General features: G+C 37.0%; 2 protein-coding genes across 3 annotated transcripts; one reads left to right on the top strand and one right to left on the bottom strand.

The window, feature by feature from the left end:
- Positions 1-7,175: 7,175 nt before the first annotated feature.
- Positions 7,176-52,335, top strand: dok7b (docking protein 7b). 2 transcript variants are annotated; one of them, XM_046872651.1, is made up of 13 exons: positions 7,176-7,256; positions 7,361-7,406; positions 10,352-10,573; positions 13,650-13,850; positions 29,792-29,911; positions 37,744-37,851; positions 38,418-39,205; positions 42,844-42,895; positions 42,995-43,068; positions 45,525-45,594; positions 45,684-45,752; positions 47,071-47,238; positions 48,814-52,335. In XM_046872651.1, the coding sequence occupies exons 1-13, from the start codon at positions 7,203-7,205 to the stop codon at positions 48,948-48,950; spliced, it is 2,109 nt and encodes a 702-aa protein (XP_046728607.1). In that variant the 5' UTR covers positions 7,176-7,202; the 3' UTR covers positions 48,951-52,335. The 2 variants fall into 2 exon arrangements, with proteins under 2 accessions (XP_046728607.1, XP_046728598.1); XM_046872642.1 differs by having other exon boundaries at positions 38,403-39,205.
- lrpap1 (low density lipoprotein receptor-related protein associated protein 1) lies at positions 51,953-69,292 on the bottom strand. Its single transcript, XM_046872665.1, has 8 exons — positions 69,023-69,292; positions 66,076-66,220; positions 64,299-64,429; positions 62,683-62,803; positions 58,411-58,566; positions 58,157-58,239; positions 53,253-53,429; positions 51,953-52,489 (listed from the first exon to the last, which is right to left on the bottom strand). The coding sequence occupies exons 1-8, from the start codon at positions 69,182-69,184 to the stop codon at positions 52,421-52,423; spliced, it is 1,044 nt and encodes a 347-aa protein (XP_046728621.1). The 5' UTR covers positions 69,185-69,292; the 3' UTR covers positions 51,953-52,420.
- Between the last annotated feature and the right edge of the window lie 57,557 nt (positions 69,293-126,849).

Genomic DNA, 126,849 nt, shown 5'->3' with positions numbered 1-126,849 from the left:
TGCTTATACAACACTCTTGTTGATAGTTTTTGTATAACAGCATGCTTATTGCTGACTTAAATCTGCAGAAGTGATATCTGCCATACATGAGCTGAATTACATATAGAGAAAATTGGCTTCTCTGTATGCATGTACACATTTTACACATATCTGATATTGCAGTGGTGTTGTTCTCCAACTCGAAATATGAGAACAATGTTTTTATTTTACCCATCTGTTACCTCCAGTCACCTTATGTCATTTATTAAAACAGCATCATTGTATGGTTAGGATTTATTTAATTCATGGACTTTTAGGATGTAATTATAATTATCAGATTTAGCACTTACATGTGTATTTTGTGTATATATACATATATATATATATATGTGTGAGTGACTTCGGCGAGTTGTAATTTTGCACACGTTGTGCTGACGTCCCACGCTTGCTAGGTGTGTGTGTGTGTGTGTGTGTGTGTGTGTGCGTGCTATCTGGGACATTGCTGCACTTGCAAAATGGTGGCATATCTATATCTTAAATACAGATCAGCATTACAGCAAGTCAGCAGGAATGTAGAGAAGTGCATAATTGGCATTATTATCAGTTATATAATCATGGTTATGTATTCTGGGTTCGTTGCAAAGGAACTGAACACATTTACCGGAATGTCCATAGTGTATGCACTGTGGGGGAAATAAAAAGAAGTATAATAACATAAATAGTGGACAATGCATATGATATCATCAAGCTGTGGTAGCGGTACGATTGTTGAATTATTCAGTCTGGAAAATTTCAAAATGATTTTGATTATTAGGACCTCTATCTCTCTTAGATATTGCTAGAGTTTATCTAAAAGAATGAAGAAATAGCATTTTATTTTATGATATTTATTTGATTACATCAAAGTTTAATTTTGAAAAGCCTTCAAGGATGTATTGATATAATGCTCACTAAAGACACACAAAAAACCCAAATATGAGAAATATAATTATCCTAATATATCAATCGAATTATACATTACATGAACCGACAGAAAATAGTATTTTTTCTTATACACCAAACAGGCATAAGTATAAGTAAGCATAGCCACTTGCCTAAAATTGTTTTTTTAGACTTTTGCTGCCATAACAGTTCTGACCCATCGAGAATTGCCAGCATTAACTTCTTCAGCAATTTGAGCTACAGGATCTTGCCTGTTGGATCAGACCACATGGACCAGCCTTCGTTCCCCACATGCATCAATGAGGCTTGGCTGCCCATGTCCCTGTCACTGGCTCCCCACTGTTCCTTCCTCTGCAGACCAGGAACAGCCCACAAGAGCTACAGTTTTGTAGATGCTCTGACCCAGTCGTACACACATCACAATTTGGCTTTTGTCAAACTTTTCCTGCTTCTAACACATCAGTATGTTCACTTGATGCCTGATGTACCCCACCCACTAGGTGCTATGATGAAGAGAAAATCAGTGATATTTATTTACTGGTCATAACGTTATAATGTCATACCTGATCGGTGTGTGTGCCTGTTCAAACTAATTTTTTGTGACTTAATTCTTCTTAACTTATTCACTGGAGCTGCAAGACTAATGGTGAATAGTAGAACTTTGTCTCAAACCTCTTATGTGGGCATTTAGTGTAGCATATTGACTTATTACAAACATGAGCAGCCATATCAGTGCAATATTGTCGTTCTAATGTCACTAAGCTAAGCTTTTGTCTGTAGCCACTCCAGAGGTGCTGTGTGATCTGGAGCCTATCCTGGAAAGACACTCTGAGCTATTAAAAATAAGCATTCTACTTACAGCCTTTATTCGGAGGTGGGAGGAAAACCACATCGATGCAAGATGCGAGGGGAATTTGTAAAACTCCACACCGACAGTAACCTGAGCCCAGGATCAAACCCCAGACCCTGGAGCTGTGAGCAATGCCATAACTAGGATTAAAGCTTTTATATTCTGAGCTCCAAATATCACAATGCTGAATGTGTACCATATCAGTCGCTTCATTATAATCTCTGGTATGCTATTTGTCCACTCTTCCATTAAATGCTCTGACTCTGCTCATTTGTTTTTTTTCCAGGTGAAATATTTTGGTTTAACAGACAGCTTGACAACTGTTGATTTCCATTACATGACAATATGCTATTAATGTAGTACAACTAGGCACTATATTACAGGTGTTAAATCATTTGGTAGTACATCCATCTCTTAACGTTGTGCATTTAGAGATGCTTTTCTGCTTACCAGTGTTCCACTAGGTTGTTATTTGACCACAGCATTTCTCGGCAAATCATGCAGCTACAGGTCAGGAGCTGCAGTTCATGTTTGGGCCTATAGGTCAAGGAGATACTGTTCTGGAGCTGCAGGTTATGTTTGAAGCTACAGGTCAGGATCTGCAGTTCATGGTTGAAGCTACAGGTTGTGGAGCTACAGGTTACCCCTAAACCAATTTTTAGAACTTTCAGCCATGCTGGCGCTGAAACATCTGGTCACTTTTCCAGTTCATTGCCTGTATGAGTAAGGATATAATCTGGCACCTGTTGTAGATTTTACTTTCTCTGATTTATAACAGAACAGTTATAGATAAAAAATTGCACACACTTAATTGTGTGTGGGCTGTCTTACCGATTTCAGACTCCATTGTCTGGGACTTTGAGGAATGTTTACACTAATGGGCTGCTGACTGAGGAGTTAAGTGACTTCAATTTGAAACCTCGAACTAGACACCCTAACCCAAGGGAACAACTGTGAAAACGTCTGTCCAGTCGCCTCGCAGTCTGTTTTAGCACGCAGACATTAAGGCCCCACTGTCTCAGGAAGTCTGTTTGTGTGTGTGTGGTTTCTTCTTAAGGGGTCTAAATTGTCACAATGATATGAATGTTTCCTTTGTTGCCAAAAGACATTTTTGATACAATGACATACTTTGTGATATGAAAATCTGTGAAGTTTTATGCTAACATTATAGTATGCTAATAAATCTCTATTGACCATCTATTACATTATTGCTGAAGCTAAATTACATAACCCCAGCCCCCTTTTCCCCCTCACATTGTAATGATTCAATAACAATTGGCATATATAATAATCTGTAATTGTAGCACAATTATTTAAATGCTTTAATGATGACACACAGTAATTGAAATAACCCATAATTCTAAACCCTGCTTGCTCACTGGTCATCATGGAAACCTTGATACCACTCTACATTTGTACTTAGTTAAATATAAGAGAAATGCTAAACTATAGACACTACTTTCCTGTCAGAATGTGTCCATTGATTAGTATATTGTGTACATTCAAAACCCATTTAAGCATGTGTTTGACTTGTTTGTTCAGCACATCCTACAGATGCATGATCAGAGTGAAATCTGGGGAAGTTAAAGGACAAGGCAATACCTGATTTCTTTGTCATGTTCCACAACCCATCATTAGGGAAGAATGTTATAATAATCTCTAGGACAGGGTGTACTCGGTCTGCAGCAGTGTTTAGGTAGGTGGTACATGTTAAACTTACATCCACATGCCAAGATTTTTCAGCAGAACATCGCCCATAGCATCAGATTGCTTCCATCAGGTGTCTACATGATGTAAAAAAAAAGTTGATTCATCAGCCCAGGCCACCATATCTTTCTTTTTTTTTTTAAATTTAGACTTCTTTTCAGTAAAGTATTTGAGTAAATGTACATTGTTACTGTACTTAAATAATTTTTTGGTTACTTTACTTTACTTTACTTTACTGAATATCAACGTTATAAGCAACTTTGGCACTATACTCAACTACATTTATGATTTAATTTATGTACTTTTTACTTAATTATATTTTAATTGACAATAAATATTTGAACCACAAAGTACACAAACCATGTACTTGAGTTTAAGTAGAGATACTTTACTCTGTAAAATATTACTCCAGAATAAAAGTACAAAAGTACAGGGCCTTGCAAAAGTATTCGGCCCCCTTGAACTTTGGGACCTTTTGCCACATTTCAGGCTTCAAACATAAAGATATGAAACTGTAATTTTTTGTGAAGAATCAACAAAAGGTGGGACACAATCATGAAGTGGAACGAAATTTATTGGATATTTCAAACTTTTTTAACAAATAAAAAACTGAAAAATTGGGCGTGCAAAATTATTCAGCCCCCTTACTTTCAGTGCAGCAAACTCTCTCCAGAAGTTCAGTGAGGATCCCTGAATGATCCAATGTTGACCTAAATGACTAATGATGATAAATAGAATCCACCTGTGTGTTATCAAGTCTCCATATAAATGCACTGTGATAGTCTCAGAGGTCCGCAGAGAGCATCATGAAGAACAAGGAACACACCAGGCAGGTCCGAGATACTGTTGTGGAGAAGTTTAAAGCCGGGTTTGGATACAAAAAGATTTCCCAAGCTTTAAACATTCCAAGGAGCACTGTGCAAGCGATAATATTGAAATGGAAGGAGTATCAGACCACTGCAAATCTACCAAGACCTGGCCGTCCCTCTAAACTTTCAGCTCATACAGAAGACTGATCAGAGATGCAGCCAAGAGGCCCATGATCACTCTGGATGAACTGCAGAGATCTACAGCTGAGGTGGGAGACTCTGTCCATAGGACAACAATCAGTCGTATACTGCACAAATCTGGCCTTTATGGAAGAGTGGCAAGAAGAAAGCCATTTCTTAAAGATATCCATAAAAAGTGTCGTTTAAAGTTTGCCACAAGCCACCTGGGAGACACACCAAACATGTGGAAGAAGGTGCTCTGGTCAGATGAAACCAAAATCGAACTTTTTGCCAACAATGCAAAACGTTATGTTTGGCATAAAAGCAACACAGCTCATCACCCTGAACACACCATCCCCACTGTCAAACATGGTGGTGGCAGCATCATGGTTTGGGCCTGCTTTTCTTCAGCAGGGACAGGGAAGATGGTTAAAATTGATGGGAAGATGGATGGAGCCAAATACAGGACCATTCTGGAAGAAACCCTGATGGAGTCTGCAAAAGACCTAAGACTGGGACGGAGATTTGTCTTCCAACAAGACAATGATCCAAAACATAAAGCAAAATCTACAATGGAATGGTTCACAAATAAACATATCCAGGTGTTAGAATGGCCAAGTCAAAGTCCAGACCTGAATCCAATCGAGAATCTGTGGAAAGAACTGAAAACTGCTGTTCACAAATGCTCTCCATCCAACCTCACTGAGCTCAAGCTGTTTTGCAAGGAGGAATGGGTCTCTCGATGTGCAAAACTGATAGAGACATACCCCAAGCGACTTACAGCTGTAATCGCAGCAAAAGGTGGTGCTACAAAGTATTAACTTAAGGGGGCTGAATAATTTTGCACGCCCAATTTTTCAGTTTTTTATTTGTTAAAAAAGTTTGAAATATCCAATAAATTTCGTTCCACTTCATAATTGTGTCCCACTTGCTGTCGATTCTTCACAAAAAATTACAGTTTTATATCTTTATGTTTGAAGCCTGAAATGTGGCAAAAGGTCGCAAAGTTCAAGGTGGCCGAATAATTTCGCAAGGCACTGTATTTGCCTTCAAATTTTCCTAAGTATACAAATTACCATTTATTATGGCTATTATAATTATCCTATTGTTGTTTTTGTTACAATACTCTAATGTTACTCTTAGCGCACCAATCTATTAATAAAAGGATATCTAATAAAAATTATCATGAGCCCAAAATCTTCTTTTCAACAACTTAAAAAAAAATCACGCAAATAAGGCCACGGGTGCTGTGGTAAGTTAGAGTCAGGAGTTTCTTCCATCGTTCATTCCTCTCTATATGTTCTGCTTGCTCTTGAACTGATGCTGAACTGTATGTTAGTGAGAAGTAGATCCAATCCAAACCAGTTCAAAACAGAGCTCGTGCTCTCCCCTGATTGGTGACTTGCTGTGTGTTTGATCAGTTAAGTTTGTATTCACTCCTAAATAAAAAGGAATGACTGATTTCACAAAATGTAAAATGATATTTGACTTTGAAATGCAGTGAAGTTAAAGTTCCCAGATGGACATTTTTCAGTAAAGTACAGATACATGAAAAAAGCTACTCAAGTACAGTAACTAATTACATTTACATTGTTATTGTATTATAACAAAAACTAATTGCTCAGCACTCCCCCATCCCATCTTCTGCCTGTGAGAGATGTTTTAGCACTGCTGGCTTCATTTTCATTCCAAAAGGATTTAAAGGTGCATCAAATCACAGTCAGCTCTATAAATTTATTTTTAATCCTCTCTAAAATGATTTACTTTAACTTTATTTGTCCATTAAAAACTAATAGCACTATTTATTCGATTTGTTTGATCTTGGTTTCATTCTGGCATGTTGAAAAGACTGTTGTGTTGATCTTTGGTTAGTGTTGAGGTGTACAATTTAATTTGTGTTTTAGGAAATAAAACCTTACAAATTAATTGTTTTTGGTTTTTCACTAACATGTGTCTTGGAGTTTAGGTCTAATGCAGCCTACGTTCAATATGAGTGAAATACTGTACTAAAAAGTACTGTTCAAATCAGATAATCTATGACTTTTTAGAATTAGTGATTTTTAAGTATGATCAAGTATGATTTTCAGGTGCTCTTTACACCTTTGCTTTTTCCTGGATAAGCATTGACACTCTGACCAGTCTACATCTAAGCAATCCTTCTATTGCCAACATTATCTTTTTCAATTCATGCTTCATTAGCTCTTCTTTGGGATTAAATCAGATGAGCTAGCCTTTGCATCAATGATCCATTAGCCAACACCAGGTTTTTTATTTGTACCCATTTTTGGTAGGTACTAACCACTGCACACCAGGAACACCTAGTGTTCTGACTTGCCAATTGACAGATTCACTGACCCAGGTATTGCCTGCCCTTGTCAAAGTCTCTCAGATCCTTGCCCATTTTTCACACTTCCAACCCAACAACTTTGAGAACTGACATTTCACTTGTTGCCTAAAATATACCAAAGCCACTGACCGGGTCCACAATATAATAAACAATATTGACTTCACCTGTCAGTGGTATTAATGTTATGGTTGATTGGTGTAAGTGCTGCTGTGCTAAGTTTGTAAAAAGCTACAGGAGGAGTGAGAGCAGTGTACACCATGTGCACACAGCCATTAAAGTTATTTTGAACCGGACATAAACACTCACTCTCTTGCTCACTCCCTCTTTCCCTCTCTTGTGTGCACACACACACATACACACACACAGCTGTCAGGAACCATGACACAAGATGACCGATACAGTGGTCGTCGAGGGACAAGTGAGACTCAGAGAAGGGAAAAAGGTTTCTCTAAACTACTTATTACCACTTTTTGAAGGGGAATCAGTCAAGGTTGGGGGAGAGTACCTGCTCCAGGTGAGACTTTCACTGTCTTTCTGTCTCTACAGTGGAAAACCAGATGGGTGGTCCTGCGAAAGCCCTCTCCAGTAGCAGGTAAGCTAAAGGCATACGTTGACAACTGTGTGTGTGTGCGTGTGTGTGTTACAGCATTGTCGATTGTTAACAGTTAAACACTTGGTTCTTCAAAATAAATTAATAAACAAGCAAACAAACAAACAAACTACCTAAAGGGTTTAAACCAAAGATTGTGCAATTCCCCATGAGGTATTTATACTCCGCTTTCCCCTGTCTGGTATTTCACCTGGAATCCCAGTGATGTCAGAATGTCGCTGTGGCAGTGCGTGCAACTCAGAGCACTTGCAAGACAACCCAGGCCTGAACTTTAAATGGAGAAATTTACGAATCAATATATTTGATTCTATATGATGTAGTAATAGTGCCGGATTTTTGCATCACTGCACTGTTCTATTATAATATGTATTAAAAAGTCAAGTGGTTTAACTCCACATTACTGTATCTTTCCCTTTTCTGTTCATCATTAATTCTGTATATACAATTTTGATTGGATAATTGTTATATGAGCTGTAGTTCTGCTTATCTCTGTGATTTCAGTAGAAATCTTATGAATATTTGTTTTACAGACTTGAATTCTTATGCCCCAAAGGGAAAACATAAGGAAGAACACATGTTGAACAAGTCCAAGTAGTATATTTACCTATAATAGCATGGCCCATAGAGTGTTAACCCTCGTATACTCCAGCAACAATTTAGCACCATTTATTAATGAATATCAGGTCACACTTTTTTTTTAAACTCTAGGCAGGACACAATGATAAAACTGTAATGAATGGACATTTGATGGCACCCAGATAAGGATGCTTTTTCTTTTGTGTCTAAATCCTCTCAATGTTTCTTATTTATACAATCTCAGGGAGTTTTTCCGTGCCACAGTCACCAATGACTCGTTCGAACGTATACAGTAGGCAACGAGACATATACATTCTTTTATACAGCTACAGTATATATGCGCTTTATCTCTGTTTATCTCATTTTAATACCTGATTTTTCTGACCTGAAATATAGACATCTGTTTGTCTATGTGTTAGATTCAGCCAGTAGTTTTCTTGGTTTTTGGCAAAAGACAATAGAAAAGTTCGCTTTTTCGATTGTCTTCAACAGAACTGAGATGAATCTTTATCAGGGTCTTGGTTTGTACAGGACAGATATTATCCAGTCTTATAGTATCAAATTGTTAAATTTTCACAAAAGCATGGAGGAACGTTGAACCCAACCACAGAATTATGATTGCACTCAATCGAATATGTTATAACAAGAACTAATTGCTGGTGAGGTTTTCTCTTAGGAGTCTTTGATGAAACATTTCTGGAAGGAGACTCAGTAAGTGAAATAGAATAAGATGTAGGGTATTTTCAAAAAAATGTAAGTGGTATTGCATTAATTTGCGTAGATTTCTTGCACAATGGGGACCACATTTAACTGTTCACGAGGTACATTGCCAGGGTGAGGAAACTTGTGGCTCGTTGTCTTGGTGTTTGGTGCTCTGTAGCATTGGCCAGAAAAAGAAGCATTATTTTTAAACTCTTTGTCCCAGTCTGGATGTATAGAGTTTTTGAAGGGTGGGCAGGTGAGCGCCAATAATCATTTCAGCCTTACTGTGCACCACAAGGCAAAGTGGAGCATATGGTATATTCTCTCGTCTATTTATGTAACTTGTACACTTATCTAGTAACAATCATCTAAACTGTCACCTTTTCATTTCTTCTCAACAAGAAACAATCAGTGGATTGGTACAAACACTATGTTGTATGTAAAAGTGCTTATAGACTTTCATTTGAATAAAACAAAATGCCTGTGGTTGGTTTGCGTTCTTAATCACGTGGCCTCTTACTGTACAAGAATGCAGTTCTTTGGCATTTATAATGGCAGAATGTTTTAATGCGAGCTTTTAGGAAATGCCCCGAAGTCCACAAAATTTGGGGATTTGGTCACAGGCTATGTAATGAGTCAGTCAGTCTCCGGCTGTTGCAGTAAATCACTCTCTCTCTCTGAAGTGCTTCATATGGCAGTTGCTTGTATGTCTATTCATGCTGAGCTACAACTGCACACACATACAGTATATATAGACCATCGTCCGAACGTTACACTGATGTCTCAACGGCTTCACTTTAATTACATGCTGGCCTGCACAAGACATTTGTGTAGGAGAGGATTATTATAGACTACAGGTGCTAACAAGCTCTTATAACTGTACCAACAAATGCTGGCAAAGCAGGTTGAACATTATTCATTTGTTTGTTTGTTGTTGCCAAATGTAAAAAAAAAGATCTTGCTTTTTATAGTTTTGAATAAAACATAAGGGTTTCTTTTTCCTTTCAGTATTTCTTATGTTATCTGCTATTTTGCATTAAAGCTATAAACAAACTAGAGATGCTCAGTAACAAAAATTCTTAATGTTTGTCAGGATTTATGGCCTAGGACTACGATTCTTATCAGACACTGTACCATGACATGACTGTCACATGTCACTAATCACTCACACCTGTTCCTTGATTTGCAAATATACTGCGCATGTCCCAGCTTTCACGGCAGTCTTCGTCTCACATTTGTCTATTCATGCTTCCCGTTGTGCTAAAAGTGTTGGTTTGCTTATGCTCACGTTTAGGTTTCTTTTGTTCTTTGTCCATTTTTCGAGTTATTTTGTGTTTTTTGTTTTTAGTGTCTGTGTTTTATTTTTCTGTATGTGACGCTGATGTCAGAAACAAATAAAAAGTAGTAAACTGTACCCAAAAGAATTCAAGACAGACATAGTGATGACGTGTTGAAAGAATTTTTCATATGAAAGCTGCGAATGAAAGTGAAATGTCAGATTTGGATTTCCATATTATGATGTTTTGTATCGCTCTCTAACAGTAATTTGTTACATCATTAAAACATTTCAGTAAGATTTGGATATTTTGCATTATACCAAATAAAATATTGTTTAATTCTGAATGTGTGTGTTTGTGTGTTTGTGGCAGACTGCCTGTGTGTGCTGGTCTATAAGGAACGCAGTAAAGGCCAGCGGGAGAAGAGTCAGCTCACCCTGGCTGATATCTGTGGCTTGGAGCTCCTGCAAAGTTATGAAGGCGTGAACTATGCTCTTACCCTGCTCTGTCTAACGCAGTCCGTTACACTCGGCTTCGACAGCAGGGAAAACCTCCTGGCCTGGGACACACGCATTCGCTACAGCCTTGGAGAGGGTGAGAAATCTCCACACTGATAGAATGTATATGTATATGTGCAAATGTTCAATAGCAAGCTACTATAACACAACACAAACTTCTGTCCCTGCATCTTCATGTACACTACTTTTTAAAAGAACACATCCACACATACACATGCAAAGATGGAGCACATAGCAAACATCATTTGTGGTTGAGAGGTCTATATTAAGTCACTCCCCTGAATGCCGGTCAGGTTGTGTGTGACGTGAATGCACTCTTGAAGTTTAAAAATATGGCCTGCTAAAGTTGACAGCCTTCTGTACGTTTCTCCAGAAAGTTCCTTCGCAAACTCCTCCCATAGTTTTAGAAGTTAAAGAAAACTTGTTCTTACACACAGGGTCAGCTCAGTACATTTCAAGTGTTTTAGAGTGCTTTTGACAAAAGGAGAACATACTGAACTCATTCTCATGTCTGAATCGGGAAGCTGTCAGAAGGTTGCGATGGATTTGAACAGCCAAAATGGGGAGCACAACACACACGTATCTGTTTCAAACCTTATTAACACATTTTTAAAAAAGCCTGGAAATTCAGGTAAATTCAGTTTTATCCGTGTAGCGTTTATAACAATGGACGTTGTCCCAAAGTGGCTTTACCGAGATAAATAGGTTTTGCAATTGAAATGTATACGTTTAATCTCTTTAAGTTTATACCTACTGATTAAGCAAGTGGTGACAGTGGCAAGAAAAAACTCTCTCAGATAGTATAAGGAAACCTTAAGAGGAACCAGACTTGAAAGCGAACTAATCCTCATCCTCATTGTCTATTTATTATAGATGTATCATTGTTGGGGTGTAGTGTTCACTAAAAGCTGCTTAAATGCAGAACTGTTTATGCAAATTGCAGTCCTACGTCGCTGTAAAAGCCTGTTTATATTAATGACAGTCCAAATCCATCCTCATAGTTCTTGTGCAACTCTTTAGGCAGTTCATGTGGATCCATCCTTATCTGCACAGAGTGGTCTTAAATTGCAGAGGACTCCATCCAATAATAGGGCATCAGGATCAAAAAGAAGAAAGAGACATGGTTGCTTGTCAGTAGTACCTCAGGAGAATATTTAACTCAAAATAGAGGGGAGGGGAGAGAAAAAGAGAATAGGAGAATAGAGGGGTGTTGTTGGGTGTCGATGTGTTGTGGATTGACCATTGATGTGAACCAAGGTGATGCTGCCACACACCCTGTATTGTTTTGTGTGGTATGTGGCTGCATAGGCTTGTTATCAAGTTGAATAATATTTATGTGCATTACAGATCTATTATTTGGCCAAAAGTGTGGATCATGTATGACAAAAAAAAAAAAAAAAACATTGTTATTAATAATGACCTTGCTGTTATAATAACCTCCACTCTTCTGGAAAGGGTTCCATTAGATATTGGCACATAGCTGTGGAGAATTGTGTTCTTCAAGAACCTGGACACTAATGTTGAACAAAAAGGTCTGGAGTACCAGTTTATCCCAAAGGTTCAGTGGGCTTGTGGTCAAGGCTCTGTTTAGGACACTTAAGTTCTTCCAGTCCAGAAATCTCCAACCAAATCATACCTTAATGGGGCTTAATTGTGCACAGGTTGATTGTCATTATGGAATAGGGAAATCCACATAACACAGTTTATCTGTTCATTATAGGATTCTATAGAGTCATCCCCAATTTTTGGACCAATAACTGAACAAACACATCCATATAAGATGAAGAAATCCTTTCATGGAAAATTGATCCACACCGTGTAAAACATCTGAATTGAAAACTCAGCAGCAGGTACCTGTGTATGTAGTACTATTGTCTTTGTGCCATATAAAAGAGAAAGTCTTAATGTTTTTTTTTTTTTTGTTATACAGATTTTAGGATCCTAGACATCCTATATGTGATGGTATATAAGGCTTCTACAATGCAATAAATCTGAATATTATGGTAATGTGGTGAGCTGTGATAAATGATGATGCAATTATAGTGACGTGGAGTATATGATCATGACATACTTAAACACATCCCAGATAATGAGTGTTTCTCTCCTGCTCTGTTGCATCTTAAATTTCCACGTCCTTCCCTGTCTTTATTTGTTTGTGCGTGTGCCCTGCTGACAGAGTGATAAAAAATTGTGTTGCGTGAAGCGCAGTGAATATTTCCCACGATGCTCGAGCTCGCTCATCAGTCTCCTTGCCTCCGCTGTGCTCCCTCGATATATGACAGCTCGCTAACTTGCCTTACATTGAGCATGATTGATGAGTCAGTCAGCATAGTGGACTACTGTTGCCCCTCTCTCTTTCTCTCTTTCTTTTTTGATATGTGTGGGTTGGCAGACAACAGAATCATCATCAGGAAATAAGCTTCGTCTTTGACTTATGACAAAGTCACTTTAAAACAAGTTATTAAATATACCTTTTTTTTGAGCATGCATCCTGATCGTGATGAACGTTTCATGTCCTAGAAACCTGTTTACTGCTTACTTTCTCACATATGATTTCCATGCTTTATTTTTCTTAAAAAAAATGAACTCATTTGGCTTGAATGCCTTTAGGTACAGGAGAATAGCACAGAACTTTGAATCCGTTTACTTTGGCATATTTAAATGAATATCACAATGCCAGTAATGCAAAAAAACATCGCTCTAGCTGGCACTGTATTTATTAAATTTTTTGAAGTGAGATTAGCATAATGCATAACATCTCTGTACACAGGACTTCTGCAGCATATAAAAAATCTTTAAAAGTCTCCTCCTAAGGTCTGAATGTAATAATTCACAATTCGACAATATATTTCATGCCACATCCTTTGTGTTATATTTTAGCTTTGGAATAAATGTTAAAAACATGCTGCCCATATTAAGCATATCTTAATGAAGCGCACTTACTGCATCCAAAGACATCCTATACAATTGTGTGCCTCCAACTTTGTTGTAACAGTTTGGAGAACCACATGTGGCTACAGATGTTCGGTGTCCCATATCATAAAATACCAATCATTTTTGCAAGTAACATATTTAATGTTAGTAATGTCTTTACAAATATTTTATGAACTCTTCAGTGCTAATCTTCTACTAAAAGGTTGCTTTTTTTTCAGTGCACAGGTTCAGTGTAAACATCCAGCCAGGCACTAAGCTGGAGAGCGGTGCAGCCGCCCTGCATCTGTGTAATAACCTGCTTGTTATAGCCCGGGACATCCCTCCAGCAGTTATTGCGCACTGGAGACTGACTGACCTGAGACGTTATGGAGCAGTGCCTAATGGATTTATCTTCGAGGGAGGGACACGCTGCGGCTATTGTGAGTCTCTTTTGTGTATGTGTGTGTGTGTGTGTGTGTGTGTTTTACGTATAAATGCCAATGCTGTAGTACTGTATTTCTACGGCTATTGCTGCAGTTTCCTGGAGTACAGTACTATTTGGAGTACCCCAAATCCTCTTTGTGATAAAAATGTTGTGGGGTCTTGCTAGCTGCTCCCTGAACTCATGTTATATGAGTAACCTCATGTCATGAGTAATGACAAAAAGCTTATTACAGAAGTCTACTAATAGGGAGTAGAATATATGTCTTGAAAATGTCGGCTGAAGTATGATGCCTTTCCTTAGGGATGAGCATTTATTACTCCAAGAACAGAATTGATTTGTGAAATGAGACATTGTTTGACTAATCAAATGGAATTGAACTTGTTCTGAAGCTCTTGTGTGGTTATTTTTTACGATTCTATCCTTTAGGAAATGTTATTTCTGCTTACAAGTGTCTTGCATCAGGTTATTACACCTGACATTCTTCTGTATGCATTCGGTATTAACCAAATATACCCTGCAGTATGATTGGATAGTTGTTGCTATGCTAGAAATTGTTTGTTGTATTGAACTGTATGTGTTTATTCAGTTCAATTCAAGTGATAAATTACATTGATTAAGGCAAATGCTAATAGGCAAAGGTGCAGGACTGCATTACAGGACATTACAGGACAACGCATAAGGAATAGAACACTTTTATAACAGCACATCCAAAAGCGATTTGTTTCTCTTATTTTATGAACATTTGGCAACATAGAACACCATGTCATACTTTTTACAGTTTATACAGTAGTTTTATTTAATGTTGTGGACAATTAAGGGAAATGGTGTTGATTATATTATAGTAGCTTTAGAGAGCCATTTCTCTTTTTTTTCACTATTGAAGTTAATTGGACAAATAAACATACCTTGTTGTGTTACCAAAGAACCAGAACATTCACACTCCTCTGTCCTGAAGACTTTCCTGTGGTGGAGAACTTTGTCACTAAATTCCTTCCATAAATGTTAAATAAAAATCTCCTAAGAGATAACTCATTGTCCAACTTATAACTCATATCATTGATTATCTAATTTTTCTTTGTTAAAATACAAGGTTTCTTCATTTGTGTATTATTTGGCTTAGGTTGTTGCATTAATATAAACTAGACAACAAGAACTATTGTCTGGGTTTCTGTTATAGAAAACGATTCTTTGTGACCGTTCATATAAGAGAATTGAACAGTGCTCTGTGACGTTTAACATTCTTAATGAAGGCTCTCTCCTAAGATCACCACTGCTTTCTCTCTTTTTCACGCAATCTCAGTGACATTCCATGTAGTGGAAGTGGTGGAGGTTTCCTGTCAAGAGTCCAGAGCGAAAATTAGACACACTTTCTGTCACTCCCATCTTTTCTCTCGCCCTCTCTTTCACTAATGTGCGATCTGCTCTGGTGTGAACTCAACATTAACACTACTGCAAAGCCCACCAGCTGTCTTTTTGGCTGAATATGATGCAGCTGTTTATGAAGTTCCGTTAGACCTTAAAACCTGACTTGTATACAAGCCAAACTATGAAATAATAATAATAATAAAAAAAAGATTTTCCTATTGAGGTATCTTTTTAAAAACATTTTTTGCTGGTGATTGAGGTGTTATGTGGTGCATGTCTTGAAAGCTCAGCTGTTGAATCTGGCTATGTAACAGACTTGGGCTAGTTTTATAGGTTTGGCATGTAATAGTGTGTGCTAACGGTCTTTTAACAGCTGCAGATGCTGAAATATAAAGGGACGTAGAGCCACGCTTTTCAAAGTAAAGTCTATGTAACAAATCCATGGGTCTGACTGACTCACTGTCTGACCCCCATTTTTAAAAGGCACACATATGAAGAATCCTGAGATAAGAATGTATCCTGAGATGACAAGACAGAAGGGCTATTTTGTGCGCTGACTCAAGCTATGAATCAGTATATTGTGATTCATGATCAGGTTTTGTGATTCATGATATTGTGACTAGGCACTGGTAAGCATCTGGCTCGCTACACATTGGGACACGCATTACTGCTACTGTGACTAACTTCCAATTTCCTCATCAGTTCCTCTTAAAACCTAAACATATAAAACGCATATTTAGGTTAAAATTTGATAGTAAACACACACGTCGTTCTCGATTGTAGGCTAGATGGTGAATTTTTTTTTTTTTATAAATCAATAAATAATCAATTAAATAAATAAATTATATATATATAAAACAGATTGCCAAAAATATTACACTATATGGACAAAAATATTGGGACATTACAAGCTATATGTGTTTTGCAAACTGTTACAATAATGTTGGACGCACACAATTATATCAGATGTCCCTTGGATTTTCCCATTACCTGAACTGGGAGACCCAAACTTGTTCCAAAATTCACTGTGCACAAATTGAGTTTCATGATATGGTTTATATGGTTTGGAGAGGAAGATCTTGAGTGGTCTTCTCTAGAGCTCCAACCTCAAACCCTATTGAACACTTTTGGAATGAAATGGAACGCTGACTGCACCCCAAACCTTCTAACATCACCTACATCAGTACATGACTTTACTAACACCTTTTTGACCGAATAAGCACAAATCTCCACAAGCACACTCCAAAATCTAGTGTAACATATTCCCAGAAGAATGGATAATATTCTACCGGCAAATGGAAACTAAATGTCCAAACCTTTTGTCCAAATAGTGTATATAATATAACATTTGGGGAATATGTGAAGAAAATAATTTTACTTTGCTTATAATTAATATGTGATCAAAAGTCTTCATGAAGAATATTCTAGTTAACTTTGTTCAGTGCTTCATTCAATGTTTTTTTTGATGTACAGAATCAAAAGTCTGCAGCAGCCTTTTTTCTTCTCTATCATTTTGATTAAAGGTTATTTTTCCCACCTTTGCCACAAAACCTTGTTCATTTTTATACTTCTCAGCAAGTTACATGTTGGCCTTTCTGCCTTCGGTACTAATGGGAGGTTTGTATCTTGCGCTGCCTACCTTTTTTTTCTCACCTCACAACCTCCTCAAGAGCAGTGAAGCATGATACTTTGACCCTGTGCACACAGTGTGAAATTTGTTAGCTTGTTTCTGGGGGCTTCTCTTCACAGCTCTAATTATATGCTCCACTTGTGGTGGTCTTGCTCGGATGACCTGGACCTCATTACAAATTGCATACACTTCCAGTATTTTCATACTTTTTTCCACAGTGGGGTTTGTGAAGAGTAATTGCTCCGGGAAGTTTCTGATCTGGTACAACATTTTAATGTCCATTTTAATCTTTTTTAAGTAGGCAAACTGTAATGACTACAACCAGTGGTGAAATCCAAAGAATGTTTTTGATGTGAAAAAATAATGTGCAGTTGGTCCAAATTTTGTGCTCAGCGTAAGTTTTCTTTTTATGAAAAATATTGCTACAAAAAGTCTCTTGCCTCAATATTGTCCTCCAACATTGGCCTCTCATGGGGAATTACAGTGTTTTCTAATGGTTGAATTGAATCAACATTTTTTGTTTTACAATATTTTTTTTAACTGGGGTTTTTAGCTTCTCAAAATGCAGATTATTGTAATAAAAAAATAAATTCATAATATGTTCCGAGTCATAGCTCTGCACAGATCATTCTACATCTATTCAATTAGTCCAATCATTCGGTGTCTTGCTACATTAGCATATAACATTTGTATAGTCAGATTAGTCAAGGCAGGATTGAGAACCATGTGAACCACAGTGAGCTTGTGAATACTCTTAATTGAGGACGGTGTATTAAAATGTAAATGTACCTGTATGGCTCCTATCATAATTTAGTGTGTCAGCTGTCACGTTTCATTTGAGTCGGGTAAAGCATATGAGGGATTGGTTGGCTGTTAATGAGCAGTCATTGTGATGAGAATTTAAAGATGCTTCCTTTCTGCTAGTGCACACAACTGTACAGAAGTGAAATAGTGGAAATGGGAAAACGACCACAGAATTGAATTAGACGTGCAAAAAGCTGATGTGACATTATATTTTGATATTGGATTTTTATTTTTGTTCTGTTTTGGCAGGACATGCTCAGGTAAGCTTTTAAAAATGTCCAAATTCCGCAGAGATAGCTAACCTACTTAGCATTGTATCGCTTGATGTCTGAGCTTCTGCACAAATGTTAACCTTTTCATAAAAAAAAAAAAGAAACTCATTCACAGCTCAATTTCATTTTAAAATGACAGTATGTTAAATGGAACTAATACTGTTTGTAGTTGTTATGCAATCATTTGACTTCATGTTTACTGCCCTGTTTAACTTCCATCAAGTTACTATTGTACCTGGTGATTACAATTTCTCACTCTATTAACATTTTTTGTGGCAGCAGAAATGGGGGATAGGTTGGACTAGTTTATTAAAGTTTTACACTGCATCCGGAAAGTATTCACAGATCAAGTTAACATTCAAGGTTCAGCCTTATTTCAAAATGGATTTATTTTAATATTTTCCTCAAAATTCTACAAACAATACCCCATAATGACAACGTGAAAGAAGTGTGTTTAAAATCTTTGCAAATGTATTACACTAACAATTGAGGTGCATCCTGTTTCCACTGATCATCCTTGAGATGTTTTTACAATTGGAAAAAGACAGTTTCCTTTGTTTCTGGGGGCTTCTCTTCACAGCTCTAATTATATGTTCCACTTGTGGTAAATTCAGTTTATTGGACATGATTTGGAAAGGCACACACCTGTTTATATAAGGTCCCCACAGTTAACAGTGCATGTCAGAGTACAAACCAAACCATGAAGTTCAAGGAATTGTCTGTAGACCTCTGAGACAGGATTGTATCGAGGCACAGATCTGGGGACTACTTGAGCAGGCTGCCTGGCCAAACTGAGCGATCGGGTGAGAAGGAAATTAGTCAGGGAGGTGACCAAGAACCTGATGGTCACTCTGAAAGAGCTTCATCGCTTTTCTGTGAAGAGAGAGCAACCACGGCACATGACAGCCATGCACTGTACATCAAATTATCTTAATTGACCAAATCTCAATGTGTAAGTGATGTTCAGATATTGCAAAGATCGAGATTGGGATAACAAATACATTTTTTGTGAAGTGATTAATTGATGTACTTCTTAATTATCTGTGATATTCGTGTGACCCTTGTTACCCTTATGCAAAGTCTGAGGAGGTAAAGATGTTCCAAATATGAGGTACTTTAAGGGTCTTTGTGAGGGTTTTTATTTATATGTGCTGGAAACCTGTCAAGCCTGTTAACGAAGATTACCTCAAACACTGTTGAAGGTACTTGTCTAAAAGCACCCAAAATGAGTAGAGAAATATGGGCAAAATCGCCAATTCTGTTTTGCCAACCTTTTTCTCCTTATAGTGCCGGTCCCAAGCCTGGATAAATTGGGGAGGGTTGCGTTAGGAAGGGCATCCAGCGTAAAAACATGTGCCAAATCCAACGTGCGGAGGATCCGCTGTGGCGACCCCCCCCCCCCTAACGGAAGAAGCCGAAAGAAAGTATACTGTCCTGCACTTACTCATTCCACCACAGCACAAGGAGAAAGAGGTTGGCAAAACAGAATTGGGATCAGCAGAGAGATGAGAAAAGTAGACAGGACTACAAGAAGATGTGGCAGCAGGTGAAGAGGGATGTGACAAAAGCCAAGGAAAAGGCATATGAGAAGTTGTATGAGGAGTTGGAAGGAGAAAAGGATTTGTACCGATTGGCCAGGTCAGGACAGTGTAACAGCGGTGAAGTGTGCAGTAGGAACGACAGACTGTCTTAATGTGGAGGTTGGACTGCATCAAGGATTGGCTCTGAGCCCTTTCCTGTGTGCAGTGGTGATGGACAGGTTGCCAGACAGGAGTCTCCGTGGGCTATGATGTTTGCAGATGATATAGTGATTTGTGGTGCGAGTAGGAAACAGATTGAGAAGAACCTGGAGGGGTGGAGGTACACGCTGGAAAAAAGGGTAATGAAAGTCAGTAGGAGTAAGACAGAGTACATGTGTGTGAATGAGAGGGAGGAGTTCAAGTACCTGGGGTCAACAGTGCAAGTAATGGAGAGTGTGTTAGAAAAGTGAAGAAAAGTGTGCAGGCAAGGTGGAGTGGGTGGAGAAGAGTAGCAGGAGTGATTTGTGATAGAAAGGTATCTGCACGGGTGAAAGGGAAAGTTTGTAGGACTGTGGTGAGACCTGCAATGTTGTATGGTTTAGATACAGTGGCACTGACTAAAAGACAGTTAGGAGTGACGAGGATGGACAGAATAAGAAACTAGTTTATTAGAGGGACAATTCATGTAGGAAGTTTTGGAGAGAAAATGAGAGAGGTGTGATTAAGATGGTTTGGACATGTGCAGAGGAGGGACATGGGATATGTCGGTAGAAGAATGCTGAGGATAGAGCCACCAGGAACAAGGAAAAAAGGAAGACCAAGAAGGATGTTTATGGATTTGGTAAGGGAAGACATGCAGGTAGTTGGATTGAAAGAGGCAGATGTAGAGGACAGGGGGGTATAGAGACAGATGATCCACTGTGGCGACCCCTAATGGGAGAAGCTAAAAGAAGAAGAAAAAGAAGACTACAATTATTTTGATCATTTGTAGTGTCTGGCTGATGTGGCAACGATTTCATTAAAGTCTCCTCTGGACATAAATCATACTACAGCAACCTTTAAACAGGGAATGTGACAGCACTGAAAACACATACACCATTTTGTCCCACTAGATTTTGGGCTGTGCTTGTGGAGATTTGTGCTCATTCAGCCACAGGGGTGTTAGTAAAGTCAGGTACTGATGTAGGGTGAGGAGGCCTGGGGTGCAGTCAGTGTTACAGTTCATCCCAGTAGTATTTGATAGGGCTGAGATAAGAGCTCTACAGCAGGCTACTCAAGATTTTCAACTCCAACCCATGTAAACTATATCTTTATAGAGCTGGATTTTGTGCACGAGGGCATTGTCATGCTGGAACAGGTTTGGGTCTCCTAGTTCAAGTAAAGGAAAAGAACGTAATGAAACAACATCCAAGGACATCCTATACAATTGTATGTCTTCAAGTTTGTAGTAACTGTTTGGGGAAGAACCACAAATGGCTGAAAAAGTCATGTTTTTCTAAACTGTGAGTGTATTTGTATATTTAGTATATATGTACATGTAAGGAGACTGTTGTCCAAAGATTTAGCTTAAAATATTATTCTTTCATTCCACCCAAATATAAATGCTTTATTATAGTACTGTGATATCTTCTGGATATTGATCTGTAAAAAGATCACTTGAATTATTACGTCACAAATTGCTAAATCAACTTGCGATCATTGTCAAATGTTTAATGGTGGAAATGCACAGCAAACATAAAAAAGACAGTATGCAGTCATGAGATTCTGCTCAACTCAGCAAACTGCTTTTGTCACATACATGGTCACATGTGCACACACTGTGACATGGTGGAATTGTGCAAGCAATTTTGTATTAGGCATGCTTGGTGTTTATGCCAACTTGGAGTAGGATCCCAGATCCCTTTCCAAATTTGAGTCTTCACAAACTACTTTACTGACCTTTTAATGTCCATAGCTCAGCAAGCCTGTTGTCCACTTGTCATCCAGGACATCCACGCTGCTCAGAGCCAAATAGCATTCTGCTTCTGTGCTAAAATCTTGGCTGGATGTTTTGTTCAAAATTGTTTTGTGCTCCCTGAGCTGCTGCTGTCTTTATAAAGAACAAGGTGCAAAGTTGTGCATTATAGTGGATTTAATTCTCTTTAAACCACACAAGGGATGCAGCAGATTCGATGCTGGTCTCAGGTACTAGGCAATATGTGAAGTAGGCATAGTGCATGATGTTTTCCTATTGACCAGTGATATAACAGCAATCTTGACTGATTTCAGGATATAATAATACAAAATAATTATTATCAGCCACATGTCCTTGATCACTCAAAGCTGAATCACATTGTCTGGCACATTCTTACATTCTTCATAAGACTCTTTGTCTCATGTGCGTATTGTCTGTTGGTGCTTGTTTTTTCCTTGATGTCGTCAGCATTGTTCAGACAAGATATTTTTTGTTTGTATTAGCTTTTTTATGTTTGCGCTATAACTAAAAGGAATATCGCTCCTTCCATGACACATGAATAATGATAAAAGCAAACGATGACAACTATATTGTTTGAAAATATCAGCAGCACATATTATAGCATTTTCATACAGTGAAAAAAGGTTGTTAAAAACCTTTTATTGTGAATGTTTAGGGTTAAGAGTTAAGGCCATTTAACCCTCTCTGCTTCAAAGGGCGCTGTATCATGGCTGTGCTCTGACCTCAGCTTCATAATAGCCTGGGAGATGCAAAGAAATAATTTCACTGTGCTGTAACATACATGTGACAAATGAAAGAGCATCTTTTTTAAAAAGATAAAAAAAAAAGAAGTGCAAGGTGCCCTGAATTGTTTGCACAAAGTAGAACTGTTAAGCAACCTTTTTCTTTTTAATCCTCTGACACTGCACACTTGACCTTGTGCTCATTTTCAGTATTCATACTCACAGATACTGCACTTGAATCCACTGCTCTCTCACTCTATATCAAAGATACTATTTAAACATCTCACCTTTAAGAGTTTAATGTCAGCAGCACATAACAGCATCTAGCATAGGCACTAAATAAAGTCTTCCATGACACCTTGATAGCTTAATTGTAAGTAAGAATTCCTATTCGTTCTTAAATAAATGGGTTTCAGATCCCTAGATACAAGACAAAGGTCCTTCACACAAATAGAACCCCATGACATCACTCCTTTACCTCTCCTATTGGTTGTATTTTTACTTTCCCAAAGCGATCAGTCATGGCACTGTCATCATATATCTCCATACTTGACATCATTCTGATCATTACTGTCATGTAAATCTCTCAACTTGACATCTCCATAACCATAACTGACACAATATGCACACATCATTGGGTCTTTAATCATACATTTGTCTACGTGACAGCAGCGTGATGAAAGACAACCTCTTTATCTTTACTGAAGATGGAATTGCACTGGCCCAGGATAGAGACAAGAGAATAGGACATGCTGGAAAGAAGGGGTCGCTTGTATTTACGGGGTGTTGATGGATTATAAAACCGGCCGCTTAGGACGTTGTGGTTATTTTCGTGAAGGCCTCTTGCTCCTATAGTTGAGGCCTCGTAGTCTCCATGGTGATGTTACGGGATCTGGCAAAGCTATATTTACTTGATGCAAGAGTGCTGGAACTCTGGGTCTCATTAGGCATTGGGGGAGTCGTAATTGCGCTGAGAATCTGCAGAGTGACACAATACACCATGTTTTCTCTCTGTAAAGTTTCTGTCTTTGCAGCTGGAAAGTGCTTTCCAGATCATTGCTCCTGATTGTTAGAGTTCCAGTGTTATAAATATAGGTTTTTATAAAAGACACAATATTATATACAGAGCTGAATATTTATTGTGCACTTTGTAGTTTTCTAGCATGCTCATTATGGTCAGTCAGCAGTGCTACAGATAAAAAGCACATGAATGTCAATAACAAAAATATTTAACAAATGACCCTTACAGTCCTAAATCATATGTGCTTAAACACATATTATCTGGCAACAGGTGTAGGTTGACGACAAACTAATTAAGCCTATATATAGATTAAGTTCACAGGACTGTTAAATGCTTGATTCTGATTTGTCAGATAGTGTAGTTTAATGTTTATAACAGCAGCTCTGCCAGCACTGTACCCATACTAATACTTAAATGTCTCAGTAGTAACTTACACAGGACTTGTATGATGGACTCCAGTGTCAGTGTTTTGCAACAGTCCAAGCTAAAGCTTCGTTAAAAAATCTCCACAGGAGAATCTTCAGGACTGGCAGATCTGCATTGCATTCTTTTCTCAGTAAAATTAAGGGATGTGTTTTTTTTTATTTTTATATCTATCTTATCAATCAGTTTTTGAGACATTAGACTTCTGATTAGAAGGTTGTGAGTTCAAATGGCAGCACCACTTAGCTTTCATTGCTGAGCTCTTGAGCAAGGCCCTTAATCCTCAATTGCAGTTTCATAAATTAGCTAACTATAAATCGTTCTGGTTAATCGTTTAAATCAAATTTCATAAATGTCAAAAAAGGGGAAAAGAGAGATTTGGTAATGAAATGAATGTTGATAGCTGTTATTATGCTGCTCATTAAATGTTACATTAAGATTAAATAAAATATGATATTGTATAATCAATTCCAAAACAGGATGCGTTACACCACCCTATTGTTGATTCTTACACTTATAAGGAAGAAACTTATATAAAGGCACTACACTTAAATGCACTTTTATACAACTTTATAACAGCTTTATCTCAGTAAAGCTGCTTTAAAACAATGTCTGTTGTAAAAAGCACTATATAAATAATAATGTTCTTATTCTATTACCATGATAGTATCCTAAAAGCATGTTTGTATTCTTTATATATACAAACATCTATATACCAAAATCTAGGATTTTAATGAGCTCTAGATTTGTTTCAGGTAATTGATGTTCATTTTTAAATCTAAATCTAAATCTACAATAAAATGGCTTCCTGTGAAAGAAGCAGTCTGGTTAATATGTGTACTATGGAAACGGCCCACATTTAAGTCACTATGGATTCACACAAAGTCAAGTCAAGTCAAGTCAAGTCAAGTCAAGTTCATTTCTATAGTGCTTTTCACAACAGACATTGTCTCAAAGCAGCTTTACAGAAATCAACAGTTAAGGAGAATGGTGTGCTTTTTCTACAGTCTTATACAGTCATTGTGGTTATAAAACTAGGAGCTACTGAGCAACTTATAAAATAGCTCAACATTTGCGATCATCACAAATCCAACACCAGCTTCTCCATGCCAGAGCCTTTAAACACACCAGGAGGTCCAATGTCAAAACTCCACACGTAAAGTGGGATCCAATTGGCACTGGTACGTTTTTAGATGGTAAGGGATGTTTGTGAGTTCGGCATCTACTTCTTTAAAGGTCCATAATTTTCATGAGGTGGGACATGACTGGGGCTGGAGCAACCTCAGGATGCCTCGGGATGGGGAAAAAAAAGAGAGGCAGTGGAGAAAAAAAAACGTAGCTGCTGTTCATGATATTAACAGCACAAGATGATAATGTGCATTTGATTAGATGTACTGGAGCACAAGTTTATAATATGTGATGTATGTTATGTGCAGGCTTTGCTTAAAAGAAACGTTTTTAATCTGCACTTAAACTGAAAGAGTGTGTCTGAGCCCTGAACACTGTCAGGAAGACTATTCCACAGCTAAATGTGAAAATGCTCTACCGCCTTTAGTGGACTTTGCTATTCTAGGAACTATTAGAAGTCCAGAGTTTTGAGATCTCAAGGATCGTGACGGATTGTAGCGTGTTAGAAGACTGGATAGATACATGGGAGCTAAACCATTTAGTGTTTTGTAAGTAAAAGCAGTAGTTTGTACTCGATTCAAAACTTAACAGGAAGCCAGTGTAGGGATGATAAGATTGGGGTTATATGATCATATTTTCTCGACCTTGTGAGAACTCTGGCTGCCGCATTCTGGATTAACTGAAGCTTGTTTATTAATGATGCAGGACATCCACCTAGTAATGCATTACAATAGTCTATTCTGGAGGTCATGAACGCATGGACGAGCTTCTCTGCATCAGATATAGATATGCTTCATAGCTTATAGTCAGCATGAACTATGTCTTCAGTCATTCATTAAACTGTCTACTGCCTAATATAAATCATTACGTCATCATCTCTACTCTTGCCAATTTAGGGACTTGATTCCATGCTTTGGCCTGGTTCCCTTTAAGCATACATGATCAATCTTACCACATTGAGAAGTTCCCCTTCATCACCTTACAGTCCAAAAATGGAGTCCCTCAGGGATAAGGACTTGGTCCACTCCTGATTGTCTTGTATACAGACATCACTGCTGTCCAGACTTTTTATAATCCCGGTGACACTATACGCTTTCTGATCAATTTAATCAAAAAACCATACGAATTTCTTCTTCATAACATCTCGAAAATATAACATTTCCAGCACTTGTGGTATTTAGTCTTAACTACTAAAACTTTCTTTCTACAGTATGTTCTCCATATGTATTATTTTCTTCCCCAAGCATTTAGTATTCTGCTTCACTCTCTTATAACCCCTAAGGTCTCTGTACCACCTCATCATGTACCTTGGTTAACAATATGCACTGGTACAGCAACTCAGGTCTTTAACCTCAATATGCCTGACATGTTCTTCTCTTAAGCCTGAACATGCTTGTAATGCTCAAACTCACTGCTTCAGTGTTTTGGCTGGTGTTCTTTAGTGTTCTCACTATAGATCAAAGAACAAGCCTTGATGTCTACTTGGGATGGTTCTGTAAAAGTAAAATGGAAGGTTTTTAGAGCTTTGGGAAAGTAATAGAGGCCTCTTACTTTCCCAAAGCTCTAAAACCTTCCACTTTAAGCGGTCTCTAGGAAAACACTAACATTCTACACATTTCCTTTGCATCAATCTTGTTGCAACATCTTTATTTGTTATTTATTTGTGTTATTATTTATGCATTAAGATGTTTCTACTGATTCTTTTGTATTGATTATAAACTTAGATAGAAATTGTTTTTGTGTAATCATATTAAGCACTTTTACCCCATTCAGGCATCAACATTGATTTTTTCAGGTTATGAATAATTTTTTCTTTGAATCTTTATACTTTCAGTTCTTGTAAGAATTTCTATTCCCCTTTAGACACATTTCTGAATGCTACGCACATGAAAAGTATTATAACACTTTTAAATCCAGACATTTCTGCACTAAATTCTGCACCTACGATTGAAGGCAAAAGTTAGTACCCCCTATCGTTTTTTTTTTTATGTATAAAGACCACAAAATGAGTGCACCTTCCAATAAGACAGTATAAATCAAAATTAAGAAAAATATAATTGAGAAAAATAAGTTTTTCTATGACCTCTGTCTTCAGGCCTGAAGAAGTTTGTGTTTGATATCTGAATAGATAAATTAAGAAGAATGTGGTTCAAGTGAGATTCAAATGTTACCAGTGACATTTTATAGCCCTCACATTCAGCATTCATAATGCAAATTAATGTATTTGTGTTACTAGTGATAATCTGTTAAATCTAATAAAAAAAACCCCTCATTCATTAATTCATGATAAAAAGGCATAATTTTGTCTTCAACTGGTTGATATATACTTCCACAAGTGTTCTCTTTACACAACTTCCAGAAGTGTACTCTTTAATACAACTAAGTATTAAATGTGCATACATTCACTTTTATTGATGCAAGAATTTAGGTATGATTACATATGAGTGCATTATATATTGCACCATATATATTTTTTATTTTTTATATTTTTTGTTAAAAATAGATTGGAACCGTCAATGTATTTATTATTACTTTGCATATATTAGATTGTTGTAATGTATTCATTAAAGCAAAACATGAAAAATGAACGCATGATTATTCAAAGATCAAAAATCTAAGGTTTAGTATAGGAGCTTGCCCATTTTTGTAGATGTTATAAGGGTTACTAATACAAACCGTTATGAATTAAAATTCTTTATCCACATTTTATGTGTGTGCACTTAACTCTATCTAAAAAAATCCTCATGTTCCTAGACGTGTTGTACTGTATATTGCCACAGGGTCTTGCAGGGACATATTTGATCATAAACTGAGAAGTGGATTGAAGGACAATGAAAATTATTCATCTTGTAGGTGTTTAACGATTCAGAACAATAAATAATTTATGGTTAAGAGAAGATAATATAATATGGAGAGAAGGTAATAGCATTCTGCCAATTTGTCAATGTCCAGTTTGTATTTTCAAAGCATGCATGCACTCGGCATAGCAGATTGTGCTAATGCCTTTGGATCGACAACGAGATTAACCTGACCATGTGACTGCACAGTATGGCAGTACAGTGAGTCTTGACTGATGAGTGTGTTAACGAGGGTGACCTCCAGTGGCCCATTTTCACAAATATGGGAATGTGGCCATTGCTTAGGGGTGTGGAATCGAGGCCCACAACATAACTGGGATCCGATCCAATCCATAGTCTACTCCTCTAATTTTGGCTTTATACTAATACATTGCTTGTGAATGAACAGATATTGCCTTCTAAATACACTATATGTATTTAGGTTTGTATGTGGTTATTAAACATCTTATACCACATTTAGTCCCTATTTTCTGGTATAATACCTCCTGTTGTGTACTGATGTTTCAGTTCATCACAAAGGTCTTCAGTGGGGTTAAGATTAGCTTTCTATAGCAAGATTTGCCTCTTAACTCCTCTCAGAGCTCTATAGCAGGTCTTCCACTCCTCAAATTTTTTGAATATGCAGACTATATCTTTCTAGAGCTGGCTTTGTGCACAGGGGCATTGTCATGCTAAAACAGGTTTGGGTCACCTAGTTTAAGTGAAAGGAAAATTTTCGGGTCCAGAGGAATCCTATACAATTGTTAACGATACTGTTTAAATATTAAGAACTAAGCAGGAGGTGTGCTAGCTGGGTAGCAGGAACAGACATAAATAGAGCTACCTTATATGTACAAAAGGTTTGGGACACTTTACTTTTTCAGCCCTATGTGTTTTTTTCCCCAAAATTGTTTCCAGAGGAATCCTATACAATTGTGTGTCCCCAACATTGTGGTAACAATTTGGAGAAGAACCACATATAGCTGGAAAAGTCAGGTGTCTCAATGATATATATATACTGTATATATACTCGGAACTTGGATTGGAAGGTCACAAGTTTAAATCCCAGCACCATCAAGCTGCCACTGCTGGTCCCTTGAGCAAGGAACCCTACCCTCAACTGCTCACTTGTAAGTTGCTCTGGGGGTCTGCCAAATATAAATGAATAAATAAAAAATATATAAAAATCATTAGAGATTAGATTTGTATCAGGACCGGGATTAAACAAAAAAGATTCTTAAGCAGTGTGTTTATTCATTCATCCTTAGTAACCACCTAATCATAAACACAGTGGTGTAAATTAAGATTATATTTTGATTTAATCAAAACAACTAAATTACAGCACCCATTTTTGTTTAAACATATATGTGTTTAAGCAAATACAAATATCGATATTTGGAGTACTATACTAGACACAATAAAAGTGTAATTTGTTGTACTTTGTCTTAGCTTCATCATCATTCCTTAATATATACATTTTATGTAAAATGAATGATAGTGTGCAGTCTACAGTTTATACACGGATCTTTACACAGGAATTTATTTTCGAATCAAATAAAATTTAATTTGTCAAATACAGAGTACAACATGCAGTGAAATACGTTTTGCCACTGGCCAACATATAAATAGAAAAAGTAAAAAGAAAAGAAAAAATAAAATGTAAATAAAAATATATAAAGTATAACTATAAAGTATTAAATATACAGATAAAAAATACATACATTTATATACTAATACAGTTATATTCTATATATATATATACAAGAATAAGACAGAAAGGGTGGGTGTGTATATAACAGAGATATTGACAGAAGTCCAGATTAAGTGTCCCAGTGTGATTGTCAGTAAAGTGTTATTGTGCTGTTCGGAAGTGACACTGAGGTGTGCCAGTCTTGTGTTAAAGTGACAGTTGTGCAATTGCGCAAAAAAATTGGCAAAAAGAAGAAATTGTCGATTTTTTTGGCAATGTTCGAGTCATGTTCAGCCATAGCCAAACATTGTTCTGTGTGGTGCCTTGCACTGACCTGTGCATTTATTGTCCTGAGTAATGAAATTGACCTTCATAGCTGATAATTATAGAGATATAATTCCTGATGTACATTAATCTCCTGGTAAAAACAATGCTGTGTTAATGTCATTCATTGTAGTTGCAATCCTTATTGAACCGAATGCCATTATTTAAAAGGGAAAGTGAATTAAATGATTGAGCTGTCTCTGTCTCTCTCTCTACTTCCTCAAGGGACTGGTGTCTTCTTTCTGGCCTGTGCAGATGGGGAACAGATCAGCTTTCTGTTTGACTGTATCGCTCGAGGAAGCTCTCCGAGGAGGACACCGTTTGGTTTGCGCCCCTCCCTATCAGGTCCATACTTCGTGTGTGTGTGTGTGTGTGTGTGTGTGTGTGTGTGTGTGTGTGTGTGTGTATGTGTGTGATACTCATTCTTTGTTCTAACACCGTGCACTTTTTGATTATTGATTAATGAATACATTAGTAAAAAAACAATCAAAGCTAATTTATGTAAGGAATAGAACACTTGAGGGCTTGCTGCTGTGGGAGAATAATGAAGGATGAGCTGCTATTACCAACCCACATTATTATTTTCCAGTTTGGTCAATTTATATACTGTACCTTCCTGAAACAAAACAAGTCCAATAATCACTTACATTGTCACAGCTATTAACAATTGTCCTGTCACCAGCATGGAGGAGGGTCGCTAAATGGTTTAGATGTTGGATTTCTGATCAGAAGGTTATGAGTTCAAATCCCACCACCTTAAGCGCCACTGCCATATCGCTTTATATAAAGGCATCTGCTAAAATGCCAGGAATGTGAGCATGCAACTGTCAAAGTATTTGGATCTGAAAACCTGCATCTTCTTACACAAAACTTCATATTGACAATACATTTTAGCACATTCATCATAGCCATTCCTATAGAATCTATAATATACATTTTTTAAATAAACCTAAGATTTGCATTCCAAACAAAACTACTGTTTCGAAACAATTAGTTCTGAACAATTAGAGTCGAGCATTTAACAACACAGGCATCAAAGATCCCATATTGAAGTCTAGAAATTACCCAATGTGGTTAAAGATACCAGTGACCTAATCTTTAGAGCTCTTGGATCATTGTCATTAACAAAAAAGCTCAAACATTGAGCAGTGAAGTGACCGAAAAGGAAAACTGTTACACATGGGTGAACACTTCACTTCTGAGAGCACTGACACTCCAAACAGTTAAAATAGTGCAGTTTATGGCATTATTCAGATCTTTTTAATGACAGCACTCATTGATACTACTCAGCGTACTCAGGGTAGCTGCCATTGCACTCTTTGTTAAAGATACTGCTTAAACGTTAAAAGCTAATCAGGAGGTGTGCTAGCTTGCTAGCAGGAACAGACATAAATGGAGCTAACTTATATGTACAAAAGGTTTGGGACACCCTACTTTTCCAGCCCTATGTGTATTTTCTCCCAAAATTGTTACCACAAAGTTGGAGTCATACAATTGTATAGGATGTCTTTAAACTGGGTAACAATACATTTTCCCTTCACTTGAACCTTGAGACCCAATCCTGTGCAAAAAGCCAGAGCTATAAACATGGTTTACATGGATTGAAGTGGAATATCTAGATTGGCCTGCTATATAGCCGTAAGCTTTGGGATGAAGTGGAATGCTGCACCCCAGGCCTTCTCAACTTACATTTAAACCTGACTTTACTAAATACTTGTGGCTAAATGAGCAAAGATCTCTATAAAAACACTCCATAATCTAGTGGAACATCTTCCCAAATGAGTTGAGGTTATTAAAACAGCAATGGGGACTAAATGTAGAGTTGTTTTTTAAAAAAAGCACATAGGAATGTTATGGTCAGGTGTCCACAAACTTTTAGTTTAATAGTGTAAATTAAATGTTATTATTGTTTATTTGTTGTGTGTTTTTTGTTTTTTTTCGTTTTGGTATTGAGTATAAAAAAAAATCCTCTCAGACCACAACACATGGTATTGATGCAGCCCAGACAGTGGCTCCAGACATTTCTCGATAAAATAAAAAGACACTTTAATTAACTTTCATTGATTTGTTCATTCATCGATTCTATACGCTGCATAGACTACAGCAGATTAAAATCAATGATCATAATGTCATAATTATAAAATATATATAAAAAAAGATTTGTTCCACACTCCTGTAGTTCTTTAACGTTTTGGAAAAACTGAGAACTGTTTGTTCTCCTGTATAAAACAGCCATCCACTATTTGTCATAATCCAGCTCTTTGTATATCTTGCACATTTCTCAATATATATCGCATTATTAGTGAGGCTTGAATCAATCACATTTGTCTGGAAATTATTATTATTATTATTATTATTATTATTATTATTTGCTTTTTTTTTTATTCTGCTCAAGTAATGAAAAACTCGTTGCTCTTGCATTAGCAGTGTGGAAGTCACTATTCAGGTGCAGTTTAGAGAGAGATGTCAAGAAGTAGCTTGGTGCATGAATTTAGTCAGGATTAATGGCCTGTAGCTGAATGAGCATGAAAGGTGAATGTAAGGTGCTGTGTGGAGAAAGCTTTTTTGTGTGTTGATTCTGTAACTCACCTTGAGCAGCAGAGTGGAGTGATATAAACCACTTGGAGTATAACTGATCACTCTTATGGTTTTTGTATCAGTACACCACAATATTTGCTTTACAGCCTCATACTTTTAAAGCTAATGGATTTCAATAGCACTTCATAATTTCAGCAGTGTGCATTACAATGAAATTCAGGGATGCATAATGCACAATTTGACTGAATAGCAATCATGGCTACTTAAATAGTTGAATTATATAGTTTTCTTTTACTATAATTTTAGCATAACGGGAGGTGGTAGCTTAGTGGTCAAGGCTCTGAGTTACTCATCGAAAAGTCAGGAGTTCAAGCCCCTGTATCAGCAAGCTCATTCTTGGCCCTTTAACAAGGCACTTAAAATTTTGTTAGGTAGGGATGCTGTGTCATGGCTGACCCAGCGCTCTGACCCCAACTTCCTAATATCACTGCGATATGCAAAGAATTATTAACTGTTTTGTTAAGGCATTGATGTATAGCAACAGGGGTCGTTGTTAACAGACCTTTAACAAACTCAGTTTAGCTTAAGTAGCGCGTTACAAGGCTAGTCTAAACACGCTAGCTTGCTAAGATGAAATCTGAAAATTGTGTAAAGCAAAGCATTATAAGATATTATATTATTAGAACAGTAAATTTATAAAATTGCCTTAATCTCCAAGTGATTTCCTGGTGCATTCCCTTGTTTATAGAATTCTTATCTGGTAGTGTTGCACTAGGTATTTTTTTTATCTAAAAATACATATTTCTAGATTATAAACCTGTATTTTAGCATTACTTCATTATTTGATAGATGCCATTAAAAGAGACACTATAGGAAAAAAATAGACATATTATATATATACTAGTATGGAGGCACACCAATGGATGCTAGTTTAAACTGAAACAAACAGACAAAAAGCTTCTGTATACTGAAAATGAAAGGCATGCTGGCTCTTGTGACAGGCTTACGAGGCAGGAGATCATAAGGTGTGTAGCCTCCCGCTTCCAGAAAACAAAGCATAAAGAACCTAAAAGAAAGATAGGGGCAGCATGGCGGTGTTAGCATCTCCCTCTCACAGTGCCAGGTTCTTAGTTCGATCCTGACTTTTTATGTATTTTCCCCATGTCCATGTTGGTTCTGGATTTTGCTGCCTGCAGGTTTGTGCATAATGTTTTGCGATGGATTAGGATTCCATCCACATTGTATTGCCAACACATTTCTAGCATTCCACCAAGTGAAATATTGATGTACCCCAGGACCCAAAACATAAGTCGAAATCAAAAAAGAACAAAGGGAATAAACATAATTTATTCATTTATTCATCTTCAGAAAGCACTTTATCCCGATTAGAATCATGGTGGATCAAGAGCAGAATCCTGGAACCCTGGGAATAAGCCAGGAACACACCAGAAGCATTACAGGACCGCTTTGTTTGGATAAATAAAATAGTCACGATAAAGCACATTTTTACACCCATACACTGTGACTCTTTTTTTAAGAAAGTTTTTCAGTATATAAGTCATATACACATATATACACAAAATTGCTTTCTGTAGTAACAGTGTTATTGAGTTTGCCTGTGGTTGGATCTAATACAGCAGCAGTAGCGTTTACTACTATTCACATTAAATCACTTTAATGATCATTAATGAGTTGTAATGAATGGTAATTAAATGATTTATAAAGGCTTCCCCAGGCTTAGTCTGACTTAACATCTGTATTATTCATACCAGTTTTCTCAGCATGCACCAGACAAACAAAACACTCTGTTTCCTCTCAAATTCTAATCCTAACACGCTCCTGATATTGTTGTAATAAATTATTTAGCTGTTTGCATTTTTTAAATTATCTTACATCAGAGATATTTAGTGGAGGATCAGTTGGTGGTGAGAAATCTGTGAATACTGAGTAGACTAAATTAGTATCATTATTAAAAATGTATATAAAACAATTGTGGATACTTTATTTGACCAAGAAATTCGCAGTGCTTTTTTTTTTAGGGCTAAAAGTAGCACTAGGGCTATCACTAGCACTGGCTCCTTAGCTAGGGCAGCGGGGAGCACGTATTCTGGCTCGGGAGTGTGTTTGTACTCTTCCCGCAGGTCGTCTCACATTTTATTTGTCAGATTAGCACGCCGCCAGCTTTACGTATTAATATATGATGTGACGAAGGACGTTTGCCAGGCAGAACCCTCCCCTGATACTTTGCATAGCTCAGCGCACTCGAACGGGATCAGGTGTCAAGTGTCACAGGCGGAATCAAAGCCACGGAGAGCCGCTGCATAAAGCCGATCATTGATGTTTGCATTATAAAGAGATTCTAGAAATATCTATTTACAGTCACTTATATCCTCTTACAGTTACACATGAGTCATAACAGCCAGGGCTCAGCAGAGTGGCACCACTGACTCATTTATTTTGTAAAGTTGGACAGGAGGTGGAGTCATATTTTGACATTTGCTGTTTACTAAGTGGGGTGGTCCTCCTGTGTGTGTGTGACTTCATATAAGCAATAATAAAAAAGAAAGCTCCTTTTTAGTTAGGATTTGGTACGATTTTATTTATAGTACAGTGCCCAATTCTAAAATCTGGCTGGATCAGAGGTGTTGAATAAGTTTCTATAACAATAGCTCTGTTCAGGTTTATATTAATGTGCTAGATTTTATATGGTATTGTTATCTATCTATTTGTCTGTTTGTCTGTCTCTTTAATTTACATTTTTTAAGCTGAATTAATTGAAAAAAATCACAATGACAAGTATCCATACACTTTGCTACATATATCCTGTGCATCCAATTTCTCTGGATCTGTACTTTGGTTTCTATTTTGACACATGGCTGCTTGGAATTTAATTAGATTTTTTATTTGCACTGTGAAAAGGCAAGAAACACACACCTCAGAGACTAGTACTTAAAAAAAAACAAGAAGTGGAAGTGGTAGCTCAGTGGTTAATGCTTTTGGTTACTGTTTAGAAATTTGGGATTTAAGCTCTGGTATTGCCAAGCGGCCACTCTTGGGCCCTTGGGTAAGGGTTTAACCATCTGTGCTCCAGGTGCGCTGTATCATGGTTGACCCTTTGCTCTGACCCCAGCTTCCCACCATTGGGATATGCGAAGAAAGAATTTCACTATTCAGTAATGTATGTATGACAAGAACATTCTTTCTTTCTTTCTTTCTTTCTTTCTTTCTTTCTTTCTTTCTTTCTTTCTTTCTTTCTTTCTTTCTTTCTTTCTTTCTTTCTTTCTTTCTTTCTTTCTTTCTTTCTTTCTTTCTAAGACTAGTTAGCCAGGTCCAAAATCTTTTGCCATTGTCAGGATTCAGGTTTTATTGCCACACTGCAGAGTTAATGGTAATTGGGTTTATTGTAGCTTTACAATCTACAATGTGCACTAAACCATGCAGTACAACAAGGTAAAACATCTTGTGTGTTACGGCCTTATGTTATGTTCAATGATGGAATGCACAATCACCCCCTCTGCCTCAACCTCGCCTCAGCCTCGCTTTGCCACACCTGAGAGTTTTCAGCAGTGTCTAAAGAGAGATTTCAACTCCGTAGCCAACTCTGGCCCAGTCCACAGCACTTACACAGCTGCAGTGCCAATGGGCACCATCACTTCTAATTTCACACCAGGGATCCAAAACACTGCATAAAGCCAAGCTTAGGCACAATCAAGCACTGAAGGCTAAGAAGCCCTTACATCCGAACTCATCAACCTTTCCGAAGCATTTAATTTGGCTTTTCCATATTCCTTGGGAATAAAGCTGAACTACAATTGGCAATTTTCAGAAACATTCAAATGGCCAAAACATAAAAACTAATAAAAACATCAAACATACATAAAAAAAAGTAAGAGGGAAAAAAATTAAGTAGTGGCAGCATAAACACACAAGTGTACTATCACCCTGCATTAGCTTGCCTCATTGCCTTTTATTCCTTACATCAGCCACACAAATGATCAAATGAGGAGTCTCTGCAATAAAATGGGGGGAAAAAATGAATAAATATTAATAAGTATCTCAAATTAAAGAAGAACAAATCTGTAAAACACTTCAAGAAGATTCAAATAAAACTATACATAAACAAACTTATTGATACACTGTATATCTATTAGGGGTTTAAAGGTACATTTATTCACACCAATGTTTTTCGGTACAGAGCTTTCGGTTCTGTGCACATGTGCGGAACATAGTTAAAATCTGAGTTCCTCTAGAACGTTTCAAGTGGTGGACCGCAAGTTTGTGTCTCCGCCTTGCACTTTAAACGCATTTTATTTGATTATTATTATTAAACTTAAAAATGTACACAACAATGCCAGGGGTATAAAAAGAAAGTGTTAGTGTCACTGTGGCTACTCACTCCGTCCTGCAAATAAGTTTTGTTTTGCGCATGCAGGAAAATGCTAAAGAATCTACTGCAGTAGCATTAGCCGCTAACCGGAAAGTGGCTAGCAGGTAATGTTAGCGCTGTGGATTCTTTAGCGTTTTCTGTCCAGCTTCAAGAATTACTCTTAAAAAGGAGGAAATCCTGACAATTCCGCATTGTATTGTATTGGGAGTAAATAAATGAAGATGGAAGGAATAAAAACATTTGTTAAAGAATGCTGAAATAAGAACAGAAGTTTCATTTTTTCTAGATTTAATTCTATTAAAGGGACCATAGTGATCCTGGATAAATGATTTATAATGAGGCAGAAGAATTCATGGATAATCTAAGCTTTTTACATTATGGGGACTTTGGCTGGTCTCGATAAACAAAAATAAACAAGCATTTTCTGAGAAAAAATATAGAAAGGTTATAGTTGGAGTTAGAGCTAGACCAAGCATAGGATAAATACACTGCATTAACAGTGATGTTGGTGGACGATTTCATATTTGTGTATTTGTATATGTTCTAGGTGTGTTATTAACTGTTTCTCACACTTTCATACTTATTATTTATGAATGTGCACTACTGTATCATGATCCTATTAAGTGTAGTTTGAAAAACTGTTTTATGACTATTGTGTGTAACGGGAATATCTGTTGGTGTATAAGCTTACAAATTTTGTAATCTTTAGTAATAATAGAACAAGCTGAAAGTTGTATATTTTCTATTTAGTCCCGGTCTGTCAGTTTTCTATGTTTTTACCTCATTCAGCTTAGACTGTTTAATCAGTGATATGTACTTAAGAAGCTGCACTTTTATTTGTTTAGGTGTTTAAAGGAAAATTTATAGCCATCCAGTTACCAGGAAGCAGAAACTAATATTGCATTAGAAAGTGAGTTAAAATTCAAGCCCCCGGTATTGCCAAGCTGCCACTCTTGGGACCCTTGAGTAAGGTCCTTAACCCTCTGTGCTCCAGGCACACTGTATCATGGCTGACCCTGCACTCTGACCCCAGCTTCCTAACATTGCTGGGATAAGCAAAGAAATAACAATTTACATGTGGGTTTATTGAAGTATAATAAAAAAATTAAATTTAAGCTGTCTTTTGTCACAAGTGTGTGTGTGTGTGTGTGTGTGTGTGTGTGAGAGAGAGAGAACAAGAGAGAATGGGGAGAATAGCAATACATTCCTTTGGTCTGATAGTAAGTGAAGCTATTTGATTTTTTTTTTTTAGATCTCAGTGCTCATGCTTCCTCGGTTGAGGAGAGGATTACACAGGAAGCCAGTGAACTGGAGAAGCGCCTCAGCATGCTGTCAGTGTGCAGCCGACAGAGCAGCACAGGTAACCCCCCAATACAATTATACAGTACAGTATCATCATATACTGTACATTTCATGATCATGTAAATTTATACAGCAAGCCCAAGTTCTGGATACTTGGATTATGTTCAAAAAGCTGCACTGAGTGTATGTGATTTTTTAATTTTATTTTAGCAAAAGAGGTCCTTAGTTTTAAAGTGATCCTTAACAAGTTTTATAAGAGAATAAATATGTAATAATATTGACAAAATATACCTATCTTGTCACTATTTAAAAAAAGTTCTCTGTACTGGTCACATGTACATTACAACACAGTGAAATACTTTCTTTGGACATCCCAGTAATGTTAGGAAGCAGTGATCAGAGCACAGGGTCACAAAGAGTTAAGGGTCTTTTTCAAGGGCCCAAGAATGGCAGCTTTGCAATACCGGGCCCAAACGATCTACTGTAAATGTAATACAGTTTGAGACTTCAGTAAGTTTGATACAGAATGAATTGATCTGGCAGCCCTGATACATATTTTCATCGCAGGTTTGCATGTGATTCTTTAGAATCTCTTTTCTAATTGGTCAGCCTCCCACTCCACAGGAGATGCCCGCAGTATCTCAAGCTCCTCCTCTGATACCAGCCACTCAGATGCCAGTTTGAGCAGTCGCTTAGCAACATGGGCTGAACCAGTTCGATACCCCACTCCCATAGAACCCTCTGTGTCAGTGTCAGGAGCAATGGGTTCAAGGCCATCAAGTGAGGAGCATCATGAAGGATTACTTCGCCCACCAACTAAACCGCCATGCCCCAGAGGATTACAAGAGGCCGGGCGTCAGAGCTCGACTGACAGCGGCATCGCTACAGGAAGCCATTCGTCTTACTCCGGAAGCTTCTCTTCCTACACAGGCAGCTTAGATACAGCACAGGGTGAGATTGAGGAGTTCGGCTCGGTGATGAGCCTCACACTGAACACAAATTCCAGCACAAACCTGACTGCAAACCCCAACACTCCAACTTCCACTTCTAACACAAACCCCAGACTTCCTCCACAATTCCAAACAGCCAGCATATTAGCAAGCCCTGATCCTTTATCACCAGGGTACAGACTATGTGTTTGCCCCATCGCTGGGGTATCTGAGGTACAGGAGTTGGAGTACCAGGTACCCACTCAGCTCCTGCAGCACTACGACACCCCTCGCAGATTTATTCAGCCACACCCTTCCACCTCCTCAACCCAGAAGCCAGAGTGTGGTCTATCAGAGCCACTGGGAAGCACTGTTTCTTCCAAACTGACTGCAGCTGCGAGTGTGAGCGGTGATGGATTTCTACCCCCCGGAGGATTGACCATGCAACGACACGTTCTCTGTCCTGTCTGTGGAGGAATCAAGGTAGTGTTTGATTTCTCACTTTTACTTCATCCTGTCTGCACGTTAAGTACAACTGTAAGTCTTTATGAGAATAGAGAAACCAAAGCCAGTCCTGGATGCAGCCCAATTGATCAGAATCAGCACCATACCAAAACTTCAGTTTAAATTCCTGTTTTAGATGCAAGTGGAATCACAAACTACATTTAAACAATGACTTCAAAATGATGCACTTTTGATAAGTACTTCTTAGTAACATAATACATTAAGCATTGACTGTTTGTGGCAATAAAATTCCACATTCCTTTTTTTTTATAAAATGTAATATGATTTACCATATAATTAATGCAAAATGCCCAACCCTCAACTAACAAACAAAAAATAAATATAAAAGAATAGATGTCTATATCTAGCTTTTATGTAGAAAAAACTTGGATCTGGCATGATCTTTGGCAACTTTCAAATATTTTGCAAACATAATATGATTAATGAAGATGGGGTTTTTTACTATGCGACTTTGTGATTTGTATATATTATATCCAGAAATTGTTTTGCTAAAATAACTGTTCATGCTCCAGGCTTTTTAATGAATTCCCTCTAAGTATTATTAGATATTGATTAGTTTATTTTTCCATTCAATCTCTTGCTTGTTCTCCTTCCAAATTGCACTTTGCAGAGTGAGGGGGGATGGGAAATGTTTCTTTGTACAAACTTTTAAGGCTTTACTGTTACACTTTTATATAAAATGTAAAAGAGTTGCACTCTTTTATCGCAACTGCTTTTACCTCTGTGACAGCCCTTCAGGAGGTTTCACCAAACAAAATTTAAACAAGGTTGTCATCTTGGGGGGTTTTTTGCCGGCTTTTGTGATTTGTGCTCACGTTAATTAGCATCAGAAATGACCTTGTGTTTCACAAACAGCACTCCAGGTGTTAGATTATGCTGAGAGAAACGTTCACTGGCTCCTGCTTGGTTAGAATGTGCTGAAAATGTACAAACAACTGGCCCACTGTGGATACATTTGAACACACTGTATTAGCAAAAAGATACTGAACTATGTTTTTTTTCACCTCTTCATACTTTTTTTTTTAACCTGCTTAATCGAGATAAAAACGTGAATAGTATTGACTTTCCATGTTTTCTGGATTTTCCTCCTGTAAGGCTTTTCATTTGTTCTGCTTGAACCAGCAAGCATGTAAGCAGTTCAGTATCAGATGATCAGAATAATACCAGTGCTGCTATATCCAATAAATCAAGGCTAGCAGAATCGAGCAGATTAGCATTTATGATATTATTTTACAGGCATTTTTGACAAAAGCATGCTGAATAGCATAGCTAATTACACAACTTAGCAACTTACATATGTTAAATTGGTGACTCGTTTTTTCAGGTCAGTATGCTAACTAGCTAAATATCATTAAACATTGTCACTCCCTCCAATTTATAGGGTATAAAACAAGAAGTTGTGCAGTTAATGAAAAATAATGAATGATGTAAATCATCTACGGCGTCATGCTGTTTTTCCGTTGACACCAGTGTTCTATTCTTCTTAGTATTTTCCAACATTTTATTTTTTGTTATTCAAATTCATGAATGCATCATGCTTTCTGACTTTTTTATATTTTATTTGATATTCATTTTTTTTTTATATTATTATTATATTTATATTATTAAATTGGCTCACTTGTTACTCTTTCTTAAACTTAAGAAAAACACATGCAGTCCCTATTTTGTTTCTTTTTTATATACTTATAATGAACAAAAGTATTGGGAAACATGATTTTTGTAGGCATATGTGGTCCTTCCCAAATTGTTGCCACAAAGCTATTGGTGTAGAATTATAAATGTTGGGGTTCAAGCTCCATTATCACCATGCTGCCACTTTTGGGCCCTTGAGCAAGGCCCTTAACTCTCTGTGCTCCAGAGGCGGTGTTTAAGGGCTGACCCTAGGCTTTGACCCCAGCTTCTTAACATCACTAGGTTATGCAAAGAAAGAATTTAATTGTGCTGTAAAGTACATATACAAGTATAAAGCATCTTTACCTTCAATAACCTCTAATCTTTTAGAAAGATTTTTCTGTAGATTTTGGAGTGTGCTTGTGGAGATTGGTGCTCATTCAGCCACAGGGGCTTTAGTAAACTAAGGCAATAATGTAGTGTGAGCAGATCTGAAGTGTAGTGAGTGTTCCAATTTATCCCAAATATTCTGTTTACCTCTGGAGGGCCCCACGCTCATGCCCTCAGGTGTAGCTATAGAAGAGCTGCTCAGTTCAGGTCTTGTTTTTTTTGATAGAGTAATGCAGTTATATACAGTTATACCCAATAACAGCCTAAAGCCAATAAAATGAGTTTTATTTCTGGAGAAATATGAAGCAAATATATAATGCTACCACATCCTATACAAAATAAGACACTCTATATAAATGTGTATCTCTAAGTTTGTGGTAACAATCTGGGAAGAAACACATATAGGTGAAAAAAATCATGTAAAATGTCATATGACACAATACGATAAAAAAATCATAAATTAATAATAAATTAAACACTAAAATAAATAAATGGAATGAAATTACAATTTAATTTAAAACAGTCTTTCGGAAAGCATAAATGCCTCTGCCATGAAAACGTTCCTTCAAGGGAATCCACAAATGTTAAAACTAAGGCTGTCAAAATGAGCTCGTTAATAATGCGTTAACGCAAATTTATTTTACCCGCACTCATTTTAATAATGTGCGATTAATGCAGCGCGTATTTCTGTTTGACTATTTTTATAAAAAATATTAATAAATGAATATAAAAGAGGTGTCATTTCTTTACTCAGATAAACACTATCATTATAATGATAATTTTTAATCACTAAACATTTGTTTTACTAATGCGCCAATTCTAGAATCAAGCACCAAAAATTGGCAATAAGCACACATCCGGCAATTAAAACCGTCCTCCTGGAAACATAGCAAAAGTTTCATTTGTTGTTCTGATTGTTTACATTATTTAAAACACCATCATTCATTTAAAACATTTACAAGAACATTTTGTCTTCATGTTCTTTGTTGAGGATTGTTTCACTAATAATAAACATACATTTGAATAAAGCATCCATGGATATTTCATGTCCATGTTGATTAGAGTATTACAAACTAGTGAAAAGTATTAATCTCAGGTACATTTACAACAGATCAAAAATGTGCAATTAAGTTGTGATTAATCATGAATTAACTCATGATGATGAGCAATTAATCACGATTAAATATTTGAATCGATTGACAGCCCTAGTTAAAACATATCCTGATAGTCTGAGTGATTATCATAAAAAAAATTCATGCAAATTTTTAGTTTTGGAGCATAAATTCAATCGCTTATTTACAAGTACAGGTAAATAAACTTGTACTAAAAATGTAAAAATAAAATGGCATTAAAACAAACCTGCTTCTCGCTGATGTCAGAGCTGCTACTATAAAAAAAATTATCATCAACACCTTCTGACTAATCAGAAGTGATAATTTTGCAGTGAAGTGAAGTGATCTACACATATTATGCACATTGAATTGCTTTTCTTACTCCCACACACAACTGGAAATGTGCTCTCGCATGTATTTTAATGAGAGAACATTCAAATCCTATGATGTAATCCTCTGATGCTATGATGTTACCCCCTGCAGATGGCGATGCCTATTCCATACACACGTTCCTCTCATGTCCCTGCTGCACTAGGTAAGGTTTTTCATTATCTTATTTCAGCAGAAATAGAATGTCTTTTTTTTAACTGGCTGTTATTGGGTAAAATTGTCTATAACTGCATTACTATTTTAGAAAAAACAAGTCCTGAACTGAGCAGCACTGCTACAGCTCCACCTGAGGGCATAAGTGTGGGGCCCTTCACAGAGGTAAACCATATTTGGATCATTCAGTTTGTTTTGGTTGAAACTAACAAGAATTTTAGATGATCTGAGTAGAAACGTGAGCATGAATGAGTTAATTTTTGGTGTTAAAATAATCAAAATAATCAAATATAAATACTTGTGTTAAGGCTTTATTTTAGAGCTTGTGTTAAAACATATGCATGTGCAGTTTGTTCTTGATATTAGATAGGAGGGCTGTCTGATATCTCTCAATGTCTAGACTGTAAGGCTGAACTATTCATTATACCACGAAGTCTTGTTGGTGTAACAATAAGAATAAGGAAATTATTACATGCATGCACAAAGACAAAGTGGCAGCTGCATCAAGATTTTCCAAGTGTTTGAAGTCAGTAAATCTCTACTGCCATGTTTTTTCTCTGAATACCAGCCCAGAAGTATCAGCACTTTTGTGTTATGCGCTAAACCTAAACGGTTCTATAACATTTAGAGACATTTTGAAACAATCAATAATCCACAATGTTTGCATTCATTACATTCCTGACAGTATTGTATTATTGACACGTGCACTTTCACGATCAGCGCTCTGGAAAAAATCAGCGCAAATGATATCAGCTCAAATACAGGGAGTGCAGAATTATTAGGCAAATGAGTATTTTGACCACATCATCCTCGTTATGCATGTTGTCTTACTCCAAGCTGTATAGGCTGGAAAGCCTACTACCAATTAAGCATATTAGGTGATGTGCATCTCTGTAATGAGAAGGGGTGTGGTCTAATGACATCAACACCCTATATCAGGTGTGCATAATTATTAGGCAACTTCCTTTCCTTTGGCAAAATGGGTCAAAAGAAGGACTTGACAGGCTCAGAAAAGTCAAAAATAGTGAGATATATTGCAGAGGATGCAGCAGTCTTAAAATAGCCAAGCTTCTGAGCGTGATCATCGAACAATCAAGCGTTTCATTCAAAATAGTCAACAGGGTCGCAAGAAGCGTGTGGAAAACCAAGGCGCAAAATAACTGCCCGTGAACTGAGAAAAGTCAAGCGTGCAGCTGCCAAGATGCCACTTGCCACCAGTTTGGCCATATTTCAGAGCTGCAACATCACTGGGTGCCCAAAAGCACAAGGTGTGCAATACTCAGAGACATGGCCAAGGTAAGAAAGGCAGAAAGTCGACCACCACTGAACAAGACACACAAGCTGAAAGCGTCAAGACTGGGCCAAGAAATATCTCAAGACTGATTTTTCTAAGGTTTTATGGACTGATGAAATGAGAGTGAGTCTTGATGGGCCAGATGGATGGGCCCGTGGCTGGATTGGTAAAGGGCAGAGAGCTCCAGTCCGACTCAGGCGCCAGCAAGGTGGAGGTGGAGTACTGGTTTGGGCTGGTATCATCAAAGATGAGCTTGTGGGGCCTTTTCGGGTTGAGGATGGAGTCAAGCTGAACTCCCAGTCCTACTGCCAGTTTCTGGAAGACACCTTCTTCAAGCAGTGGTACAGGAAGAAGTCTGCATCCTTCAAGAAAAACATGATTTTCATGCAGGACAATGCTCCATCACACACGTCCAAGTACTCCACAGCGTGGCCGGCAAGAAAGGGTATAAAAGAAGAAAATCTAATGATATGGCCTCCTTGTTCACCTGATCTGAACCCCATTGAGAACCTGTGGTCCATCATCAAATGTGCGATTTACAAGGAGGAAAACAGTACACCTCTCTGAACAGTGTCTGGGAGGCTGTGGTTGCTGCTGCACGCAATGTTGATGGTGAACAGATCAAAACACTGACAGAATCCATGGATGGCAGGCTTTTGAGTGTCCTTGCAAAGAAAGGTGGCTATATTGGTCACTGATTTGTTTTTGTTTGGTTTTGAATGTCAGAAATGTATATTTGTGAATGTTGAGATGTTATATTGGTTTCACTGGTAAAAATAAATAATTGAAATGGGTATGAATTTGTTTTTGTTGTTGCCTAATAATTATGCACAGTAATAGTCACCTGCACACACAGATATCCCCTAAAATAGCTAAAACTAAAACTACTTCCAAAAATATTCAGCTTTGATATTAATGAGTTTTTTGTGTTCATTGAGAACATGGTTGTTGTTCAAATTAAATCCTCAAATAAAATTAATCCTCAAAAATACAACTTGCCTAATAATTCTGCACTCCCTGTATATGGAGTGTCTCTAGAAATCTCTGGAACGAAAACGGCTCCAGCCTTGCGTCTTCACATTACTCTGTGTCTTTCTCTTAAGACCATAAGTAGCACTATTGCACTCATTTTTTTTTAACACAACAATCCCAAATAATTTTGGTGATTGACCTTTGTTGAGAATCTGATGCTAATTAAAAAGTATTTTATTGTAGGATCAAGGAAATCTGTGCAAGAGGCTTAAAAGCAACATTTATCACAATATAAGGCATAAGGGTTGGTGTTAGACACTTTATTATAACCCAAGCATGTGATTTATCTTCACAGGCCGAGCAGTTCAGCCGATACGAGCTGTTAAGCGGCCAAGTACAGCAGAAGTGCTTTCTGGAGACCGAGGGTGAGTTTGTAGTTCCACAGAGTTTGCAATGTCTTCTGCTCTTTGAGAAGTATGACTGGAATGACAGCCCTGTAATTTCCTCTCATCAGGACGTTCATCAGCAGTGCCCACATCTCCCATGATCTCTCTAAGGCTTTTCAGACACTCATCCTTGTCTGGTAAGTCTCACGACCTGCCTAGTCGTTTGAGAACTTCGGTTTGTTAATAGAACAAAAGGTCAGCTTTGACAGATCATTAACTGGAGTGTGGGTTTGCTTAAGGGAGACTTGGTTGTTATAGGCGCTCGGGTGAGATGTAAATGTCTGACTGTGGTGTATTCTGTCTGTTAGATCCCACAGGCCGTTTTGAGAGTGTGGCTTTTCCCATGAAACCATTCAGAAGAACAGAATTCACTTGACTGTGTGTTCAGTACTTTTAAGTGGTGATCAGTAGAGGACTGCTTTCTAATATATATTTTTAATTTATTTTTTGATCTTGTGTTACCATGAGGACAGTTCTAGACAGTTCTAGACAGTTTCAGTATCATTTTAATGAGAACAGTAATGACGATATAATGGAGATGTCGATTCAAAAGTCGGACACAAAGACCCTGAATGCAACGCAGGCGGTCTTAAATGATGCGGTTCTTCTGAGTTGCGCAGAGACTCTGCTTGGCTGGAAGTTCGGATTGAGCATGACAGTAGTGACAGTGGTTTTATGCTGTTGACTGATGCTTTGAATGTCGATCACTGTGTAGAATGAGTGTACAGATGAGGTGAGAAAGTTAAACAGATTAAAGGATTAAAGCACTGCTGCATCATTCCCTTTGGGTAGAAGTTAAGCGAGGACTAAATTCAACTGGCAAGGTATTAACAGGTATAACAACATTGTGGCTAATGAAAAAAAGACCATAATAAACTGAAATAAGAAAAAAGATCAGATGTTTTGTTATACATATTAACAGATGTGTCATTCAGAATGGATACAGATGCACTATCTATTCGGCTTACCATGTGACAGCAGCACAATGCAAAAAATCATGCAGGTCAAAAGCTTCAGTTAATGTTTACATCTAAGAACAAAACATGGGAAAAGCGTGATCTCTGTGACTTTCCCAATCACGTGGTTGGTTGTGCCAGAGGGGTTCTTCTGAATATTTTATGAATTGCATATCTCCTGTGTATTTCACATAGTGGTGAGACAAACAAAAAAAATACAAGGACATTTGTTCAGGGAAATAGTCCAGAGGATTTTTCCTAGTCTTTAACTCTCTAGTTTCTCAGTCCGTACCCATTATTGCTTCCGAATCCTGGCTGATAGTAGTGATAGCTGTGTTTGTAGTTCAACCTTTTAAATACTTTTTTTATTGTACAGATTTTATTGTATCACATTGTTTATAGAATTCAAATGCATTAAACGTATATTAAATATTGTATTGTATTGCTGCATAGTTTAGGTATTCGCTCAAAGCCAGTCATTGTGTGTGTTTTGTATCAGGGAGATCATCAGCTCTGTCAGGAGACTCAGGGTCTACAGTCACAGATCGACTTCAGGGGGAATCGGTGAATTACGTCAACATCCCTGTTAGTCCTATGTCTAAACGACAGTTAAACTACATGGAGCTGGACCTGCTAGATGTACAGGAGACTGGCCACACCATCAGAGGTGAGCTGGACAATATCACAATATAATACACAGTTAATTCACAAGTATATTCAATATGCCAGTAGTGATTAAAAGCTTCTAAATAGTTGATAGTGTGGTACAGAACCTGTCTAGTGTTGTACAGGATACTTGAAACCTTGGAAAGAAATGTTTTCCAAGGTTCATCATGCAGCTTTTTTTTTTTTAATCATATCCATCCATCCATCCATTACAGGGCATGCCACACTCCAACCTCCTGAACTGTTACCATGTTCTGGCAGTGTCGGGCCATCAGGGCCAGAAAGGCCTCCTCAGCTGGCCTAAACTAATTAGAATCACTGATTTATGTTTTAATATCTCTTTGTCCATGAATATGCATTAAATTATTCCCAGCAGTCCATTCTCTTCATTCCATAGGTGCCAGCGCAACCGTCTCTTTACGTTGAGTTTCTATCCAATCAGATTGCAGCAGTCACATCACGTGTTGCCAGGGTCAAGGTATCTGTCAGGCAGGACACCACTAAAAGCCTAGGTGTCAAACGCACGGCCTGCCACCGTGTTACAGTTACTGCAGGACTGCTTTTCCTGATATTGAGTTTATGCAGTGTTTCGCAAAAGATATTACTATACACACTTGCAAAGCTTAAAGGTGTGTAGCTAAATTTGCAGCCTCGATTCTACTAAGGATTGACCCAGGGGCTAATTACTCCTAAAATCAAAAATAGATAAAATCTCATAGTTTAAATAGGATACATTGTGTAAATTAAACCTTAAAAATCCCAATTAATCTTTTTCAGGTCCAGGTGGTTAGTGTGGAAAAGGTCATGAGGGTGAAGGTTCTATAGATCTTGCAGTTAAGGCTGGAACACTGTGTGAAAAGTTCAAAATGTGTTAACTATCCAGCTCGGGGAAAATATCATCAATGCTTAGATTTTATTTTCTCCATCTATTTAAAACATAACTGCTGTAATTGGTTTAGGAATATTGGAATATTTCATATAATAGAGCCTTAGACTGGGTTTATCCGGCTGTAGTTTAGTAAAATATTTTTAATTCCGTTGTTTCCCCTCGATATTTGTTAAGTACACAAAAAAAAAAAGAGAAAAAACCCAAATGTGCACACCATGAGAGTTTTAAGAAGACAAGAATTATGATTTTCTTGAATGTCAATTGGTGAAACCAGTTTTTCAAACAAAGCTTTCATTGACGGCGTATTTTTCCGAACCAATCAATTATTTCAGGTGCTTTCTAGTTCTTTCGACAATCATCCTGCTTAAATTGTTGGCTGAATAAAAAAAATAAAAAAAGTGGTTTCCCCACTGTATGGATGAAAGCACCTGTTCCTTTCTTTCCTCTTCCAGCACTGAGTGGTATTAACAGTATGTTTTCTTTTCCCCACTTTGTCTGATATACTTTTTTGGCGTATTTCTTGCTGTGACCCGCTGCTCTCCTGTGTTTTAGCACCATTATCTATGACCTGAGTTTCTCCATTCACCACATTTTCAACACTTATATATAAGCTTTATATTCTTGGTACTTGCCTTTTAAAAGTGCTGTTGGTTTGAAGTAATTAAGATCACCATTTTGTGTATACAGGGGCATCAAACACTAAATACGCACAGATTGACCACGCTGCCACTGAGACGGCTCAGAGAGTAGGAGCCCAGCATGCACAGGGCAGAGAGGAGAGACTACACGAACTGGAGCAGAGAAGAAGAGGAGCGCTGAACTAAGCTCATACTGAACACACGATCCCTAAACCAAGTACCAGCATTTTTCATGACATTCGCTAGCACACAGGATATGACCTATTGCTTTCTAAAACTCAAATTAAAAAAATGGAATATTCTACCAGGAAACTGCATTAAGTGCACATGGAAAAAAAACAAAGTCATCCAATTTTGTGGTTTTATATATTTTATTGTATTATTACTTACTGTTGAAGTATGCCGAGTACAAAATGAGACTATGCATTACTATTAGTTATGGTTTTGATGTAAGTACTCTTGATAACTTGTAAATAGTTGACCTTTTTTTCCTTCAAATGACCAACTTTGTACATTTACAGATTTAAGTCTCAAATGTACATCACGTAAGATCCTGTGTTTCTTTTTTATTTATTCATTTGACATTTCTATCTTTAGTGCAATAAACATCCTATTCAATAATTCAATGACAAGAGATTCATTGTTTAGAAATAAATGGTACATCCCAGATTTGTTCATTGGTAAGTATACACTAAAGGAAACAAGGTGTAAAGAATGGAAGGGGAAATTTTTTTTTTTTTTTTTTTACACAACTATCACATACTCCCAAGGCGACAGCAGAATTTACTGTACACCCCAGACAAAGTACGATTCTGCAGGGTCACACTGACTGAAGGACTACAGATTGAGTCACAGGTGAAATTATCTATGGCACAATAGCTGGATTCAACCACAAAGTCATGCAAAAAAAGGGGTGTCTAATCTTATCTTTGAAGGGTGGGTGCAGATTTTCATTCCGACCAAACAATCAACCAATTGAAAATCAAAAGATCTTCACTATCAGTGGACTATGAATTGGTTGGAGCAGAAAACATCATATACACTGACCCTACACTGACTGAAGATATGATTAGAGTCCAGTGCTCCTGGGACATGTGGTCAGACAATGCAAGACAAGCTTATTGCCAAAGTTGCTACTCTATAAGTAATAACTTTTATTGTTAGTATTTGCAAAAAAAAAAAACATAAAAATGTAAGCTGTTAGCAAGGACACTCAATTTCTCATACAGAGGATTTTAAAAGGTACAAAATAGGAGACCCTAAACAGGACATCTAACAGACTATGGTCAGTAACTCAACCCCCTTTGGGAAAGACAAACATAATAAAATAGGACCTGAGTGAGAGATTCTCCTGTATGTAGATGTGGACTGTGTAGAAAATTACTGAGGAATTTAATAATGCAAAAGTCTGGCCTTAATACTGCAGTGTCAGTCAAAAGGTAAACACCCTCCTGGAACCAATTTTCACTTCTACATGGATGGTGCACTAGGGAATGTCACGCCAAGAAGTATGTACTGCACTTTTAGACGACGGTTCTTATGCAAATCAGTTTGAGCAAACAGACCCACATCTAGCCATCTATCTAGGAAAGCAGATCTGCTCACAAAATATACAAGAATGGTCAGACAACCAATGGACATGGCAGTAGAAATCATCTTATAGGATGTAGGACTCTGTAGCATAGGCGAGAAGAATCAGCAGTAAAGAGGAAAATGCATACTAGTGATAAGGGCAGATGTGAGCCTGAAAACACATTTAAATAGGGCTGTCCTGCCAAGGAGTGCAATAACTGGCAACTGGCCATTTGCTTACGTGGCACTGACAAAGCAGTCCATATGTGTAATCCCTTTGAGATCTGGACTACTATATTCGGGTGCAGATGTCGCTCCTGTAAACGTATGTGCAGTCTTGACAGTGCATCTACTGCACCACTGCATTACAATGTGGTCTCAGTCAACCAGCACTCGACATTATCTGGAAACTTTAGTAGAAGTTAATGCAGCCTCTCACCCGAAGAACCATGTGACCTGCTTTGGTCCAGGGAGCACTGCTAAAAACGCACTGAAACCTGAGCACTGCATTGTGAACGGGAACACAGCAGCCAAATATGACAGTAGCTTGTTGCCAGTGCACATTGGATGAGACCAAGTCACCTGTATACACCTTGAAAAACCACACAGTTCTGCATTTCTGCATGTTAACAAGCCTGCAAAGATACAATTCCGTTGTAATCAATGTCCATAAAAACAAGGCATAACCCATCAAATGCATACAGATGTGTGTTCAGGGCTTGTTTTCATTGCAAGGTGCATCTAGAGCTTTCATTCCCAACCACCCCCATCCTCTTAGGTTGGAAAAAGTGCACAAAAACCCTTCCTCCCAACTTCCCAATCCTTCCTCCCAACAAGAGGTGTGAACATGCATGTGTACATCCGATAGGCTTTGGTAGATTAGACTAAGGTCAATTTGGCACGCTGGCCTTGTGCTTTTTGCAGTAGGCCCAAATAATAGCCCTGCCACATAAGCCAAGAGTCCACAGGGCTCATTTACACATAACAGGCTGTTCAGACTGCAGCAAACATACTTTACTATGTATAAAACCCACGTGGACAAAATGTTGCACAATATACTGACTGGAGTGCCCCAAATGTCCGGAATAAGGAGTGAATAAACTACCAGGCAGCCTGGAGGGACTGTTATAATACCAAACGTTTTACAATAACCAATGCTTTACCTAAGCAGTTTTCAAAACATGGCCGATTTGCCAAAAAACGAGCACCACAATTGCCTGATATCTGAAAGCCAAATCACAGGAGCAGTGCAGAAGATCCAGTGTTATGGAATCAGCTGCATCGAACCCGACTCTTCAGAACCCAATCTTCAGCGTGTAGATCATGGCTTCTTTTATAAAGATATGCAAACTGGCAAGACCAGAATCAGACTCCTCTCTAGATAATGCAAGACTGGAGTTAAAAGTGAAGCTTCAAAACCATTTTTTTAGAAAAAAAGTGCACAGTTTGTAAAGCAATCCTTTAAAAGACTGCTGTAATTAATCCAAATAATATTATATAACCAATAAGAGACCATTATTGTCTTGATTTTCCATACACAAGTGCTAAAATTGCTCTGGCCCTATGTGTAAATCACTAAAAACCTCTGCCAATCAATTATACAGTCTAGATTTCAGTAACGGAATGAACAATTGTCTTTTATTTACAGAGATTACATTATCAAATAACAAATGCAAAAAAAAAAAAAAGATGAGCTTTTTTGAAAGATTTCTAAAACTCTGAAAAGTACCAGTGAATCAAATATTGCATTCTAAGTTTAACCTGCACCCCTCCTGTGGGAATGCCTTCAGCAGCTCAAACACTCACGAATAATGACTGCACATAAAATTCACCATACTGTACATATGCTTTTGTACCTAAACTTTCAAAAAGGGTTTTGCTTCCAATCAAATACAAACCATGTTATGTCATTTCTTTAACAATAAAATAAATCAGTGCTGTGGATTTCAAATGTTCTTGTGAATATTAAAATTATTTAAACAACCTTTTAAAAAAGAAAAATCAATGAGTGCACCCACACTATAATCAATGCATTTGGAATGAAGGATTTTCAGTGTAGCAATGGTGGGAAGAGGAGGTCGTGCTCAGAGTTCGTTGTGCTGCAGTCCGTTTTGGGAGATTTTGTTGGTTATATCCTGCAAATGCTTCTTCATCTTGCGGGGGGAAAAAAAAGTTAAGTTAATAGTTAAGAGTGGCATGTTGCTGTATTCATTCGGCATTCAAACTTAAGATAAAACGATCTGTGGACCTGTGTTAAAAATGAATTACAAATGATTAATTATTTTAGGGTTTCTTAAAAAGACTTAAGACCTTTTTACGATCATTAAGAATGAAATTCAAGACTGATATCATGACAACAAAAACACACAAATGTGTTGCTAGCAACTGGCGTTAACCAAGCCAGATATAAAAAGTTTTTCATGCCAACTATCTCTAAACTTCTCCAAAGCATAAAAATAAAAACCAGTTTTGTGTCTGTGGTACAAGCCGAGAGAGATTAGCAACAGTAACAGAAAGCTGATTGGCTGTTGCATGTTGTTCTTATTTGTAGTCGTAATACAGCGTAGAGAATGATATTTGGACTAAGGAAATAAAGACCACCACCAAACAAACAAAATGCTGCGAGAGCATTTCAATAAGCATTAGAGGAGGCTTTAGATGGACATAAGAAATGTTAAGACCTGTTTAAAATGAACTGTTTAGAACAGCAAATTTAAGAGCTTTTTAAGGCCTAAAATTTTTATTTTAGCGTTTTAACGACTGCAGAAACCCTGTTATTTAATCATTATAAACTACATGCATGTGCAAGAGGACAATAACAAAACCTGCAATTTATTAATCAATAATGGAGAAAGACTCGAGACATACGGAAAGCTTGTGTGTGTGTGTGGTTTGTTACGAGAAATTAAGTCCTACCTTGTATCCGATCTCTCGTGCTTTCTCGGCAAGTGTGTTGTATTTCTCCTTATGTCTCGAGATGTGTTCCTTATCGCCCATGGCCTCGATGTGCTGCAGTTTCTGATGTGAATACTCCAGCTGTTCCTGGTAGTGGTGGTGCTTCTCTACTTTTGTCTCAAAATGCTTCAGCTCCTCCTAAAACCGATTAAAAATATATATAATCACGTAGTTACAAAAGGCTTCACAGTGCAGCTGCATCAAGTAATAGGACACTGACATGCAAGTTTGCTGGCGATGAAAGACGAATCCCTTTAAAGTCTGTGGATTTACAAGCTCTCATCATCATGCTGCACTAATTAGACACATTGAGACTATATAACCTCTAAACCTAAGCTCCAGACAGTCGTTCATGGAGGAATCCATGGAGACTTTTTACCTACAGTATAAAAGAATAACTGGTACACTGCTTTACTCATTGCGAGGCTCAGAATGTGATTCTGGAAATCTTTGTCTATGTTCTCCTGTTGTTATTTGTGATAAAAAAAATCTTTTGTAACATGAAAAAGAAACCAAAACAGAAGCATTTTCTATTGTGACGATAAGCGGAGGCGAAGAGAAAACTTGTTTTTTACTATCACTCCTGTACACTACGTATCCCTAAACTTTAAATTTTTACTTTTTCTTCTTTGCTCATCTTAATTTGTCACAATCTTCGCTTTCTGGCTTCGCTTCGCCATCTAGCAGTGGCGTTTCGAGCTCGTACCTTAATTTTTTGCTCGCGTAACAAAGCAACCGAGTGACCGCTCGTATCTCGGAAAACTCGTACATTAATGCACTCGTAGGTCAAGGTACCACTGTAGAGGCAATATAGTATTCTGTAAGTGCCGTTTTATTAGAGTTATACACTATTGCACACAAGAAATGGCTAGAAAAACATTTTTTTCATTTACCAGTTTCAACTGTTGCTACGTGGCTCTTGTAGCTACTTAGAACGTTTACTACATTTAAGTTGTCACTTGATCAGACTGATGTAGCTAAAACTGAGATCTCAACATCTGGTTCCATGTCAAAACAATGAAAATCTGATGACTCGAGCAGCCTCGTGGGAGTTACTACACAATGCAATATGTTCATGCATTTAATTTGAGGTGCCAATCAGAAGGGATTCTACAACCTTCTCCAGGGCAACGATCAGTACTAATTGTGTAAAAAGTCTGTTGACTGGTGGACCATGTTTTGACAGCAGACATCAATAAATCACAGAGGTGCAGTGGCCTAAAGATGGCATCCATCTGGCCTACAGTTTGAGAAATGAGCTTTAAACTTAGCTCATACTTTATTGACCACACCCCCTAAACCTTTGTTTTGTGCAAATGCATCAACCAATTATGAGTTATAGCTATTTCAGTAAATTAGGCTCTGTCCTGTTAAAACTGAGTAGCCATATCGTTTTTAAATTTATGATTATTATTCAGGTACTCAGCGTTTTGACGGTAGTTTTGTGAAAAAGTAAGAACACAGAAGCATGGTTTTCCTCATATGCAAAAGAAGCTCAAAAATTAAAGTCGGTGAATTGCTTCTTCAGTTGTTTATGTTCTGGGCAATACTGTTTTGTATTATTAAAAAAATAAACAGTTTATGATACAGTGGCCAGAATGTAAACAACAACATCATCCCTTTCCTATAGTGCAACCTATAGTGCAATTACTGACCCGAGTTGCAGGGGAGAAGAGTAACAATGCCACTGAGACAGTTTTACAACTTTCAGTTTAATGTGCACTCTAGTGTGCTTTTTTGGAACTTTCTTACTGAACTTGACATCTAAACCCCAGTGTTGAATGTTCTCATAATAATAAAAAAAGTTATTCACAAATATATTTTCTTATTTTTTTGTATGTTTGTCACACTTTAATGTTTCAGATCATCAAACTAATTTAAATATTAGTAAAAGATAACAAGTGAACACAACATGCCGTTTTTAACAAAATCCAAAACGACATGGTCCCGTGTGGAAAAGTGTTTGCCCCTAAACCTAATAACTGGTTGGACCACTCTTAGCAGCAACAACTGCAATCAAGCATTTGAGATAACTTGCATTGAGTCTGTTACTGCGCTGTGAAGGGATTTTGCTCCACTCATCTATGCAGATCATGCCACAGCATCTCAATAGGATTCAGGTCAGGACTTTGACTAGGCCACTCCAAAGTCTTTTCTTTAGCCATTCAGAGGTGGACTTGCTGGTGTGTTTTGGATAAATGTCCTGCTGCAGAAGCCAAGTTTGCTTCAGCTTGAGTTCACGAACAGATGGCCAGACATTCTCCTTCAGGATTTTTTTGTTTTGTTTTTGGTAAACATCAGAATTTATGCTTCTATTTATCACAGCAAGTCTTCCAGGTCCTAAAGCAGCAAAGCCCCAGAGCATCACACTACCACCACCATATTTTACTGCTGGTATGAAGTTCTTTCTGAAATGCGGTGTTTCTTTTACGCCAGACATAATGGGACACACACATTCAAAAAAGTTAAACATTTGTCTCGTCAGTCCTCAAAGTATTTTCCCCCAATTTTTGGGGATCATCAAGATGTTTTCTGGCAAAACTGAGACGAGTCTTTTTGCTCAGCTGCGGTTTTCGTCTTGGAACTCCAAGACCATTTTTGCCCAGTCTCTTTCTTATGGTGGAGTCATGAACACTGACCTTAACTAAGGCAAGTGAGGCCTGCAGTTCTTTGGATGATGTTGTGGGGTCTTTTGTGACCTCTTGGATGAGTGGTCACTGTGCTCTTGGGGTAATTTCGTTTGGTCTGCCACTCCTGCGAAGGTTCTCCACTGTTCCATTTTTGCCGTTTGTGAATAATGGCTCTCAGTGTGGTTCGCTGGAGTCCCAAAGCTTTAGAAATGGCTTTATGACATTTTCCACACTGATAGATCTTAATCACTTTCTCTCATTTGTTTTTGAATTTCTTTGGATCTCGGCATGACGTCTAGCTTTTGAGGATCTTTAGGTCTACTGCTTTACTTTGTTAGGCAGGTCCAATTTAAGAGATTTAAAATTTCTTGATTGTAAACAGGTGTGGCAGTAATCAGGCCTGGGTGTGGCGAGAGAAATTTAACTTAGGTGTGATAAACCACAGTTTTAACAGGGGGCCAAACACTTTTCACACAGGGCCATGTAGTTTTGGATTTTGTTTTCCCTCAATAATAAAAAACCTTTATTTAAAAACTGCATGTTGTGTTCACGTGTGTTGTCTTTTACTAATATTTAAATTACTTTGATGATCTGAAACATTAAAGTGATATATATATATATATATATATACATACATACATACATATACATATACACAGTACAGACCAGAAGTTTGGACACACCTTCTCATTCAAAGAGTTTTCTTTATTTTCATGACTATGAAAATTGTAGATTCACACTGAAGGCATCAAAACTATGAATTAACACGTGGAATTATATATGGAATTATATACATAACAAAAAAGAACAACTGAAAATAGGTTCTTCAAAGTAGCCACCTTTTGCTTTGATTACTGCTTTGCACACTCTTGAGCTTCAAGAGGTAGTCACCTGAAATGGTTTTCACTTCACAGGTGTGCCCTGTCAGGTTTAATAAGTGTGATTTCTTGCCTTATAAATGGGGTTGGGACCATCAGTTGTGTTGTGCAGAAGTCGGGTGGCTACACAGCTGATAGTCCTACTGAATAGACTGTTAGAATTTGTATTATGGCAAGAAAAAAGCAGCTAAGTACAGAAAAACGAGTGGCCATCATTACTTTAAGAAATGAAGGTCAGTCAGTCCGAAAAATTGGGAAAACTTGGAAAGTGTCCCCAAGTGCAGTCACAAAAACCATCAAGCGCTACAAAGAAACTGGCTCACATGCGGACCGCCCCAGGAAAGGAAGACCAAGAATCACCTCTGCTGCGGAGGATAAGTTCATCCGAGTCACCAGCCTCAGAAATCGCAGGTTAACAGCAGCTCAGACTAGAGACCAGGTCAATGGCACACAGAGTTCTAGCAGCAGACACATCTCTACAACAACTGTTTAGAGGAGACTGTGTGAATCAGGCCTTCATGGTAGAATATCTGCTAGGAAACCACTGCTAAAGAAAGGCAACAGGCAGAAGAGACTTGTTTGGGCTGAAGAACACAAGGAATGGACATTAGACCAGTGGAAATCTGTGTTTTGGTCTGATGAGTCCAAATTTGAGATCTTTGGTTCCAACCACCGTGTCTTTGTGCGACGCAGAAAAGGTGAACGGATGGACTCTACATGCCTGGTTCCCACCGTGAAGCATGGAGGAGGAGGTGTGATGGTGTGGGGGTGCTTTGCTGGTGACACTGTTGGGGATTTATTCAAAATTGGAGGCATACTGAACCAGCATGGCTACCACAGCATCTTGCAGCGGCATGCTATTCCATCCGGTTTGCGTTTAGTTGGACCATCATTTATTTTTCAACAGGACAATGACCCCAAACACACCTCCAGGCTGTGTAAGGGCTATTTGACCAAGAAGGAGAGTGATGGGGTGCTGCGCCAGATGACCTGGCCTCCACAGTCACCGGACCTGAACCCAATCGAGATGGTTTGGGGTGAGCTGGACCGCAGAGTGAAGGCAAAAGGGCCAACAAGTGCTAAGCATCTTGGGAACTCCTTCAAGACAGTTGGAAGACCATTTCAGGTGACTACCTCTTGAAGCTCATCAAGAGAATGCCAAGAGTGAGAAGGTGTGTCCAAACTTTTGGTCTGTACTATATATATATATATATATATATATATATATATATAAATAAAATGACTCATCCTGTTTACAATGATGACTCATTCTTGGTAGCTCTTCCCCAGAGATCCTTCCAAAAAATCCTGGCCCTGAAATGAACCTCAGTGTGTGAACCTCAGTGCAAGTGTTTACCTTGAGAGAATCAAGCTCATCCTCACTGAGATTAGATCTTCTGGCCATTTCCCACAGCTCTATAACCCTGGGCTCCTTGAACTCTACGGGATCATAAAAACAGAATTCAATTATGATGTCAGTATCCGTAAACGTTAAACAGTAAACACAGCATGCTCACATGCTTAATGCATTGGTTCCCTGGTGGCAGACAGCGAGGACGGTTTAATTACACAAAATAATATAAGAAAAGGGAAAAAAAAAAAAAAAAGCACCATTGTCGCTGTCGAAGCCTTCGTGTGTGATTTTGCGTAGACGCTCAAAGCCCTGGTTCAGGTCCCTCATCTTCTGCTTAAGGTCTGTGTGTTTCTCGTGAAGGCTGGGCTTCTTCTCCTCTCCCTCCAGTGGAGAGATCACGTTCTTATGGATTTCTGACAAAAGAAAGACACAGGGAGGAGAGATGGAAAATAACAGTGATGTGAGGCTACATAAATGAAGAATAGACCACATAGAAACGTGGGCATTCAAAATAAAAATTCTATATGCATTCAATAAAGTGATACAAATTAGTTTATATCATTAGTTCATGCCTCTGAGGCAGCGAATGCAAACAACTCTATCCTGAAGACTCTCAAAGCAAAAAAAAAAAAAAATGTTGAAGAAGTGCCGACACAGGAGACTCCTTCCATAATCTTCGAATTACTAAAAACATCACAGTTTAAATCCCTTTATATGGAGCATCCTTGTTGTATACGGAGCATAGTTATTACTATAAATTTATAAAATTGGAACAACTACATTGCTGCTGTAAAATCAACACATTCCGACCAATCAGAGTTGCAATTTAAAGAGCACCGGAGCACAAAACATAACAGGTTTTTAGTGTACCGTAATTTCCGGACTATAAGCCGCACCCACTGAATTTCAAAAATATTTTTATTTTTAACAGAAATAAGCCGCACCTTGTGTATGCACTGAAATTAATGAACTTTACACAGGCTTTACCGAAAGAGAGTGTCTGTTACATGGTGTAACGGGTGAAATATGTTGTGGCTCCTTTAAGAGCAGAGCGGCATTTTGGGAACAGCACGTCACTGCATTCTTCCGGTATTACTGCGTGTGTGCGTGTGAGACTGAGGATTATGTGCTCATTATTTTCTGATGCTTATTTCTGAATTTCTTTTACCAACCCGTAACGCTGTTGCCAAGAAAAATAAAAAAGCACGAGTTTTGGAAACCTGTCTGTGCTTATATGATTTCATTTGCAACTGGAGTTAGTGAGCTCTCCCTTCACCCAGACTCAACACGTTACAACGGCTTGTATATAAACAGTAGCCGACCAAGAAAGTCATTGTTCACTGTCTTCCTCCTTCCTTTCACAACTACTGTATTTCTCTCTGGAGTTTATCTTTTGGCATCGTCATGCGTTTAAAAATCAACACCGGTGGAAGTTTTTTCTCCCGAAGCCGTGCAGCTCAGAACACAGGTGAGGTGCGTTTTTTCATTTCTGTTCGGAAATTTCATTGGTCTAATGTTATGGGGTTCAGTTTTTTGGCTTGAAGTTTGTGAAACCGGCAAAAAACCCAGGAAAAATCCATAAATTATCCACTTTGTTGTTTAAGCCGCGGTGTTCAAAACGTGGGAAAAAAGTAGCGGCTTATAGTCTGAAAAATATGGTAATTCAGGAGTAATTTGGGGACCTGGCAACCCCTCCCTCTAGTGAAGTCCTGCCCAGAGAGATAAAGTTTAATTAACCATATTCAGCTGTTTTATTACATGCTTCTAGGAGTCTAAATGGATCTCACAAACAGGTTAATTATTCCCTTTATTAAAGTTATTGATCTATTATAATACTGAAAATTTTAATCATTTAAAAAAGTAGACCTTTATGGTTTCGCTAACTTACTTTCTCAAAATTATTACTTTGCCGCAATGTTTTATTCATGTGAAAAACATGCTCATCCGTCACATGAAAAAAATACCCAAATCTGTGCAGCCAAGTTTAGGTTTTAAAATACCAAATAGCCCTGAAAATAATATATATACTTTAAAAAAAAAAAAAAAAAAAAAACCTCCAGTTCCATGTTTTTCCCACTGAGGTTAAAGGGTGAGAAAAAAAGAATTTATGAATTTTAAACACTGCATTTAGTCCGTTCCTTGTGTTAAAGCGATGAAAAGTAATCCGCAGTTCAGCCCACATAGGCTGCCGCTGTATGAAGAGTTTTCATAAAGTGAACTCGGTATTGATAAATGGCTTTAACTATATATTTTTTTATTTATTTTTAAACAGTGCTTACACAATACAAGATTATTTTCTATTCCGGTGTAATGAGCTCACTTTAAGTCACTTAATATGCATTCATGGTCGAGGACATTTCATGAACACGGCTTCAACTGCCTCTTCACAAATAATCCATTTTCAAGTTTTTTTTTTTTTTTTATTTAATCAAGGACTAAACATCAACTATCGTGTGCAGTACTGCATATTCATTCTTCAGCGTCAACTGTTTTGGTACTGTAAGAATTTACAGACTGCCTCAAACCAGATAATCCTTACAGTAATCCCTCGCCACATCGTGATTCAGCTTTTGCAGTCTCAATGCAATGCGGGTTTTTTACATGGCACATCTCTTATTTTGTTTTGTGGGTTTTTGCAGTATACAGGTAGTATTGTTAAGAGTTATTGTAATCATTTTTTGCGGTAAAATAAGCATTTTCTAGCCCAAAAATTAAGCTTTTAGAAGAGCTGTAAAGCTCTTCTTGGGTATGCAGTACATTCATATCATCATCATGACCATCATCATTACTACTGCACACTTAATTCATCATAATCTTTATCATTCAAGCTGTATAAGTGAGTACCCATATCGAAATTTTTATGTTATAACGAAGTAGGTTTAAGAATATTGAAAGTGTTTCAGAGCATTGGAAAGGTTTATGAGAGTGTGGGGACGGTTTATAAAAACACGAGTTTAAATTTATTTACTCGGTCTGGGAGAGGCAACGGACAATCTCCAACCAAAAGGTGTCCGAGACCATGATTATCTTTTAAACTAAGCCTGACCCGACCTGCTGGGGACCAGCAAAGGTGTAAATACCGGTGACTACCACCTTCTGACCTCCGGCTCGATAATAGCATCACCCAGCCATGTGTTTCTTTCCTAATTTCCTACAATTAATATACATGTAAAATGCTAAATCCTATTTACACTTTAAAGGGAAGAACAGTATAAAATGTCTGGGCAGAGTTTCTTTTGTGTTCTTTTTGACTCCGATGGACCCAAAATACTTCATGTATTTAGTTTTAAACATAGTTTTCCCTAAGATCATCGTTGTCCATCATCTTTTCTTACAGTTTCAGCACCAAACAACTAACAGAATCAGAAACTAAAATGATAATGACATTACACATTCAATATCTTCCTTTAATGCAAGTATTTCTTTAATACTGTACCAAACAAATGCAGTTCGTATTTTTAGCCCCCAAAACTACAAACTTTCAGCATTTACATGTACAGAAAGCGCAAGTGCCTAGTTGGCATCTTTTAAGCGATACAAGATGAGAAATCATGGATGTCTGATGTGGATGCATTCAGGGTGTCAATTAGTGAAGTGTTTATACTGCCTGTAAATCCGTCAGTCATTCGAGATTTAACGTCATTTGACTTATGACATTTTGTGCTGGATATTTTTAACGATAAGTGCTCCACGCAGAATATCTACAAAAAATACATAAAGACAGAACTGCTTGTCATGTTCATGATTTAGTAAATATATACAGTACAGACCAAAAGTTTGGACACACCTTCTCATTCAAAGAGTTTTCTTTATTTTCATGACTATGAAAATTGTAGAGTCACACTGAAGGCATCAAGGGCTATTTGACCAAGAAGGAGAGTGATGGGGTGCTGCGCCAGATGACCTGGCCTCCACAGTCACCGGACCTGAACCCAATCGAGATGGTTTAGGGGTGAGCTGGACCGCAGAGTGAAGGCAAAAGGGCCAACAAGTGCCAAGCATCTCTCGGGGAACTCCTTCAAGACTGTTGGAAGACCATTTCAGGTGACTACCTCTTGAAGCTCATCAAGAGAATGCCAAGAGTGTGCAAAGCAGTAATCAAAGCAAAAGGTGGCTACTTTGAAGAACCTAGAATTTTTTGTTATGTATATAATTCCATATATAATTCCACATGTGTTAATTCATAGTTTTGATGCCTTCAGTGTGAATCTCCAATTTTCATAGTCATGAAAATAAAGAAAACTCTTTAAATGAGAAAGTGTGTCCAAACTTTTGGTCTGTACTGTATATGAAATAAATGAATGGAAATGAAATAAAATAAATGTTTGTATACTTTCTATGAGCCCAGGTACCACATTGTCCACAGCCTGGTACCAGTCCATGGCCCGGTGATTAAGGAGCCCTGTACTTGATAAACTTCAGACTTGAGGTTTTGTTACACATTTCACAAAACGTGCTGCAGTTGCTTTAGAACGTATCAGTTTGTTGTGTGTTTGATGGTTCTGTATTTTGTAAAGCGCTCAGCTCACCCTCGGTCCGGCTCACTGTGTCAATCATGATGTTGTATTCGTGGATCTTCTCCTTATGATGCTCAAACTCTTTGCGCAGACTCTGCAGCTCCTCCTCAGAGAACTTTCCTGAAGTCATTGCCTTAAAAAAATTAAAATGAAATAAAAAAAATTACATAACGAGAGAGAATGAAGAACATACAAACACCTCAAAAAGGACACTCTTCCGACAGTATGATTCATGGCGGAGAGAAACGTTTGCTTAAAACTAGGGATGCAACAATACAGTTAGCCCACGGTTCAATACATACCCCGTTTTTTTAACCACGGTTTTCGGTTCGGTTCGGTTCTGATGGCTTAACACATAAGTGTTTTTTGTTATTCTATGCTTAGGCAATAAGAACAGTAAGCGGTTAAGAAGAAACAAATAAAAACTATTTATTGCAATACTCCTTTATTTTACTTAAAAGCAAAGAAAAGTCCACTGGTTCCTAGTGTTTTGTATAATATAAACATTTTTTATTTTAAAATTAACACTGACATCTCACAGCTGCTGGTAGCCCATGTACAAACTGGGGAACACAAATTCCTAAACATATTTGGCCTCCTCAACTTGCATGTATTCACTGCATTTGTCAACTCTTCTGCCAATGAGCGCTTGTATGACTTTCATACAGGGGACGGGTTTGGAGCACAGCGCTTTTCATTTCCCAATCCGACATGTAGTGAACAGTTACAGTGAGGTAACTCACGGTTGCCCGCGAAGTCCAACCATCTGTGGTCAGAGCAAGGCTCTGTGCTTGAGCCAATTCGTACACAATACTGTTGCATGTCTTTTTATAGAGGCCGGGAATTATCTCGGTGCTGAAAAAAGTGTGAGACGGTAGTCTGTAACACGGATTGAGTGTTTTTATAAGATGACAAAAGCCCGCATCTCCAATTACCGAAAACGGCTGCAAATCTTTGGCAATGAACACCCCCACTGCCTGTGTTATTTTCATGTGTCTCTCGGAACCAGTTGGGCATGTATGCTGGAAGGATTCAGCGAGGGACTGTTGTTTTTTGGAGGACTTTATTACCTGCTCTGCTATCCTGCCTTCAGACATTGATATTGCTGGGTGACGGCGCCGCAGATGTGCAATCATATTGGAAGTGTTTCCGTTTGAGTAGGCTACACGTGTAAAACAATGCTTGAAGACAGTCATTTTTTTGTTTTCCGTTTTTTTCTTCCTCGGCATTATACTCAACAGCAAAACCGAAATGTCTCCACACCACAGATTTAAAAGATGCCGGCGCCTCCTCGTACTGTAGCCTCACTTCACCACCGCTCGCGATGTTAAAGTGTGGAATGATGGTTCAGCGCCCCCTAACTTTAGAGCATAGTGATTGAACATTTACTCGTGGGGAGGAGTTTCCTCCTTTCAGCTCGTAGACTTCCAGGCACACACAAACAGTCAATTCAGAGAGAAATAAAAAGCACATAAATTATTTAAACGTAAAACCGAAATTCACAAGCACGTATTGAACCGTGGATGTCGTACGAGCGGTTCAATATTATATTGAGAATTGTGGCATCCCTACTTAAAACAAAACAGTATGAGAGAATTAAAAGTAAGCTTAAGGAGATTATGACTCACTTTGTTCCACAGTTTTTCCAGTCTTGGGTCTCCAAATATTTCTCCCAGTTTGGAATCATGGTCTTTAAGGTTGGCGCTATCCAAGGCACGGTTGTCTTTCTTACCGTCCATTCCGTACTTGGCCAGGATGACTACGAAAACAAATATTCTCGAATGAATGAATTATGCCATTATATTGTATACCTCACAATTTTCGAACATGCTAGAAAGTAGACACAAAACTGATATGGCATATGGAGCCTAGCAACAGAAAGAAAACAGCTACACTAAAACCTATATAAAAAATATTTTATAATAGGCAGCCCCCTTCAGTCCCACCCACTTTGTTTGCAATTAGCTCTTAAAATAACTGACACACGGCTATAGTTAGAACAACCTGAAGTAAAAACACATTCACATTGTGCATCCCTTAAGTTTTTCAATTTCCTTGGTTTTCCTGCTGCAAATTTTTGAAATGTGTTCTGCTTATTCGCTTTTTAAAAATGCAGGTCACTTCTATAGTCAAAAAGCTGCCCAAGCACTGGAGCGTCAAATCGTATCGTTGTTTTGTCTAAAAGGAGTATTTTTCATACAGACGATGTCGCATATGTATAGAAGTGGTGGGACACAGGGTAAGTTGGCCAATAAAGAACAAGGCAAAAAGAAAAGAGCTAAGATTGCTTACGCGAGGGCTGTTACTGACCATCACATTCGCTGACCATCATCTGCATGAAAACCGCTTGTTTTAAAAAAAAATCAACGGGACGATTTGACGCTCCATGCTTGGGCAGCTTCTCGGAAAAACTTGATGGGCGTGGTCAGCTCAGAATGCTTTTTTAAATCCACATCCACTTAACTGCATTCTTCACGGGATGTTAAATGAAAATGCATTTTAAACGTCTCAAGTTTCAATGCATTACATAAACGACATCTAAATCAACATTTTGCTACCTTTTTTGCTATACCTTTGGCACAGGATGAGTTTTGAAATATACATTGAACTTGGCTACAAATATCCCACACTGTTATGATGAAAATGCAATCCTAAGGGCGCTAACCGTGAGTTGAAAGGCATTTAGGACAAATAACATTTAAACGATCATTTTGCTTCCGCTTCTGCTTTTACATGTTACACATATCAAATCAATTTGGGTAATAGACTCATTTTTAAATTTTACAACTTATATAGCACTAAAATTAGCATATAATTTGCATATTAAAACTACTGTTGGAAATGGCAAGAATTGTATTATATAATTTAATTTTTATTTTCATTTTGCACCAAACTTTGCACATATACAAATGGAAAATGTAAATACAGAAATACATTTCCAATTTCAAGATTTGTCATTTTGCAAATTGCATTTTAAAATGAATTATGCTTCCATACACTTCAAGTACCGCCTGCAAATGTTATAAATAACATGTAGACACTGGAACCCTCTGTAGCCTTAGTCATGACAATCATTTGCTCTACTACTGCAGAGGGGGCAGAGGTTTACTGGCTCTGGTAAAAGCCAATATAAGAAGTTATTGATTCATCCTTGAACACCTCACGAATGATGGCATAGAAATCTAATCATTAATCACACAATTAGGTCATCACAGCCTGGGATGTCAGAAGGAATATTTGGCTCTGTGACAGGTTAATTTAATTCCCACACCGTCCCCTACTACGCAGTATTGTCACTGAATTCGGTATTCATGAGTCTCTGGCTATTTTAAGGCCTTGTACTGTTTAAACCTTCGTACAGTACAACAAAAATAAACGAGAAACAGCAAATATTTGCGCTCTTACTGTTAAAGTTGCGCCTGAGCTTGGCCTCTCTCTCGCCATCCTCGTCTAGTCCCTCTGCCTTTAGCTTCTTCCACTGAAGCTCATCTTTCTCCTGAATCTTCAGGTCACTGTGGAGCTCAGACAGCCGCCTTGGGGCGAGCTGCATCTGTAGGAGGGAAAGGAAGATAAACAAGGACCATGGGGAATTTAAAAACAGCAGATTAGCTCTGACAGCATGACAATGTAAGTGATTCTTAACTCCTGTCCTGGAGGCTTGCTGTGCTGCCAAGTTTCATGATTTCTCCATGTCTAAACGCCTGATTCAGCTCATGAGTGAGTTATCAAATCTGCGGTGTGTTGGATTATGTTATTTTTGGCAAGCAGCAACTTCAGGAGGTCTTGTATAAGATATATATGCACTACATACATCCTTCATCTCATACTCTATTCAGTGGTTATTAAAGTATAAAGTATAGCCTGGGGATGGAGAGGACTGCGTTATCAGCTGATTTTACTGATCGATCACAGACATTTACACCACACACCAACAGCAATGTGGATGACCCCCACACACCCCTCACACACGTTTCACTCTCCTACCAATCTACTGAAGCATTCGAGCCTCACATCCAGACTGTACTACAGTTTTTTCTCCTCAAGTCATCAGGTTCCTCAACACAGAGAACTGAACTGGAAACTCACATGCACACACACACACTCAGCTGTGTTACTGAACTGCTACAAATCTAAACTCAAACACACACTCACTCATTTCACACATCCATGTCTTCAGCATTACCTATATATTATTATTTTACAGAACTGTTTAAATGCTGTTTTTGCACATCCATTTGACTGCTGCTATTGCTGTGCAACCTTTTGTGTTTACATTTTGTGTTGATTTACAAGTACACTCCTGTATACAGCTCTCTTTTGCACACTGTATAATATACAGTAGGTTTACTAGCAGTTCTATTTTGTGTTTTTGTCCTAAACTGTCGTGTTGTCTGTTTGCACCAGGTCGCACACGATGCAGTTCATGTGGCGAGTGTTCCGTTATGTATCTTTATGTTGTTTTATGTAGCACATTTCTCAATTCACTGTGCACTGCATCAGCTATAAATGGTTGAAATGACAATAAAAGCTTCTTGACTCTCTTGAAAACAGTGCACACAATTAATTTAATGAATATACAAGCTGTCAAAAATATATTCACACAAGAAATTAAGTAAGGAACAGCTGATTCAAATATATATATATATATATATATATATATATATATATATATATATATATATATATATATATATATATATATTTTTTTTTTTTTTTTTAAGTACAATGAAATGTATTGCTTAATGGTTACACCTCTGGTGTGTGTTATTTTTCTTGTAAGTCAGTGGCCCATAGTCAATTATTTTGCTTATACCCCATTTACCACACCTCAAGTCATTGTTTAGATGAATATCAAGATATTGGTCAGGTTTTTGTACAAAACAGGGAAAATGAGGAAGAGCTTCTTCCTGCACCAGTTTGAGTCCTCACCTAGAAGCAAATCAAGGACCAGAACCTGGACTCAAATGAACAACACCCACTACCTCACACCCACACATTTCAAACTGCACATCCATGCACTTTTTAATTCAATTTCACACTTTATCTGCCTCCACGAATGGAAATGCTGCTACACATTTGCATATCAAAATATTTTATTTTTTATTATTGTTTATAAACCAATAATATATTGTATTTTATCCCTATTCGTTTTTTTTAATACTTAAATTTATCGTTTCTATTTTTATTCTTTAATTTGTACCCTTTTTGTATGCTCAATTTGACAAAACGGAGCATTTGCAAGAAATTTTTCAGGCAATAAAAAGAAGCAAGAAACGGGTGATGAGAACTGAAGATGCGAAGATGTGTATTCCCTTTAAAATCTGAAGCAGTGCCCTAAGCGAAGAACTGGCCAAAACCAGTGGGACGCAGGTACAACCATTTACTGTCTGGAAAAGTCGGGGCCAGAAGTGGTCTTCAGGAAGAATTGCAGCCAAAAAGCCAAACCTCTGACATGGAAACAAGCCTGAGTGACAACTATGCATAACAAAAACAGAGGAACTCGGATGCAAAATAATGCCAGCAGGTGCTCCAGACTGATGAATCAAAATTTGGCTGCACGTTTGACTGTAGCAGAAAAACAGGCTGTTTGCTGAAGGGCTTACATCCTTAGATTACCACACAAGATCTGCGTTTAGTTCTCCAAGATGTGTGGAACAACCTACCTGCTGAGTTCCTTCAAAAACTGTGTGCAAGTGTTACTAGAAGAATTGAGGCTGTTTAGCAGAAAAAAGGCCAGTCACACTGAACTTTGATTTGGACGTCTGTTCTTTTACATTCCAAAAACAAACTATTATCAAGCACAAGCAACCAGAATACAGCATTATAAAATATACAGATGAAACTTTATTAATTTATGCGTGTTGCTTGATGAGACAGTCTTGAGAATGAGTTTAAAACGTTCTTCTTTTGGCTATTTGTGTTTGCACAGAAAAAAGGGATTTTTCAAGTAAAAGAAAACAAAAATAACACAAACAAATAAAAACAAACAAAAAAACTATCATCAAATATTTAACTAAATATATAAATAACTTTTTGAATAGTTTCATGTCTGTCCTTTAATATTTACAATGTTCCAATATTTGTAAAACTTTTTTTTAAAGGGAAGGTATGGACAATTATTTTTATTCCAATTTTATTTGCATCTCTACTGATTTTCTTTTTTACTTTTACTGAGGTTTGGTTTCAACTCGTTCCATTCAAGAGTCCAAAACATTGGACCCCTGTAATAAATATCTCCATTTATCATTATTTAAACTTGTTCTTTTCTTCACACACACACACACACACACACACACACACACACATATATATATATATATATATATTAGTATTTCAGTCACGAGACTCTCACCCTGTTCGCCTTCTCCCAAACCTGGTTTAATTTAGCGATGCGAAACTCCACGGCGGTTTTCCCTTCACTCTCCACCTTCTGCTCATTCACTTCTCGGGAGTATTTCCCCGCCATTCCTCCCACAGCGAGGCAAACGCACAAAAACAAACCATACACCTCCATGTTTCAACCAATTCAAAGCAAACCGCTCAAACAAAACAAACAAGACACGGAGAAAAGTAGCTGTGCGCTTTATACATTTATCCTCATCCCGGAAGCGAAATAATCACATGCTATTATCTCACGGCTGCACCGCCTTCTGGGAAATGTAGTCATTAATCTATAAGCGTTCCTTTGTTTTGTATTGCGACAGCGACAATAAAAGACTACGTTTCCCATAGTTCTCGGCAAAGCCGTTTTAACAGTAGCAGAGATTTGAGCAAATGAGAAGGATCCACGCAAAATAACGGGAACTGCTCTTGCACAATGATGAGGCATGAAATATGAGCAGGGATTAAAACAAGGAAGATAAATATAAACTTTAATGAAGGATTGTACATGTTAATAAAGGGTTACAAACGTATTTTTCTGATGGACCATAACCACAACGCTGACTGGCAGCATTCATATTAAATTATATTTCAGTTTTTTTTAATTAATCAAATTAACAGACCAATGAATGAATGAATAAATGTTCTATAATAATGTAGTAAATCTATTTAAAGAGCTGGTGGATGAGCCTGACCAATCCTGTGTACATAGCAACTCATTTTGAATAATAACAGCAACAGAATTCAGTCATCATACCTATAAAACAACAGCCATTTATTCTGAGAGAACACAAGAAGAACCAAACACTAGCATGAAAAACCTTTTTCAAATGGACAAAGGAATTTCAACAACAAAAGCGATGAAGATGAAAAGCCTGTAAGGGTCAGGGGCTTCAAGGGGCCACAAGATCCCTGGGACCAAGAGGAGAACAATGAACCACAAACCAGTCAGTTACCAATATTAGTAATTAAGTAAATGTAATTATTTTTCTAATTCTACTAGTTTCTCTATACTCTAAATATTGTTTTGGTGGTTTTATACTTTACTTGAAGATTCAAAACACACTAACACCAATCTACCAATATCAAAGGCTGCTACTACTCTTATCAAACCAGTGGCAATATGCCATACGCAAACAGTTTGCTTTCCATTAAATTCTTTAATGTAGAAAAAAAGACAGCTCTCAAGGATCATGACAATGTGTCTTCTCATGCTCTACGATTAAGCACTGTAAATATAAATTAATTAATTAATTAAAAAAACAAAAATTGAAAAACACTATAACTTTGTGGATATTTAAATGTTTTAATATGTTAAAAGAATTAAATGAAGATTTGTATCAATTAAATGAGCTAATTTCGAGTTGCAAAAGCATGATGATTTACTAATTTACTAAGATTGCAGAATTTAACTAAGCTATGTTTTTTCAGAATGATTTTACTGGCTAATCAAGTATTCAAGATCTAGCTAGTAAATATTGCAGAACAAGCAACAATTTTCTAAAAGAATTATAAAAGTAATGATTACTTTTCACGAGAAAATAATGGCACTAACTTCATTTTATTTTCCTCAATTCAAAAAGTTTTTTTTTCAATACTTTAGACAATAACTGTACATTAAGTTATGTAGAATTTCTGAGTTTGTTTTTCACCTCTTTCAGAAACACATACATACACACACGCATACATACACACATTCACACATCCCATTCATACTGAAACTTATGCAGAGTGGGAATTATAGTATATTGTTTAGATGAAGCCAGAATGGTTTAACTGTGTTGTGTGGTGTATGTTGGGTTCAATTGAAATGGAATAGCTTTGCTAGACTGTCTGGTTCAGAACCATTTTTGCTTATATTATTTTCATATTTTTTGCATATTATCATGATAGAGTCAAGCTTGAGGCAGGTTAACGTCTAAAGTCTAATTTTTTTTTTTCTTCACACACAAATTTCAGGGTGGTAGCAGTTACTTCATTTGATTTCTAAATCTAACTGGCTGTTGTGGCTTTTTTAGTTATCTATTTAGATTAATTTATGTTGTTAGTTCAGAGACAGTATTAGTAATACATTTTATTTGTAATTCATATGTAGGGACATTTGGTAGTGTATTTCCACTGCTTGAAAAGGTGTGTGTGTGTCATTTCCCTGAGGTAATGTTAGATTCATAATATGTAGTAAATTTTCCAATGTTTAGTTTATATTCTAGTGCCATTTTCTCCCATTTTATTGTAAAAAATACAGGACTGTTCATTTTTCTTTGACGTTGTTGGGGAACATGTGGAAAATCAGTTATATTAAAAACATATATTTGAAACAATGCTTTGGGGTTTTCAAAAGTGTAATGCTACTGCATCCAAAGGCATCCTATACAATTGAGTAAAAGACTGTAATATATAAGTAACATCAAACTTTCAACTGCTCCATTTTCTCCTGAATATTAGCACTACCTTCTGCCTACGGCTCAATAATGGCTGATATATTTAGTGTAACTAAGCACTTGAAAGATATTGCTTAATTAAAAGATTTTATCACTTGATTTAACATAAAATTTGACTGAGCAAATGATTAACCTTCAACAGCTTCATTTTCTTGTTAAGTTAATCCCCTTTGAAAATACGATACACATGACCTTCACTGCTACACCACCAATCCCCTCACTACACACACTCACATATTTTAGTTAACCTTCAGTCTTATGTTGCATCTCTCCTACTACTGATTAACAGCTGCAGTGAGTCTGACTAACTTTAGTGTTTAGTGTTAACTGTAAACCATTTCAATTTAAACAATTGGGTTTGATAGGATTATACTACAAAGCCTAAGTTACAAAACTGTGTTACATCTCAGTTTAAAGTGCAGGTACTGTTTTAAGTAAAAACTTAACACAATAAACACAACGATGAGACAAAAAGTGCAATGAAAAGTGAGGACATATACTCAGTAAGTGAGTACTAATTAGCAGTAAATGTGAATCAGTGCAAAAAACAAGGGTTTCTGGGAGACATAGTCCTATGGTATATGACACTCAATAAAACATGAAGGATGCCAAGAATATAAAACATAAACTAAATGTACATTTATTAGCAATAATTCCATCGGTGATGCTGATTATAGCTGCACTCATATTAGTTATACAGTACGTTTCAGAACTCAAGCAGCACAGCTTGATTTCACTCATAATTAAATAAGAAAATGGCCGTAATTGCAATCTAGCCTATTGTACAGTTTGTTTATAGAAAACGAGACATCAGTGGTTTGAGACTGGCGTTCCTTTTCCACTATTTTTTTGTGTTGTTCAAAGTCTTGACCATTTTCTGAGCCGTAATGTGCAAGACACATCATAAAGCAACAATTGAGCCACTGCCACACAACATTCATCAGCTTCATAGAAATCTTCCACAGCATTCATGTTTCCTGACCTTTAGAACAGAAACCACCAAATTACTGATCACAAGCTATCCGCACCCCACCAGCACTATTAAACCTTTACATCTTTCTCATCCCTTCATTCTTTTCATTCTCCTCTTCCATTCTGGGTTAGTGAAGCAATTTTTCTCTGATAAAGTAAACACCTATTCTACTTTGCATCCTAAAATCCTAAACATAAACTATAAATAAAATATTAAGAAAGGGTTATACATCAAGACACATTTATCTGACAATTCCAGAATGCAGAAATCTATCTTTATTTTGTGTCAATTAAATATCTAATTCTAATGCCATTGTTGCTATAGTAACAACTCCCTCCTCACTGAGCTATATAAATATACAGTATACTTATTTTTATAAATAATATATATTTATATTCTGTAAGTAGGTCTTTATTTAACATTTTATGAGTTATATCCTGGATCTTAAAGTTCTCCTACATATAGAAGTCTTTAGGACGCATTGTGGTTTCTTTAGTTGTAATTATGTTTGTGAGAGGGTTTTTTCCCCCCCAAATATTCCAGAACATTAAATGTCACTATAATATATTAACTATATGTACTGTATATATGTAACTACAAATTGATAATAAAGCATCATGTCTTTAATAACTAAAACACTGAATAATGAAGATTATTGTTGTAAAAGAAGACCATATAAAACAGTACATTTTGGTGTGCTAGCAGTGGACAATAATCAACTTTGGTAACAGTAACTCAGTTACAAACATGCAAATCACTGACACTGGAGACTCCTTTCCTAAATGTTAAAAACTTCAGATATTTCTCTCCTAGGACATAAAGCTCACCTTACCAATTTTTTTTTATTATTTCACCAAACGTTATCACATTATAACAGCTGGAAAAAGAGTGTCTAATTCCAAGTCTAATTTATTTATACAGCACTTTAACAATACATATTGTCACAAAACAGGTTTACAGTAAATAATAAATCGACTGGGAATATAATTTTCTAAACCATAAATTAATCCCTATAAAATGAAAATGGCAAGGAGAAGCTCACTGAGCCTATGTTAAGAAGAAACCTTGAATACAGCATAAGCATACAGACTCAAAAGAGAGCCCATCCTTATTTAGGTGATGCTGAATGTCTATTCTTTTAAGTTCTATTATTAATGTTACTTAAAACGAAGAAAAAGAAATAAAACATGTAATTTAGAAACTGTAAGACACAAAGTCATTTTAGTTGAGTAGTGAAAAACAGTTTTTCCCTAGATTATGTGGGAAACTGCTGGCAATGGTTAAAATGCAAAGTAAACAGCAGTTTATTATTATTCTGAAATTTTGTGTAGCACCTGACATGCAAGTCATTGTCTACCTTGTTACCCTTGAAACAATAATAGAAAGAAAGCATTTTTTTAAATCTGGGATTTTTTGTAGACCACTTGGTTTAGCTAAGGATGGTTCCACATGAAAAACATAAAGATCCACTAGGTTACTGTGGAAAGTAAAACTCAAAAATAGATTTGGATTATAATTAATTTAAACAGTCTGTTACAATGATTAGGGTTGCAAGTACAATGGTTTAAGTTTTGCATTTAAGAGCACATTAGTGACCAGTTTTTAACTGCAATGATTAAACTATAATGAATAGAAATTTGGTGTCACTCAGATGAGGAGGGGATCCCTTTTGAGTCTCCAGGTTTCTTTCTCAGACCATCTCTCCATTGGCTTGTTTATTAGGGATAAACTTACAGCTAAACAATTCTGACATTATATATTTGTAATCCATCTAGAAAATCAGTTTTAGGAAATTGTGTTAAAAGCACTATACAAATAAAATTGTACCGAACTGGATTACTGAAACCATCTTACCAATCAGAAAGCAGAGTTTAACAGCAGTGGGGCATAAATTAATGTAATTTATAAGATGTAAAATATCTCCTCATAGTGTTATCCTAAATGTAGGAAATTTATGGGATTTATAGATGTGGGAAATTTACAATGTTTTGTAATTGTCTTTTCCAATCCAATAAATATAATTTATAAGATATAAAATATCTCCTCATAGTGTTATCCTAAATTTAGGAAATTTATGGGATTTATATATGTGGGAAATTTATAATGTTTTTTAATTGTCTTTTCCAATCTAGATTTAAGAGAAAATAATACAAACACTTTAGAATAGCTATTTTGAAATAGCTATTTTTGTACTACACAAGATCCAATTTAGCAGTTGTCATGGATACCAAACCAGATAAGATAGGATTACAGTTAGGATGATAATCACAACATGGTAGTGTGTTGTCCAGGCCTGGGTGATGTATTAGAGCCATAATGTGAAGTCTAGCACTGTCTCTGCACTTATTCATGGCAGTCTGCACTGTGTAGTAAAAGTGCCATGAGGTCACCTGGGGTGACTTTTTACAGAAAATGTCGATCTAGACCTTAAATGTATGAATTTAAAATCGGCAGTTTGTGCGGTTGATAGCTACTAAATTTCATAATTCATAAATTTGCAATTAGATTTTTGTTTGGTATAAAATTGCAGAGTGGGATTTGTATAGTAGGTAGTCAAAATATGTAATTTGTGGCAATGTATGATTTTGAGACAGTCTTATAGTAAGACTTACTACAGAGGACAGAAATGGAGACTACACATGGTCACTCTGTAGCTACAGTGTTCATTATAGACTAATACATGACAGATTGTGAAGTTACATAAAACTAATTCACTCTGGGGTGGTGTGATATGGCACAATCCAAAGTGTAATGCCATTAAATGGATTATTTCTGTACAAACACATAGAATGTGTTATTGTATTTGATTACAATGTTTAATTTATTAATTAATGGCACACAAATGTGTTTAATGGTTAATAGATATATTGTGATGTGAAACATTCAAAATATAAAGTTCCTATTACAAAAATTAGATAATACAAATATAAGATGTATTCATACATCCATACATTCAGTTAAATTTAGGACTCTCACTTGACTTTAACAGCACATGACCACTGAGCTATCCGACTTGTGTTATCATGCTAATGTCATTCTATATCTTTGTTACTGTAAGTGTAAACCTACTCTTGAGATATAACATTTACATTTACAACATTTGGCATACACCCTAATCCTGCGCAACTTAACAAAAGTGCTTTGACATTTTAATAAGTCTCACTAAATACATTCTAATGCTGGTTCACTAGGACTCACTGATGGTAAGAATACCATCAGTCAATGTTAGGAGAAAAAATTATTGTTATTACGCTCTAAAGTTAGTTATGAAGTTTTTTTAAGAACCTTTGGAAGAGGTTGGTCTGTAGATGTCATTTGTAGACAGCAAGAGACTTATTTGTTCAGACATCAAATAGAAGTTTGTTCCACCACCTTGGTGCCAGAACAGAGATGAGCCTCGAATCACATCTTCCTTGTACCATAAAAGATGGTACTAACTATCTATCTATCTATCTATCTATCTATCTATCTATCTATCTATCTATCTATCTATCTATCTATCTATCTATCTATCTATCTATCTATCACAGGAAATAATTTTACAGAGAAACTGGAAACCTGAGATTCCCTTTTGTCGTATAAATAAATATTGGGAAACTTTGTGTAGCACTGTAACTGTTAAAAAGCAATGACACCCGAGACTCCTTCCATAATTAAAACAAAGCCATGCTAAATTTTAAGTAAGTATTTAATGTTAAAAAATTTTAATGGCAGAAAGCAATCCAAACACATAGTGACCAGTTCAGCAATAGTGTAATATGGCTATCAAGGTCACCAATGCAGAAGGTCACAATTGATGAGCTTCCCCCTGCTGATTTGGTTATTTTGTTTATTCATGTGTCCATATTTTCCCATAAAAATTCTGACTGCTTTGCTGTGTGTGTGTGTGTGTGTGTGTGTGTGTGTGTGTGTGTGAGTGTGGGTGTGAGTGTTTGTGTATGTGTTTTGTGTGTGCTCTTGATGTGTTCTTCTGTTGGAGTCTTCTATCTGTGCAGTCATCCTAATGAATGCACTCAATCACAGGAAATAGACAAAACAGAGTCATTAAGGCTCTGAAACATCTTATCTCATGTCTCATGAGAACATTTAAAGCTGCTGTCCCTAACTCATTTATCTTCATTTAAACAAGAAAGGAACAAAGTGTAGCCTGTCAGAGTTTAATCAGAACACCTTCACTAGCTCAGAGACATCGCAAAAATCAAACATGACCGATTTAATTAAATCCAAAAGTCAAATACAGCAATATATATATATACTTTAAAAAAACTACCAAAAACATTTAATAAAATACAGTGCATTACATAAAGCTTATACTATGTTTAAATACACAATTCTGATTTAACTTAATGCACAGCCTATTAACAATTGTAACCATAGTAACAATGCTCCCCTGCAGAGGCAAACACCATCTGATGCACAGTGGGAAGTTATTTGTTTCCTACATTTTTCTACACTAGCTGTGGATTATCCCCTACATAAAACACTATAAGGTGTACTGTTATAGGAAAGTGATGAACCATGAGGTAGTGTAATGTGATGCAAAGTCACAGTTTGCAAATAAATAAAATTTTGATTATGTTACATTAGTGATTTTTTTCTATGACAAACACTTTAAGCTTGGCTTCTACCCTTTAGAAAGGCTTATACCATGTTTTATACTATGTGTGTTATACTGTGTCATTCAAGTCCCTTTAATTCAGCTAGCGTATTTGTACAAGTACATTAAATATAACCTGATTTACCCTGCAGCCAGAACTACTATCAGAGCTGATGTTAGGAATTACTCAACACCTATGTCCAATCAGATGTTAGAATTCAACATTGACCTGATATAATACAACTAAAGGGTCTATCAACACTAGAAGTGCCTTTTTGGGGGGCAGATGAACCCAAAAACAAACATTAAAACATTTTTTTAAACAAATGAAATAAACTAGGGTTCTTAAAATGGTTCCTCTTTTAGAAAGATATGAGCAAGTAATTATCGAAACCTTCAGGAACCCTCTTATCTCGAAGACTGCACCTTTACTGCAGAAAAAAGGCATGCTTTTTTACATTGTATTTAGGAAGAAGTTTATATATACATATATTACGTTTGATGTCAACGTACATAAGGAGATCATGAAAAAAGCCATAATTTGGCTAAATAAATAATCTAAAAAAAGTGTTAGTGTGTATGTAGAAAGTACTTTGGCTACTTTGGTTAGTTTTTTGTTAAGGATTTCTCTAAGTCTTTGCCTTTAGAGGAAGTTCCAGAGCATCTTTATGAATCAAAGTACTGTTGACAACCCTTACACCTCACTTATCTTATTCTTTTACACCAAGAACTCTCCAGAGTTATCTCAGATTCCCATGCAGACGTCCCACAGCAGTTACGGGACCAGACGCTCAAGCCAGAAGAAGCAACCCTCTAATCAGTCAGCAGGAGATGGGAGATTTATAAAATCTGTCTGGTTTCTTCGAACAACAGAGAAGCTTTTCCTGGAAGACATGCTGTCTGATAATCCCAGGTATCTCAGCAATAGCCAGCTGAAGCCTTCTGAGTACTGGGAGGAAGCTGCTGCTACACTGCCTGAATATCAAGGACCATGGCGACCTGCTCTTTTCTTAAATACATTATAACTACCCATCCCAAAAGAATAGACCTTTAATCATTTAAATCTCAAAATGTTAATAACTGAAACTCTACCAAAAAACTATTATACTGTAATGAATATTTGATGACTAAAAACTATTTCTGTCCTGTATTTCTGTATATGTTGTTTTGAAGTCAAATAAATAGAACAATGTCCATGAATTTAGTTACTCGTGCAACTGCTTTTGTCTGTTCACTCACTGATCCTGTGGTCTGACTGGCCACGTCTCGTATTGTTTTACAACCGAACACGTGTGGATGGTGCTCAAGTGGCCTATAAAGGTCACAATGTCCAAAAAAGAATTAAATAAAGGAAAGAGCCACACATAACACACAGATGTACTCTTGTGAAGGTACTAGCATGCCCTTGACAACGAGTGATAAAGTCAGCGACAGACATCTAGAACCCATCAATCACATTGTCTCTCTCTCTGACACACACACAAACCTACTGCAATAAGGTTTAGTTCTTATGCACCTTTACACCCTTTTAATCACAGAAAATGATTCTCATGAATAAAAGCATCTGGCTCTTATAAATGCAAATGCAAATGAAGGCACATGATCCTTTATTTCTGTCTAATTTAAGGCTCCTAGCTGTGCTAAAGGCATTCTCCTGCATATTTCAATCTAACTCTTATCCATCACAGCTATGCTTTATGTGTGATTAGCATATACAATTACTTCATCAGTATTCGCAGAACTGAGAAAAGCGAACTTGTTTATTCGAAAACTGACTTTTAACGGAGGTCAGTAAGTGATTTACTTGAAGCAGTCGATTAACAGTTCTTTTATTCTAACCACTTCTGCATTCTCAAATTTGACAGCAATGCTGGCTGCAATTCAGATCACAGGTTTATAGCATGGTCTATCTAAATACTTGATTCTGATTGGCTTAAAAGTGTGCCTTAAAAGCACTGAACACACAGATAGTTCTGGTCGGATTTGTTTCGTTTCAATTCAGTTCAATTAAATTCAATTTGTATAGTGCTTTAAACAATGGACATTGCTCCAAAGCAACTTCACAGAGATAAAGAGGTTATAACGTTGGAATGTATACATTTAGTTGATAAAGGTTTTTTCCTTAAAGTTTATCCCTAATGATTGAACCACTGGTGACTGTGGCAAGGAAAACATTTCCTGAGATGGTATAAGGAAACAAACTTTAAGAGGAACCAGGCTCAAAAGGGAAACCATCCTCATTTGAGTGGCATTGAATGTTCATTCATTACAGTTCCATCATTGTTGAGGTGTACTGTTCAGTGTTGGGCGCTAAAATGTGTATCACCATTCTAAATAAATGCAGTGCCTTATATACACAACCATAACCATACTAACATGCAGTCACAGTCACATAAAGATTAAGACAGTTATTGTAAACCCTTCTAATTTATTATATTGAGTTATTGGGTAATTTTGATTGTTGTTTAATCGGCATGGTGTATATGATTTTGAGTGAGAAGTCAAAACTCTCACACACACAGTCTCTGAATATGATTTAGACCAAGCAGAATTCTATATATGTATAGCTTATAAATAAGTAATGAAAATGATTTGTTATTTTTGTCCATTTTTGTTTTGAATGATATCAATAGTCGCTTTAACTTGTTATAATAGCTTTAACTTGTTAATGCTGGCACAGGGATAATTTTCCCTTACCCATAATCATTTAAAGTATCTCCTTCAAGACAACAAATAGAATTGATAGTGTAAGGGATAAAGAGAATACTTTAGAATAATCAAAGCTTTCTGTTTTACTTTCAGTGTACAGTATGTCTATCATCTGCCTCGGTGTCTTACCTACAACTGCATTGCTGTTTTAACCACTCGAGACAATTCACTTCATTTTTGTATATGTATTCATATTGGACATAATGTTCTTGACCAAATTCGATACACTTTTCTAAAATATGTAGTATTATTTTCCCACGTATTTTTTCTGTGTATTCGACACAACAACTTGTTTTATTGTTCTGGAGGCACCAAAAGCTTAGTGCAATTATGCAGCATCATGGATGAATGGACTCACTAGAGCATCATTATCATATGCATATAAATAATGTCAATAGGAATCTAAAAAAAAAAAAAAACCGCCAATAACTACCATACCTATTATTTTACACATTAAAATCACACACTTAATTTGTTTACATTTTACATTTGTTTTTATTAAATACAAAAACACTTTCAAATCATATGAGCCAGTAATTTTATTCACAATAGTACATAGAGAACATAAATGTTTAAACTAAGAAGTTTGACACTTTTATGCACAAAATGAGGTTATTTCAAATTTGAAGGTGAAATTTGCAGGTCTCGAAAAAATTGGCAGTTGACAGTAAATCTGTACTGCTGTACAAGCTGCACATTGACTACTCTAAAATATATCCAAGCTTTAATTTCTATAGTATTGGCCCTTGAAAAGCTATACTATAATGGTTACTGAAAGGTGAGAGGTGTACTATATATATATATATATATATATATATATATATATATATATATATATATATATATATATATATATATATATAGTTGTAGTTCTGGTTATAGTCCTGAATTTGAGTTTTTGAGGTTCTATATGTTCAGAATAAAAAAAATTAAAAAACCTCCTCCAATACAAAAATTCCCCTAATACAATTCGATTTTAGTAAAGTTTTTGTTAGTTTTTTACTATAAGGATTGAATCTAATTTCATTATATGTATTATACATTGATTTGATAGAACATTGGCACCATCCACTACCTGGATTCACAGCAGTGATATAATCTCCTGAGAGTCAAAGGTGAGCAGAAAGCAGCAGGAGACCTGCAAAGGTTTGTCAATGCTCTTTTATTTATTCAATAACCTCCACACCCCTACGCCAAGCTGCCAATGACCTTTCCTTTCACACACTTGCTTGCTGATGCTTTGCCTGCTGACACCTCAGAAGAAAAACAATTGAGTTAGAAAAATATTGCTCTTTTCATATATATATATATATATATATATATATATATATATATATATATATATATATATATATATATATATATATATAAGTATTTATATATAGAAAATAAGTATTTGAACACCCTGCTATTTTGCAAGTTCTCCCACTTAGAAATCATGGAGGGGTCTGTAATTGTCATCGTAGGTCCATGTCCACTGGGAGAGACATAATCTAAAAAAAAAAATCCAGAAATCACAATATATGAATTTTAAACTATTTATTTGTATGATACAGCTGCAAATAAGTATTTGAACACCTGTCTATCAGCTAGAATTCTGACCCTCAAAGACCTGTTAGTCTGCCTTTAAAATGTCCACCTCCACTACATTTATTATTCTAAATTAGATGCACCTGTTTGAGGTTGTTAGGTGCATAAAGACACCTGTCCACCCCATACAATCAGTAAGAATCCAACTACTAACATGGCCAAGACCAAAGAGCTGTCCAAAGACACTAGAGACAAAATTGTACACCTTCACAAGGCTGGAAAGGGCTACGGGGAAACTGCCAAGCAGCTTGGTGAAAAAAGGTCCACTGTTGGAGCAATCATTAGAAAATGGAAGAAGCTAAACATGACTGTCAATTTCCCTCAGACTGGGGCTCCATGCAAGATCTCACCTCGTGGGGTCTCAATGATCTAAGGAAGGTGAGAAATCAGCCCAGAACTACACGGGAGGAGCTGGTCAATGACCTGAAAAGATCTGGGACCACCGTTTCCAAGGTTACTGTTGGTAATACACTAAGACGTCATGGTTTGAAATCATGCATGGCACGGAAGGTTCCCCTGCTTAAACCAGCACATTTCCAGGCACGTCTTAAGTTTGCCAATGACCATTTGGATGATCCAGAGGAGTCATGGGGAAAGTCATGTGGTCAGATGAGACCAAAATAGAACTTTTGGGTCATAATTCCACTAAACGTGTTTAGAGGAAGAAGAATGATGGGTACCATCCCAAGAAAACCATCCCTACTGTGAAGCATGGGGGTGGTAGCATCATGATTTGGGGGTGTTTTTCTGCACATGGGACAGGGTGACTGCACTGTATTAAGGAGAGGATGACCGGGGCCATGTATTGCGAGATTTTGGGGAACAACCTACTTCCCTCAGTTAAAGCATTGAAGATGGGTCGAGGCTGGGTCTTCCAACATGACAATGACCCGAAGCACACAGCCAGGATAACCAAAGAGTGGCTCTGTAAGAAGCATATCAAGGTTCTGGCGTGGCCTAGCCAGTCTCCAGACCTAAACCCAATAGAGAATCTTTGGAGGGAGCTCAAACTCCGTGTTTCTCAGCGACAGGCCAGAAACCTGACTGATCTAGAGAAGGTCTGTGTGGAGGAGTGGGCCAAAATCCCTCCTGCAGTGTGTGCAAACCTGGTGAAAAACTACAGGAAACGTTTGACCTCTGTAATTGCAAACAAAGGCTACTGCACCAAATATTAACATTGACTTTCTCAGGTGTTTAAATACTTATTTGCAGCTGTATTATACAAATAAATAGTTAAAAAATCATACATTGTTATTTCTGGATTTTTTTTTTTAGATTATGTCTCTCACAGTGGACATGCACCTACGATGACAATTTCAGACCCCTCCATGATCTCTAAGTGGGAGAACTTGCAAAATAGCAGGGTGTTCAAATACTTATTTTCCTCACTGTATATATATTATATATATTACTGTATATATATATAATTTTTTCAATTTGTATTGTTTTGTACAAGACAAATATATATATATATATATATATATATATATATATATATATATATATATATATATATATATATATATATATTTGTCTTGTACAAAACAATACAAATACAAATTATCAGACTTTATATAATTACTGTTGGTTTGCCATGTGGGCAGTACGTATAAATGTTTTCAGTAATACCCAATAAATATCTGACACTTACAGAGAGAGAAAAAGATGAAAAAGTAATTGAAAGTAATGAGCCTTAGGTCAGGGTGATTCTACTGGGTGTAATTAGTTTCTGAGATGCCCCAAAGGCTGCATATACTGGAGTATATCCATGAGTTTAATGACCATAACAAGCCTATAGTAAAATGGGCAGCATAACATAACTAACATAACTAAGAAATCAAACACGTGTGTGTTTTGTTAGGAGAAATTTATCAACGGTGCAGTGGGTGGCATATATGCTATATCATATAGCATATATGATATACCAACATTTTGTTCCAGTTTCTGCACAGCAATCTAATATCTCTGACCATTTTTCATTCATATTCCGTATCAGTATCACATTCTGTATCAGTAGGGCTCTGTGCACACTACACAGATTTCCATTCCCTCCACCTCCCAAACCACCTGTATAGTTTTGCTATTGGGTAATTCTTATTCCGCCCTTTACAGCAGCAGCATGGTTCCTAAAATTATTATTTAAACATGCTCAACAGAGCAGTCCTCAGACTCAATCTTTAGTAGTAAAGTCCATTTACACAAGTAAACTCTTTAAAAGTGTTGTCATGGTTGAAATATAATACTTCATCTGGTTTTATATTCTGAACCATGGATTGTGTTGTGGATTGTGTGCTGGTGGAGATTATAGCCATCAGTGTTAATGTGAAGGACAAAGATTGTCAGTATATATCTAGCAAAATATAGAGAATCAGCTTATTCTTCTCAAACATAATTGAGAAATAGCTTAAAAATCTCACACATTGAGTCCAAACTCTGGGTGTTCACTTTTATTGGAAAGCTTCCACCAGCAGTTTTATTCAACTTTGTTAACCCTGTACATTTAGTTAAATTTTGGAAATTTCTTGCTACAAGTGAAACTGACTTTTTTCAGTATTGTCAGTTTGAAGCAAACATTGTAGTGAAGTTCTACTTCTCCAAAAACCAAAATATTGTCATTGATTGAACAATTCATCCACTGATGCTGGTGATAAAACTGCCAATGAGGTATTGCCTTTTCCAAATCCAACTTTCAACTGCTAAAAGAACCCAGATAAGCAACACACTGCACCGACATTGCAGTAAACCTTCTGAGCTCCTGGAAGGCTTGAATAATTCTGCCGTAATGAGCTGTCACACATTTAATTCTTCACAAGACTCTTTAAAGTGCTAAATGAACTTTTTTAGAAGACAGAAGAGAGCTTTTTGCTACCGAACTCTGTCAGAATACCTGGATGATGCATAACAGTACCTGAGGCTGAATCTATTTGAGGTTTTTAATGACAAAGACACCTGTCACAGGGCTAAAAACAAATTACTTTTTTTGTTTTTAATTTTTTTTTTAGATGGGCATTAAGAGCAACCCTCGAGTATGTGAATATATGCATAGCAATTCAGTGGCAGCTGCAGGCTTCATGAGTTTAATGAAATGTAATGGCATTTTAAAAAGGTTTGGAGAACAAATTGGTGCATTTTAGCGTTTAATTGGTTAGATATGATGCATCAAATGTACTGTACATGAATATTGGATATTGTAGTGGCCTGGAAGTAAATTTCTTCTGACATCCATGCAATAAACGCTACAATGTACACATCAAATACAGCCTGCAAATCAATTAAATATTCAATCACTTCAGTGAGATAAGAGCAAAACCACTTAAGAATGGCAACTAAATTACTTGTAATCAGTAATATTTTATTACTGCTAAGACGTCAGTTAAGCTCAGCCATACATTCTCTTCCAGTGCCCCATATCTAATGCCTTTTTAACCCTGGAGTATTCCTTAAATCCTACACGATCAGTGAGATGCATAGAGTACTGATAATAGATAATTAAAACATTAGCAATTGTGTTACTTTGTAATTTTCAGTTTGATCTCTATAGGATTCAGGGCTTCATGGTCTCTTTTTTGTTACTTCGAAATCATCTTAGCGAAGACCAAGTTCTTACAGGTTTTATCTCCCTTCATTTTGATGCCATCTACTTTCTGAAGTCCAAAAGAACACAGTTAAAACATGACGCTTCACATTCGTGAGTGACCTCATACCTTTTTTTCACCATATAGTGTTGAACATTTTGCACAATCAGTTTTTGTTTTAACTAGGCAGAAAAACTCTCCAAAAGGCTGGTCATCACATGAAAACACATATCTGTCTTTTTCCAAATGTAAGTCTTTTAGTATGGATTAGAGTAAGGACTTTCAGGCAGCCTTTCAGGCCATGCATGATGCTACAAGAGTGTCTTAATGGTGGATGTACATGCTTTATTACCTGATGTCCCCTTCAAGTTTTTTCCTTGGGGGCCTGGGAGTTTATTTGTGGTTTTTTTTTGTTACCTTGAGGTAAAGTAGTAAAGAGTCATGTATTCATTTATTTATCAAGTAAAAAGCAAGATAAACACAAAATATTGATCAGGAGGTCAAGGAAGATGAGCCCCTCCTCTGAGTAAAAAAAAAGATTTTTTATTCATTGATATTCTGCTTTACCCTAGTCAGGGTTGCGATGGTTTCGAAACCTTTCTCGAGGACATGATAAGAATACACTGCTGGCTACAAAATTATTTAAACCTAAGGGTAATATTTTATTGGCCCTGAGCTCTCTGTGCTTATCCTTAATTTCCTTTCTTGCAGGCAACGACTTTGTTGACATGACAGATTCTTTAGAAGAGTTTGTATACCATTACAACAAAAGTAATGCAAGATGGGTTGAATATTTTAGGAATAGCTGATCTCCTGACATCTTCACTCACAAAAAGTCTTGAGATTAAAAAAATGGTGTAAAAGAAACTCAACCAAACAACTGTCTATTTGTTCATCTATTTATCCATCTATCTAATTATCCATCCATCCATCCAACCAACCAACCAACCAAACATTCAACCAAATTACCAACCAACCAATTAACCAACCATCTAATCATCCAATAACTATCCATCCATCCACCCTTTAATGCAAGATATTTTGAGAATTAAAAAAAATGCTGATCTCCTGACATTTTCACACACAAAAAGTCTCATTCATCCATCCATCCATCCATCCATCCATCCATCCATCCATCCATCCATCCATCCGCAGGTAGGTTTATTTAAGAGATGAGACAGAAATGAGCTAAAATGTTCAAACTGACACAATTATGGTAACTTGAATACTTTGAAAATTTGAGGTGGGGAAATCGACAAATATTGAAAACCACCTCAGTAGCCACTTCTGTCAGCAAAGAACAGGAATCTGAGTCTACAGCAGTCACAGCATCACCAAAACCGAACGGCTGAAGATTGAATCTTTAACTGTCAAGCTGTGAAGAAGATGTGACACTTTAGCCTCAGATACTCAAATCAAATCCATAGTGGTCATGAAAAAAAAAAGTTTTCTGCTTATTTTGAAATACCTTGGCAGATCAACACCTCTTGTTTTGAGCTTTTCTTTTAGACATGTGTTGGGTGAAATAAAATCATATCTAACAGAAAAGAAACCAATATTTTTATTTGGATTAGGCAAAATAAAAAGTTCAGAGCTTTGAGAGTTTAACCTTGCATGCCTCTGAGGCTGCAAATATGCCAATTATTACCATAGCTACGGAAAAGGGATCAATATGCCGTGAACACACACACACACACACACACACACACACACACACACACACACACACAAACAGACAGAGAGAACACACTCATGTATTATTCAACAGCAGAAAGCATAGTGCCCATCAGCGGGATGTCGCAAACAGACTGGTCCAGGTGGATTAAAAGAAAAGACAAAACATTTTTTTTTTTTTTTTTAACTGTGTAAAACTAAAAATGTAATGGATCAAATGACACACACACACACACACACACACACACACACACACACACACACACACACACACACACACACACACCTCTTAATGCATTTGTTTGGCAATATGAAAGAATGCGTGTGCAATGTTTGCAGAGACGGAGATCAGAGGGAGGAAAAAGATCACAGGTGCCGCAGTTAAAAGATATAAAAACACCATTAGCCAGGAAACAGAGAATTGGTAATGCATGTGTGCCTTGCCTGAGACTACTATGACTATTACTGTGTTTTTTAATTCACCTCATTTTCTGCTTTCTTCCATTGTTCTCTATGGGAGATCTCACTTTATGGCGCAGTCTAATTAAAAGCTAGATGATATTCCCTTTTCCAGACACGATCACAGCAATTGATTTAGGAGCAATCACACCATTTAGGAACACGCAGAGTTTCTTAACACAGCCTGCTGGATGAACACAATCATATCAAAGCCTGGATTTTAAAGTTAATATTTGCAGCAAACATTAAAATATGGGGAAAAGATTGACTTCAGTGACTTTGTCTAGACAGTGAAAGACTAAAAAACAACAAAGGAACAACATCATCTGGTCTTTGTCCAATCTTCAGCTGTCTATTTTAGATGTGTCTGTGCACATTGCAGCCTCGGATTCCAAATCTTGGCTGAAAGGATTAGAATCCCATGTGGCCTTCTGCCGCTGCATCTCATTCACCTCAATTTTTGACAAGATGCGAGATCTGAAACGCTTTTTCTGCCCATCATGGTTCTGAATCAGAGCCTACAGCAGTCGCTAATCTCTCCAAAATGGGATAGTTTATAACTGGAAAAAGACCAGGAGATATTTTTCCAATCTTTTGAAACTGTGACCGTTTAAGCCGGAGATACAATGCAATATTCTAGATGGTCATAAGAAAATGTTCTTATCTGTTTATTATAAAACTCTTTTGAAAGTGGAGATGAAGGTGGATGTGTATATGCAGATATTCTATTTATATAGACATTATATAAAAAAAATAAAACCACAAACTGGCACAAAGACATGGACGATGAACAATAACAATAACCATGGAAAGACAAACTTGAGAATTAGAGTGCTGTGATAGGTGAGGATTAATGAAGATGAAAGAGGTGTGCAGGCAGTCATGTGACATAATGAGGTACAGTGGCTGATAGGAAGACTTGTCCTGTGGTTTAAGGCATAAACCTATGGCAATAGACATTTTACCTCCAGCACCATTTTGGAAAATTTCTCAGTCAGTCCAGTCCAGTCCGTGTTTTTTTAAATCTATAAACTAAAATAAAATCTGGTGGTCTAGTGGTCAGGATGTGGCGCTCTCACCGCTGTGGCCCGGGTTCGATTCCCGGCCGGGGAACCCCAGGCATTATGGTTGCACAAGCCAGTGCACTCTTAGTGCCGGTCCCAAGCCCGGATAAATGGGGAGGGTTGCGTTAGGAAAGGCATCCAGCGTAAAACATGTGCCAAATCAAACATGCGCATCATGAATACGGATGATCCGCTGTGGCGACCCCTAATGGGAGAAACCGAAAGAAAGTTTTTAAACTAAAATAAAATCTGACGTGTTTAACTATGTGTACCTTTAAAGCTGCAACAATGGCATTGTAAGCATATTATAAACACATGAACACACATGCAGTCAATGCGAGAACAAGAGGAAAACCTTTTTCTCACCACGGATGTGATAAGCACTTATTTGAGCAACTTGCCATTATTTCTTGACCTGTCTCATTAGCAAGGTATTTCCACTATGCAAACTGCTGCTCATTTAATATTTTTTAACACCATTCTGTTCATCTCTAGAGATTTTCATTAAAATCCAAGATCAGTATTTCCTGAACTACTCAAAGCAGCCCATCTGTTACAAACAACACTTCCACAGTTAAAGTCGATGAAATCACGCTTCTTCATTCCCATTTCTATATTCAACGTGAACATTAACTAAAAGCTCTTGCTCAGTATCTGCATTAAATTTTTTTTTTGCATTGCACTACTGCCACATGATTGGATAATTACATGAATGAGCAGGTGTACAGATGTTCCTTCAAACATGGCAGGTCAGTAAAAATTCCCCTGATGCAAATAAAAACAAACCTGTATATGAAAAGTGTGTTGAACATAATTGCATTCGCACAGTGGGACATGGCGGGAAATTTGAAATTATTGTATGTAAATTTATTTGGAATGCTTCTGACACAGAGCAGTACAATCAGTTGGGCTGGGTAAAGAGGAAAGGGACATCGGAAGGGAAATGCTAAAATTGAAAATTGATGTAAAAAATACTTCATATTCTAATTAAAGGACTATATCAAAGGCATAGCCAAAATGGAATTACTATGCAAATTTAAATGAAAAAAAAAGATTAGCACACAGGACATAATTAAAATTTTATTTCACTCTCCTAAGATTTACATAATAGTATAGTGCCCTTAACAATAGGCATTGTTTAATGCAGAAATGCTAATTATTGAATAGATTTACATTCCTAAAGAGCAATTTGCTAAAAAAAAAACCCCAAAAAAAACCCTTCCTGAGCTGTCATATGATTTTTATTTCTTAACCCTTGTTTGTAACTTGAGATTTGTGGTTTTAGAAATGTTTTACAATGCGTAGGATGGCATTAAACTCACAAGACATTTAAAAATATGAAAGTAGCACTTAAAAATGCTTGGACGAGCACAGATTATGCTGATTGATGGCATAAGTGTAAGTGGATGAATGATTTGAATTCATGTGCATGAGGTTTATCTCAGACTATATTAATACTGTAAGACTCAAACAAAAACAGGCCAGGGCCAATTAAAAAAATCTCACAAACAAGAATGTGACAAGATATTCTTTTAATTTTTCCTTCATTAGTGCAAATACATCCTGAAGATACCACTCTCGATTTAAATCATGTCAGCTAAGTGACTACTTACTCAAATTAAACTGTTGTATTTGCAGTTTTAGAAGCATGCTCGCATGAACTACAATCGCAAACATTTCACTACATGTCACTGGTTTCCCATTCAGCTGAATACAATCAGAAAAACCTGTCTCCTCTCTCTCTCTTACTCTAATTATACACCAACTTTTTGTAAAGTCTTTGTTAAGTATCACTCATATAATCACCCTATTCAAGGGGAGAATCTAGTTTCTGGTCTTAATGGCTGTAGGATGGATTTAAACTATAATTAATATAAACAGACTGCTACAATGGCTTAGGACCACAATTTACATGAACAATTCTGCTTTTAAGCACCCAGCACTGAATAGAACACCTCAACGATGCTCAAACTATAATGAATGGACCACCCACATGAGGATGGGCTCCTTTTTGAGGCTGGTTCCTCTCAAGGTTTCCTACATATACCATCTCAGGGAGTTTTTCCTTGGCACAATCAGCAGTGACTTGCTAATTAGGGATAAACGTATAATGGAAAAACCTACAGACATTAAATTTATCCATTGAAATTGTATAACCTTTTTGACTTTGTAAAGCTGCTTTGGGATAATATCTATTGTTTAAAGAAGAATAGAAATTAAATTGAATTAAATTGCTGTTTTAAAAAATTAGTATTATTACTTTTTTCTGTTTATGTGTGATAGAAGGGTATCTGCAAGAGTGAAAGGGAAAGTTTATAGGACTGTGATGAGACCTGCGATGTTGTGACGGTGGCATTGAGTAAAAGACAGGAGGTGGAGCTGGAGGTTGACGAGGATGGACAGGATTAGAAATGAGTTTATTAGAGGGACAGTGCATGTAGGACGTTTTAGAGACAAAGTGAGAGAGGCGAGATTGAGATGGTTTGGACATGTGTAGAGGAGGGACAAGGGGTATATCGGTAGGAGAATGCTGAGGATGGAGCCACCAGGAAGGAGGAAAAGAGGAAGTCCAAGGAGGAAGTTTATGGATGTGATGAGGGAAGACATGCAGGTAGTTGGTTTGAAAGAGGCAGATGTAGAGGACAGGGGGGTATGGAGACAGATGATAAGCTGTGGCGACCCTTAATGGGAGCAGCCGAAAGAAGAAGAAGAAGAAGAAGCTTTTTTCTGTTTGAGTTTTCTTCATGTTTCAGATCGTTTTGCTATTTTAAATAGAATTCCTTATAATCCAATGAGCCAACAGATCTATTTCCAAAAAGTATAATTTGCCATGTCTACTGACAACGTCGCTAGGCGGGTGGTGGTAGCTTTGTGATTAATGCATTGGACTTTGGATCTGAAAGTCATGAGTTTAAATCCCAGCCACACAAATCTACTGCTCCTGGGTACCTAAGCAAGGCCTTTAACCCAATAGCTGTGCAGATGTATGCTGTATATAATGCTAACATTATTGTAGAAACAGTTTCAAACAGGATATAGCATTAGATGTAAAGATCACAGACAAACAGAGTTATATACAAAGTAAAAAACATCTCAGTGTTGTTTAAAGAATGCCATTGTCATGCCACCCCAATTAAATTAGTGGACTAGAAAATCTGTTATAGAAACACATATAGATCACAGGGCAAACAAGTTCAAATGGGAAATCCATGAATGCATAGTCAGGTCACGCTATGATCAATACATACTAGAGTGCAATATTACCAAAATCAAAGCGACATCCAGACAGAAGTAACTAGAAAAACAAGGGTCATACAGGAAAATAGAAGAAAAGCAACGACAGTTACATTTATTAATGGTAACAAATGATGGGCATTCACAAGAGCGTCCTCTGGTGGCAAATTGTTAAAAAGTCCCAAGTTAGCATGTTATTGCACAGCCAAGATTTTGGTTCGTCTTACAATTTTTCTATCTTACGATGATGATATGGGCACAGGCAGCAGCGTGCGATGTAGGATACATCCAACGCGCAGCTGGGATGAGCTTATCTCTCACCCTGTGAGATGCCTCAATCTTGCTAGCAGTCGATGGAGTAAAGTTGTCTCAGTGTGTAATATTTGTTTTTATTTCAAATTATTTCAAACAACAATTTTTGTGATAAAAGCATGTTATCCAAGTGCCCAAGTATGTCTCCTGCTTGTAGTGAAAAAAGAAGGAAAGACGGTCACAGTCATCGCACCATCTTGGTCTTATGAAATTCTTGACTTACGATGAGGCCATCGTAATATATCTCCATAAGTAGAGGAATACCGGTATCATCAGACACATTATCTTTTCATAATGAGCATAAAGTGAAAATGTCTTATTGGGTATTTGCATAATGCTAGGGCTTTATTAGCATATAATCAGGCTGATTTATGTTGATTCATGCCTCCTGATGATCACAGAAGGTGTCCACTCTACAGTATGGTTGTAAACATTTCTGTCCTGTAGAAACATACAGGTAAGGCATTGTGTCCAAGGGCCTGTGCAAAAGAAAACAGAGCATAATAGAGCAGAGCATATGGGCATCTCTAAGTGTATCCATACAGCTACATCATTGTACATCAAGTTCTCATTGCACACTATAAACTTATCAGTACAAAGCCATACACACACACAGGGACTTATATTAACCGAATGAAACAGTTACTTGAGTAAAACATGGTGTCATGTTGCATGTAAACAGCTGGTCCACAGTATATATAATATAGATACAGTTATAGATTTCCATGCTACACTTGTATATTGTTAGTATCCTGAGCAACTATGTGCAATACAAATAAAAAAAAAATTATTAATATTATTATAGTTACATGTGCAATAACTATTATAACCATTATTGTGACCTTTCTGTTTTTCACTACTGCTATTAATATATATATATATATATATATATATATATATATATATATATATATATATATATATATATATATATATATATATATATATATATATATATATATATATATATATATATATATATATATATATATACAGGTATATATAACGTATATAGGCATATTTACCTTTTTCTTGTTATTATTTAATTTTATGAATTTTTTACTGTGAGTAACAGCAAACAATAAATTTTCCTATGGGATCTATTAAGTTTTCTGATGATGATTTGTTTTGAGCTCCGTCTGTGCCATTTTCTAACCATCGCATCATGACATGTCTGTTACCTAATAAGTGTACCTCCTGTTCTAAGTGTGGCCTTTGATAATTTTGAGTTTTTACATCCTTCTCTAATTGTGGTCTTAATATGCATTTGCTTCATTATAGCCAAGTACTGTTTTCTAATTTCTATGTTCTCTGTTCTTTATCCCTCGCCCCTTTTTCTTATTTTGTTTGTAAAAATGATTCATTACCTTTAAAATGACATTCTTGTTTGTTGCGATCACTTCTCTGACTTGTGTCATGGACCATGATTATTTCACAAGCTCTAATAAACAACACTTGATGGATTTCATTTATTATTTGTTATTACAGGTATAGAGCATGCAAACACTATCTGCACACCACCCGCTGTCATCCCTGCTGAAATGGTTCGATGGGTTTCAGTTGTTGTGTTGTATGCTGTGGTCGTCTCTGCTGGAGTGGATGCATCAATTTCAAACAAAATGGTTTTTATCTTTGTCCTCAATAACTTTAGTATTGGTGCCATAGTTTGAAATATTACTTGAAACCAAACATATTCTCTTCTGCTTGTTATCTGCCATCATTACTTGCCAAATGTGTACTGGTGCATTTGGAAGCTTTGGGTCCCTGGTTTGAGCCTGAGCTATGGTTACAATTTGTGTGGAGTTTTCATGGTTTATGTTCTTCCCATGTCCGTAAAAGTTGTCTCCAAGGTTCATCCAACCTCAGAGAAACTTGCCAGTACATGGAATGGCTTTATAAACATTCCTCCTACAGTAGTTGTGAACAGTCCTCCTAGGTTCCAGATCAGGCTATATAAGCAATACGGACAGTTGTTTTTACTTATGCTTACATTTTATGTTTGCATTTTTATTGCTTTTTAATTTTAGTGTTCTGTCTCAAATTACTACCACACTACCAATAAAAGAATACATAGCAGGAAAGAAAATCCCACATTGTTCATGAGACATTCTCTGGTCCATCAGGAACAGTGGTCATGACTAAACACAGTGTGTAAATTGTGGTTTATTCTGGGTAGGTTGTATTGTGGGAGGTGTTTAAGGACTAAACTGGTGCTATTTTGATCACCTCTGCGATTTCACAATTATGCATGAAACTGGGAAAACCTGCCACAAAAACGCTTGACAAAAAAATAAGCCGATGCGGTCGTTTGAAGTGTTTTAAGTGGCACATACACACTTCAAGAGTGGAAGAACATCACTGGAATATGATGAGAGACCAGGAAGACCTTCAAAGAGCTCAACCTCAATGTCAAAACCATTTGGCAACTTGTGTGTGATGATCGTCGGAGAACAAGCCACATGATCTCACTTCCTCACCCACCCTACTCGCCAGATTTAGCTCCTGCGTACTTCGCCCTCTTCCCAAAGATGAAGATCCGGCTCAAAGGTCGCCATTTTGAAACCACTGCGGAGATCCAGCATGAATCGCAGCAGGTGCTTGACAAGCTTTAAATAGAAGACTTCCAGGGCACATTAAAAAAATGGTAGCAATGCTGCGAGCACCGTATTTCTGTTCAAGGGGACCATTTTAAAGGTGACAGTATGCAACCGTAGATAAATAAAGTACTTTCTTGTAAACGGGGGCAGGTGGATCCCTGACATTACCCCACCCTCCAGGGTGCGACGCTCTTGGCGAAGACCTGAGCCTGAGCGACCCCCTTGGCGGAGACCCAAGGCTGAGCGACCCCCTCGGCGGAGACCGGAGGCTGAGCGATGCCTTTGGCGGATGTCAGAGGCTGAGCGACACCCTCGGCGGAGTTCAGAAGCGGAGCGACATCCTCAGCGGAGATCAGAGGCGGAGCAACATCCTCGGTCGAGATCAGTGGCTGAGTGACGCCCTTGGCGGAGTTTAGAGGCGGAGCGACGACCTCGGTGGAGTTCAGAGGTGGACCGACATCCCCGGCGGAGTTCAGAGGCAGACTGACGTCCCTTTCGGAGATCAGAGGACGAGCCATGCCTTCGGCAAAGATTCCAGGCTGGACGATCCCCTGGGCGGAGATCGGAGGCAGAGAGATGCCCTCGGTGGAGAGCAAAAGCCGAGTGACGCCCACGGTGGAGTTCAAAGGCCGAGCAATGCCTATATACCGCAAAATCCCGTGATACAGCAAAACATGTTCAATGTAAAAACCCGCATTACAGTGAGACTGCGAAAGCTGAACCGTGATGTGGGGGAGGGATTACTGTATATACATCTAATAGTGAAGCCCTGGGATAAAACAAATTAAATCCATTAAAAAACATTTTTTAGCAGATTTTCCTTTAACAATTCATAATACACTACCTTAAACAAGCAAAAACCTCATTCCAAATCATTTACAGCTCCATTTAATCTATAACCATTCTCTTTGTTTGTTACACAAAGCTCAGCAGTTACTAAAATAATCTAAACCAGACATATGTATAATACTTTTTAAAGTTTACTTTTTACAGAAGCTTTTATTAAAAGTAATGGGAGTATATTATTTGCAATAAATGTCCCTGTTTCTTTATGAGAAGAAAAGAAACTTATTCATGTTGGGCTCTGCAGGTGCCAAATCACACCACTTACAAGCCAGAGTCAGCTTTCAATTTATGCAAAGATAAAAAATAAAAAAAATAAAAAAAAAACTCTGCAGGACAGAAATGAGTTTTTTGTGTGTCTGACAGCAGCAATTTGTAAGCTTTGGGAAATCTCGCCGTTGATGCTAGAAATTTGTGCTGTCTGAAACTGAGGGAATAAGCCAAAGAGAGAAAAGCACATCTCTATGCACCAATGGTTTTCAAAACCAGACTTTTCCGGGGGAATAATAAAAGTGCTAACAACTTTGACATCCAAAAGCATACATCTAGACTAAGATTTAGAGAAGAAATATATTAGGAAATGTATTGAAATGATTTATTTGACTGAGCTCGATATATAAGCCTCAATTCAGCAATTTCACCTCAGGAGTCCACATCTGAATATTTTTCTTTGACAAATAAACAATATGGGCAAAAGTATGTGGACACAAGGTCATCACACCAATATGTGGGCTTTTTAATAAAGTAAGAAGCGTTAAATTGTGTAGAATGTTTTAGTATGCTTTAGCATTAAGATTTTCTGCCTCTGCACCAAGCGAGCTACATAAAATTCAATTCAATTTTTATATGTATGGGGATTTTAACAATGGAAATTGTCTCAAAGCAGATTTACGGTGATAAAGGGAAAAAAAAGAGTGTATAAGTTTAGTGCCTATAAGTTTGTTTCTTATAATTGTACGTTTATCCCCAAAGGGCAAGCCAGTGGTGGCTTGAAAAACTCTTAAAAGCATCAGCCAATTTGGAGTGAAGAAAAGAACTGGAATAGCCTGCACTGTAACCCCAATTAACACTTTTGGGATGTACTGGAATGCCATCTGTGTGCCAGGCTTCCTCCTCTGACATCAGTACCCATCCTCACTAATGGTGAAATTGCCACAGCCGTGCTTCAGTATCTAGTAAAAAGCCTTTAAAAGATGAATGAAGACCAGTGTTTTCAAAAAAACATCTATGTATTTGATTATAGGGAGTCTACATACTTTTGGACATCAAATGTATGTTGAAAATATATAAGATGAATACTTTGGAAGTTCTTCATTAGATGCCCTTTGTTAATATCAACTGTGGCCACAAACCAGATCCTAGATTATAGCTTTTAAACAAAGATTAAATGAGGTCATGGATTCCTGCTTATACGTAAACATGTGAAAACAGAACAATGGTATTTATATTTCAGCACTATCACACTAAAGTGTCAAATCACTTCTGTGCAAGCCTGATACTGTTTTTATACAACAATGTTATAAAGCAGGGTTTTCCAACCTTTAAAATGAGTTTAGTTTAGAAACGGGCTGCTGACCTCTTCTAAAAAAAATAGTATAATATTAAGTAAACGATATTTCTTTGCTTAAAGAAAATGGGTTCTAAAGAAACTATAGTGGTTGCCATGTGTACGTTTAAGCTATTTGGCAGACAGCCTTATCCAGAGCGAATTTCAAATTAACCATTGAGGACCTTGCTCAAGGAATTTGAACTCATGATCTTGAAATCCAAGGTCCAATGCTTTGACCACTGAGCTACCACCTGCCATGTAACACACAGACAGACTTAGTGTGTATTAAGTGTTAGAATGGTTTCAGTGTAACCAGCTATTGCAAAAATTTGACTTTATTGTGAACACAGACAGTGAGAGCATCCTTACTCTGTAGCAACTCTCGCAATAACTGAAGGGTTACAGCTGTGGTCTGCAAAAGGTTTATGAGTGTTTTTCTGCAAAGTAGTGGAGTAAAAACAAAGAAAAAAAGACACAGATACTTGAAAAAAGTTTCTTAACTACATTGTTTAAGTAGAAATTCTTTGTTACAGTCCACACCATGTCTATAACAGTGCCCTGTTATTGTATATAGTGTTTACATTTTTAAGACTGATATAGTTACAGACATGCCATATATAATATTATGAAATCTTCTGTATTTTTATTGGCCAGGTAGCAAAGATAATATATAATGGAATTTGAGTAGTAAATTCCATCAGATGTGTAATTTTCAGTAGAATTCAGTGAATAAGGTATTTTATCGTAATGTTACAAATAGGGTTGAAGATGTTTTTAAAATGTCTCTGTCTCTGTCTAACATCCCCTTAAACTGCAAGCATTTCACACTTAAACCAATTTAACTGTATCGATCAGGAGATTTATCATGATTAATATACAGTACAGACCAAAAATTCGGACACACCTTCTCATTCAAAGAGTTTTCTTTATTTTCATGACTATGAAAATTGTAGAGTCACACTGAAGGCATCAAAACTATGAATTAACACATGTGGAATTATATATGGAATTATATACATAACAAAAAAGTGTGAAACAACTGAAAATATGTCATATTGTAGGTTCTTCAAAGTAGCCACCTTTTGCTTAGATTACTGCTTTGCACACTCTTGGCATTCTCTTGAAATGCCTATTTTGAAGATCCTACAATATGACATATTTTCAGTTCACTTTTTTGTTATGTATATAATTCCACATGTGTTAATTCATAGTTTTGATGCCTTCAGTGTGAATCTACAATTTTCATAGTCATGAAAATAAAGAAAACTCTTTGAATGAGCAGGTGTGTCCAAACTTTTGGTCTGTACTGTATATATAATATATATACAGTACAGACCAAAAGATTGGACACACAAGGTGTGTCCAAACTGTTGGTCTGTACTGTAGTTCCTCATTTCTCATTGTCAGCTTAATTCCTGGTAAATCAACAGCGAACACCAGCAGTGATTCTGAATAATTTTTTTAATGTGAGTCTGATTGCACCAAATAGGATCAGATATGTATAGATTTTTGTATTGTGGAGGTTCTTAAATAGCACAAGTTTACATTAACAACCTTCATAATAGCAACCTATATTGGTGTAAAAAAAAACAAAAAACAAAAGCAGTCAGAAAGTGTAGCAACAGGGTGGTAGTGTTTTATAAACTAGCATTTCAATAATTTAATTAAATTGAGATATTTAATTTAAAGTGAATTCAGTCAGAACCTTACAACATGGAGCACATTTCCCTCAACACTAAAATATAAAGATGTTTACTGTGACTCTGATGGTGTGTACATGGCATTTTTCAGCCCTGTGTAGCCTGAGGCTTATTGCCTTTCTTTCTGCACTGTCAGCTATATGTGTTGATGTGTGAGTTGGCAATGTTCCAAAGGTCTCACAGGTGTTTGTAAGTCAGTGCATGTCAGAATAACATAATGACAATGCTGGGTCAGACAATATACTGTATACTGTAATTATATATACATATGTGCCATCGGTGCATGAGTGGAGGGCAGAGCCAGACAGAACAAGCAGTAAGAAACACCTGCAGCTAATGAGACTAATTGGTGTGCTCTGTTTCAGTCCGGCAAAGCCAATAAAGAGGAGAGACACATCACGCCGGTGAACATCAAGTGGAAACTGTGAGACTGTGGGTGAGCCCAGGGGTAAGTACTGAATAGGAAAGTGCAGGGGTGAAAATAAAGGTAAATAAAGGAGCTCTGCTTGGTGAACTTTTGCCCGACTTTCTTTCTTCCAGCGATTTCTATCTGGCAACAAATGTGAGTACACCCTAAGTCAATTTTTTTGTGAGCACCATTGTTATCTAGCACTGCCTTAATTCTCCTGGGCATGGAATTTACCAGAGCTGCACAGGTTGTTGCTGGGATCCACTTCCATTCCTCGAAATTGACATCACAAAGCTGCTGAATGTTAGACACATGGCACTTCTCCACCTTCCCCTTGAGGATGCCCTACAGGTACTCAAAAGTGTTAAGGTCTGGAGACATATTCACTCCATCATCTTCACCTTCATGCTTCCTCAGCAAGGCAGTTGTCATCTTGGCGATGTGTTTGTGGGCCGTTATGTTGGAAAACTGCTGTTCGGCCCAGTATTTGAAGGGAGGATATCATGTTCTGCTTAAGATTGTCACAGAACTTGTTGGAATCCTTGTTTCCCACAAAGAACCACAGCTCCCAATACAAGCAGCTTGACTGTAGGCAAAAAAAATGTTCTTGGTACTCCTCACCAGGGTGTTGTCACACATGCTGGACACCGTCTGAGCCAAACAAGTTTATCTTAGTCTCATTAGACCACAGGACATGGTTCCAGTAATTTATGCTGTAAGACAGGTCGTCTTCGGCAAACTATTGTAAGCCACCTTCAGAAGTGGCTTCCTTTTGGGACGATGGCCATGTAAACTGATTAGTTGCAGTGGTATGGTCGTAGCACTGGCCATACAAATTCTCAAGCCATGCTGTAGCACTCATGCATCTGTTTTTTTTGAAGCAGCTTCTGCATCTGATGCACAGCACAAGTACTCAACTTCTTTGATGGACCCTTGCGAGGCCTATTCCGAGTGAAACCCATCTTGGAATCTTGGAAAGCCTCTGTATGAGCCTGGTCACTGTACTGTAACTCAGGTTTATGGTGTTATGGTATATTTTTATCTTTGTAGAGAGCAACAATTCTAATTCTCAAATCATCAGATAGTTCTTTGCCATGGAGTTCTCAAAAAATTTTAATACTTCATAAGACCAATAAAAACAAAAAAAATTTAGTCTTCTGGAAAGTATGTTCTTTTAATGTATTTAATACTTGCTAGGAACTCCTTTTGCTTTAATTACTGCCTCAATTCGGCGTGGCATTGAGGTGATCAGTCTGTGGCACTGCTTAGGTGGTATGAAGGCCCAGGTTTCTTTGACAGTGGCCTTTAGCACAATTGCCTTTTTTTGTCTCTTGTTTCTCATTGTCCTCTTGACAATATGCCATAGATTCTCTATAGCTTTGGGTCTGGTGAGTTAGAGTGGCCAGTCAAGCACACCAACACCATGGTCATTTAACTAACTTTAAGCATGAAGTGCTCTAAAGTTTCTTGGTAAATGGGTGCAGTGACTTTGGTTTTCAAAAAACACAGTGGACCAACACCAGCAGATGACATTGCACCCAAATCATCACAGACTGTGGAAACTTAACACTGGACTTCAAGAAACTTGGGCTATGAGTTTCTCCACTCGTCCTCCAGACTCTAGGACCTTCCAAATGAAATACAAAACTTGCTCTCATCTGAAAAGAGGACTTAGGACTACTGGGCAACAGTCCAGTTCTTTTTCTCTTTAGCCCATGTAAGACGCCTCTGATGTTGTCTGTGGTTCAGGAGTGGATTAACAAGAGGAATACGACAACTCTAGCCAAATTCCTTGACGCGTCTGTGTGTGGTGGCTCGTAATGCATTGACACCAGCCTCAGTCCATTCCTTGTGAAGTTCACCTAATTTCTTGAATCGATTTTGCTTGACAAGCCTTTCAAAGCTGCGGTTCTCTCGGTTGCTTGTGCATCTTTTTATTCCACAATTTTTCCTTCCACTCAACTTTCTGCTAACATGCTTGAACACAGCACTCTGGGAACAGCCAGCTTCTTTTGGCAATGAACGTTTGTGGCTTACCCTCCTTGTGAAGGGTGTCAATGATTGTCTTCTGGACAACTGTCAGATCAGCAGTCTTCCCCATGATTGTATTGATTACCTGATTGGCATGTCACCATATTCAAATTTTTCGAGATTTAGAATTTAGAATTAGAGAATTGGTGGGTTTTTGTTAAATGTGAACCAAAATCACAATTAAAAGAACCAAAGACCTAAACTACTTCAGTCTGTGTGCCCTAAATTTATTTAATACACGAGTTTCACAATTTGAGCTGAATTACTGAAATTATATATATATATATATATATATATATATATATATATATATATATATATATATATATATATATATATCTTTGCCTGGAACTGTTCACATATTTTCTAATTGCCTGACCATAGCCTGGTTAATATTTATGAGTTTGCCTGTATCCCACTTGCACCTGCTTCAGTTATTGTGCATTCAATGCATTACATGATACACTGTATAAAAACATCTATACAATGCTTAAGACTGTGTTATTACAATTTTATATAGAAATCCTGCAAAATACAACTTTGCAGAGAATGTTTCTGGAACTGGCTGTGATGTCCAGCATACACTCAGATGAAGCACCTGTTCTATGACCTGTAGAACTTGTGAAAAGTGTGTGTGTTTGTGTGTAAGACAGACAGAGAGAGAGGGAGAGAGAAAGGGAGAGAAAGAGAGAGAGAGAGAGAGAGAGAGAGAGAGAGAGAGAGAGAGTAAGTCCTGGCTGTAAAGTCATATGGGATTTCAGAACCTTGTGGCTTGTGTTCACACGTCATGTGGGTGATAAGGCCACCTGCTTATACAACGAGAGAGGAGCAGAAGGCTTGGACAGCTCTTGCTAAACTGTGGAAAAGGTGTGGGAGTGTACTTTACCCACATCTGAACTTACACTGATTTTTTTCCAATAGATACATTTTATTGACTGGCAGGGCAGTAAGAAAAAATTTTAATTTCATTAACATTTCATTAGTTTAAATATTTATCGAATGTAATGTTACACTGTCAGAGACAGCATGCATATATTTAGTAGGTGAAGGAAAATTAACAGTGCAGATCAGGTTTTAGATGATAAGCTGTCATTCCTCATACAGCACACTTCTAATCATTTATCAGTAGAATTATCCTTAAGGTGTATTAATGTTATAATATTAATGAAATTGAAGATGTTTTTATAATGAAAAAACAAAATTCATGCCTCATCTGTCTGACATTTCCCCCAAACTGCATAAATGATTCACACTTACATTATATTGGCAAAAGTATTGGGCGACCTGATCTTTCCTGCCATATGTGGGTTTTTTTTTCCAAATTTTTACCACAAAGCTGTAAGGCATAGAAGTGAATTGTAGGATGTCTTTGGTTGTGGTATAATCAAATCTTGGATTCACTCGAACTTGGAAACCCAAACCTGTTCAAGCATAGCAATGCCCCAGTGTACAAAGCGAGCTCCTTGAAGATATGGTTTACATGGTTTGAAGAGAAAGATCTTGAGTGGCCTTCTACAGAGCTCTGATCTCATCCCTACTGAACTACTTTGGAATGAATTGGAACGCTGACTGCACCCCAGGCCTCCTCACCTCACCTACATCCGTACCTGCCTTTACCAATGCGTGGAGGGAATTATAAAAGCAAATTGATATAGATAATAAATAAGAGAGTGCAGATACAGATATGAATAGGCTTTTCAGCAAACCTTTCTGCATTTTCTGGAATTCTTCGAACTGATACAAATCAAATAAAATATTACTAGGTAGCTATTAATAAATAAATTCTTAATTTGGGAAAGATATTGTTTCTTTGAAACAGGTTGACAGAAATTTGTTTATTATTTGTGTATAAAAATATATATATATTTTTTTTTATTTATTCCTGGTGCATAGTAACAGGGTTAAAAAAGAAAAGAAAAAGCCCAAAATACAATTTCCGGTATTGACCACACCCATTTTAAGTCAAAAATTAAGGCATTGTGTTACATTCTTAGTACACATACAGATGGATAACAAATAAATCATTGTAATAGCCCTAATTTTCTACTTCAAAACAATGTGTATCAGTTTGCATGTGCACAGGTAGAAACATTTGTGTAAATAATGTCATGGCAAGAATGTGTAGAAGACACTCAATAAATTATGACATTGTGTTTTATTGCACATCTAGTAGAACACCAACTAATAGCTGTAAGCTGCACTGGCAAACTATAAAACAGAATATGATCATAAAATAATAATGTCCTATCACTTGTGTAAGGTGAATGAAAATTTTCTTTATTTCAATTCTGCTGCTATTGACAGTTTAATACAACCTACTGCGGTCATTTTTGTGGGATGTGGTAGCTCAATTGTGAGGCTGTTGGACATTTGTATTAAGAGCTAATTGTAAATTGCTCTGGCTAAGGGCATCTGTTAAATGGCATAAATGAAAATATACATTTTGACATAAGGTAAAATCTTGACCAAGTTAAATTGAATTACAAAATGGAATAATTTTATCTGGCAGAAACAGACTTCAGGTTTAGTATATCATTTTGCTAAAGGGGAAAAAAAATTAATCCAGAAGGAGATATCATCACAGCATAAAGGTAATTAGTTATGCTACTCTAAGGAGACAAGTCAAGCCAAACCATGCAAGCAAAATATCTACAGCATAACAAATCCGCCTTCTGTTCCTGTAATATGTCATTTTTCTGTATATATGTTGAGATGTCAGTTGATAAAATTTACTCTTGTAGTTAGGAATACTTAAGTGAAAACTGATTATCCAGAATTATACAGTTAAATAATAAACTCCAAAGTATTACATTATCCTTATATGCTTTTGGGCAACATTTTGCTAAATAAATGGTCTTTTGTTAACTGTAGATTTGGCACTTGCACTTTAAAAAGATACTGTAAATAAGAAAATAATATATTCTGCATTTGATCAGAGTGATAACAATGCATTTCAAAATATGCTCTCTGGCAAATGCTGCTCTATTCAGGAAATAAAAATCTTTTGATGAGCTCAGCCACCTGACCTAGTAAACCACTGAAGACCAGAATAGAGGCTTGAATGACAATACTTCAAGCATTTGAACCAAAACAGACCGATCACACTATCCACCATGTAGGCAAATGGTCATCCATCATGTAGAGCAATTTCTGTACACAGAAGAAAACATCAACACAACACCAGTTTTGGGACATTCCTCTTGACTAATAAGACTAAAATTAGGTTTGGATGAAGGTGGCAGCACCTCATGTGTGAAGCATGATGGTCGTAGTGTGCACATGGAGCTGTTTGGTTGTTTATTATTAATGATGTTACTGCCAAATCCAGTCACATCAGGATAAATTTATCAGTGTACAAAATTAAATTGGTGTTGCATGGAAAATAATTCTCAGATGTTATTTTTACTACAATGTAAAAATGTTTTATTTCCAGCCGTTTCACACCCCAGTAAATATATGCGAAAGAAAACAAATCTATAATTCACGTGCTAGCCCATTAAGTAAGCAATGTCTATATATTACTATTATAAAATAGATTTTGAAATAAATCTTTTTTTTTTTTTATTGCTGAAGAATATTTACACAGTACTGCTATAAAGTATATATATATATATATATATATATATATATATATATATATATATATATATATATATATATATATATAGTTACAACGAGGATAATCTCAGAAGCATGAGCCGAACAGAATTTAATGAAGTTTTCATGCCTCCAGGCAACTCAGTGCATGAGGGAACTAAAGTCTAAAGAAATCCTACTGGACTTTGGAAAAATTAATTTAGAGAAAAAAGGCAGGATTATCATATTAGAAAAATAATCAAATGTCACAAACTGCTACCTAATAACTGATATTGAGTAGCTAAAAGACACTTTTAGATGCAATTTGTTATGTGAAGTTTAGTTCAGCTCTCACTGCCATTGTGTTTTGACCTTTCGAAAAGCATTTATTAGGTAGAAAAAAAGCATGCTGTTCTAGTCGATGACCTCTGGTGTACTTGTGCAGTGAGGAACTTTTCACCTTCCATTCACTTTATAAATCCTAGTAATATTGATTAAGTAAAATAAGTTGATTATTGTATTTTGCTGCCTCAGTTTTATAATATTCCATTACTCTATTTCAGGTTGTTGTTGCTCTTGCAGAATCCAAATATCAGATTAGTGAGATTGTAGACTTATTTGTGTTGGTTATGAATCTATTTTACAGTAGGGATTTAAACCAGAGCATGGTGCCATGGTAAAAACAAGAGCTGCTAGAAACTTTTGGCCAGAAGGTTCATTTTCTACAAGAGCAGCTCTGACAGTATTTTAAGATACTAATGATGGAAAGATTGTACCATTTTACTGCCTTGGCTCTTTAAATCTCTTTCTGCAAAGGAACAAATCTTTATTCAAGTCATTTTGTTCATTTAAGCCGAAAAAAATTAAAATGTTTGATTTTCTAAAGCTAAATTTCCCCCAATACATCTAGCTACGCAATTTTTGATTATATTCTAAAAAGGAAAATAATCAAAAATGATAAAAAAAAACAACAACAACATATGTTATGTTTAATGTTGTAATGAAATGTATTGATTTATCACTCAGCTGAACTATTTGTTCATTATTTTTGTTGGCAGCATCAACAAAAGTCCACAAAGTTGTTCATTTGTAATATGACAACTGTAATAGGCTCGGTACAGTAAACTATATAAAGGAACGAATTTAGTTTCCTGTAGAGGGTTGTTTTATGATACAAACAAATGATGATGTGCAGGGAACACAAAATAAACAAATCACTCTCTTTGACGACTCGTTAGTACTGAGACGAAATAAACATATATTTTATGAACCAACCCTAAGGTGCAGCTACAAGGAAGATCACAGGTTTATGGATATTAACACAATAATGTTAATAGGTTACTTTTTGCATAGTAGCAATTTGGAATTATAAAGTTAATGGTCTTTGAAATTAATCAAAATATATCAATGTATATTTTTCATAAAGGAAAAAATAAAGACGTTTCTTTAATGGAAGGAGTCTCCACTGTCAGGGTCAGCAGTAAAGCTGTCAATATATGTATTACATTTTTGTATTTGCTGGTGACACTGTGATTTAGTCCTAATTGAGGGCAACTTAACCAGGATGTCTACATGTCCAATCTGTTTTGCAATTACTAGAACCATAATGTGTTTTCCAACAGGCCAATTAGATCCCACTACATGTGTGGATTTTTGACATTGGACCTCCTGGAGTGTTTAAAGGCTCTGGCATGGAGAAGCTGATGCTGGACCTGTGATGATCACAAATGTTGAGCTCAGTAGCTCTTAGTTTTATAACCATAAAGACTGTAGAAAGAACATTACTTATAATCTTATACTCCAGTATTCATGTTAGTTCTCACTCTCCAGTGTTCTGTATTGTTGAAAGATTTATGATCAAACTCTTAATGTCACCCAAATGAGGATGGGTTCCCCTTTTGAGTCTGGTTCCTCTTAAGGTTTCTTCCTCATTACATCTAAGGGAGTTTTTTCTTGCCACAGTCGCCACGGCTTGCTCATCAGGGACAAATTCACACCATTCACCTTGACTGTTGATTTCTGTAAAGCTGCTTTGAGACAATATCTGTTGTGAAAAGCGCTATAGAAATAAACTTGACTTGACTTGACTTGGCAATGATTCCAAACACACTTTTATGTTATGGAAGAGCTATTTGTTCAAGAAGCAGAGAGATGGATTGCTGCATTTAATAGCCTGGCCTCTACAATTACCAGGTCTAAATCCAGTTTAGATGGTTTGGGATAAGGTGGACCAGAAAGTTAATGAAAAGCAGCCAACAAGCACTCAACACCTCTGGAAACTTCTAAAGATCATTAAAAAAAAACATTCCTGGTGATCTCATAAGGCTGACTGAGAGAATACCAAGGGCATGCAAAGAAGTCATCAAAGTGAAAGGTGTCTACTTTAAAGAATCAAAAATATAAAACATGTTCTGGGTTGTTTATCATGTTTTTGTTTACTACATAATTCCATACATGTCCTTTTATAGTTTGGATACCTTTAGTATTAATGTACAAATGTTGTATGATGTGCTTTTTAAACTATTACAGATTAATATATATATTTAAAAAAAATAAGGCTTTCAATAACATTTTAGATTGTGGCTGTGCTGATTCAGCCATAAGAACATTATTGAGGTGAGGCACAGGTGTCAGGTGCAGAGGCCTGGGGTGCAGTTGGTGTTACAGGTCATCTTAAAGGTGTTTTGTGGGGTTGAGATCAGGGGAGTGTAAAGAGAGGACAGTCGAGCTTTTCCAGTCTGACCTTGGCAAACCATGATTTCATGGAGTATGAAATGTTGTCATGCTGGAACATATTTAAACATTTTAGTTCCAGTGAAGGGAAATCTACAGCATGCTAAGACAATCTATATACTGTAATCGTGTGTTTCACTTCCTTGACTGTTTTGGAAAGACCCACACATGGGTGTGATGATTAGATTTTAGTGTGTAGAGTATGTATGTTAAAGAGGACCAAGACATCTAAGATGGAAATACAGCAGAGGTACAAATCCTTGACTGCTATGAACCATCAAAAACTGATCAGGGAATCATAATGCCAGTACTGCCAGTACTATGTACTGAGACTGCCGCTTAAAAGAAGGGTCTTTCTCCTCTTGTCTCTCAGCCTGAGAAGCAGGACAGTAGTTCAACAAAATTGCTAAAGAGCCTTACAGTACAATATTTATGCCACTTGACCGAATGGATCAGGGTTTTTTGCAGTTTTACACTTGAGATGGATCATGACTAGATTTATTTTTCTTTCCCCCAAGTCTGCATCTGACATTAAGACACTCTCTGGTAAGTTGTTTGTGTTTTAAAAGGCCCTTGTGTATTACTGATTCCTAGCAGGAATATGGTTTCTGATTTAAATGAAACAAACAAAAAACAAGCAAAAAGCACCCCAAGCATCATTTCCCCAAAGATTTAGTGGGTTTAGTGTCTTCTTTCTGTGCAGGCAGTTGTGTATGTTGTATGTTGACTAACTGACTGAAATAGTATTGATAGACCCATAGTATATCTCAGGAATAATAGGCATAAAGCAGGGTTACAGCTAGGGTGGATTATAAGTATTAATACATAGGGCCTCACACATGAACATATAGGTGTGATTATACATACTCAGTCCACCTACTTGCAGGACAACTGGAGAACCTAGAGAAAAAACCTTGAGGACACTTGGAGAAATCTCCATATAGATATAGACCAACAAAATTAGGGATCATTTTCAAAATACCTCAATTTTATAGTCATACAGTAGCTTATGTACCCAATGAAGATTGACTGCTTCCGTCACTGCTTTCATAATTTTTCCTGATGATAAAGTTCTATCTTTAGTTTCTGTTCAGAAACAACTGTTTTGATTTTTAAAAAAAAAAAAAAAAACATCAATAAATGTAAGAAATATAAAAGCTAGCTAGGAATTGAAAAAAGTTTACTTTAGCCTCAGGGAAACACTGTGCAATAGAGGTAAACTGCCAAAATTCTTCCAAATGCCTCAAAACTGCATTACACATCACAGTAAAACACTGACCTTCTGAAACAACTTTGGGCTAAGAGGAGAATGTTCTTGACTGGTCAAGTCATTCACCCGACTCAGAATGACCTTTGCTTAGTATAGAGAAGAGTGGAGCCCTTAAGATATCAAAAATCAAAATGGCTCAAATTTGAGTCTTGGTAAAGCACCATTTGAGTCGGTGTCTGGTGATTTTTGGGTCAAAGTTAAAGACAAAGTTAAGGATTTTGCAGGAAATACACTTTATTATGCATTTACTTATTTGTCAGATACTTTTGGAAAATAAGTAACTAATAACTAATTACAAGTGTGAATACAATTCACACATAGAGCTGTGAAGGGAGCTGACAGCGATACCAGCCCAACGTAGCTTGTATTACTTCATCACATTGCCAAGAAATCTCTACTTTACCAGGAGGAATCCAACACATATTGTAGGCAAATCATTTGCTGGTTTGTGCCAGGAAAACTGCTAAAAACATCACATTTACTCTGCTAAATAAAGTTTTTACATTTAGTATCTTATACGTTAGAATTCCAATGCAGAAGTAGTAGGTGAGCATATGTTGGATTTAAAGACCTAGTATATAATGTAGATACGTAATGCACCTGATGCGACCTATGATATACACTCAACTTGGCTAGTTGGCTACGAGGCACTGATTGAGGTATTAGCATTGAAGTTGAAGTGTTGCAACCTGATCTGTTTGAGCAAAGTGAAGATGAGGAAAAGAAGAAGATGAAAGATGAGCGGGTGAAGAATCTGAATAGTGTAAAAAGCCTAAGACTGTCACTGCGCCAGTCTCTTTAGGTTGAGATGAAGCAAGAGCTAAATCTTTCTGACACCAATAACAGCAGGTAGTTAAATTGCAATAAAGGGTTATATATGAAATATGGCAGCAATGAAAAAAGGTTAAACAAAAGAGTCAACTTGTAATTTCAGCACTGATTACCTTTTGGCTCTCCCTTTTATTTATGCTTTCGAAGGTAGTCTTTCCAGAGTCCCTGTTTGCACAGTGCTAAAACAGTAGTGTGTCTGTTCTGTACTGTGTCCCAAATCTATACATAGCAACAAGAGTACCTAATAACCCACAATTCTCTCTCTCCCTCTTGCCCCTGCTCCTACTCCCTCTGTTGAGCTACATATGCTGCTGAAGTATCAGTGGTCCTATTTACAGTTCAATTGATTGATGGACCAGCCAATTTTTTGGCATTTATTTATTAATTGGCATCTGACGATTATGCTGCAAATTTGACCGAGTAAAAGGAAGATCTGCAATCAACTAAGCATTGTTGTGGCCGAATGTTGCATTGCCTTGCATCGCCTTTGTCGGGGAAACAAGTTGCACTAGAACATACAGGACAGACTACAGCTGATGGCCAACTAGCGTGTATGTTCTGTGCTTGCGGGAGAGAACATAACTTTCCCATACCAGCAGGTGGCAGTAGTCTGTATTCAGCATTTAAACAGGGAAACCGAAAGAGCTAGAACTTTGAATTTGTAAAGCAGCCACGATCACTACTAATGGATTTGTGTAGCTTTTTTCAGTCATGTCTGCCAAGTTGCAAAGACAAATGGCAACAACAACAACAAAAAAAAGCGTCTGTGCTTTCCCTCTTTACTCTGTCTTTGTTTGCTTTTGCTAGTAAATTTTTTTTTGCTTGTGTGCTCATTTTCCTGGTGGCCTGGTGTGTCGCAGGCTTTAAGTTGTTATCCTTTGTTCTCAATCTATCCTTTAATTTAATTAGCTAAATATGATGGTACCTTTAGAGAGAGAATGAGAATAACATTTGGAGATAGAATGCGAGTAACTTTTTAGAACTGTATTGTTAGCGAGCCTTTAATCATCTGTAGTTTAGGCTACAGTATTGGAAAGGCTTGTGTTGTTCAACAAATGTTTAATCTAAGAAATCTTTTGTATTGCATCTTATTACGTCGCTATTAGATTATATAAGATGAGAAGAGGGAAAAAAGAAAATTTGGCCAAATATATATCGGCTAAAAAATCTGCAACAAATATTGGCCATCGACTGTCCTGATTCTCTGGATTCAGCCAAAGAAAAAAATAAACATATTGATCGACCTATATTCCTATCCTCATTCATTTTACACCTGCCAGATTTATCCTGTCCCACTTCTGGATGAAATTATTTTTAATCGAAAAACGATCGCTGCTGCTGAAGATGGTTCCACATAAACAGCCTAAAGATCCATGAGGTTACTATGAAGGATTAAACTCAGGAACCATGAAAATTGATTTGTACTGTAATTTATATCTTCAGTTGACACAAAGGTTTAGGACTACACTTACAATGAAGAGTTTGCATTCAATAGTCTATCCGTGTACAGTTGATAACCTTAAAAAAATAATGGAACTGAATATTAATGAATATTTAGTGTCATACAGAAGACTTTTGAGTTTGATTTCCCTCTCAAGGTTTTTTAACATCCCAGGCAAAATTTCCTTTTATTAGGAATAAAACTTGAAAAAATTAAAAAATTTATATTCATAATACATTTATTTCTCTAAAGCTGCTTTGGCACAATGTCCAAAATCAAACTGAACTGACTAAATTTTTTATCTAGTAACAGTATTCTGTTCATGTTAAATTAGTTCTGCACTAGCAGTGACTTCCCCGAGTGCACACTTTTCTGCACATTATTGATCAAATCATTCTAAACTCGAAGCGCTACAAAGTGTGGATTGAATCTGACTCTCTTAATACAGAAAAGTTTTTTCATTAATTTAACTGTGTGTAAATTTTGAACTTCTTGCTATACAGTTTTTCAAGGACACTTTTCGGCTCAGAGCATTTTTTTCCACTTATAGTACATTCCCAGTTACCTTAATTTTGATTCATTTCCTGAGTCTATTCACTGAGTTTCAATTTCGTATAACTGTATGAAGATTGACAGTTCCTGTTTTTTTTTTCTGGGATGGATTGGTGGATTGGCGCCTTGGCAGCTGACTACGCAAATGAATACAGTCAGCAGTTTTACTTCAGTACAGTTGCTTATTTTAAGTAGGGTTTGAGAAATAAGAGGGTGGGTGGTACATTTAAGATAACAAATTTTCATTTTGGAGTTTTATTTTAGATTATAATGTTAGAAACCATCTGGGTTGCTGTGCAGATATGGCCAGTGCATATTTATAATGAATGTTAAAAATTCTTTTAAGTTTATAGAAATACCCTAAACTAGTTATAAGGCTAATGGAAAATGGATTGAAGAAATGAAAACTCCCTTTCTGATGGCTCTATCCTCAGCATTCTTCTGCCGATATACCTCATGTCCCTCCTCTGCACATGTCCAAACCATCTCAATCATTACAGTATTACATAATGTAAATAAATGCTAAATTGTATTTGTAATATATTTGAAAAGTAAATTTTTTAATGTACACCCATGATTTCCTCTTAAAATAAATATAATAATATAGACATAAATATATAAATGACTAGAGACTTCTGAGGTTTAGTTAAATAAGTCAGTTATTTTACTTTATTTATAATCTTTTTTTGCTTTTACTATTAAAAAAATCTATAAATGTTGCTTAAATTGTAAAAAAAATTTTGTGAAAAGAAAATGCCCTACTTGGATTTTTTTATTTTTAATACAATTACATATTTTTAGAGCCACATATTTCTGACTAAGCGATAAAATAGTGGCATAATTATTTCTTTAAAGCATGCTTTGCATTCACTGATTCTGCAATCTGCCAAGGACATTTTTTAATTAAACATAGTGGTTGGAACATAATCTTGGTATTTCTTTCACATGCCTCGTCACGTCAGTGTGCAAGGTCAGTCTCGAGGATGCTCTCAAAGCGAGCAGCTCCTGGATTGCTTCAGCTTTGCCAGCATCCTCCAACACATGGGGTAGTTTCGGGGCTACTCTGTTTGCTTAATAATGGTGACTCTGACAGACTTGAGTTTTGAACTTGCAACCATCTTGTAATTAATCAAAAACCTTTGCTCTTTGGAGGAGATGTATTTTTGAACCTTAGGACATTTATCCACAATCAGACGTTTCATGCCTGCAAAAAGATGAAACATGCTCTGAGTCAAAGCGCACAGGACACACAGGGTACACACAGGATACACTTTATTCCTTATATATTTTCCTTCCTTAATAGTGTGAGGATTATAGTGCCTTGCTTATGTTATCCCTATTTAAAAATACTGTCATGCTTTATTAATACATAAGAATTAGATCATTAATTCATGGGAACAGGATAATTAAAGCCCCAAAGAATTGGTTTCTAAGTTGTGTTTCCTTTTGAAACAGAGAGCTGAACAGAGTAACAGGACTAAAGTGCATCATTCTCCTAAGGTAGAAATAAAGCAAGAGATAAATCCTACTGACACCACTAACAGCAGGGAGTTTATTGTATGAATGTTAAAAGGCAACAAAATAAAGGAAACTAAAAAAACTCAGATTAATTACAAAATCAATTTTGCATGCCAGTGAAAAACAGCATGTTCAGTAGAAAGGTCAGTAGGTTAAAGGTAAAATGCAGTGTAATAATCTTCAATCCAGTAACAGTATATTGTTCAAGTTGAGTTAATTACTTACTGGCAGTGACTTATGCCAGTGCACATTATTGAGGTCATTATTATATTATATTTGTGACTATATGCTGCGACAGTAGAGCAAGACCTGTCTGTGGGTTAGTGGCATACACTATATGTGTACATTATATCAGATTAACTTATATCATACAGTCACATCTCTTTCTACATGCTTTCAAAACGTATATCTTTAATATAGGGTTGCTCCCTCTTTGCTATTGGTAATGGTTAGGGTTACATGATAGTAGAGCACGGCTGTCAGGATTTGTGCTCATTCAGCCTAAAGAGCATTAGTTAGGCTGATGGGCATGGAGTCCTGATGCACAGTGGATGTTCATCCCAAAATGGGGTTCATGCCAAGGCTTTGTTCAGAACACTCAAATCCCCGGTACAGTAAGATATCATTGTGATGTCCAAGGGAAAGTATGAAAAGTTCTAAAAACATACTTTTATTTTATGATTACTATGGGTGTACAAGGGTTTCAGGTAACAGCCAGAAATTTAGGAAATCGCTGACTCTCCCTTTCAGAGTTTTGTGGCCATAAGATGTGTGTCTTTTGTTCATCCCATTCCATGCTTGATCCCCATATACTGTTAAAATAAACTATTTTTCTTGGAAGATGCACTCAATTTGGTAGTGTGGTTGTGCTCATTCATCCACAAATGGCATTAGTAAAGTCAGGTACTAATGTAGGGTAAGGAGGCCTGGTTGCAGTCAATGTTCCACTTCATCCAAAAGGTGTCTAATATGGTTGAGGTCAGAGCTCAGTAGCAGGCCACTCAAGATCTTCCATGCCAACCCATGTAAAATATATCTCCATAGAAACACTTTCATGCTGGAACAGGTTTGGGTCTCCTACTTTAAGTGAAGAAAAACTTAATTGCTACCAAATCTAACGACATCCTATACAATAGTGTGCCTCAATCATTAGAGTAACAGTTTGGGGGGAAAAAACATCTGGCTGGAAATAGAAAGTGTCCTAATTCTTTTCTCTATATGGTGAATTAAAACAATAACTATATTGCCTATCCTTTTGTTGAGAAGTTATACTCATAAATAAGAGACTTTTTGTTTCTGAAAATAAAGATTGTCAAAGGTTGTGCTTAATGAATGCATTTTGTGAAAACAAACAAGATAACTTAAAGGAAAAAAATACAAACAATAATTTAATTAGCTGAACTGCAAAAAAAGAACCAGAATGAATAATTCATCTTATTTCTTTAGCTTATGAACTGTAATTACTAGCAAAGAACAACAAAGAAATTATTTATTAAATGATCCAAGCTTCACTAAGCTCGGAAATGAAGTGTTACTCTGAACTTTCTTCATTTGCACCCTTTCTCTGGAATTTTTATGAATTTTAGGTTTGGAAACAATGAGTTTTCTTCTATCTGCAAGTTCAAGCCTCAATACTGCCAAGCAGCCACTGTTATTCTCTTGATCCTGCATCACTGGAGGCTCTGTGCTCAAACAAACTTTGACAAACTAAAGTACTTCAAAGAAACTATTTTGCTTTATTGGACATTTATAATTTAGCTGATAAAGAAAGCTGTGGTATTTTAGTCTTCTTCTTTATAAATAATAAAACTAATCCCGACTATGACCCAACACCTGAACAGTTTATGACTATAAACCTTTTTGAAATTTTGAGTATAAAAAATAGGTGTAAATGAGACTATGAAGTAAGTTCACTCAGTTTCACTCATATTTTATTGACTTAATGTCATTATAAATTCTATTGCAGCTCAGTTACATCATCTAGTAAGGTATCACAATATTTAAAAAGACACATCGTAAACAATCTCATTTCAAATCCGTTCATACTCAAGTGCCTGGTTAGATCTTTCACCAACGCTGGTTTTGGTACTTTTTTTGTAATTTAAATAGAACATAATCACTCTTACATGCAATATAAAGTAGTATATATAATAGACATAGGTTTTTATAAATGCTAAATTGAATTCTAAAAATAGATTCTTGATATTATCTCTCACTGTCTCTTGTGTCTCGCTCATTCTCACCCTCACTTTTTGATTCCCCTTTCATTTCTATACACTAGGCTCCATGTACAGTACCTCTTTTCTAAGAGGAAGACAGCCTCAACAGAATATAACTGTATAGTAGTATTTTAGCAGAATGCAAAATGCAGCAAAATGCAGTAAAAATAGCACATCTTAAACAAGTACAATAAGTCTGATTTTGTAAAACCAAATAAAAAAAGGTAATATCCATTAAGATGCTTTACAAATGTGGTGTTTTGATCTTCAAACGTGGTTACACAAACAGAGGCAAGTGGACAATATTGCACCTGGTTTCTTAAAGCTCTGATGCAAATGTTACACACAGGCATAGAGAAACAATGGAGTGTTTTAAGTGACAGAAATTATAATGTGAGTGTCTAAACCTATAAACAAATGACATTTATAAAAGCTAGAAGCAAGTTTCTCAACAATCATTATTATGAATAATGCATGACTTAGAAATGCATTTACTTTACATACAGTATATTTAAATCTAGGAATAATATATAATAAATCATGGTGTTTAATTCTGTGGTGCAGAATCACCATCATTTTTTCCCCAATTGCATTCTTTTCTGAAGTGCTTTATTCCTTTTATACCACAGAAATGTTTCAATGATTTCATTTACCTTTTTTTAAATCATATATCAAATCTCAATAAATAAGGACAGAGTTGATGGTTACATAAAATGGATAAAGAAAAAATGGATAAAATGTACCATGCGTCATTCTTTAGTCATGGGCAGGTGAAGGTCTCGGTGATAAAAGGGAACAACATCCATGCAATTCTACCAAGATACCAATGCAAAGATCTACCAAGGTCTACAATACAAAAATAAACTGTAATAAAACATAAAATTATATAGAGTACATCAGTAAAATCCACTCGATCAGGGTCATGATTTTCAAGTAATGTTCTTAATACCATGAGAACACACTGATAATATCTGGAATATAATTTTCTCACTGTAATCTAGTATCTTTTCTCATATATACATACTGTATATACAGTACAAGTGTGTGTAGGGTCAGTCTTTCAAGAGACCGTGACACAATTAAGGACTACAAACCCAATTTCAAAATAAGTTGTGATGTGTAAAATGTAAATAAATACAGAATGCATTTATTTGCAAATCTTATAAACCCATATTAACTCAGAGTAAAACACAGAAAACATTTAAAGATTTATGTTTAAACTGAGAAAAATATAGCTATTTTGAATTTACATGTACATCTCAAAAAACAGGAGATGTGGCAACATAAGACTGGTGTTACTAAAAATAAACAGCAGGATGAACATTTTGCAACTAATTTGAATAATTGACAATAGGTCAGTAACTTGATTGGGTATAAAGAATAAAAACAAGTCTCTCAGACCAGAGAACTGCCTACAAATTGTGGAACAATTTCAGAATAATGTTCCACTACATAAAATTGTAAATACTTCTTTAAAAACCTGGGCAAATACTGGATGTGATCTTCAGGCCCTTATGTGGCATTAAAAATAGGCATGATTCTATCACTACAAGGGCTCAAATACACAACCAGGATTTACTGTCTGTGGACACAGTTTGCTGTTATCCACATGCAGGTTAAACCACTATCAAGCACAAAAGAAGGCATATGTGAACATGATTCAGAAACACCAATCTTGTCTGGGTCAGAGACCATTTAAAATCAACTAAGGCAAAGTGGAAAACCGTGCTGTGGTCAGGTGAATCAAAGGTTTAAATTATTTTTGGAAAGCATGAGAAAGCTGAAATGAGAAAGAATTCTGGCTTAACATCAGCATTCCGTTCAAAAAGTCAAAATCTCTAAAGGTCTATGGAATGGACAGCTTTTACATTCAGAAAGGCAGCATCAATGTTGCTCAAGGTATTTACAGGTTTCTTTTACCAATTAAAAACATTCCGTACATAAATAAACAAGAGGCAAAGAGGACCCAGAGCCAGGAAGGACCCGAGGCGGAGCGACATCCCCTGCGGAAAGCTGGAACTGAACGACACCCACTCTGGAGACCGGTAATGGAACAACGCCCTCAGCAGAGGTCCAGAACGGAGCACAGTCCACCGCGGAGGCCAGGAACGGAGGGAAGCCCTTGTCGAAGACCTGAGGCTGAGTGACGTCCTCGGCGAAGACCGGGCCCTGAGGGCGCTCTCAGTGGAGGTCCGTGGCGCTATGGCACCTTCAGGGGGACATCACACCACTACGTTGCTTTCAGAAGGACTCGGAGGCAAGACGTCGCCTTCAGGGGCACTTGTGGCTGTCAGAGGGACTTCGGGCCGCGATGGGGCTCCCCAAAGGGTCTCCGAGCGCTGCTTCACGCTCGGAGAGACCTAACAGAGCGAAGGTGCTTCCACAAAGGCCTGGGATGATGTCTTCACCCTCAGAGGACCTTAAGACCGTCACGCCATCTTCAACAGCATTTGGAGGCGTAACGTCACCTTTAGCAAGACTTGCTGGCGAGACTTTGCCTTCAAAGGAGCTCAGAGGTGAGAAGTCGCCTTCGGAGGAGCTCGGACGCGAGGCGTCACCGTCGGAGGAGCTCGGAGGCGAGACATCGCCATCGGAGGAGCTCGGAGCAGCTCATCGCGGCAGAGCGAATCCTCGGCTTGTCTCGAGCGGTCATGGGAGCGCGAGTCCTCTTCTTGCTGTTACAGATCGGATCACGTGGAGACCACGGTAGCAACCTGATCATATCTTTTTAAGGTCCGTTATTCTGTCATGCGGCAAATGATTGGAGGCAGAAGCCGGAGTACAGTTCGCTTTGGACAAATGAAGAGAGAGACACACATACACACACACGGCAGTCCTTAGAACCCCAGAGAGCAATATCCGTGGTACGCCCTGGAGGGGCGAGGTCCACACAGTCCAGGAATGAATATACAGGAGAAAAGGAGTAATCCGGGGTGCGCTTGGGAGGAAGCGCAGCCGTAGAGAGAGTGTAGAGTCCAACCGGAGGCGAATCATACTGTTAACACACACAATAACGGATGGCGAGTGAGTGTGAGTGAGGAGTTTTTGTAGGTGCTGGAAATGAGTGTTTAACGAGTTCCAGGTGTGTGTGATTAAAGCCGGGAGCGGCAGAGATAGAGGCAGCATGACAGCCGCCGAAGGTGGCATGGCAGGTGGATTCCTGACAGTTACACTAGCACATATGTAATATTTGTTTACCATTTAGCAGTAACAGTGCATTTGGTTCCTTCTGCTTGATTTCCTGGGGCTGAACACGGAACAGGTGTTCACAATCGGGGAACAAACCAATGACAGGACAGCACGGGAATCCAAACAAAAACATATGGACATAACCAAAAAAAGCCACCCACAATGTCTGGAATCGTGCCAGAGCAAATTAAGCCTAATGTTTTACGCAGAGCCTAATGTTTTACGCTATAGGTGTGTGCATTGCTATTCTGATGCTTCCTGGTTGAGCTTCACTTCTCTCACCGACGCCACAGGATATATTAAAAAACATCCTTGCTGACTCCTTGAAAGAATGTGGAAAATTGATGATATTGCAGTAGAAATAATGAGGTAATTTCTCTTCTTTTGTTCTCTCTCTGTATGCCATTTTCCCAATGCAGGCACACATATGTCTATGTTTTGAACCTTTCCTTACTCATTAGCCTCACTATAGGTCTGTGCAACCATTTAACCTGAGATCTCACATGATTAAGCATTGGGAAAGAGTGCAAAGAGGAGTTAAATGGTTCTATTATACAGTTTGGTTGTATAGGGATTATGTGGGTGTTACATTAAATATAAGGATGAACACAGTACTGCATATGTGAGGTAGTGCTGATTGATGCATGAATAAGTACAAGTCTCTTTGTGAACAATTTTTATACACATTTTTACTCACTTTCTGTATTTTTTTTGTTAAAGTTGTAGAAGAAATAAGAGCAAGACTTGGTGAAAACCACACCAAGCAGGACAGGCAAGCTCTCCAGAGGATGGTTGCTGATGGTGCAGAACAGGTGATCTTACCATCTGCATAAAGTTCCATGACCTGAAGTCTATTTACATCAAAACCTGGAAGGTGGTGAAGGACCTTAACCATGCAAACAATGGACTCTTCTTTCTGTTACAGTCAAGGAAGTGGTTTCACTCCCTGAAGGCCAGCACAGAGAAAATAAAAGAGGGACTTTATCTGACAGGCAATATGGGCCCTGAATGCCAAGGATGAGGACTAAAGTTTGGTCTTATTGCTTAACACCGACCAGAGGTGGAAAGTAACTAAGTACAAATACTCTTTTATATACTCTATTATAAACATTTTTTTTTTCAAACCAGACTCGTTACTTTAGTTTGAATCTATTTGGTGAAATGTCAATGTTTTTTTATTTCTCATTGCTCACCATTTTCAGCCAATCAACATATTTCCTGCACAGCTTTTTTGAATGCACCACTGGTGTATAATTTCCTGGCTCTCACACACCACAGTCGTAGGCATTCCTGATCAGCACCTTGTCTCTGCTTGGGTTCTATATGGTGGATGTTCAGCATGGATACATTCATTAGGTAACAAAATTAGAAATTCCTTTCATATTAAAACATTAATTAAGGCTGTCAAAATTAACACTAATGCAGCGACTAATGCAGCGCACATTTCCATTTTGACAATTTTTATTAAAAACATAACCTTCAGCACAACACAGGTTTTTTCACTATGTCCTTTCTTTACTTAGTTAAAATAAAAAATTCCACCAAAAAATGTAATTTAATCAGTAAACAAATGTTTTACTGATGCGCCAAGTCTCAAATCTTCACCAAAATCCACCATGACGCATACAATAAACCCTCTGGGGTCAGCATACACGCATATTTTTTTCTCATAACACAGAAACGAACTTTGATTACTCTGTATTTTTTGACTGTACAGATAAAAGCAATACATCATTTGAATCTGTGAAGGATCTACATTTATACACTCAAAACAACAAAACGCTGTGCTTTTGTAAAATAAAGGAAACAGACAGATGCATGCTCAGTCATCTTTTTTCACAGACACATAAATAAAACAACCTGAATCTCGGTGAATACTTGCCTCACAAACATAATAAATATATGTGTAGAAAGCTTAAAATGTCTACTTTTATATAAACTAATTCACATAGAATACAAATATTCTTGGATTGCATACAGTATCTCCGGTATCCCCTCATTAACCATCCGTGAGGAAACACAGCAAATCCGTTTGGTGTCCTGATGATTTGCGTAATTTAAAACACCATAATTAATAAACATAAACATTTACAAAAATATTTTGTCTTAATGCTCTATGTTGGGTTTGGTTTAAATAAACTTAAATTTGCTTAGATTTTCAATATTTGTCCATGCCCATGTTAATTAGAGTATAACGTTTTTTAAAGTATTGATATAAGATACATTTAGAACAGATAGAAATGTGCAATTAAGTTACCAGTTGTCAAAGTGACACTAAAACAGGTAGTAGTAATGGCTACTTTTTACTTAAGTACGTCAAAGCCCAAACCTCTTTACTTGAACTCACGTAAAAAGTATAGTCAGTACTTCAACTTTTACTAGAGTATTGTAAAACATGAGTATCTGTACTTCTACTTAAGTGAAGGGTGTGTGTACTTTTGCCACCTCTGGCACCCTCTTCCTCAAGACATTTACACTAAATCCATTTCTTTTTTATTGCAAGTTCTATTTTTATATTATTGCAGTCATTTTATATTATTCACATAATGGAAATTCCACTTTTCCCCTCACATTTTATTTTGTAAGTTTTTATTATTCTATTACAGTGTAACCCGGTTATGTCGATGTCCTAGGGGGACGCCAAAAAGCATTGAGGTAACCGATGATCGAGATAAACGAAAATCAAAATGGTGGCAATATATTAACGTGCTTGAAATTTCTTTATGTACATGATGTGCGTTAATAAATGAGAATGTGCATGCACGTGTTTTTAGAGGTTTTTTTTACACAACAGCGTTGCTGCGATTTGTTTGATGAAGGCATGCTATAAAAATACATACAGTACATGTTTATCTGTCAGGAATCCACCTGCCACACCCCCTTCGGCCCCCTTCGGCGTGGCAGGTGCTTTCTCGGCCGCTTTCTCTGAAGCTCCCTGCTTCAATCACGCACATATGGTGCTCGTTTAGCATCATCACCAGCTCCTATTTAAACTTCCACACTCTCACCGTCCGTTATTGTTGGTATATGTTGGTTCACGGCGGTCGTTGTTATCGCGCATGCGTTTTCTGGTACGTGCCTTCCCACCGGCACTCTCTCAACGGCTGCGCTTTTCTTCCCAAAGCCGCGCCGTGCCCTTACTAACACTACGAACACTAGCACTAACTAACAGCAGAGATTCACCAGTATACAATACAACAGCTGTAGCAGCTGTAAGCCTTGATTTTTCCGCCACTTCCGTGAGTTCTTCTGCGGCTGCACCAAGATAACCAACATTAAATGGCTAATTCCCCCCCCCTTGTGCTCGAGATATTAGGGTTCGGCGACATAAAAAAAGTCGACATAACCGATAAAAAATGCTTAGAAAAAGCGAGAATTTGGCAGTTCCACTTCAAAAACGTTGACTTAATAGAGTTGTCGAGGTAACCGAGGGCGAGATAACCGGGTTCCACTGTATTTTACTTTTATTAGATTCAACTTTGTCATTGTGCCTTATTTACAATAAATAACAGTAGACAAATAGGGTTTGAGTTCCATATATATATATATATATATATATATATATATATATATACACACATACATACACACACAAAAATGAGGGTGAATAATGTACAGAAGGTACAAGAGGTAATAATATATGGGCAGTAGATAATAATATATGGTATATATAGTAATGTAAAATATACAATACACTGTTCATAGACAATTATCCATTCTATTTTATTGTGAAAAACGTTTACCTGCATGTACCGTGTACAGTGTAGGTGGCACACAAAGTTTGAATTCGAAAACTATACAGTGATTGATTTTTAGCTATTGACTGTCGTTTAATGTGACTTGTAAAAACAATCTAAATGTAGATGAAGGTTATGGGCTTTGCTAAATCCTTTGGCTGTTATACGATTTAAGCTCACAAACATCTGGACACTAGAACTGAATCTTAGCCACTGAACCTTTTTTTTTTTTCTACCAATTAAGCTGCTGAGCGATGATAAGCATTCTGCACTTCGATCTCCGCAAGGCTAGGTGCAGACTGCTTCCTTGCTCTGCACAGGATTTAAGCAGTGCTACATCATCAGCACATTTTCACTGCAGATTAGTAACTAAGTTGGAAACTATTTACCAGACTCAGCTTATTTACTTGCTGACAAGCTCCCATTTTGTCTTTTTTTCTTGCCCAATGTCATTGAATAGATTTAAGATTGTTTTGAATAATTCAGGACAATGAAACAGTGAGAATCCATTCTCACACCATAAGTTTATTTATTATAGTTCCAATACATTAGTTTATACTCTTTATATTGATTACATTCCAGATTGATTTTCATGTTTTTTGAAGTTTAACCTTCCACAGTAACCTCATGTATCTCCATGGTTTTCATTCCTTCTCAGTATGTTCGTCTTGTTGCTTTGCATTTAAAATTTTGCACGTGAATCCACTGTTTTTTCTTTAATCCCCTGTCATAACTTTATTTGGTTTCTTGAATGCAGTGTATATACCATTGCAAAATTCCTTTCCTTTTGTTTCACTGTAATTCTAAACTATGAAACCATCTTCATTTTCTGTCTGAATTTGTGTTTTTTTGCTTTTAATCCTTACCTCAGTGTTTTCTGATGATAGGTACTTATAATAAAGTATGGCTGCCTATGTTGGTTTCTTGGTTCCTGAGCTTTCTCAAATGTTTGAGCTAATGAAATTTGACCAAAAAAAAAAAAAAAAAAAAAGGTTTTTGCCAAGAACTAAAACTGTGTTATTAAATTTTGTGATGAAGACATTGTGTAGACAGTAATGTTGTTGAAAACTATGTAGAGAATATACAGTATATGTAGTTTTGCAATCTGGAATGTATGTTTGTATTCGGATTAGCCCCGATCAGTCATTTTTTATTGACATACTCCCAATGCTCCCTCACAACCTCATCCATCATTAAAAGAAGTTGCATGTTTTTAGAGTTATAACTTGCTTTGCAGCACTCAAATGTCTAAGTAAATAACAGTCCTTGCTAAATGTAACTCTAATTATCTTGCTAACTCTTCTTGAGTCAATATAGGTATCAAGGCCAGAAGTTTGTTTAAAAAAGTAATAAAGAAGTTCATTAAAAACTCTTTTAACACCACCCATTTAACCATAAGAGATATTCCCATAAATCATACTACTGCACCTTCAAATAATTTCTTTGCAATTATAAAATGTGATGAAAAGCACAAAAGGCCCAGTCACCAGTCAATAAACATTTATGGGAAACATGATTTATAGAGCTTTCATGAATCCTAATATTTCCAAAATTAAATACCCAATTTCTTTTTTTTTAGATCATACCTGGATAATAGAGATTCTCATGGAAAAAATAATTCAGGGAAATGACAGTACATTTACATTTGTGGCATTTAGCAGACGCCCTTATCCAGAGCGACGTACAAAAGTGCTTTAAATCTCTAGTAATGAATAAATCTACACTGGTACGCAATATTACAAACTTAATATAAATATAACCCTAGAATTCTACAAACTTGGAAAGTGCTAATTTAAGTGTTTCAGGAAGAGGTAGGTCTTCAGTCGTCGCTTGAAGATAATCAGGGACTCCGCTGTACGGACATCTAGGGGAAGTTCATTCCACCACCTTGGTTTCAGAACAGAGAAGAGCCTTTAAGTGTACTTACCCCTCATTCTGAGAGAAGGTAGTACCAGTCGAGCAGTGCTGGAGGATCTAAGACAGCATGGTGCAGTGCGAGATGTGATGAGGTCACTGAGGTAAGATGGTGCTGGTCCATTTTTGGCCTTGTAGCCAAGCATCAGTGTTTTGAATCTGATACGTGCAGCTACTGGAAGCCAGTGAAGGGAGCGCAGCAGTGGGGTGGTGTGGGAAAACTTGGGCTGATTCAACACAAGCCATGCAGCTGCATTTTGGATCATTTGCAGTGAACAGATAGCATTCAGGGGAAGACCTGCCAGCAGAGAGTTGCAGTAGTCAAGTCTTGAAATGACAAGAGACTGAACAAGCACCTGGGCAGCCTGTGTGGACAGAAATGGTCGAATCCTTCGGATGTTGTAGAGAAGAAATCTACAAGAACGAGACACATTAGCAACATGTGAGAAGAAGGACAGTTCATTGTCCATAGTTACCCCAAGGTTACGAGCAGTGGCTGCAGGGGAGAGCAGAGAGTCATGAAGTGTTATTTGGAGATCTTGACCTGGAGATGAATCACCTGGGATGACCAGCAGTTCTGTTTTGCTGGGGTTGAGTTTTAGTTGATGAGCACTCATCCATAAAGATATGTCTGTCAAGCATGCTGAGATCCGAGCGGAAGCTGTGGTATCTGATGGAGGGAAAGAAAAGATTAGTTGAGTGTCATCTGCATAGCAGTGATAAGAAAACCCATGTGAGGATATGATTTCACCAATGGAGTGGGTATAGAGGGAGAAAAGTACTGCAGATCACAAAAGTTGCAAAACATTATTTTCTATAATGTGTTTATTATCCTTAGACTTTGTGTTGGATAACAGTAACCATCTTGTCAATTTTTTCTCGTGTGTTACTTAAAGAACGAATGCTTTGATAGGATTAATATATTGCGAGAGAGAAAGAGAGATTTTTAAATAACCTGTAATTGTGCTTTATTTACAGAGAATAATAGACCATTATGAATCCAATCAAAGTGAAGGTTCTGTAATGCAGTACCTTATATAAAGATCTCCACTTGAATGTCTTTTTTTACATGAAATATCAAAAAGTATCTGATTCCCTTCTAAATCTGGTTCAAATGATCTCAAGATGTTTTTCTTGCCTGCTGACAATAGCTTGCTCTTTAGAAATAAACTTATAGGGATTCATTTCTGATGTTAACATTTGTAATTATTGAATTATGTAGAGCTGCTTTGGAAACATGTATATTGTTAAAAACACTTTCTCTTTGTCTCATTGAATTGAAACTAGCAGAACAAATGGCTCTATTATGATTAGCCTAAACTAGGAAACTTGATATGAAAATGCAAAAACCTATGCACTTAGATTGCAAACAAAATCACCATTAGCTCAAACTTGAAACAGAAGGACTGGGGAAAACATGGAACCTACATTTTGCAGCATTTGTTCTTATCCACGAGCAACTTACAATTATTCTGCTCTTTACAGCTGTACAGTAGAAGCCTTCACTCTGAAGATCAGCAGTGGCAACGTATAGGGGTGAAATTTGAAGAGAGACCCTTCTGAATAAAAGTCTATAAACTCAACCACTGAGCTACCACTTACCATATAAAGTGGGACTAATGAGGAAAATCAAGTGGCCGTGAAGGGAATAGTCCAAAATGGCCATGGCAATGGGTGCCCTCTGGTGGTCTGGAGAGGAAGTTGGAAATCACAGATTGTATTTGTGACAAACCTTTTCAGTGGCTGTCTGAAAGCATCTAAGATAAAAAGTAAAGTGCCTAAATAAATGTCCTAGGTAGAAAAGTGACATTGGCCCAACACTGACCATTCTATTTGACAAATGTTTGGTGCCAACTTTGTGGTAATATCATTTTATCTGTTCGGCCACTGGACTGTTGTGTAGTATGGTATAGTATGATGAAAAATTTAAAAAAGGCAAATTCTTGTGTAAAAAAAAATTATTGTGGCTTTGCATACAAGTCATTCATGTATTAAAAATTTGAATATAAAAAAAGGCCTGGCAAAGGTCATAAGCAGAACTTAACAGGATGATTTACAAAGCCACCTACATTTTTCAGGGTTCCAAATTCAACAAGTTCCCATTTATCTCAGGTGCCAGTGACAGACCCTTTTAAACACATACTGCACCAGCTGTTGTAGGTATCTGGAGAAGACTTTGGTATACAGGCCCAGAGGCATTAAATGATCGACTCCTTATGTCTGAGACACAAGATAACTGACAAACAGTCAGTCAGAGTTGGGTTTTAAAGACCACACCACAGATGGAAGATGCTATAAATGCTACAACATGGACCACATTGATGTGGCAGCTGCAGCCCAGTTCAGCCTGTGTAAAAGGCCTCTAACAGCCTTATTTACTGAAAGACCCAGAGAGTCTCTGCATCTGTTTTAAAATTACACAGTTAACGGTGGGGTGCTTCTCCTGAAGCATTGGAGCTTGATAACAACAGTGTTGACTGCCAAGCACAAGGATCTGTGTCATAGAGGAATGAGACTGAAGCCAGTTGGCTGTACTGACTGCAGAAGTGCAGTTAAGAGTAAAATAAAAAGTGGCAAATGCAATTGTACACACATCAAAAGTCTGACATAAGTTGATTGATATACTAGTTACAAAAATGGGGATTTTTCATTTAATTCAAAAACGAATGCTCTCTAGAACCGTACTTTGGCAAAAAAAAAAAAGAATCTTGCCATTTATTCATTTTGAAGACAGTGGAATTTGTATGAGGTTGTGATTGGGTGATTTGGAAAAGTATTTTATCAGTAGTGATTGTGGTTGTGTCTTTTACATCATTCAACTATTTCACAGGTATTTTCAAATCATTCGGATTTCTTTACTCAGAAAAAAACTAATGGTGTGACCGAAGAACCCTTTTAGTTTTAATCTTTTTTAATGTATAATCTAATATAGGTATTTTTTAGTAACACTGTCTGCTTGCATTTTGCCATCTTAGCACAAAAATTGATTAATACAATAGTGTGTGGTGCCCACACACCAGTGTATTACTGCCTTTCAGATTATTTTTAAATCCCCTAAACA

This window comes from Silurus meridionalis, chromosome 2 (genome assembly GCF_014805685.1).
Source record: "Silurus meridionalis isolate SWU-2019-XX chromosome 2, ASM1480568v1, whole genome shotgun sequence".
Classification (NCBI taxonomy): Eukaryota; Metazoa; Chordata; class Actinopteri; order Siluriformes; family Siluridae; genus Silurus; species Silurus meridionalis.
The sequence above is the reverse complement of the archived record's forward strand: the minus strand, read 5'-3'. Positions and strand labels throughout refer to the sequence as shown.

Excerpts from the sequence above, each read along its gene's own strand:
- lrpap1 (XM_046872665.1), bottom strand. The coding sequence starts at position 69,184 with ATGGAGGTGTATGGTTTGTTTTTGTGCGTTTGCCTCGCTGTGGGAGGA. Across the intron at positions 62,804-64,298 it reads TGGAAAAACTGTGGAACAAA|GCAATGACTTCAGGAAAGTT; the intron begins GTGAGTCATAAT and ends AATTTTTTTAAG. Across the intron at positions 52,490-53,252 it reads CACGAGAGATCGGATACAAG|ATGAAGAAGCATTTGCAGGA; the intron begins GTAGGACTTAAT and ends TCCCCCCGCAAG.
- dok7b (XM_046872642.1), top strand. The coding sequence starts at position 7,203 with ATGACCGATACAGTGGTCGTCGAGGGACAAGTGAGACTCAGAGAAGGG. Across the intron at positions 29,912-37,743 it reads TTTGCGCCCCTCCCTATCAG|ATCTCAGTGCTCATGCTTCC; the intron begins GTCCATACTTCG and ends TTTTTTTTTTAG. Across the intron at positions 39,206-42,843 it reads CTGTCTGTGGAGGAATCAAG|ATGGCGATGCCTATTCCATA; the intron begins GTAGTGTTTGAT and ends TACCCCCTGCAG.